We start from the raw sequence: 144179 nt of genomic DNA, 5'->3' as shown, positions 1-144179 counted from the left end.
TACATATAGGTGCACTGGAATTTAGTTCAATCTGTTTGTTCTACTTTAGTTGCACACACATCTGTCAAAGCCCCTTCATACCCTTAGGTGGGAGGAAAATTTTCCTGTCACAATCGCCAAGAATGAGGTCAAATTTATGACCTGCAATGTCAGATAATCACTTCATCATTTTAACACTATGTACTGCATGGCCTTGGCATTGGCATTTCCTATTCATGTGTTTTTATTAAAATAGCTGAGTATTTTTTGATGAATTATAGATTGATATAACATATCAATATTATTGATAAATTGACAGAAGTAAATCTAGTATTTTATTGGGTAGCACATGAGACAGATTAAAATGGAAGGGTTTTAGCCTCTCTCCACAGCAGTGATATGATTTTGTTTAAATTTATCTTATTTGTTTGGCTAGTTATGCTGCATAATTATCATGGCCATAATTCAAGTGCAATTATTCTATGCTATTAGTCAAATTACGCTAATGCTGTATTAATTACAGGTTAAGAGTTGCAAAATCATGGTCAGTTTCTTCCTTCAGTAATGCATGTCTTTCATTTTATTTGTAAGCATTTCTATCAAAGTCCTGTGTTGTGGTTTGTAAATGTTTATTCTATACATGATAAACATGAATTTTATTCATTGACTCCACTCCATGACTCCACAACTCCACTCCATAAATTACCCCAAGCCTGTTTTATGTGTTGTGAGAGTTTGTGTTTTACTTACAGGTTTTTTCCTTACTCAGTAAAAATTGAGTAAGAACCCAGACCATCAGTGTGTGTTAACTTGGTTGGACCCTGCCACAACATTATAACAATATTTCAACAGTCAAAACCTAGAAATTGTAACAATGATAAAATGCATTCTCAATGGGTTTTTTTTTTTACATTGAAGTTGATGGTGATTAGACCATACTTAGTAATGTTTGTTAAAGCCATTAACGGTATTGGCTCGCCGATGCATGTCAGCAAATCTCTGCTTGGTTAAGAGGGAAATCCCGGAATAGACCTGCCAAAGATGATATTGAAGTGAACTCACTCTGAGGTACACAGCAGAAACGATCGTCATGACCAATCGCTCCCGATCATTTAATAATGATACTTGTCCGGAGAAAAGGTTTTAAATAAATCAGTAAATCATTGAGCATTCGTCCGTCTTGCTGTTTGTCCTTGGTTTCAAGATATCTCAAATATCACGTGTACTTTAGAAATGAAATAGCACAAAATATTACCCTACTAGTTTCAAGCTTATGAAAACCTTGTCGCAAGTGATTTAGAATGGTTTCTGGAGATTATCTCTAATACGTGTACTACTGTCAAAGTCACCACGTCACATGTAGTAAGTGATGGTTTCTGGATTATATCTAATAATTTACTTTAGCAATGAAACTTTGCAGGTGAAAGTCTTAGTCACATGTTTCACCCTACGTGTGTTGACGTAATGCGGGGGGCATAAATTCAGGGAATTTTCTTGCTGTAATATTGAGCTACTGCTGATAGCAACTGCGCAAGATTGCACATACAAAAACATATCAGCATGTAAATACATGTACCATGAAATATTAATTATGTTTCTTAATGAGACATAATTTGACATCACGGATTATTTATACTGAATAATGGTATTGAAGGTGATATTGAGTCATGGACATATTTTTCCAAAAGTGAAAGCCGGTTTATTGGGATTTTTTGTTGTTGGTTTTTTACAGATTCAGCCTGTAATAATTTTCCTCTCATCGTCGTTGAGGTAAGCGCCCCTATCACCAAATGATCAATCACAAGTCTCTCACATCTTATTAACTGGCATATTGCTTACAGGTTGGCACTCTTATAACTATACAACAATTTCCTTGACGTCAGATGGAGATTGAACAAGTTATGAATATGATAAAAGAATTCAGACGTCACACATTCCCGGTAGAGTGACACCAGAGACTATAGGAGCGGATTTTAATTCTTCTCTTACTTTCTCTCAACTTTGGGTACCTTAATACTGCTCTGCATCATATTCTAAAGTTTAAATTTGCACCCGTTAACCTATGAAATTAAAGCCATGTATAGTCATTTGACTATTTTGCCAATTTGAAATTAAAAATGAATGAAAGTTATTGAGATGTTAAATTAGAAAGACAGCCGTGCTTGGTTCTTGGGAACACCAATAAAAATTAGATATTGTGACAAAATATTTAAAAATTGAAATAGAATTAATGATAAAATATGTGAACACGGGGCTGGTAAGTTTATCCAATGTTGAGTTCCTATGTTCGTTATATACAAATTCTTTTGAAACACAGGTTCATTCGTGTGTATGAATGAAATGCCAACTTTACAAATTATATATAATTTCATGTAAACAATATATTCATAATATTTATTTCTGAGCACAGGCTGTTTCCTTACTACCGTATTGTTTTGTTGGCAGTCTGACATATTACTGTTAAAAATGTGAGGTTAAAACAGGATAAATGGCACTGGCTTCTTATACACCTCTCCATTATGATATAGCCAAAAGCATATTCAAATATTGCTATAGATTAGAAAATCTGGTTGAATTTCTACTTTTGAAAGATGCCTTTCTATGTAGTAAACAGCTACATCGAAACCATAAAACATCTTGTTATTACCCAATATCAATTGTATAACGTTTTGATATTTTTAATCTTAAAGGAAATATGTCACTAGGCAAGAGTAATTTTAACTTTACAATTCAAAATATGCTATCATTCAAATAGATAAGAAATTAGAAATGTACAAACAACAACCTGAAAAATGGTACATGTAAGCTTGTCACTTGTGTTTTAAACCAAATCTTGCATGTGAAGAATATCTTACTTCAAATATAGAAGGTCAATTTGTAGATTCAGATTATCGGCACAGACTTCTGATTGAAACTGGTAGATATTACAATGTTCCTACAAATGTAGATATTACAATGTTCCTACAAATGTAGATATTACAATGTTCCTACAAATGTAGATATTACAATGTTCCTACAAATGTAGACTTTACAATGTTCCTACAAATGTAGACTTTACAATGTTCCTACAAATGTAGATGTTACAATGTTCCTACAAATGTAGATATTACAATGTTCCTACAAATGTAGATGTTACAATGTTCCTACAAATGTAGACGTTACAATGTTCCTACAAATGTAGATATTACAATGTTCCTACAAATGTAGATGTTACAATGTTCCTACAAATGTAGATATTACAATGTTCCTAGAAATGTAGATATTACAATGAAAGGACCTCCAAACATTGTTGTAGAGGAAATTCTCTTCCTTATTCAATGTGACAAAAATAGTCAACAAAGGGAGAAACTATTTAAACTTGTACATTCAAAAGTGAATATCTGTTAAAGAAAAAACTTTTTTGGATTTTAAATTGCAAAGACGTTGAAATTATGAACTCCGTAGGCAGAATCATGTTAATTGCCTTACTTTGTTTTAGTCTTTTCCCCTTCTTTTCTCCCTCTCTTTCTGAAGATCAGATCCATTTGCTTACTTGAATTATATCCATATGATGTGCAATGACTCCTTTCTAGTTCAATGTAATTTTGTCCCAAACTCAAGTATACATGTATGTCACTATGTCTCAAACTATGTCACTATGTCTTTTGGGTTTCCTTTCCTATGTGTGTAACGTTCCTTATTTCCTGTCTGGGCTCTGAATTAGAAATAAATCTATTCCGTTCTATTCTATACAACAACTGAACTACGATATTTACAAAGATTTTATGTCTAATGTGGTTCTTAGGAATTTCATTACTTGTGTTTGTGAATCTCATCAAACAGAAGTACTAAATGTATACTTTAACTGCATTAAAGAATGATACGGAGAATTATGGTTAGATTCCGGAGAGAGGGAGCATGAAAAATGACTTCCACATCCAAGGAAGGCAGCAGGCACACGAATTACCCACACCTGGCACCGTCCCGGTAGTGACAAAAAATTACAATACGGGGACTCCTTTGATCCCCAGTTACTGGAATTATTTGAAGAAGAAAAAACGTTCAAAGCAGCAACAGATTATATGACCTCGATTCAATCAAAGCAACAACAAACATCCCACGTCTGTCTCAATGGCACAAATACACATATCCCAACTTACTTATTTCATAACCGTGATTGGCCTTTAACGCATTGACCCAAAGCATTGATAGGTTTCTATAAGTACATTTATACAGCACAGAATTATTAACTATCAACACGAGGAGAAACGTCAACCCCCTCATACTTCCTTGGTGTACACGTGGAGTTTAATTTTTACACCCCTCATACTTCCTTGGTGTACACGTGGAGTTTAATTTTACCGATGTTGTCGGTGTCATGACTGTCTTGCGGGACAGATCAGCGTTCATAGCGAAGAAAAAACCCAGTTCTTTGGCGTCGTAAAATGAATCATCTTGAAACGCGGCTTATTGCAGACGAAGCTCAACAGCTTGTAAATTGCTTATTGATCAGAAGACGTGAACAGATGCGAGTCTAACTTGTCAACAAAGAAGTCCCACAATAAATGTCTGAAATCTGTGAACATCAATCATTTCTCTTCGTTTCCCATTGTTAGGGTTCAGTTTTGCAGGGGTCTGAAATTGTCAAGTGTAAGAGGGGGTAGGGTGTTGAGATTATTTTTCGATGATACACATGTAGCCGTATATATATATTGTTGTCTCCACTCTGTAAATTCAACGCATACGATATGACAAAAAGTATTTCATACCGGAATTTATTACATATAATCAAATCAAACGAAAGACAACTCAGCGGCACGTGATGTAACAGTCTGCATGTACATTGATAGAGTTACTTCTCTTAGGTCAGAGGAAAAGTCAAATGGACAATTTTCTGGTCTTAGTAGAAATGCTTAAGGACACTGGCTACAAACATACTTGTTTTTCAAAAATTAGGAAAATGGGTACTAAATTTATATTTATATAAGTACAATGAATAAATTTCACCTCATGGAATTTTTTGACCACGATTTCTCAGTAATATTCAATATAGTAGTGGATAGAATTTTGTATAGAGTTATATGGCAGATATATAAAAAAAAAATTGAACATCATACAATGTAGAAAATAGACAAGTTCCTGATATTTAGGAATTTAAAACTGTTACTAACTACAGACCCATACATCCATATTTTTGTAGCAAGAGTCCTTAAGCAAAGTTATTGTTTAAATGTGAAAATTCTTTTTTCTTCTTCAAAATTCAAATCCACCGCAGCCAAACTGACATTCAAAGAAGGAGGCGAAATTGTTCATATTTCCTCCACATCCATAATACTCGAACTCTGTACAGAATCTCCAAAGCCGGTTGTAAGCGTACCGGATAACAGATGTTGTGGAATTGGGACAAAAGCCTGGATCTTCTTGTAGCTGACACCCGCACCTTTTGAGGCAGTGAATTGGGGTCCGGAAGCGATTTCGGTTGCCTCCCTTTCCGTAGTACTCAAAAGATTCGCACTGTTTGGATGTAGCGTTAAAAAACCAGTTGGTTTGTCCGTACGGGCCATTTAGCCGGGGATATCCTGGCCGCATCGGCAGCTTACATTCTGCTGTAAGAGAGTGAAGGAATTTCATATGCCATGAAATTAAATCTAAAGTCGTCTTCAGACTATACATGTTTTCATGCCCTTGATATTGGTCAAAAATACATAAGACCTAATTTTATGTAATTTCAGTTGAAAATAAGAAACACAAGTCCCCTAGTGTTGGAGGAAAAATTCCGAATCTGAGCGTAGCTTAATTGAAATGTATCGCATATGTGATGTAACTATTCTCAAAAAAAGGAAAACTTCATAACAAAAAATAACAGGGAATGAAATATGTAAAATATAAAAATGTACCAGATCCAAGGAAAATCACTTCTTATTCCAATCTTGATAGAAAATTTCCCCTTAGAAATATAAAATTCATTGTTTGAAAATTGTTAGATGTACAGTATAATTTTGTTAGTACTCCTTTCATGCTTTGTCCTTCATGTACATGTATATGTTGTTTTTAAAATAAGCGCGTTACTCGGGGGCACCTCACGACAGTAGCTAATATGAAAGCCATTTATATGGCTCTGAATTTTTCAAAACTTCATTCTACGAAATATAGCAATTTGCATGGTGAAATACATTGAAACAAAGATAAAGATCCAAATTTCGAATAAAAATCACGGGCCTTGTGTTAATTCAATTTCATTTATTCATGCAAACTATTCATACGATGGTGCGTGAGGTATATAAATCAGTATCTAAACAATATTGCCATGGGTACAAGTATATCACTAATACATGCACATATGATGATTATGTTCATTTGCACAAAATAGAGATGGAGGGCATAACGCATACAAAAACTTGATGAAATTGATAAATACGTGTTAGGAGAAGAGCAGACAAACAACAGGATTTCGGAAATAAATATACATAGATGTGTCTACCAAATGTATATTCATACTTAACATATCATAATTTGATCGTGGTCGAACCGTGCGGTCCACACATGTAGAAGCCAAACAGCTCAGAAAAATGTTAATTTTTGGCCAGTTCAAACAAATCAGTATTACTTCCTTTTGTAAATCTCACTTACTTAACAACGATCTAATGCAATAACTTCTGTCGTTCAGGAATTTTGAAATAACAGTCAAATTAGCATGTAAATGAAACTCAATATTTTGAAATATGTATACCTGGTTGAAAATTAAGATTTAACATCCATCCAAAAACATCCGTCTGAGCTGCAGCAGTACCACATAATCCCAGCAAAAAGACCAGCGAGTTCATTATCTCCTTCCGACGCGATACAGCGGGCTTACTAAAGAGACGAACAGAATTTAACATTAAAGTTTAAAAAAACAAAATGTAATTTACGATTCACTTCATGTTTTTATCTTATTTTTAATTAGCTTGATTAATAATTACATCCAAACGGATCTTGTCGCTCAAACTACATTTGTAACGATCCCATTAATTAGCAAGTTGTCCCTTTTCGTAAACATTAAAAGACAAAATCCACTTCAAGGAAAATTTTGACAATTCATGCACTGAGTTGTTTCACAGTAATTTTGAATTTTCGGATGAATTGATGTGTTATGCCGAAATGATTATATTATCATAAATCCTCTCTACACACCTTCCTCTTCTCGGACGAATAGAGCGAACCCGAGAGAATTGTCACCAGCAGACCAAAGGTAATGTACAATACAAGGGTTTTCCATTAATTAAGACGAGGACCATGTCACGAATTCATCGTGGGATATCTGTTTATTTCCTTACGTATCACAGTCTATTAATTATCATTAATAGTTGCAGGAAAATCGAATAAGACACACTAATTAGTGTATAATAAAGTGAAAATACATAGTTTGCTTAGTGTAAATGGCAACCTTTGAACTTTCTAAGATAATTTTAAAAAAAAATTATAGAACTTTACGGACTACAGTTTTTCACATTTGTATACATTTCGAGCTAAATTCAGTGACGTTAGGGAACAACAATAGCGTAACATCACGATACCGAACAACCAATCGAAGAACTTCACAATAAAAATCTAGTCGATTACAATTGGCTGTTTTCGTAGCAAGGAAAATTATAGGAAATATAATGCAGTATGAATGGTAAGGGCCCAATTTAACTCACTTAAATGATTTGTCAACAGAGGTATCAGAGACATCTTCAACATCAAGTGACCGGAAGTCATCGCCAATGAACAACTGTGGGATAGGATGAAATATGCCCCCAATTGAAACTGAGATATCAAGAAACGAAAATGGGGATGGTCACATGCTACGAAAGCCTTTATCAAACGTCACCAGGCAAGCACTGGATTGGAACCCATAAGGGAAACGGTAAGTGTGTCGACCACGGCAGACATGGCGCAGAAGTGTTGACGCTGAGGTGAAGGCCGCCGGAATGACGTGGGTCGAGCTGACGAGGATCAGCCAGAACAGTGTGCGTTGGAGGAGTGTTGCTGTAGCCCTACGTTCCTCAAGGAATCAAAAGGCATAAGGCAAGAAAGTCAAATGACTTCAGTTTTGATGAAAGGTTTACGCTATTTTGATTAAATGTATACAGCTTTTTCATATTTGTTTTTCATAGCAAATGATAAATGTAGTATTTATATGGCGTTCTAATCAGACAACTCGCTCTTTTGTTCCTTCGCAAATGAACGAAAGGGCGAAGAAGAGAACGTGCATGTGTGATGAAGACAAAGTGCGACGCTGCGAACGCAAAAAGAGCGAGAACACGAAGGCTCTCCTACCTACTCTCAGAACTTTGCAATATCGTTTCTGTTGCCGTTCCTTCTTCGCGATTGGAAGTTGCCGACACAAAATGCTAATACAAAGGGGGGGGGGGGGGCAAATCTGAAGTTGGCAATAAGGATGCGGTAGATGTTTGACTAAAACTATACACATTTAAGTATATCCACATATCAATTTTCAAATTCACTTATTCTAAAGTAATAAATCCACCACGACCTGTAGAAGATCAGAACATTACTTTATACAGATGTACAACGTATCTATGGCGAATATCTTAAATCACATGAACATAGAAAAGTATTATTTCTGCAACAAATGCACTTTATTCAAAAATTATTTTTGGGTATCGAAGACCTCGACGACGGTCTTTTGCGTGTCAGAGGGGTTGCGATCCCTGACACGGGGCACCGTTTTATGTCCCATCCGGCATCCGACGTTCGGTGACTATAGTTATGTTTAAATACAGCAATGCAAATCTGTATAAATGTAAAAGTATAAAAATATCTCTTATTGTGATTTTGTAAATTTAGAATTTACCGGGTGTCAGTAATACAATACAAAAGTTGAAATATGACACTGTAACTTTTATATTTACCGTCATCCGGTAAGTTCTACAGACATAATGGTAATTATAAAAGTTGGTCTCTTGCAAAAATTGTAAAATTGTACCGATGGTCACTTTTCAAAAATATTAATCGGATTGGTCACTACAAAACACATGTAACATACTTTTGAATTGTTACTTCGCAGTAAAAGGATATACATTCTGATTGAAATTCCCGGTTAATTAAGCACATACATTCACATTTCACGATGTACTTGATATCTTTACACAATGTAATGGTAGTTATTTCCTTATGAATGCGCTGCACTTGTGAACAATGTGCGACAAAATCTTGATAAACATAATTAGCACGCCTATTTTAACGGCTGGAAATTTTAACAGAAATGAAACTAGAATGTAACCATGAAATGAAACTAGAATGTAACCATGAAGAATAAACTGTTATACGCGAGGTTACTGTTCAGAACAGTTCAAACCATCACGTATTTAAAAAAAAAAATGAAATTGATTTGTTAAATGAATGTGTCAACTGCGTATTCAAGGGTGACGCGAATTATAGTGTAACCACATTATCTTGTAGAAACCAGATTGTTTACTTGTCACGTAGAGGTCCCATCCAGTCTATCAAAGAGAGACAACATACTTATTGATCGTAGGTTTAAATGTAAGTTTGAACTGTCGTTTGAATAGCTGCAATAATGTTGCCCTCTCCGATTATTTTTTTTAGGGGTGGGTGGTGGGGGTGGGGGGGTGGGTGGGGCTACAACTCTTTAGGATCTCCATATTGGTGAAAATGCAGATCTTGAGTGATTCGCTCCCGTAACATTTTTGATCATTCTAAACATTTGCTGACTTCCTTTACATAAATAAATGATATTCTGTTTCATAGTCAACATATAAATTTACAACTTGCAACTTACGATTTGTGAGGCTCTTTTCTACCGTTTTCAATAATTTCGATATATTCCAATCTGTGCGCCATGTTTGAGGTACTGAAGTTTCAACTTCCGACTGTCAAGTTATTTGCATATGCCATATAAGGTAGCCTTTACATCAATGGACGAGTACCGAGGAGAAAGCTATTTCGTCGGTATTGAAAAGGTTTAAATTTAATATCAAGTCAAACAAGAGGCCCAAGGGCCTAGAATCGCTCTTCTGATAAATTGTACAACCCCACCATTTCTATTCTTAGCCTCTTAGTATTCTAAATCTTTAGTTAAATCCTAAGAATTCAAAAAAAGTAGGTCAATGTGACCTACTTTTTGGTTTACACATTTTGAGAACCCAAGAAATATCAACTGACAAAGTTTGATGATTTTAAGCCAATTAGTATCTGAATATTGAAATATAGCTGTCAAATTCCAATCGTAGGTCATGGTGACCTACTTTTTGGTCAGCGAACTCCGAACATGCAAGACCCATAAACTGACAAAGTTTGATGACTGTAGGTCAAATAGTATCTGAAATATATAAATATAGCCGTCAAATTCCAAAAGTAGGTCAAGGTGACCTACTTTTCCGTCAACACCCTTCAAATATGCAAGACCCAACAACTGACAAAGTTTGATGACTGTAGGTCAAATAGTATCTGAATTATATAAATATAACCGTCCAATTCCAAAAGTAGGTCAAGGTGACCTACTTTTTGGTCGACACCCTTTGAACATGCAAGACGCATCAACTGACAAAGTTTGATGACTGTAGGTCAAATAGTATCTGAAATATATAAATATAGCCGTCCAATTCCAAAAGTAGGTCAAGTTGACCTACTTTTTGGTCGAAACCCTTCGAACATGCAAGACCCAACAACTGACAAAGTTTGATGACTGTAGGTCAAATAGTATCTGAAAATATATAAATATAGCCGTCCAATTCCAAAAGTAGGTCAAGGTGACCTACTTTTTGGTCGAAACCCTTCGAACATGCAAGACCCATCAACTGACAAAGTTTGATGACTGTAGGTCAAATAGTATCTGAACTATATAAATATAGCCGTCAAATTCCAAAAGTAGGTCAAGGTGACCTACTTTTTGGTCGACACACTCCGTAGACTCAAGATGCATCAACTGTCAAAGTTTGATGATTGTAGGTCAATTAGTGACTGAAATATATAAATATAACTGGCAAATGCCAAAAGTAGGTCACAGTGACCTACTTTTTGGTCGATACACTCCGAAGACTCAAGATGCATCAACTGACAAAGTTTGATGATTGTAGGTCAAATAGTGTCTGAAATATAGTAATTTAGCTGTCAAATACCAAATGTAGGTCTCAGTGACCTACTTTTTGGTCGACACAAACCGAAGACTGAAGACGCATCAACTGACAAAGTTTGATGATCCTAGGTTTTACAGTGCCCAAAATATGCATCTAAAATTGAAAATGTGAAATTTGAATATCTACAAAATTCAAAAAGTAGGTCACTGTGACCTACTTTTTTTTATAAATATGTTTCAAGGCCTCAAGATGCATCAACTTACAAGATTTGATGATTCTAAACCTCTCGGTATTTGAAATAACAACTTAAAATATATCTATAAATGATAAGCCATAAAATTCAGAAAGTAGGTCACGGTGACCTATTTTTCAGTTGACGCATTTCAAGGTCCCATGATCCACCAACTGACAAGTTTTGATGATCATAGGCTTCAAAGTGTCCAAGATATGCATCAAAATTAATTTTAAAATAAATACCTGCAAAATTCAAAAAGTAGGTCACCGTGACCTACTTTTGAGACAACTTGACACAAGGTCCTAAGATGCATCAACTGTCAAAATTTGATGATCCTAGTCCTTATAATGACTAAAATATCAAAGATTTAAGGAAATATAAATTTAGGTCAACTTTGAAGTGACCTTGAGACAACGCCCTTTGCCCCAGGGTAATGCCTTGAACAATTTTTAATCTACAACATATCCTCATCCTTATGTGTAAGTTTGGTGATAATCTGCCCAGTGGTTCTTGAGAAGAAGATTTTTTAGCAACCACTACTTTTGTTTGTATTTTCCTGATTATCTCCCCTTGTTAAAGGGTCATATCCCTCTATTTAGTATGTATGAAAGCCCTTGGGCCAATGATACCCTGTAACAAATTTGAAAAAAATTGGCCAAGGGGTTCTTGAGTTATAGCCCTTTTTCTAAAAAGTTTACGCACACCGCACAAATGGCCATAGCATTAGGTCTTTGAGCCTTCGGCTCAGAAGAGCTAAAAACGAACAGCAGAGAGTAAATTTTTTCTGCCACCATATGATTTTCCTTTCTTCGTTGGAGTGGCCCTAGTAACTGCATTTTGGCGCTGATTGTCAATGCTTAGGTTTTTCAGCAGATCCACCTACATGTACGAGATCTCTCGATAAGAAGCATGGCAGAGCAGACGAAAACTTTTGCATGTTGTACATGATATTTAATATAAAAAAAACCCACCTTTATTAGACATGCCCAAGCACAAAGTTGGTATTCAACAATGGAGACAAATACATGGAGTTTATTACAGGTTATTCATAAAGATATTTTGCACCATTACGAAGATCCTATGGAATTGTAGCCCTCTCCCGAAAACGTCAGAATAAAAAAAAAGAATCGGAGAGGGCTTCATTATTGCAGCTATTGTTTGAACTGTTGTGCTACTTTTACTGCTTTGGTGTTGCCGTGGATACAAGCGGCATTGGAATCCGACAAAATATGCTTAATTTACCTAGTTTTTTGTACAATTAGTATATCATAGTATTGATTTAGGATGTCTAAAATATATGGCTGACCCAAAATCAGACTTTTTCTGGCGATGATGAAATACTTTGTCGTAAGCGTTGACTAAATATTGGATCTTTTATCTCAGTGTATATATCTGCAATAGTTTTATGTGCTTTTAATTTTGTTTATCTATATGTTATATGATCTGTAATATTGTTATCTTTTTATTCACTTACCACCTCTCTTGCGATAGTAACCATGAACAGACAGTTGGTTGATTGTGTATTGTTTAAAATCCCGCTCGAGAATTTTTCACTCATATGGAGATCGTCATCACCATTGCCGGTGAAGGACTGTAAAATTTAGGCCTATGCTCGGTGCTTACGGCCTTTGATCAGGGAGGGATCTTTATCGTGCCACACCTGCTGTGACGGTTTTTTTTGCGGTCTCATCCGAATGACCGCCCCATTTAGTCGCCTCTGACGACAAGCAAGGGGTACTGACGACCTATTCTAACCCGGATCCCCACGGGACTGAACAGACCGTAATTATACATATCATGTTTTTTAAAAGTTATATATACAGATATGATCGTTTTATAAAATGATAAGAAAACATATTCACATGGAGGCTTTCTACGAGCACCACACGCTAGGTACTATATGGACAAGTTGCTGATTAGAAGGATTGAAGGTACAGACACGCTTAAAACATGTACAAAATGTACGTAAATTTATGGAACCATGGTCTCTACATACAGTAAATAAATGAGTAACCAATGTTAACTGCGCGAAGTTAGTGAAAATAAATCAATGTCAAATTAAAGCAAAAATTGGAATTACTCTGATACATGTATATACAAAAATTCATTTTCTGTGAGTGTTTGAAAAGTTCATTTCCATGGATTATACATGTACTTTCTCTTTTAATATATGATAATTAAAACTTTCTAATCCTACCCAATTGATTCAAATAAGTATATACAGTATATGTAACATTTCCGTAATATATTGTCAACAGCAGTAGATAGTTAGAAATTTCGGAAAGTCCCTCAAGTAAGCGATATAAATAGCATGTATTGATCAAGACAGTCTTAGCTACTTCCGATATTAGCATGGCCGCTTCGACAGGGCATCCCATTTGTTGGGAATATGATATTCCCTTGGACACTTTTCCAACTGTGAAAAACATTTATCGTGAACTCACAGAAGACTTTTTGTTTTTGACTCGGAAGCTGAGAGAAACGGATTCTCCTGCAAGAAATATACCTGACAAACTGTTAAAGGTTCAATCGAAATTGAAACTGCTCGTTTTCTCTGAGGATACAGAACAGATTACTAACTTCTTATCGTGGAATCGATTTCATTCAAGTGACTGTCAAAATCATTTTGAAATGGATAGTGTTGAGAAAACTGCAGCGCATGCACAAAAAGAAAATGTCCTAGTCATACCGATTATCCTATTAAATGAAAATGACATAGGAAAGAAAGAGGTAAGCAAAAACAATAATAAATAATATGTTTTCAAGTGAGTGGATTGCACCTCTCTCTCTCTCTCTCTCTCTCTCTCTCTCTCTCTCTCTCTCTATGCATTTCAAATAGTAAAATTTAGATTAATGCTACCTAATACAAACACATGTTTGGTTTTTTTCTTCTTCATTTATGACGTGTTTTTATAAGTAAAAGGAATAAAATGTACCGTATGGAATGTAGTTTATTCCCATGATTTCTCAATTATGTCCAAGACAGTGGAAAAAATTTGTACAGAAGAATTGTAAGGAGAGGTAATATATTTACACTTTTGCAATTCATAGGAAATTTACGTATCAAGTGTCCTTAGTTGTGCATGTGTTACTATGTACTTCAAAGAGTTAAATTTAGATTGAGAAATTCCCACCTATTTTTGGCACAGTTAGCTATGCTCTTCTGGTGCAAGTTTACATGCATGCATCTAGAAAGCGTAAATGAAGCGTGACATTTGTGTTATAAGACATTTATGGAAATTCGGAAGCTTGTTAGATCTCCGCCAGCATTTTGATTTATATGAACAAATCATTAATTAGACACTGGGTGTTGCTAATACGCGGAACGGAAAATATTCTATGTAATAATATTATATGGAGGTCAGCATTTTGTAAAATTAAAAGGTTTATGAACATGGGAAGAAAGAATTAAAGAAAATGCGGGAAGACATGCTCAGAATCTACCGTTTCATATATTTCATACTAATACATATGCATTTCAAAATCATTATTATTTATTATGAAAAATATTAAGTGCCTGTGGGTGCTACCCTCTTTTCCCGGCTTTATCATTTTCTAACCTCCCACCAGCCTTCTCCCACAGACTGTGATGGTATGTCGTAAAAAAACATCAAATACACATTGTATACTGAAAAAGACTTGAATTAACCTATCAAAATGTATTACTTTTTTCAGGCTGCCACCATAAACAAGAGGCCCACAGGCCTTATCGGTCACATGAATACTAGTGAAAAAGTATCACTACTTCCATGGGCTATGAAATCTAGAAAACATTCCTGTTCTGAATATCTAAGCTAAATTCTTGTGTTCAGCAACAGTGTAAACAAGATGTGTTCTTAAAACTTCACTGCCCTCAAAAGTGCACACACTGATGAAAGGCTTTAAATAATAGGTGTATTAACATTAAAATATCAAAAGATATGACTAATTTGGACTCATCCTAAAGTCATAACATTGGGTTGCGAAATTCACCATTTTTTGTACATCCTTTTCTGCTATTCCTAAGTATGCATTTAGATTTTATACAGTATCAGCAAACTTACACATACATACTACATGTATATACTAATTTTGGCCCCACCCTGGGGTCAGAACCCTTACTCTGGAGAAAATCAAATTTACAATTTTGCTAAAAGACTACCTGCTCTATCCATTTAGCACTATATACCAAGTTTGACCCTGCCCTGGGGCCAGAACACCTACCAAGGGGATCATGAAATTTACAATCTATGTCCCCCTTGTTCCAAATATGCTTCATACCAAATATGAAAAGAATTGGAATGATAGTTATCAAGAAGTTAAAAATGTCTATTGTTCATACATTTAATAACTGACCATTTTGGCCCCACCCTGATACTAAAACTCCTAACCCTGGGATCATGAATTTTACGATTTTGGTAAAGGACTACCTGCTCTTTTTAAATATCTATTTAGTGTCAATATAGTATCAACAGCACTAAAGAAGATGTTATTTAAGTGTTTTACACATAAACACTATATACCAAGTTTGGCCCCACCCTGGGGTCAGAACCCATACACCGGGGATCATGAAATTTACAATTTTAGTAGAAGCCTTCCTGCTCTGCATCACCATGCATTTAGTTTTTCTTACATGTGTGGTTCTTGAGAAGAATAATTTTGAAAATTGGTAAATTTTGGCTCCGCCCCTAGGGCCTCAGGGATGCTGGAGTCCTGATTTTACAATTTATGTCCCCCTTGTCCCAATAATATTTCATACCAAATTTCAAATGAATTGGACTTGTAGTTATTAAGAAGTTAAAAATGTTCAATTGTTAACAGACGACAACCAATTGCAATAGGTCACCTGCGTTTACTCAGGTGATCTAAAAACGTTTTGTCCAAACACATAGAAGGATGGCACTTAATTCTGGGGTTAACGGTTAAAGCTAAAAATAGAGCATGTCCTGTATATCAGCACATCTCTAGCAAAAAGACTTATAATGAAATATTTGCATGTTTCAAGATTTAACAAAAAAATCTGTTTTAAAACACATTTTTATTTCACCCTAGAATATTAAGTTTCTTTAGAAACACATGCCTATGGTCCACGTATTGCAGTCTTTTTTTAAGGACAGCAACTTGTTTTAGCTCACCTGAGCTGAAAGCTCAAGTGAGCTTTTCTGATCACCCTTTGTCCGTCTGTCTGTAAACTTTTTCACATTTTCGACTTCTTCTCCCGAACCACTGGGCCAATTCCAACCCAACTTGGCAAAAAGAATCCTTGGGTAAAGGGATTTTAAGTTTGAACAAATGAAGGGCCATGCCCCCCTCAAAGGGGAGATAACACAAAAATGCAAAAATAGGGTGGGGGTCATTTAAAAATCTTCTCCTCAAGAACCACTGGGACAGAAGAGCTGGAATTTACATGTAAACTTCCTGCCATAGTGCAGATTCAAGTTTGTTAGAATCGTGAACCCCGGGGTAGGTTGGGGCCACAACAGGGGATCAAATTTTACATACAAATATACAGGGAAAATCTTTAAAAATCTTCATCTCAAGAAGCTTTCATGTAAATTTGTACTTTCCTGGCTAAGTGGTTCTTGATAAGAATATTTTCAAAGATTTTACCTATATATCATATTGTTGTTAATTGTATGCACTGTTCATCAAGAAATTAGTTTCCTTTATAAAGTCGTTTATTTTGTAATCCATTTTACATCAAGGGAATGTAGTTTTCTTATTACAATGCTCTCTATGACTACTTTTTTTTATTTTTTATTTCTGATCGGGCTTGGTTCAAATTTGAAAAATCGTAATATTTCTGAATCTTGACCATTACATTTCAATTTTTTTTTTGAAAATACATGTATATTTTTCTATAATTGACATGTTTTTTGAAGATTTTATCTGTAGATTTAAAAAATATTAACAAATACATGTAATGTTTTCAATTTTCATAAATACCTTTTTATTTAAAAACAAATCAGAATGTCTATCTGTGTTGTTTAGGCATGTTGTCTTAGACATTCATATTATGCATCAAAACACAACGAAATTTAGACTCTAGAGTATCTTAGGTAAAAAAAAAAACCCGTATCTTTTTTATCATTCCAGGATAAATCACAAAAAAAAATCATATAAAATAATTGAGAGTTTATATAGCTCTTTCGATGGTGAAATCATACTTCACAAGAGGTGTTTTAACGAGTCATTAAATAAAAATTTAGTGTAATGAGTTACCTTAACTCCTTCACTGTGTTATCTCAAATAATATTTCTGTGATCACATATGGGTTGAATTAATTTGTTATAGTACCATTTCTCTTTGCCGGTATAGCATCCACAAAGTGGCTGAATAAACTCTAAACTCTCTGAGAATCAGTTCAGTAAAACGACTGGATATTCACAGTTCTGTGGACATCAGTGGTGTTTCTTGCAGATGTCATCAAGTGCATTAGTCATCACAAAATGACAACAAAGAAATAATGTAGTAGATACCACTTTCAAAAAACCTATTTTGTTTAACTATTTACACAAAGTTTTTTCAGCAGTTAAACACTGTCTTAAAATTGATATAAGCAGTCAAGCAGGGCCGTAAATTAACCTTCAATTTGGAGGAGGCAGGAAATTAGGCGGGGGTCTGGGGGCCGCCCAGGCCCCCAGACGCTGAGCACATTTTGTGCACACTGAACACGTTTCGTGCAAAATCCTTGATTCTAGGGCCTTCTAAGATGTTACTTGACTAACTCATTCTAAAAGAAAGATTTGGAATGCTTTTTAAGGGAGGTATCATGTTCTTAGTTATTGGAAACAACATAAATTCTAATGAACTTTAAATTTAAATTTTTTTTGGCTCAAAAGTTGGAGGAGGCAGCTGCCTCCTCCGCCTCCATGTAATTTACGGCCCTGTCAAGTGTCAGATGCAGACTTTAGCAGCAGTTAAATACTGACCTGCCTAAGTCTTACAACTAACCTATGCAACCAAATAATGCAGTCTTTTAGACGCTGGTTCATAACCAATGCTTAATTAGTGTTCGAGATATTCACTGAAAATTTTCTTAAGATATGTACATGTAACATGGTCACATTGACTTTTGATATAAAAAAAACAAAAGGACCATCCTTTAGTCATGTAGACTGTGAAGGGTCATTGTTGAAACAAAACAAAAGAAAACAAAACACCAATAATACGATTATCCACTAATGGGAGAACTAGTTTCATATGCACATCGGCACGATGCAGTTAACTTCCAAGACCCAGCACTTTTTTTCGTCCCATGAGGATCCGGGTCCTTAGTGCCCTTCGTTTGTCGTAAGAGGCGATTAAATGGGGCGGTACTTCGGACGAGACCGCAAAAAACCGAGGACCCGTGTCACAACAAGTGTGGCACGATCAAGATTCCTGCCTGCTAAAAGGCCGTAAGCGCCGAGTATAGGCCTGGATTTCGCAGGCCTTCACCGGCAATGGTGACGTCTCCATACGAGTGAAAAATTCTCGAGAGGGACGTTAAACAATATACAATCAATGAATCAACTTAGCACTTTTTTGTGGTAATCTTTTGCATTAAATTATTCAACATGTATTTAATCGTTTTATTATAATGATTTTTGGCAGGCAATTATTGATGGAATGTTCCAGTCGGGTGCACATATATCACCTTTTTTGAAAGTTGCCACAACTGTTCTGACATTTCGGCCGAGTTCAAGGTTCGCGTTTCAAAGGATTTTGGACACTTTGAGAAAGACTCGTCCATGTCTTGACTTTATTTTTGCTGAGAAAGATGCAATGTTTAGAGGGTTTTTATCAAGAAAAATTCTAAACTGGTTAGTTCAACGATGTGAAAGAATAATCGAAGCACTTCAAATGGTACTCCAGGTACTGAAAAAGGTCCCATCACTTCATGAAGTCGACGACAGTTTGAATAACACTTTAAGTCACAAAGGCTGGTCAGATGGTTTTGTGAAAAACTTTACGTTTGTGGACGAGAATAAAAAAATCATTCCGATGCGTTTTGCTTACAATGTTGCCTCGTCCGAAGAAGGTCAGTCGTACGCCAGGCAGCTGCGTGACCATGCAATCCATGTATTGAGCAAAGAAACAATCCGACTAAGCTTCAGCGAACTTGGAGCTATGGGAGAGGAAAGTTGTTTTCTGGAATATTTGATGACGTACTTCCAGAGCTTAATGACGGGGATGATTATACCTAGGGTAGAAATCTACATTCTAAAGTCGAGATCAGTGAGAGTTCTAACAAATATAAACTCAGTTGAATGGAGATACCATGCAGTCAACAGTGTTGTAAAACAAGTAGGAAACGAATGGCAAGATTGCATAAGAGATTTCATATACGACGAAATAAGGAAATTAGCTGTAGTCGCCGGGATCCTAACAGAGCTTATTCCAAAGTTGCAAGCGATAATACGAAAATCTACAGTGCATGATGAAGTACCATACGAAGTCCAGATTCGTTTATCAAGGTACACTTTCATTTATTGCGTTTATTCAGTTACTGTAAATTGGTATATATTCCGTTTCCAAATGATAAGGCTTACTTTTATAAGACTAGATATGGTATACATGTACATGTAAATACAATTGTCTGAAATAATAGTTTGATTATATTTAAAGAGTTCCTGGAGTGAGATCCTTTGGAATAGAGGAGAAGACATTTACGGTGTACGTAGAATCTCCATACTTGGAAGATGACGACATTTTTACCCGCATAAGTGAAGCTGTGGCCTCGAACTACAAAATCGATAGATCTTGTCTACATGAATGGAAAGAACCAACATTTCACCACCGCACCGGGGATTTAATAAAGGGAGAAGGGTGTCAGTGTGGCATGATCACTGTTTTCGCAGAAAGACTGGGTTCCTCAGGTGAAGGGTCACAGTCGACGGGCTCCTTGTATTTTCTTACTTGTGAGCACGTGGCACCTAAGAAGGAAATGCGCGTTTTCTTCTCAAGATGCAGGAAATGTGAAAACTCTTCAACGTGTTCTTGTGAGAGAGAAGAACTGGGAATCAATATGTATCCTTTCGGCATTCGTAAGGAAAACCCTTTTGATGCAGTTGTTGATATAACGTGTGGAATTGTTCATAAGGGAGCGTCAGTTCTCTGTGATAAAAATGTACGAGGTCCCCATTCCAAACTTTCTGAAATGGTAGATTTCAGCAGAACAATAGAAGAACATACGGGAAAAACAGTTCTGAAATGGGACTGCGATGAGCAAGAGCAAAAAGGCATATACTGTGGTGTACAATACATCACACTTCCCGATGAGAAACCATGTAATGCTGTTGACAGTTGTTTTGGAAATGGGCCGAAACGCGTTGATATAATCAGATCTTTCTCTGGAAGTGATTTTGGAAAAGAAGGCGAAAGCGGCGCATTGACTTTTCTTTTGGAGGAGCGAGCTGGCTTGTCGGATTTAATGTCTCCTGCTTTTGTTTACTTGGGCCAGTGGGCTCAAACAGTTGATAAATTCATGTGTTTCAGACTACAGGAAGGACTTGAGTGTTTAGCGATGGAACATAATCTGAGACTGAGACTCTGTCTAGAAAATTCCAGAAACACACAGTCCACATTCCAGTCACACGCACTGAAAAGAAAGCATTGTGTAAAATGATATAAAGCTTTGATTTCTGGTGATGAAATCTAAGATCGATAACTTACACTCATCTGTTTCAACGATTTGAAGTGGTACTGTGAATTGTGTATGTGTACTCTATTTCCGCGAAAATACACCGGATCATTGTGTGCATATAAATACATGTTTTGTCACCGTCTGTGAAACACCGAGGAATGACTCATAATTCTTGATGGTCCCCAATTTATCACTGGAATAAAATATCAACCGGACCATTGAAAACCAATGGAAAGCAATTGACAAGGCACTGTAGCTTTTGCCTATGGTATCATTCACAATTATTTATTTCGCCGATAAACAATTTTGGAAGTATCTGTGGTCATGAATAATAACCAATATTGCTTTTTGCGAACATAGGCTCATATCATAGCTGCCACAAGTAAAATTTGCGTGTGTTTATCTACATGGTATGTTGAAATTAATATTTCATAATGCGGAAGAATTTATCGGAGGACGGAGAAAACAGAAGAATGTGGGAAATAATTCATTGTGGCTAAGACATTTTATTGATGAGGCAACTTGTGAGCAGCATTGACAGTGTATCCTTTTGTGTAGGAAATGGTTGTTCACAGTCAAGTTACATGTACATGTCCGCAATATGAGAATAAATTTATAGTATTATCGCCACTACTAGACACAGGTATAGCCACTACACGTATGTTGGTATAATTGTCATTTGTTGTTGTTCTTTGATATACTCATTACTACATGAATATTTCTCTCTCTTTTTACTTTTCTGAATTGTTGTTACAAGAAGAGTTATAATGCATTTTTAGTGGCAAATTCGTAGTTTTAATTTGAGGTAGTTTTAATATGAGTTATTGAATATTATGTATTTATTATCTGTGAACAGGTTTACATATATCAACTGGAGAGGCCGTATGTAAACGGCGTTTAATTTCAGTGGAGAGAAAGCTGTATGTTTTTTCTGTTTTACCTCAGATTACCGTAAGTTATTACCAAGAAAAAAAGCGTAGGTACATTCTAGTTATTCTAGGTACATTATAGTTATTCTAGGCACATTATACATTATAGTTATTTTAGGTGCATTATAGTTATTCTAGGCACATTATACATTATAGTTATTTTAGGTGCATTATAGTTATTCTAGGTGCTCTAAACATGTCCCTGACCTGGAACCTGAAACATATATCAAATATATAACGTGTTTGTTTTTACTCCAAAATGTTCCAGAATCGTACGCAACACAGTAAGAACCAAACTTTAATATTCCAAAGTTTTATTGTATACAATGGTAGTGATTTGCAAATCATATGTGAACGAAGAGTGATCAATCTCATAACTCCTATAAGCAATACAAAATAGATAGTTGAGCAAACACGGACCCCTGGACACACCAGAGGTGGGATCAGGTGCCTAGGAGTAAGCATCCCCTGTCGACCGGTCACACCCGCCGTGAGCCCTATATCCTGATCAGGTAAACGGAGTTATCCATAGTCAAAATCAGTGTGCCAAAGAACGGTGTATATATTCCAATATGCATTTCTACTCGGAGGAGTGCTAGTACTTCAATTGTATCTCTAAAGCATGTGTACATGTATATTGCAATAGTACTTGCCTTTTCCTGACTATAGCATTCTATCGATCGATAGATTGGCAGGGGCAAAATTTAAAAAAAATTGTTTGCCATTTCCCGACTGATTGAAACAAGTCCCCGACTCAAAAGATTTAAGTTACTTTTTATTACGATTTTGTCAACCGATTTAGAGCTCTTTTGGAGTAACAGCTGAATATTAGATGTAACTTTAATTAACTCCCAGAACAGGAGGTCAATTAACGATAGTTCAAATGAGGCCCTTTTCATGTATTCATGCATTTTTGTAAACAATATTTTACCATGAATACATGTAGAAATATACAAATGATCATGCAGTACACATTACATAACCATTAAATGTTAAAGTTATTACGTTTATTGTGTTCGGAATACTCAACGAGTATCTATAGTCAAACTGAAAAACGCCGTGAGCACGTTGTGAATTTTTTAAAATATAGATATTACAGATTTACATGTAACGCTTATATTTACAATATATTTAGATGTGATTTTTGAAACTAGTCAACAAGATGTCAACTCATTGTTTCATTGTAATATTTTGATTGCAGTTCTAGTTGTTAAATGAACCACACCATATTAAAATCAATAATTTCATATTGAAATGTACATATAGATATGTAGATATTCCGATGTAAATACACATCAACTCTCTCGTTTCAATACCTAACATACTTGTTCATAATGGCAGCTTTATTTTCGCTACACTATCAAATCACTTTACCACAAAAAAAATGTTGGAACAGAAGGGATTAGTTAAGGTAGAGTACTCTGGAATGGATGACAACAAGAATCAAATCCGTCCATGTTCGGGGATTATTGTTTGATGACATCAGAGCGACTCCCTTAACTACACCCTAATTGTGTGTATATCCGTAAACAACACACATTTGATTTCTAGGACATAACTTTAATAATAAATCTAAGAACCAAATTTAACCATACATATCTTGAGATGGGAACATATATTTTGGAATTTCCCATGAAACACGAAATAAGTTCCCATACACAACATATACCAATAGTCCATGGATTAACTAATTTAGATGAAAATATCATTAACGTCAATCATTGACAGCGTTTCCGAAAGTGTGAAACATTGCAAGTCTGTTGAGGGAAGTTTTACGCAGTAAATTGAAAATGATCAATTCAGGACCCCCCCCCCCCCCCCCGAAAGACACAACATAATGCTAAATTTAATAATATACACTGTAGACCTATGCACAATAACTCGTACTTCCCAAACAAAGTTCGGATATATAGTTATCCTCGTTCGTTCGTCTGACTGTCATACTTTCTTGTCATTGGGGCTCTTACTCTAAGAGCGAAACATTCTTATTGCGTATGATTATATATAAACATGTACAATGAGGATTCGAGAAAAAAAAGGTTTCTAGCTGGGGGAGTGGGTGGAAACTGCCTTCAAAAATGTAATTCATTCCTTATAGGTCGATCGATAGTAGCGATCCTTGTATGGGTACACTCAATCAGACCCGATTCAGATGCAGTTGACCAATACTTTCTGGATGAGTGACAAAGTTTAAATTCTCGGGGTGAGGGGGTGAGAGGGGCAGCTTCAATCGTTGTTAATTTTACAGTGATGAACCTAATATGCGGGATAGATGTAAATCACGTTCAAGAGTAGTGACTACAGTTCCATCAGACATACATTACATGTTGCAATTAATCTGTATATTTTCAAGAAGAGTGACACTATGTTGGCTAAATAGAATTCCACGTACCAACATTGATCAAGTTTACACCGATTATACCTGTAAAATTGCGTGTAGTGAGATTGACTAGCTTTTTATGTGTGATAGGAGGCAAGCGGTGTTACATGTATTATTTAAGTGACATTTATAGTTTACACGGATTATACCTGTAAAATTGCGTGTAGTGAGATTGACTAGCTTTTTATGTGTGATAGGAGGCAAGCGGTGTTACATGTATTATTTAAGTGACATTTATAGTTTTCAATACAAATATATGCATTGTCTGGGTTGCAATAGGAACAAAAACAGGATCCGTTGGAGACTATAACGTTTCATAGATAAAGCAGTGTGTTGTTTCGGATTTTCAAAAAAACCCAACTGAAACAGTGTTAAGCTTCTAACCTATCTGCATTTATACACGTACCAGAAATCATTACGTGATCTGAAATATATATGAAGAAATAGCACTGACCACGTGAAAAGAAAATTACTATGATAACAATTTGTAAAGGAATTATTTTTACGAAAATGTCTAGCTTAAAATGTTTTTGTTTCCTCTTTCCAACCCACCATTTTGACTAAAATGGGTAGGAAAATATGTTTTTTCTGTTTATTCTTAAAGTAAAAAGAAATATTGAATAGATCTAGTATGTTTTAACGATGAATTCACTTTTACAATTTTTATGAAATAAAGCATGTTCTACCAAGAATGTGCTTTCGAAGATACATTTCATGACAAATATATATGTACTTGTTCGTTTTTCATTTGTTCAATGTACACGAGCCTGTAGGGTTTTCAATGTAGGCCCACATAATATTATATGTCCTGTTTAAACCCTTTTTGTTACTTCTGATTGTTATTGTGGAAGCATACACAAATTTATCTATTAATTTGTGTACTAAATATTCATGAATATTTTATGGTGTTCTTTTCATTTAAGAATTTAATGTGATTGATATACTTGTATGTTTTCTGTAGACAATATATGATCTGAAATAAACATATAGCAGGAAGTAGTTTGTTGCCTGAATTCACTTAATTATGAAATTCAATTAATATTCATTGAAAATAAAACATCTCACACAATCAGATGCTGTTTACGTCCGATTTTATAAAACAGTCATAACAGTTTTAGATGGACACGCCAACCCTGCGCGGCTGAACCTCAATGTTCGCCGCTCTGCTAAGTGCAGATGTACCAGTTATCATTGTGGATAGGCTGCGTCCATCTTGAACAATTGCAGAAGAACCTCTTATCATTTTGTGAACCTGGAAGTCGTTCTTCTTTAATTCGCAGACGTTCTTGCATTCAGTTAGAGATTGGAAATTGTTGTCATTACCACCTCCACATTGACTGAAGGCAAATTCCTTACAACGACTCGATGTTTGGTCGAAAGCAAAGCGAAGTTCACTTCCTTTTCCACAAGGGACATTGCCAATGTTTAGACTTCCGAAACAACCACAGGCACGGATACAATCGGTTTTGGTCGCAAATCTGTTATGTGATCCACCACAGCCTCGAAATGAGAATGTTCGACAGCGCTGTGAAAACGGGTCAAAATACCACTGTGTACTCGGAAATGGATTGTCTGTAAGGCAGGATTCTCCTGAATTCGCAAAGTGTACACACTCTAAAATGAAAGAAAATTAATAATGTTCAAGGTTTGATGACAAAACCGAACTCTTCAAAATAACACAAACCTTCCATGTTTAATGTATGGGTATTTTGTTAGAAAAGCAAGGCATTCTTTCTAGGTTTGAAAGAAAATACATTAGGATTTAAATGAATTTTCCATTTGATATAAATGAACATGGCGACTTAAATTAGTAAAACGGTTCCGATAACATGTATATCACGTACTATAGATGTTTGTAGTCAAGAGCGCTTTCTCATTCATTTTCATGGGAGTGGTGTGCCAAAGGCCCTGGTATATTCTTTAAAAAATCTTTATTATCCAGATAGGAATTGAACGTTGAAATATGTTGTTCATTTACTTTCAGAAATTGTTTAGCCTGATTAAGTTTAGTATTACTTACTAAGCGGTACCCTGGGGAGGGAGACAATCCGTACCATGTTCCTCGAGTCTATGCCATTTGGTGTCACTAATGTAGCCGTGGTATTTGGATCCATTTGTCCGTATATGGTGTGCAAGAATCTCAAAATGACATTGATCATCATTTCTGAATTTTTTCGGTATCCTTTCCTATGGCATGCGTAACTTTTAAAGATTTCCTGGTTAAAAGACAAAATCATTATGCTTGAGGTAACATGAACTTTGAATTTTTCATCGAAGTTTGTTAGTCGTCTCTGTTAAACTTTTGAACAAATTCTACCAAAGTTGGCGAAAAAAGCATCCTTGAGTAAATAGGATTCACATTTGTTCAAATGTAGGGACATCTTTCAAAGAAAGATAATTGTGATGACACGTTTAACTAATCTTCTCACGAACCTAAAATGAAGGAAAATAGTGTTATGAAACTCAAGTGTACAATGTGTCAAATTAATACACAAGCATCCTAATAAAGAGTAGATTCAAGTCTGTTCACACCGTGAACTATTCCTTTAATCTTTTTTCAAGAACCACAAGAGTACAATGTGTCATAATGTAATAAGTTTTCCAAATATGGTCAACGATACCAAATACATTATTTGACTAAGACTTGATAATATAGCCACTTTCGTCTGACGTTAACAAAATGTCAAGGATGACAATAGTCGCCTTTGTTTAATGTCATGATTCGTGCATTTTAGGAAAATTGTAATGATGGGTTTGTAACAGCATTTCGCAAATTTCATGGTCGTTATAATGATCTAGTTGCCAATACAACATGTCTTTGAGTCCAGTGCTGCCTGAAGTGTTTCATACCGATTGTTAGGCCGTTCTTGGTGCACTAATTTTGACTACGGATTACTCCATTTACCTGATCAAGATATAGGGCTCGTGGCGGGTGTGACCGGTCGAAAGGGGGTGTTTATTCCTCCTAGACACCTGATCCCACCCCTGGTATATCCAGGGGTCTTTGTTTTGTATTCCTTATAGAAGTCATGAGATTGATCACTGTTCGTTATTTTCACCTTTCTAAATGCAAAGCGTTTAGCAAAGGAACAATCATATTCGCATTGGATTTAACACGGTCAAAGCAAGAGCGATATTCGAACCCAAGACCTCTCCATCACGAATCGAGCACTCTTACCACTGAATCGCCGCGACAGGGTATATTGAATCCTTCTCATAAACACATAAACCCAGAATCCACTCTTTTTTAATATACTCGTTCAGTTCATACTATCTATTCAAGGCGGGTTCGAGTCTAACAAAGTATTGCGCTGGAAAAAGTCCCATTTATGATCAACAAGTACAATATTTGGATTATCGATGAATATGTATTGCGTAAAAGTAATCAGACTGAAGATATACTGAAACGAAAAGCTGATCTTTTTCTTAGAAACGACAAAAAAAATCCTATTCCAACGCCCGCGGCCTTCTCAGTCTATACATTGATTGATTGAATATCGTCCCACTCGAGAATTTTTAATTGATATGGAGACGTTCGACTGTACATTATTATTAGTACATTTTACGAATGAATTCAATCTTCACGAAAACTCAGTGGTCCGAAGACGGAGGCCAGTAAATTCTAAGGTCGGGTCAGTGAAAATCAAGAAGTCCGATGGACCTGGAGATTTTTTAGAAGTCGTACACACAAAACCAATGTATATAGATAATTAAACTGTCTTAGTTGCGTAAATATGCCGTCAGAATAGAAATAAATAAAACTAAAAGTATTAAAGCGTTGGAACATAAAATAGTTTGGTTGTTTATTAGGTATACCTATACGTGTAACTGTCAAGGTAGCTCGTACGATAATTGCGCGAATACCCAGTGAAAAACGTATTGAGAGGTAAACAAAATGAAATTAAACTACAGAGACGATGCTATGTCTGGTAAAGCAGTAAAAAGGCTGGCTAAAACGGTTGAAGTGAGAGCGGCAAAGAAAATTTATGATAAGGAAAAGCGCGTAAGAAAATTCCAGATTGAATGGACAGAAGATAGACCGTGGTTGATATTTGATATTAGTGAAAATCGCATATTCTGTGAATGGTGCAAAAATGCAAGTGATCAACGACAAGATAATAAACTCTCAGATATAGTATTTGTCAAAGGTACAGACAATTTCAAGTTGGATGTAATTCGTCAACACGAAACCAGTAAGTGGTACACATACTATGCTCCAAAACACAGTGATCAAAAAACCCCAGCTGAAAAATCCATGAAAACATTAAGACAAGCTGAATACAACAAACGTCAAGTGAAATTTAGAACTTCACATGCGATAGCGAAACACCAAAAAAGTTTATCAGATTACTCTTTCATTTGTAATCAATATAAAGCAAAGGGATTAGAAGTAGGAGACAAATACATAAATGACAAAGCTTGCAGGGAGTTTGTGCGAGTTATAGCAGAAGTGGAGAGATAAAAGGCGAAACAGAAACTAGTACAATCAGACTTTTTCAGTTTTACTTGTGTTGGCTCCACTGATTTTACAGGCGAGGAATTGGAGAACTTTTATATCCATGCTGTCATCAATTCCAAGGTTGAGGATTGCTTTTTGCACATTGGAAGTCCAGAATCGTCTTGTTCTCATGATATTTTTGATTATTTGCAAATGGTGTTTGACCTATTCTGAAAACAAAATTAGTGAGATTTTGTGCTGATGGTGCCTCCAACATGCAAGGTGAAGTAATAGGATAATCATATGATATTTTGAGTATGCATAAAGTTTGCTACTAGTAAAGTAACATGTTATGATAGACTTAAATGTATTGTGGTTTGCATACTTTGTATAGGCTCTAGGTAAATGAACAATTTCTAATAGTTTTGTTTTAGGCAGGAGAAATTGGTCGGCAGCGAAGATGCTAGAATTATCACACAATATTACTCACTGTGTTGCTCATCTTGAGCTAAGTTTTAAGGATGCCATCAAAAGGGCCTACCAAAAGCTGTATGACAGGACAATTACTCTACTTTTAAGAATATTATTTCTATAGAAAAAGCCCAAAGCAGAAGAAAGCTCTGAGAAGGTCTTTTGAGTCACTTGGCATGAAGCAAATTTTGCCATTTAGGAGGATAGGAGGCACACGATGTTACCTCACTGTCACATTTAAAGTCCAAACTGCTTTCCGTTCGTCCATTACCAAATCTGTGTTCAGGTAAATAGATAAATTTTATCTCCAACTTTCACCCATACGTTTAAATCAGGTTTGAAATTGCCGACTAAGCAAGGTCTATTTTTAAATCCTAGTATTCGAACTGGTTTTCGGTGTTTGCTTTAGTCAGTTTGGGCGTAGCAGGCACGAGTAACGGACGTCAAAAGTAAATCGAAATTTTTAACATTGTAAGGTATTCAGTTTGTCATATTGCTTCAGACGGGTTCCACTATAGCACTTCTGAGGTAAGCTTATATACTTCATTATTGATATTAATTTCATTTCAGTTTATTTATAAAACTTCCAAATTTCTTCACTTGCAGTTTATTGTTGACTCTGTTGTGTAAAGTTGGTTTCAAGTTTGCATATTGTTAATTTTGCAAGTACTGTGTATAGTTTTAAGTATAGAGTATGTGTAAAACTCTCAAGAGTACACAAGTAAAGTGACGAGTATTAGTAACAATGTGAAAAAACATTGTCAATTATCATACCAGTATGTGTATTGTGTAGTCAGTAAAGTACATGCACAAGTACATGTATATATTGAGTATTGAGTAATAACATATGAAGTAATTAGTAGAGTAAAAGTACATATATGAATATATACAGTGTATCGTAGTTGTAGTACAAAAAATGTACAGTGTAGTAGTGATGCGTACACATGCGCACTAGATTATCGTACATGTGCAATGTGAGATGGCAATATGTATATTTGAAACGTGCAATTTGATTTTATAGATCCTTTAAATTGGCCACAAATTAAAAGAAATCAAAGGAGAAGTAGGAAGTAAGAGTGGGAGCCAGAGGAAACGTATTAGAATTCCAAACGGAGCCACCATTCCAAGTGGACCCAGTGTAGTTATTGAAACAACCGCAGTGTCATTACAGTGACAATCACAAGACTGAGTTTTAATTATATTTCATTTATTTTTGTAATAATTAGTAACAAAATTGATGTAAAAATAATAAAGATGTAAAGTGTACCATTATCTGTTATATTTCCTGACAACAAAACGTGACACTCACATGGAAAGGGCCCTATATGCGTTTTTTTCAAAAGCTACAAAGCAATTCGGCTTCAGCTTGAGAATGCATCCAACGATTGTCCAAAAGCAGAGTGTCGCAAAACTGATGTGTGATGGAAATCTTCTTTCATTCCTTCTTGTACTGAAGGTACCGTAGTAGTTGCACTCTTACAATTTCCCCAAAAGTTAAACTTATATTGTTTACAAAGAAATACAAATATATAAAACACATACATGTTTGTTACTAAAAATGTCACTATTTTTAGGGGATAATCTCTACTATAATGAAGTTGTCTCTTTCCCTACAAATGAAAGAACTTTCCTTATCCGATGCAATGATACGAGTTGATGCTACCAAAACAATTTTGTAGACACCTTCGTTGTAAGTACTTGCACTTCTACCAGATCATAGAAATCATTAATTGTTGAATATTGACAGATTTAAAGTCTGCAGTGGAGGTAGTTCAAAATAAAGAATATCAGAATCAGTCTGACTTTTCATGGAGCAAACATTCAACCAAAAGTTATTTCTGAGAAATTATATGCACAATTATTGAAATCTTTTGGATGACAGAGAGGCGACTGTTACATGTAGCTCTAAAATCTTACCCTCCTGATTCTGATGCTATTAAAGGTTAAAGAATGCTGCTTTAGTTCAGTGTAAGTTCTTTAAAGTGATTATTTAGTTATTGGTTACTAACACTTTTTTCCTTCAATTGATCATTTGTGTATATCATTTTTTTCACATTTGGAAAAAAAGAATTTGTCAGAAAGTCAGATTTAAATGGAATGAGCAATAAATTATAAGCTAAATACTAACATGAATAATAGTTACATGTACCTAAAAAATTAACTCGTTGACCCTATTTTGATTTCTGAAAAACATTTTTTCAGAATTTGGAGAAAATGATATAAAGGTACTATTAGATCAGTTCGAGGGATAGATAGAGTGCCAAAAGAGATTCCTGCAGAATGGATAATTTTAAAGACTACAGTCCACAAGAGGTAACTACATATTTTCACAAATGCATTAACTGATATAATGATAATGAACTATAGATTTTCAACTTGGATTTAAATAATAACATCAATACATAATTTAAAGAGGTTTTCTTCAAAGCTAGTTAGCAAAGTTCTAGAGTGGGAGGAGCTGCACAATACTTGTGGGGAAGAGTTGTCGAATCTATTTGCTTTGATTTCCCTCATAAAAGATCTTCCGTCAACTTCAGTCAGGAATGAAACTACCTTCTCTACAATGAAACTCGCCAAAGGGAAGAGGAGAGCACATCTTAACAATGAGACACTGGACGATCTTCTGATGATTAATCTAGAGTCATCTAAAGGTGATCAGTATGGCCATGACGTTGTCATCACCAAATGGATGGTAATCATTAATTAAGATTTCAAATTAATCTAATAAATTTTTCCATATTAGTGTAATATATCTAGTACAGGTATTTTGTATGATTTAGTGCACAAAGGGGAAAAGAAGGCTAAATTACAAAAGAGCACAGACACACACTCCAGATATTCAGGCTACCACTCCTGAAATGAACAGTCCTCAGGTTCTGCTCCCTGATGTTGATGCTCCAATTTCACCTGAACTTGTTGCAGACACAGATATGGATGCAGATGTGGATTATGACACTGATAGTGATGTTGAACAGACTGAGCGAGAAAATGATTCTTTACTGAATATTATCACGGAATATGAATATGAGTTAGAGTAACTCAACTGTAAATATTCATATCCAAGAATGTGTCAGAAAAGACAATGATTAAGTCCTTTAAGCATTATATTTTGTTTTTATGCAATGCTTTCCATGATATACATAAATTATGAAAATTTTGGGGGCCCGTAAATATCACTGGGGGACAGTAAATTCTGACAGTTTTCATGAAGACTGCGAATGGCAATGTGCATACTGAATTAATCGACCGGTATTATTTATTATTCATGCATGTTATTATTTATTGATAATGGTATCATGTACCTGTATTATTTATTATTCATGCATATTATTATGTATTCATTTGGTAATGAAACGAATATTTTTCCTTCATACAGGAATATTTGTTCGTGATTTATTGTTTTTGTTCTGGGTGATGTAGATCAAGCTAAAAGTCGCGAGTTTACATGAAATAATGTCAGTCAAGCGAAATAATCAGAATGAATCATAGTTCCGTTAAATCCGTATATATAAACATATATATATATATATATATATATATATTTATATATATATATATATATATATATATATATATTTATGATTATTATTTTTATTATACCAAACGATAGGACATTTAAACAATTATATTTGACTTTAAGTTAAATGAAATTGTTTTATTATTATGAAAATTAATTTCACCAGAATCCTATGCGTTTTTCCCGCGAAATGATAACCTATCAAAGAGCAAAATTAACAATAGATCCGGCAAATCCCCATACATGTAAATGTGACTTTTTCCTGAAAATTGTTCTCCCCTATAGGTCTTTTCTTTTGTTACCCTGATTGGGTCCTTGCACACTCCTTATTCACCATGTAAAAAATGTGCATCTCATATTTTCACCATGATTAGACAACTTTCCTTCATTTCACAGATATTTCTTCAACTCTATCAGTCTTTTTTTATTATTTAAAAATCAGATTTCGTAATGGTATAAGGAAAACTCGCCCCCTCTTTGGGACAACTCGCCCCTAAGACAACTCACCCCCTCTTTGGAACAACTCGCCCCCTCTCTTGAAGTTAACTTGTCCCTTCATATCATGCCTGTTTACAATTATTATTTTTGGTCTAAATCCAAGAGGTGTATAAGTATAAGCAAAAGTTAATGGATTTCTAATAGATATCATATACATCACAAACAAAAAGACGTGTTCACATAAACACCAAACTTCGTGTCTTTATATGCAAGACGAAAGATTTTAGTGAAAATCCAGTATTTAGGTTCAGTAAATTCATCATCACTTGTATGTACATGTAAAATATATAATTTCCCTTAATTACATGCTTGAAAACATCTGCATGTAAAAGAAAACAGTGCAAATATTATTTAGAAAGTAAATATAGTGGGTACATATATAAATCATCCCATAATAGACGTCTATAAATAGACCGACGCGCGTCAGAGGAATCCCAACATGATGTATAAACTCATACGCAACTGTCTAGTTTTAAGGCTGAAAGAGCGTAAAACAACGAATTACTAAGAGGTATTTGATATTTTTATTTCTATTAAACTTACGGTACAGTACTGTTATAACAAAATACACAGCTTTACACAGATAAGACCACCGATGATCTGAAAGTTTGAACTGGTCACGTGACTGTCACTTGAAATGACAGAGTGACGCGGTTATTTGTAAACATCGATTTAAAATCAAATAATTTAGGTTAAAACAGGTGAAATAATTTATATGTCGTACAACCTCATAACTACATACGTGCGATGATTTAATAGCGTTTTTACGAGATGGAAAAAAAATATTGTAATTCGGACCATACAGCTTTAAACAAAACATTTACTAGTATATTTAATCCATGTAAACAAAAACATGACTCGAGCCTTGTTTACATAACAAAGAATTGTGAGCTCTGTATCTCCCGTCTACCTTGACAACTGACATAAGAGTTTGGTTGACCATTAAAAATATCTTAGTGAAGCATTCTACACATCAAAAATAAAACAAAAGTAGAATTTGAAAATTGTCAGCTCAAATCGTGTCTATGCCCCTTTAAGATGAAGGATGAATAATGTTGAAAATCACGTTTTTCTGGTATTCAGCCATACAATATTGCAAATATGTCCCGAAACCAATGAGCACCGCGAGAGGGCGGCATTTGTCTCGTTAGTACAGTTCTTTTTAAATTTTGTGTTAATATTTCACATATATCCACTGATTAATATCTTTAAGTAGTGATTATGCCAATATAGAAATACTAAAACGTGAACAAATCATACCAAATCAAAGCATGACCTTTTTAGCAGAGGTAACACAACAAGACTAGTATCTTACCTTTAAGTTTTCTACTCTATATCTCGCACCAATGAGCAGAATTAACCTACAATCAAAGTATTTCTAAAATTGTTACTTTAGGATACAAATTCTGGAGTTCATGTTACGTGCACGTTACTTGTATGTCAAGGAGAAATTTGACTTCTTAGTTAGGAAATGGCTTGGTGTTGTAAACCTTTGATACCAGAGGTAGTCAACATGTGCACGCAGAATTCTAATTTCCGTTATGTTGTGTGACACGAATTCCTATTTCATGTTTAGCTTTAAAAACAAGCAAAAGATGTTAGGTATGTCCTTTTCAATTAAAACTGTACACACGACATCGCAAGGGCAAGATTCAAGAAAGCGGGAAATCCCCTCGCAATGTGGCGTGTTGTATGTATTCTGTCGGATGATTTATTACGATTGGTAGTTGTCCGTCGTCAGTGATCCAGACTGTAGGGCAGCCAAAATGGATCTATAGTGAACGTGCGTTCAAATACCCCTTTTCTTACTTTTGTATACTGTGAAGAAATAGTTTATGAATGTCTATAAAAAGTATGTAGCTGCCTACCAAAATTCTGAAAATCCCTACCCCAGGAATTTAGATTTTAGGATGGGGCCTAAAAGGTTATCTAGAGAAAATACGTTTAATCTTCAAAAATCATCTTCTTTACTTCCGTGTATCGTGAATAGATATTTTATATATGGTTATGGAGAGCATGCATCTACATGTACCAAAATTATAAAATTCCTATCCCTGCATCAGGCGTTCAATCTCTAGGGCACAGTTTAATAGGTAAAACAGATGTTATGTTTTATGCCTTCGTAATTGGAGATTCGGGGGCGTAGAGGTTTTGGTCTGTCCATATGTTAGCCCGCAAAAACTTTAACTTTGGCCATAACGTTTTAATGGATCGTGATAGGACTTTTATATTTCGCATGTGTATTCCCTGTGACAAAACCTTCCTGTGGATACCCGAATTACTATGTGGCCATGCTGGGGAATTGGTGTTTCACAAACAGATCTTGTTTATTTTATAAAACTTAGGTGCATTATGAAAAAATACTCTATTTATGGTTATGAAGAACCTGAAGCCTTTTACCAGAATGGTGGGATTCATGACCCTTGGAGTAGTTTCTAAGACTTACAGGGGCGACGACAATCATATAACGAAAATGTATATTATGAACGTAGAAAAAATATATCTGAAAAGCTAAACATTGTTTATTTTCATTTAATCAAAATACTTTACACGTGTGATCGAAATGCCCATTGTTGTTGCATGTTACTCAGGTGACCGTTAGGACCCGTGACTCTCTCTGTCTGTGACACACCTGGGGACCGTGACCCTCTCTGTCTGTGACACACCTGGGGACCGTGACTCTCTCTGTCTGTGACACACCTGCGGACCGTGACTCTCTCTGTCTGTGACACACCTGGGGACTGTGACTCTCTCTCTGTCTGTGACACACCTGGGGACCGTGACTCTCTCTGTGACACACCTGGGGACCGTGACTCTCTCTCTGTCTGTGACACACCTGGGGATCGTGACTCTCTCTCTGTCTGTGACACACCTGGGGACCGTGACTCTCTCTCTGTCTGTGACACACCTGGGGACCGTGACTCTCTCTGTCTGTGACACACCTGAGGACTGTGACTCTCTCTGTCTGTGACACACCTGGGGACCGTGACTCTCTCTGTGACACACCTGGGGATCGTGACTCTCTCTCTCTGTCTGTGACACACCTGGGGACCGTGACTCTCTCTCTGTCTGTGACACACCTGGGGACCGTGACTCTCTCTGTGACACACCTGGGGACCGTGACTCTCTCTCTGTCTGTGACACACCTGGGGATCGTGACTCTCTCTCTGTCTGTGACACACCTGGGGACCGTGACTCTCTCTCTGTCTGTGACACACCTGGGGACCGTGACTCTCTCTGTCTGTGACACACCTGAGGACTGTGACTCTCTCTGTCTGTGACACACCTGGGGACCGTGACGCTCTCTGTCTGTGACACACCTGGGGACCGTGACTCTCTCTGTGACACACCTGGGGACCGTGACTCTCTCTGTCTGTGACACACCTGGGTACCGTGACTCTCTCTGTCTGTGACACACCTGGGGACCGTGACTCTCTCTGTCTGTGACACACCTGGGAACCGTGACTCTGTCTGTGACATACCTGAGGATGTTAACCTTGTCTTGATATGTAATTTTGACAAGATTCAATATAACATGTCTTTCGTTTCTCCTGACATTTTAATCATTTACTTGCCTTCTGGCGGGGGCAACTCATTCCGACACATATAGTTTCGTTATTATGTTTGTTTCTCATCGCGTTCTATATCTAAACGAATGATTATACTCTTTGTATATTCTGTATCCTCGTTGATACGCTCGTCCTTAAAATGGTATACACTGTCACCAAAATTAATGTAGAATGTATTTTCTAACCTAAACGATCAATACTTAGTCTCATGAAATTATAAATAAACCTATTGATATACATATACAGAGTCTACAGGTAGTGCTCTATATCACCAGGAACAAACTGATACATTATAGATTGTCATCAACCGACATCGCAGATTGCGAAAAAAAAAACCCGCTGTAAAAGATGGTCAAACCATCTGTACTTTAACTGCAAAGAGAGAGCACTGATAGGAAATTACAATTCATGTGATAAAATATGTTAAAACTCTCTCCATTATTTTTTCATTCATATAAAATATTATAAATAAGATCATATTACAAATCCCCCGGAATGTGTTATCATCTCTCTCCCTCCCCCTCTCGCCAATTCACGTCAATTAAATTCAGCAATAAAATTACCACATGTTTTTGTTGTTTTTTTCAAAAATATTCTCCCTTTTAGTAATGCAGAGTTCAAAGACGCTTATTGAAGCATTCAAGTTAATGGCCTGAAGTATTCATAATATTGTAATCGTGGTTTGCCAGGTGTAGCAATCTACACCGTGAACAAAAGCAATCAATATCTATTTATCAAACCTGTCGTTTTTGTGAAGTTTCTCAAAGAAAATAAATCATAGTTGGTAAGATTAAGTGTTTGATTAAGTTTAATCTACTTATTAAAACGTCCCTCTTCAAGAGATCTAAATGGCGTGTAGTTGCTATGGAATGTATTGCACTATTTTTCCGTTGGAATAATTTTCGTGGTTTGAGAAAAATAAGGGACGAAATAAAAAGTTCAATGTCTGACAAAAAACTAATTCACATAGTTTTCACCAAGATCCCCCCTTAAAACTAAATACGATGAAAGTTGATGACCCGTATCTTGCAACTTAATCCAACTCATCAGATGAAGTTGTCGATGTTTTTTGGCCTTTGGTATCTTTACTACAAATTGTAATTATGTTCGCATGAATGCGCTGCAGTTGTGAACAATGCACAAGTGAATTTGATAAATATGTCTCTTTTATCGACTGGGAGTTCCCACAGGAAAGAAAATAGAATGTAAATATGAAAAAAAAAATCATTTTATAAAAAATACACGAGAGTATGAACTGCAACTCTATATATTCATTGGCAAATCCATACCATGAAAACTATGAAAATGACCCTAGTACGAGAAATGAGGAGTTAATAGTACGTATTAATCACATGGATCAAATGGACTCAATATCTGTATATAAACATTTCATAGCTAGGATTTGCGATATTAACAAGCATTTTAATACAGGTCTCCTATAAATAGTTTTATTCCCTTCCATACGCATTACGATGAATAAATTTTCAAAAATACCTCTGAATATTAGAATCACTTTAATGTGACGACACGAGATTTATATTTATGGCAATGCATATGCCTATTTAAATATTGTTTAAACAATGAAAAATAATACAATGTCTGTCTTCTCTACCATATTTATTACTTTGGTCAACTTTCCAGCCAATGGAATGTACCTGTACAATGAAACTAATGACAGCACATGCGATATTCGTAAGGTAAGAAAAACATAAAAAGTCACTATAGGCAGTTTCCCCATTGTATACCAGAACCTCCACATTTGTTAATCTGTTGGGTGCATCCGGACCAGATCTAATCCCTTCTGCAGACTCTTTTGCAATAGTTTATAGAAGCAAAGCGATTGTGATTTCCTCCACACCCGCTGTACCAGAACGGACGACATAACTGACTTTTATTCTCCCAGTAATAACGAATTTTGTAGGCTTCTTGACCTCCACACCAATGACCGTGGTCAAGATCAATGTTACAAGCGCATGTTCTCTGACATTCAGTTCTTGTTCGGAAAACATTTTTCGATTTTCGGCATCCATGGTGCATGAAGCTAGAACATCGGCCCTTTCTGCTGTTAAATGTGTATCGTTTTTTCCCCTTGCCACATATTGGGTCGGATTCTGGTTTCACATCAAGACAACCTATATTACGAGGAAAAGAATCGATTTTCAGAAGTACATGTAGTCCAAATCTTAGCCTCTTTAAGTACAGCTTGGGAATCGAAGCTGCTGTTACACCTATTTGAATCTATATTTGACATTAAATACAATAGAGATGTTGCCATACACTAAATTGTATTTCGCATACATTGAGTACCCATAAGAGACGCTGCAGATCATTGACTACCAGGCTGTTGTACAGACAAAATACACAAAAGGCAATAGTTTGGTCTGATATAGAGACAAAAGGAGAATTCTCTTAGCAAAATTAATGCCCAATACAAATAGAGTTAGCCTTTCACTAATTATATGACAATGAATAATCTGATTTTGAGTATTATATAACGTTAAAGTTGATAAGGAATAAGACAAGAGTGTGTTTGGTTTCTTTGTTGTTTTTGTAAAGAGATATATACCTTTGAAAGAACATACGATGGCCCAAACGTGCAAATTCCTTTAGATAGTTTTAAAAATATCCTTGACGTTTTAATTCCAACAAGCACCAAATAAACAACCGATAAGTAAAAATGGCAATAACTGACATAAAGTTTATTATCATAATTCTCCAATGTATTCTGTTAATGTTTTTGGCCAAACCGTTGCGTTACACTTTAAGACAGAGGGAACCTCTGGAGAAGCGAGGAAATCACATGGCATAAGATGAACTGACATAGCAAATTAATGATCGGTACATACCGTATATGCATCTCTTGGTCTTCAATTGTCATTGCTGTTTTTCAAATTTAACCCACCCATCCCCCAAAATACCCGATTTTTTTTTTAAATTTTTTTTTTACAATTCTGTAAAGATTGAGTGTGTGAATGTTTACAACTGTGATTTTCTACATTTATAAATCAATTGTGAATTCATATATTTTACCAAATTCTACACTATTCAGAATTATCAAATACAATAATAAAAATCATAACCAATCATAGAAATCAATACATCTGCTCTTCTTACGCTCCGTATGAAATTATTTCATAGTCGTTATAAAGCGTTAAAATTGTTATAAAGCGATACAGAGTCATTTAGATCTTGAAAATAAAAATACACTACAAATACTTACTCTCTGCTACTGTCTTTGAAGCTTGGATCAATGTAATATACATAAACAGAAATAAACACAATACTTTAATCCAAAAACGTAAGGAACCCATAACTGCACCAATGGTGAACTTAGAACACGTATCTCTATAATAATTCAGGTAATTTACTTCCTTTGCAATTCCTCATTAAAATATGATAATAAAACTGCAGTTTAGGTGTGATGCATGAATAATTTATTTCGGACGGGAACGACAATTGATAGTCTTGTATAATCGTATTCAATTGTTTATTGTCAACGTTATTTATAACCAAAGTGGCGGATCTACATGTATGTTCAGGTAAAATGAAAATTGAAAAATTAAGTTCTAGCAAAGAAAGGGTAAAAGGTACGCTGATATTCGCCATTTTCTTGCAGCTAATAATGTAACCATGTTTGAACACAGACAGAGGAGTTATTGTTTTAAACCTTTATTTCTCTGATTCTTTTAATTTATCATAATGATTAACAACGTAATGATTCTTCCGCTTCATTTTTTAGCGTATTTTCCACAACTTCCAAGATTACATGCGTTGTGTTGTCTCTCTATGTAAAGATTTCACATGTGCACATTGCTAGTGGTAATACCGATTTTAACAGCAAATGAAAATAGACAGGTTTCATAAAATAGCCCGACGATGAAATAGTCATTTATTATGCACACAGAAATCCAACAGAAAGCAAATCCCGCTTTCCACGTGAAAATTGAGGAAATGAATATAATATAATAAAATTTTGATGTCAAAATATACTGTAAATTCAAAGTAAATATTTTACAGTTAATATGCTATTGTTTGGAAGTTGACCACCACTTTCGAAATTTGAGATCACTTTCACTGAAAGCAATAAACATCACAATTATTCACTGCAATGGAACTAGTATAACAGCCATGAAAATGGATCATTCCACCCTTGGGTGACTATCGGATAATCTGGGAATGGGGAAGTTGGCGGTGGAACTTGAGTTGCAGAGTCTAAAGGCTTTGCTTGAGCATTGGATTGAAGTGGAACATTGTTAGGTCTCTGAGCTTTGGGTCTAGGTGGAGGGTTGTTGGACTGAAAGTTAGGTTGAGGTGGATGAAAATTAGGCGGATTTTGTGGTGGGGCGTTTGGTTGACGAGGTGGTGGGGCGTTTGGTTGACGTGGTGGTGGGGCGTTTGGTTGACGTGGTGGTGGGGCGTTTGGTTGACGTGGTGGTGGGGCATTTGGATTTGAGTTGGGACCATTTGATTGTTGATGTATTCCACCGTCAGGAACACTGTTTCTAGCCCAAGGAGGTGGTATTCCATTTCTTCGTGGTGGCGGGGGTCTCCTACGTCTATTACTAGGTGGATTCCATTGTCCTTGATTTCCAGGAGGTGGTCGTCCATTTCTTGGAGGATGCCATCCTCCGTTTGGTGGTCTCCAATTGCCATTGGAATGAGAACCACCCCTTGGAGGCGGTGGTCTATTACCACCGGGAGGTGGCGGACGATTGTTTCTGCGAGGTGGCGGGGGTCTTCTATTGGCTGGTGGTCGCTTACCTTTTCCACCCTTGCGTTTTGGTGGCGGTTTTTTCCTACTATTTTTAGGGGGTTTTCTTGATCGTTTTGGTGGTGGACCACGACCAGCCGGAGGACGGCTTTGAGGACCACCAAACTTTCCACCGATAGGTGTTCCTGGGTATGCCATACCGCTACCAAACGATCCCGGTGGAAGTGCGAATGGCATATCATTAAAGGATGGCATATCGAATCCCATGAGCGACTCCATCTCCCTGGGATTACACACCGATTGACATTCACCTTGGGTTTTAAAATTATTGCCATTTCCACCACATCCAGTATAGGGCTTTTGCACACAAGCTTCCCCAACAGCCATCCATCGCATGACCTCTTGTTCACAATTTGGTCCACCTGTTTGTGCACCCTCTGATATTGGTTGTCTACACAGGCATTCTTTTTTGCATTCTGTCATCGTTGGAAATCCAGAGAAAGCACATCCTAATTTGTACACACATCTGAAAAGAGAGAGAAAATCATGACTACATTTTGATAACTTGTTATCCCCGCCAAAGAAATAATTTCGGTCCTCTGAGTCTGCGAGTGCGTGTGTTTCTGTTAATTTGTGTTTATTTGTGAACGAGATTACATAAGAACCAACACGTTTTTCACAAGCTATGGTAATGTTCACTTGCCTTAACTAATAACATTTTTGGGAGCGAGTTGTGCAAGGAGAAAATTGTTGATGTAGAAGACAGTACATAAAAGTCTTTTTGACTGATTCACAGGCAATTGCATCGCTTGGGGTCGAATTTACTATATAAAGAGTAAAGGTATAGAACTCTAAATATAGGGTACCCAAGTTAGCCGATGTAAAAACAATAAATTAATTGATATAAAATTCTACTTTGTATTTTAATTTATTCATACATAATCAATCTACATTACTACGAAAGTTCATCCCGAAATTCCGTATACTTCCCAAGATATGCTGAAATGAACTCAGAAAAATGCCTATTATTTTTTGGTCGACTTTTAGCTGGGCCCTGACACTATACGACTACACAGAGTGTTTGAGCATTGCAACAAGCTATCAAATAGAATGTGCAGCATAAAATATTATTTCTAAAATGAATTTCTTACCCCAATTCATAAAATGAAGTCCGTAATAGCTCCAAGTGACTGAAATTTTTTAAACCGTCTACTTTCACAATCCCAGCCATCACGGTAGTTTTGACTAATTACCCAAACGAGATGGAAGGACCCATAACGATTTAGAGACTCAAATACTAATATTTATCAATATTGATTCATTATAGTACATAAATTATGCTAATAACAAGTCTTTATAAATATACAAATGTCTTATTATGTCTATTTTTATCTAAATCACATTATCACGGGTGTTTGACGATTTATAATAATGATGTCAATGTGGGTAGTTAGTGGCACCGATGAAAATGACTGATAACTGACAGTACAGACGGTTTAAAATTTTCAGTCACTTGGAACTAGTCTTTTTACATATGTGTATACAATAGGGGGTCATCTTGTTAGACCCCCTATCGGATGTTTTTATTTTTTGTATATATGTTCTCTTTCTCAAAGTTAATTTTATAGATGTATGTAACAGGGGGTCATCTAGTCATTTGCAGCATATGATCTTAATTTTTACTTGGTGTTAATGACCCCCTGTACTGTATATACTGTATTTACTTTTCGTCATTTACTAAATAAATGACATTTTCTATTCTCAAATTTGTTTTGATTTGCCTGCTTTGAGCAAAAAACGAGTGCAGTCCACTTGGCTAGTGCTTTTGAGCAAAGGATTATATATATATATATATATATATATATATATATATATATATATGCCTGTAGAGTGTCTATAAGCTCAGTGTTACTCACACACATACGCACCTATCTATTACATCTTTTAAATCAGCATATTTGCAGCATTATTACTCAAATAAGTAATATATAGATATGATGTATATGTTCATTTTCCCCCCAGTGATATCGAGTGTATTTTTATGTATACATTTTATGTTATGTTATCTATTCTCTCATTTATCTGTCTGTGAGTATGTTTTATACAGGACCACAATGTAAACTAGTCATTTGTACTAATTGTGCTATCCTGTCTAAATAAAAGAATTTATTATTTTTATTACCCACGCACGAACGGTCAAACTACTATATTCCCTCTCGCATTGAGTTACCAGGGGAAAATAGGTTACTGAGTAATGGTGGTATACTGTTAGTCTGTAGAAGAAATGTCAGGAGCGGAGCAGCTCATACCTCCAGAATCCATAAAACAAACCCTTAATTTCTCCGGGCAACAAGGGTTAGAGAGGATTTCACATTAGTGAAAAATAAATGTTACTGGCTTACAATGTATAATATACAATTATTGCTGTTTTTGAGATCAATACGATGATTTAGACACCTGAGGAGTACAATATTCACCGAGCCCGAAGGGCGAGGTGAATATTGTACTTCGAAGGTGGCTAAATCATCGTATTGACCTAAAAAAAACACCCCAGCAATAATTGTTTTATTATATGATTAAATGACTAAAAAACCCTTCAAGATTGTTCTTTGCTTTAATCTTAGCCGAACCCAGTGAGAAACGCGGAATTTCATTGGACGGCAAACATAAGTATAATCGATCGCGTCAAATTGGAAGTTCCCGACCTATTTTTGGTCCTATGTAGAAAAAATAATTCCTTATGTTCACCTGGAAGGTCACGTGCAGGTAAACATAACGTAGTATGATTACTACATTGTTGGATCTCAGCCAATTAGAGAGCTAGGAATTATTCAATCATATAATGATGAATGTTTGAAAATGATATAATTGTGAAAGACCTATGCACAATAAATCAACAACTACACCTTATCATGATATCGGAAATCGACAATGTGATTGCCTTATTAGAATGTTAACGTTGCATGATAGATTAAGTGCACTACCACCCGAAAGAAACGCTGTAAAGGGTACCTAGCAGATATAACGTATGTTTATAATGTAAATCCACAAGGCGTTACATTTTCCCAAAATGGGTCATGGTCATTTCATGTTCATACAATTGTCTCCAAAACTTCGGTTATATTAAATATGCTACGGAAAATTTGTCATATATTAGATAGGAAATCATTAGAGAAGTTTTATTTTTCTTTTATCAGACCTATTCTTGAATATGATGATGTAATATGGGATAATATTTCTACTGAACTTGGTCATAAAATCGAACATCTTAATCAAGAGGCAGCCAGAATCATAACTGGGGGTACAAAACTTAAAAATATACTTAATCTTTATAAATAATTGGGTTGGGAACCACTTGAAAGTAGAAGGAAAAAGCATAAAATTATCCAATTTCACAACATGGTCCACGGCCTAGTTCCCGAGTACTTATGTAATCTTGTTCCTCCCAAAATATATGAATCCCACTCGCATAACACAAGACAAGCTGACAATATTTTACAAACCATATGTAAAACCACGCAATACAAAAATTCATTTCTGCCCAGTAGTATCTCTCTGTGGAATAGTCCTCCTGACGATGTGAAAAACAACCCCTCAATATCAAATCTAAAAAGGCATTTGAACATAAATATTAAATTCCCTCCGCCACACTTTCTCATAGGTTCACGACAAGCTCAGATTTTACATCACTGGTATTAAATCATCCCAAGATGGCGGAAGGAAATTCCGGAAAGACCACATTTACTTATTATATCTATTTGTATTGTTTATTTGCGAATGGTATGTAGGTAAGAAATATCATACACTAGCAACAATTACGATCAGGTGTTATTTTATCTTTTATACGGCTCATATGAACAGAAAATTCGTCGTTGAAAAAACAGCGAGGATGATAGTAACGAAAGTTTTACGTTACTATCATCATTCATTTCCGTTACTATCGTCCTCGCTGTTTTTTCAACGACGAATTTTCTGTTCATATGAGCCATATAAAAGATAAAATAACACCTGATCGTAATTGTTGCTAGTGTATGATATTTCTTACCTACATATAATTCGCAAATAAACAATACAAATAGATATACATTAATAAGTAAATGTGGTCTTTCCGGAATTTCCTCCCGCCATCTTGGGATGATAATAACGACCGTTACTATCATCAGTTTAATACCAGTGTTACATGCACGTCTACGAATGAATTCCAGTTCTTTAAAGTATCATTTATTCACAAAAAATATTGTCGACAGTCCTCTATGCTTATGTGGTGAAGAAGAAGACAGCAAACATTATCTCTTAGAATGCCCATTGTACCATCAACTCAGGGCCAGGTATCTTTTAAATCTAGCACAATTGTGTAACATTAACACACATACTCTGCTTTTTGGAAATTCACACTTATCAGTATCTGAAAACATAACTATATTTCAATCAGTACATAAATTTATTATTCAAAGTAAAATACTTGCTGTACCCTATAAAACCTGATATATCAGCAATACTTTCGCTTGCATTCTAATATTTGCCTTTTGTATATGTTCTAAATGATGTTGAAATATTCACACAACCTCATCACACATTATCATCACCATTGTTTTATCATTATTTTGTATGTACATGTAAATGACGAATCGCATATGTATGTTATTGCAATAACCATAACACGATTCTGATTTATTAATGTAAAATAGGAGACGGATTTATATAAGTGCTAGCACTTGTTTCCGAATCCTGTTAATTTTGCATCTGTTTGTATGTTTCATGTAATGCTTCATTTAATATATATAGTTTAAACCAAATCCACAATATGTTAAATGGCGTTTGGACGGAATCTTCGAGTGAAAATGTGATTCATTCAGTGAAAAATGTGATTCATTCAGTGAAAAATGTGATTCATGTGAATAGTCAGGATATATACATGTAAGTGCAAACTTGTTACGTGCATTTACCAGGACATCTGAATAGATTGCCAAGTTAATTTGTGCTTGAAACCAATGAATACTTTATATCAAAAGTATAATATTGTTTTCATTACATACAAAATACATTTAAAGAAATAATTTGATTCTATTAAATGTTTGATAGAAGCGGTGTCTAAATTTCCGTTGTGTAAACCTCATTTCATTTGAACACGTATCAGGAACCATTTTGCATTGAAATATATGTCTTCATCGATGAAGAAATATACATTTCTAAGGAAATTGTACTGTCTTTATTGTTTTCCATGAATACAATGAATTTATTATCATGTAAATAGTTTTTCAAAATATGAATTTTTTGTCCCTGGAAAGACAAAATATATACACACATGTAGTTTTAGTTATCTCTCTTGGATTATGTAAATTTCTCGCCCTAAGAATTACTGTCAATTTTTAGGACGTTCAGAAAATAACCCACCCTATTTTCCCTAATATTTAATTAATAGTTTACATGCCATTTATGGAAATAAGTCATCATTGTGATAATTATAATTGTTTATTGGCTTTAACCCTAACGGTTCATAGTAAATTACAAAATAGAAACAAAAAGCTGTATTTCGTAAAGTCACATCTTCATCTCAGATTACGAACTCTTCATATTTTATCCTAGTCTGCCGCATTTAATTAGACCTAGACCAAATGTTTAACGAAATACCTTGGTACATTTTTCTCCGTTTTGAAGGCATAATAGAACTGAAGAACGGATCTAAATTAGGAGTTGAAGGGTGAGTTTAGCATACAGGCACATGATGAAAATCAACCCTGCCACTATACTGACAGAATTGAGAAATTCATTATGGTACATACATGTAATCTATGGAGATAGAACATCGAATGATCGTCGTTTTGGAATGTGAATGGATTTCGGTGTATCATTACAACAACGAATTCAAGTGGGAATCCGGGTTAGAATAGGTCCTTAGTACCCCTCGGTTGTCGTAAGAGGCGACTAAATGGGGCTGTCATTCGAATGAGACCGCAAACATCGAGGTCCCGTGTCAAAGCAGGTATGGCACGATAAAGATCCCTCCCTGCTCAAGTTGTATATTGTTTAACGTTCCGCTCGAGAATTCTTCACTCACATGGATGTCACACATTGGGGATTCACACTCACACCAATGCCGATGAAGGGTTGCAAAATGTAGGCCTTTGAGCAGGGATGGATCTTTATCGTGCCATTCCTGCTGTGACACGGGGCCTTGGTTTTTGGGACTCATCCGAAGGACCGCCCACTTAGTCGCCTCCTACAACAAGCAAGAGGTACTGAGGACCTATTCTAACCCGGATCCCCACGGGCCTGAGGCTGTAAGCGCCGAACATGGGCCTAAATTTTGCAGGTCTTCACCGTCAGTGTTGACTTCTCCATTTGAGTGAAAAATTCTCGATTAGAACAACGAAAAACAAGAGGGGTGTTCCAAACATAAGGGAATTTTTGATAGGGTTAAACATCCTTTTTGATGGATAAAAATGTTGATCGTTCGCAGTATCAACAATTTCAAACATTTTAATAGTTTTCCCGCTGAGTCGCCCTACATTACGTTATTTGTTTTCAGGCGCGTATGAATACATAGCGTTTTCGAATTTATTGACGTGTAAATTCTCATTCAGCTTTATTTTTGTTCAATAAAAACAACTGTAATAAATAACATTGGAATAATTTATTATAGTACTATTCAGATTTCCCCCGTTTTCTTTATCAAATATCTTGATTTCATTGGTAGAAGCTAAGCTATGCCAATGATGGCATATATGGAAGGAGTCCGGACTGTACTGACCCCACGGTTAGGTGAACCTAAATATATTTGCTGATTTGAATGCACTACCGGTTGTAAAATACTTCATGTTAGTCCATAGTTTCAATTGGACCCCCCCCCCCTCCGAATGAGAGTGGCACCCACATCCTTAAGGGAAAATTTCTGGATCCGCTCATGACTTATAGATGTAGCTGCGCTCGCTCTAACACTAGCTCCGTTAACATATGATGATATAGAATACACTTATAATTAGTGTTTAATTGAGTACTAGTATGTAATGTACAAGGCAGCCAATGATTCATCATTATATTGAACGGAATAAATGTATTCGTCTTAGTTAGGCAATCCATATATGTGTGCAGCACATTGTCAGTTGTTTGGTCAGCGTACCCAATAGACTATACATGTAATTGGACTTAAATAATTTTGTACACAGTCTTTCATGCAATTAGTCTTTACCGCTTTACAAATACTAGTAAAGCAAATACACAGAATATATATTTGTGTTTTTTTTGTTTTTAGATCTCCGGGTCTCTTCAAGTGGCAGCAACAACATCTGGCATCGCGTAGTTTCACATTCAGGAGCAGCCACAAAAGTTAACCATAGATGCGCTGTTGCATGATATAAATACAATACAACAATTTAGCATTGTCAGTAAGAAGAAGATAGTATTTTTTGTATTTCATTTAAGATACAGTATGAAAACACGATACGTTTTATACTCATTGGAGTTTCGACAAGGGAAAGGCGGTCTACAGTAAGCACATAAACTTACTTTTCACCCTAGAGTGAGTGTTTCCTATCATACATACGAGGGCGAGTCAATAAGTAACCAGTCTATCGAGACGGTCACGATTTTCATGCCTTGTTTCAATACATGTTTATACCTGGGTACAAAATTGCACGGGTATCGAGTTATTCTTTAATAAGATATTGAATGTCAAACATGGTTAGTGATACAAAGGCATGCTTTTCATCTAAAGTCGAGTACCGTGCTATAATTCGGTACTTGTATTTAAAAGGTAAAACAGGCAAAGAAATACACAGCGAGTTTATGGGTCTTCTGAACCATCTTATACTCAGGTTAAATTCTGGGTAGGGGGATTCAAACGCGGTAGAACGTCTTTGAAGATGAAGCCAGATCTGGACGCCCAATGGATGCCACCGATGAAGAAATGTGTAAGGAAGTCCTGGATCTGGTATACTCTGATAGGCGAATTCAGATTGAAGAAATAGCGCAGGCATTAGACATTTCGTATGGTAGCGTGTCAACAATCTTACATGATCGTTTAGGTATGCGCAAGCTAACAACCCGTTGGGTCCCCAAATCCCTTAGCGATGAGCAAATGGCAACTAGAGCATCATTATGCAGCGCCTTGTTGAAGCGTTTTAGGTCAAAAGTTGATTTTCTTTTGCATCTGGTGACTGTTAATGAGACTTGGGTTCATTATTATGAGCCAGAGAATAAAGCTCAGAGTCGTCAGTGGGTAGGGCCTGGGTCTCCGAGGCCAAAGAAGTTCAAGACGGAACAATCTGCTGGCAAGGTGATGGTCAAAGTATTTTGAGAAGCAAAAGGTGTTATTATGTTGGACTTTTTACCCAAGAGAAGTACAATAACTGGAGTGTACTATGCAAATTTGCTAGACCAGCTGAGAAACGCCATCCGTGAAAAACGCAGAGGTAAACTCACTAAAAGGTGTTTAGCTGAAACAGGACAACGCGAGATGCCACACTTGCAAAGTTGCAATGGAGGCTGTAGAGCGAAACGTGTATGAGTTAACACCACATCCTGCCTATTCGTCTGACCTAGCTCCTAGCCACTTCTTCATATTCCCAAACTTGAAAATGGATATCCATGGACGTCAATTCCGGTTTGACGAAGAAGTCGTGACGGCAGTTGAGGAATAGGTCAATGGAAAGGACCCTGACTTTTTCAGTTCTGGGCTGATGGCACTTGCACATCGTTGGTCTAAGTGCATCACACTAGAGGGCAATTACATCGAAAAAGAAGAGGTGGATCTGAACAGGAAATAAGTTAGGCTGGTTACTTATTGACTCACCCTCGTATCATCTGTACTTACTTACATACTAGTTGGAGCGTCACTCTATCCTTCCAGTAATGAGAAGTTCACGGTTTTAGGGTATGGTTTATGTTTAGTCGATTAACGTTAGGTAGAGAGCTGTATTACTAGGGGCTGACCAATGGTCGTACTTGCGACTGATTCTAGTAATATGTGCAAGTGGAAGGGGCCTGGAGAAAAGGCTTGGGTGAACTGCACTACCTTTGTGGGCCTACAAACAATTCCGTTTGTTATGGTTCATCAAATACTTACTGTCCTGTTCGGTCGTCGAAGAAGTATTTGTACGAATCCATCCCCATACAATATTGACTGACTTGTGGGTCTGTGAAGCATACTGAAAGAAAGAGTTTTACTGTCATTGATATGTTTAATATGTTTGCTTAACAAGTATGCAAGGTGCAGTCATACATGAAACAGCTGTGCTCCATTTCAACGATATTCGTGAGTTTTAACATAGGCTCTTGTGATAAGGATTTGAGGTGAGGGGAGAGTAAAGTGATAATTGAAGTGCTAATAAAAGAAAAAGGAAACAATATTTGTCGTTTTACACATTGCTAAATATGGAATACGTTTACAATTTTATTCCCGTTTTAAAAACCGACATCCTCATAACAACTGACATGAAAACTCAAAGCTATGGGACCACAAGAAAACTTCAGGAGTTTGAGTTTTAGTCCGGAAATCATATCTGTCGATAAACTGAGTTGTTGTGTAACGGAATATATGGAGCTGAACGGAGCTTAGGATACAATCCTTTTTACATCGTGTATGATGGGTAGTTGTAAATTTATAAATTCGTTTTCATAAGTAATATACTTAATACAAAACTTTTATTTCATCAGAAATAGGAATAAAGAAACTAGATATAACTATGTGTTTACTTATTCTTTATTTCTTGCAACAATGAAGTATCAGAATCGGTATTCTACCATGATTATCATCTAGCTTTCCCTGCTTATGTAAAAAGACAATTGCCACTTCTCCTTTACCAGGCTAATTAATCTGGCTGGGGTATCCGGCGACGAGCTCTGCTAACTACGCCCACCCAAGTTGTTAACCTGTTTTCAAGTCTATGTATTCACTCAAAAAGCATTTATAACCTACATGTGAGGTGCATGAGGACAATAAATGGTATACAAACACAATGTCATCTTGCGGACATTGTCAATATATTGCTAATTTGGCCACGAGTGACTGGCAGCTTCTGTGAACAATTCAAACTTGGAGGTATTGAGAAAGGTGAAGATAACGAACAGTGATCAATCTTATAACTCCTATATGCAATACAAAATAGATAGTTGGGCAAAGTGATCAATCTTATAACTCCTATATGCAATACAAAATAGATAGTTGGGCAAACACGGACCCCTGGACACACCAGAGGTGGGATCAGGTGCCGAGGAGGAATAAGCATCCCCTGTCGACCGGTCACACCCGCCGTGAGCCCTATATCCTGATCGGGTAAATCAGTGTGCCAAGAACGACCTAACTATCGGTATGAAACATGTCGGATAGCATTTGACCCATTGATAGGTTGTTTTGACGAACTAGATCGTTATAACGACCATAGAATTTGCGAAATGCTGACTTCAATCGCGACTGTTGAAACCCCTGTACCAGCAACTTGTTTGTCAGTAGCTTGCCTCGATTTAAAAACTGACTATACGCAGAACAAGCTCTTGCGTATCGAATCAGTTGAGAGAAATAAACACCATATGCAGGTGATAATGGAATATTGGTACATAAATATGGGAAGTTGACGATGGAGAAGCTGAAATCATCCCGTTTGTCATACAGTTGAGTTGAAAGTGAATGGTAAAGAATTATATCGTGACTTAAAGGGACTGATTCACGATTTCCCCATAAATTTTGTTTTTCACTTTAAATGATCAAAATCTATAGTCTAATGTGTTTAGAAGGTTTCACAAAAAAATTAAGGTTATTCATCAAGACAGAAGCTCATTACAGAGAGTTTATTATTTGTTTTGAAAACAAAGATTGAAGTGTGTTATTGTTTACGAAGTTTTCAAAATAAAGGGATATTGATCCAAGTTTATTAGATATATCACATTTCAAGTATACTTTAAGTAAAACGTATCATTTAAAAGTTAAAATTTGTGATTGTACAAAATGAAGATGCTTTAAATTACAAAAATTAACGTTTCACTGGTTTGTTTGTTTATATAAAAAGACTCGAGTCTTTGTTTACATAACACAGAATCAAAGCTAAGATACTGCTCTTATCCTTGTATTCAGACGGTCCAAATTTTGATTGTCAACATTAAATGAGTTATATTTTTAATTTTTAACATCAAAAATGATAAACATTTCTTTCAAAAAACGTGAACCAGTCCCTTTAAGGACATATGCGATTTTTCTCAATAATTTTAATAGTATAATTTTTCTTTATATTTTACGTACAATTCACTTGCATTCTAACTCGGTTCTACAAAAATATCTTGAGAGGTATATTACCATGTCTGTTTTAGAGTTTTGATAGTTCCTGATTTTTTGCAGGTAAAAACCTTACGTATCAGAGAAGGATGTACATAAAGAAGGGAGAAAAATCCTTGGAACAATTGATGGTGGAACCCGGGCCCATTCCATTACTAGTTAGGTAATCTAACAGTGAGCTACCGAGGTCGATATACAAGCTATGGTAATATTACATGTACTACGATACATGTATAAAATTTAAACCTATTTCGAAAATCATACAAGAACTCTTCATATCGAGGAGGTGAAAAAATAATTGAGAAAATGTCAGAAACGTCACGTATGTCCTTAATTTTACATAGAAAGAGATTCAAGAGAACGAGAGTAAATTTGCTTATTATACCCCCGCAACAAGTTTGGGCGGGGGGGGGGGGGGTATACTGGAATCGGGTTGTCCGTCTGTCTGTCCGTCCGTCTGTAGACGCAATGGTTTCCGGGCTCTAAAGCATTATCCTTTCCATCTACCGTCACCATATCATATATATGGACTACCCATGGGATAAAGATGTTCCCTATCGATTTTGGGGTCAAAAGGTCAAGCGCACTGGAGATCGAAGTAGCAATATGGTTTCCGGGCTCTAAAGCGTTATCCTTTCCACCTACAGTCACCATATCATACATATGGACTACCCATGGGATGAAGATGTTCCCTATCGATTTGGGGGTCAAAAGGTCAAAGGTCACGCGCACTGGACATCAAAGTAGCAATATGGTTTCCATTTAAATTCTTTAACGGCTTTTTTCATCGCATGGAGATGCTGTGTTCCTAGATACCTTTTGGATCATAATACTGAAGTTTTACCTATTACCAACACCCTTTGGGAGATTGGGGTAAGCGGGGGGTATTCTTAGTGAGCATTGCTCACAGTACATCTTGTTTATTTAGAGTTGGGGGAAAATTGGGACGGGGAGATTACCTCGAGCTATCAGGAGTCACCTGTATTTTTTCTTTATCAACTCTGTTGTCGAATTTCGAGTTAATATATCAATACTTTTAAAGCAGTTGACTGCTTGGCGCGACAGCAAACCAAGATCCATGCAGGACACGTTTCTACTGTCGGAAAATTGAATATGACAGGTGTACGTTTTCCTTGATCTAAAGTATTTGTTGTATTCAAGCAAAAAATATACATGTAAACAAACAAAACCTGAGTTCTTAAAAATAGTTTTCAGTGAGTTATCACACGAACCCAAAAGGAACGAACCTCGGACTATTCCTTCGGTCAAAAATCATATGTCTTTGCCGCTTCATTTAATGTTCTCACTTTACATAACAAAAATTATAGACCCAAAACACGTTCTAGAGTCAGTTCAGTTGCTGTGGATGTAAACATAAACAGTGAGGTGTAGTTTTCTTGTTATCATTGGAAGACATGATGGTCGCCAGCGTTGTAGAAATTCAAATGCTGGCGACCGCCATATCCCAAATATTGACAACAAAATCAAATCTTTGTTCAATAATTGAATGCTCTGAATAAGAGTTCTTGGCTTGTACTATGTATATGTAATATAACATTCTATCATATACAATGTATCGGCTATTAAAAAATTAACGCAATTTATATAGAGCTTGAGATTCAACGGGGAAATAGCTTTTATGTAGGTCTCAGTGTATGCTTATTACGATATGGCGTGTTTTCAAAACGTTTTGGAAAGGGGTGGGGTATCCGAAGGTGTCGCTTGTAAAATTGGGTTAAAATTACAAATGAATGTTACTTTTCGTTTCATTGGAGTGTGAATTAAAAATAAAGTAATAAAACATAATAGAAATGCTCTCCATCCACAAATATATCATCCTTATAACAATGCCTACAGGATTTAACAGTAAATCATTTTGTATTTTCTTAAGGATTACATGTATATCTACTCATCTATTTGCAAAGAAATGTTACTCACGTCTGTCCATTCTTCCTTCCACGACCTGAGCTTCGGCGTAGATAAAGAAGCTAAACAGAATGAATGCCGCAGTCTCCCACATCTGTGACAGATACATACATGCGTATAAATATGTCATATGTCCACTAAAATACTATTTTTGATTCACTTTATTTTCCGATTACCCATTTTAACAGCAATTAAATTTGTGAAATACCAAACACCAAACTTATTCGTAAGTTATATAAAAAAAATTGTTTTGATACAGAAAGTCTCCACTTTAATTTCAACGCCCGAAAAAGTACTGTTAAAAAAATACCGGATATGAAAAGTAGTTAATTTTCAAAAAATGTTTTTAAAAAATGCCGGAAATGAAGTGCAACCCAAATCGGAACAGATTTGGTAAAGATCTTTTTCAACAATTTTTATATAAACTAAATTTTTGCATAATTCCACTCGACATTATGTTATTGTATTATTTCAGTAATATGATAGAGCTTAACAGAGTTACATTTGACTTTACTGAAAGTAGAAAATTCACAGACAATGCATAAAAACATATAAACTTTCATGCAAATAAACAACAAGAAATGTTTTAGGAACGTGTATGCCCTCATGGTGCAAATTTGAAAAGGGTTATACACCTGTGTCATTTAATTCATGGTAGTCCAAAACAATTCAAGATATTGAGCGGACATCTTCCTATCTTTAGAGTGGATTGGCCATGTGACCTCAAAATCAAGAGGGGTCGTCTACTCATTAGGATGTACAGGAGTACCAAGTTTGGTGTCAATCAAGCAGATAATTCTTAAAATATTGGAGATAGTATATATTTTACTATGACGAGTCTGACCGTTGACAATGTGAACCCAAAATTAATAGAGGCCATCTAATCCTCATGATGCACCTGTGTACCAAGTTTGATCTATTTCAAACAAAGGGTTCTCAAGATAGTCTTTCTGTGTCCAGAGTTGATTGATCATGTGACTTCAAAATCAATAGGGCCATCTACTCCTTAAGATGTACTAGTGTACCAAGTCTGATGTCTTTTAAGCAAAGGGTTCTCAAGACATTAAGCAAACAATATCTTTCTATGTCAGGAGTGGATTGACCCTTGACCATGTGACTTTAAAGTCAATATGGGTCATCTACTCCATAGGATGTACCAAGTTTGGTGTCTACCAAGCAAAGGGTTCTCAAGATATTGAGTGGACAATATCTTCCATGTCCCAAATGGATGGAAACTTGACCTTTGACTTCAAAATCAATAGTGGTCTTCCACTCCTTAAGATGTACCAGTGTACTTAGTTTGATGTCTGTCAAGCAAGGAGTTCTCAAGATGTTGGGCGAACAGTATCTTCCTTTGTCAAGAGTGGATTGACATTTGACCATGTGACCTCATAATCGATAAGGGTCCTTGTACACTCACAGCCAACCCACATATAAAATAGTATTACGATGAAGTGAATGGTTCTCAAGATATTGAGCGGACAACTTGTGGTCTACCGACCGACACGTGCAAAGCAATATACTCTTCTTGGAAGGGGCATAATAATACATGTTATCATTTTTTTAAAAGGCAGATGGAAAAAGAATAAAGATTGATGATTGAGGTGTGCATGTACGAGAAATGTGATCTTATTCTGGCGATTAGACACTTTGGGGGAGCTGATGCGACGATTGTTTTACACATTACGGATAACCGCCATCTGACCCCTTATTTTGCATTGGTGCCGGACGTGAAGTACATGTCTATGAATTAAAACTTTTGTTTTCGATATCAGAAGTATATATAAATATATATATAAATAAATGTCACACTGGCTTTCATCGGGATCCGAATCGTGAAGACCACGAACTAATAAAATATTGGCAATGCCGACTTGTACGGTAAATTCTAGATGCAGAGTGGATTTATTTATTGAGGTGTACGGGGATTGCTTCTGCCTGTATGTTATGCCACCAATAGCTTAAAACAACAAAATGTCAAATATTCATAACTATTAACAGTCTATATTTTTCTACCTATATGCACAGAAAAACTTATAGCACATATTAAAAAGAAGAAAAGAAAATGACATACATGCGCATACCACAACTTCATTACATGTATACCAGTTTTCGACATTTCTTGTTATATTTATTTCAAGGGATCTATAATGACTCGCATTTTTAATTCCAAGTATGCCTTTCTTTTCGTTTTGTTTGTTATTATGTCCCATTTTATAATTTTTCGCTCATATAGAGACGTCACCAGCTGTAGGTGAAGTGTCACATCTTTTGATCTATGCACAGCACTCAAAGCCGTAGCAGTGAGGTTTTTTATCGTACCAGCGCCTACCAAGATTTCCGTTTTGAAGGTCATATCCAAAAGACCCGTGACTTTCACTGCTAATGAAAACCTTGGCTAAGAAACAAACACTACATGGTATGTTAAACGTCTTAGTTTGACGCGGTGCAGGACCAAAAATATCCAGGACCGCCCATTTCCGAAAAGTCCTCTAACAATTATGGTACCGCGACTTGTTCAGGTATAATTAATATGATGATGAATTGATTTAAAGCGATTTTTCGCTAAATTATATATGCATGCTAGAAAAAAAGTTTCATTCTTTGAAGAAAAACAACCAAAAACAGGAATATCTCCACTAGATAAAAACTTTAATTTTGGAAGAGGGGCGTCTTTTGCATCGGCTGGCCGATCTTTCGTGGATAGACCTACATATATGTAATTTTCCCCAGAATTCCTGCTTGTAAATTTATGCATGTAATCAGATCACCACACCCTTATCCGAAAAAAGTCTCGGAAGAAAACTTATGAAAGATGGAGATAATAAACAGTGATAAATCTCATAACTCCTATAAGCAATACAAAATAGAGAGTTGGGCAAACACGGACCCCTGGATATACCAGAGGTGGGATCAGATGCCTAGGAGGAGTAAGCATTCCCTGTTGACCGGTGAACCCGCCGTGAGCCCAAAATCTTGATCAGGCAAATGGAGTTATCTGTAGTCAAAATCAGTGTGCCAAGAATGGCCTAACAATCGGTATAAAACACGCCCGACAACATTAGACCAAATGAATATGATTAATATATTGAATTTTAACTGGATATAATGTGGTTGAATATTTATATAAAAGTATACAAGTTTGTTTTCGAGGATTTTAAACAATTTTGACCTGTGTGAAATCATATCATCATGAAAGTGGTGACTTACCATGGAGAACGACCCGTTTCACTATAAACCATAGAATAAGGAGTTAAAAGGAGGATTTCATAATTTAGAGTACCCGTTCAATGATATCATTATTTTTGTAACCCCCACATTCACAATTCTATATGTACAATATGATTCAAACTCATGTAACGCATTTTGTAGATGATATATAGATTATGTCATCATGATGGTGTCATCAGAATAAATAGTATAAAAAGTTTCAAATAAAGAGATCATTCATTTTCTGTAGAGGTGATTATGCTATGTAAACCGCTTATGCTTTTTTTTCCGAAAGATTTTTTTTTCTAAATCATTACTACATGTACATGACGTAGATAAATTTGGGGATGAATGATCACCTTGACGTACTCCTATATCGCACAATAAAAATCAGTTCACATGCCGTTGATTTGATACCAATGTATTTATTTCTAATATACGTAAAACGTTTCACATTAATATCAATCATTATGAGCTTAATAAATAAACAATTTCTCCATTCCACATCGAAAGCTTGTTTAACATCGATGAACAGAGAATTATTTTTTCTTTCCCTTTTAAAATTATAATTGATAGATGCAGGGTTAAAACATGATTTAGTGTGGAGCACCCATATCTTGAAATCCGATTAATTTTGACTAATAAAACCTTTCTCTGTAGACTTCCAGACGATTACATATTATACATGTGAAAAGTTCACCAAGGTACCATAAAAATTATAGGTCGGTAATTTTCAGATTGTATAGGATCACTTTTGTATTTACAAATTGGTCGAACGATGCATGTTAAACATACATATGGTCTCTGAAAGATGCAATGTTTTAAAGAAAAATTCCATGTAATAATGGGCAGTGAAATGGTGGAGATTATTTGTTCATTAACAACATTGTCAAACCCAATCGCTTTGATGTTTTAAAATATTTCTCAAAACAACATCTGATATAACATCATGGCTAATTGCACAGTTAAGACTATCACAATTTTCATAGGAATCACGTGCACATTATCTCCAGTATTGCAATTAGGATTCTGTGATTGCTAAACATATTTAAACTGAAATATTTAATATATGAAATAGTATTTTGAGTTCAAACAATTTTCTCACCTTTTTGCCCATATTGGATTTTCAGTTGGTGCCCGCCCCTTGTTCCCTTTCGAACTGGTCAGTAAGTTTCCAACCGTCAGTGGTTGCTACTACGCGAATCGCCATGACAGATTGATTGACAAGCTATGACATACTTACATATTCTATATGAGGGAATGCATAAAACTGTTCGGGCATATACCTGCTGGTATAAGCGTTAATATGATAATGATAGACATAGTTTAATGTGATATTATCTCACTAGAGAATGACAATGAAAATGTCGTATTTTGTTTTTATTATTACAGAGTTTTTATGATTTATGAACACTTATAATTTGTCCATCTTTTTTTTCCACATGAATTTTGACTTAATTGGGCTTACTCGTTAATTTTATTTCAAGAACAGGAAAGTGAAGATAATGATTCATATACTGGAACATTTATGAAGTTATCATATATCATGTATTTCAGCAGTGTCTATAAGAAGAAAATGCATCTACATTTATATAGATTGAAATTACTTTGCAACAAACCAAGCAAAAAGCTCGTAAAGAGTTTACATGTCCATGAATATGGTTAAATTAATCACCTCGACTGTCAGAAGAATTATAGTTTAAATTAATTACGTGCTCCGGGCGCCGATAGTAGGCAAGCTCTACTGTTTGAACTTAGGGAGGGTTCAGTCACTTGTTCCATCAATTGTCACACTAGACACCGATGTTCTACTTTAAGATTCGAACTGAAGACCTACGTAATACCCACAACTTCTCCAAAAAACTAAACAAGAACGCCGTCACTTCCAAAATTATGAAACCCTTTCATCACATAAAGTAAATGGAATGTCAGTTCATTGCATATTGCAGTGTTCTATATATTTTATTTGAATTGTATGCAACAAGGGATGCTTACTTTTCCTAGGCACCTGGTCCCATATCTGGTGTGTCCAGGTATCCGTGTTTGCTTGACTCTCTATTTTTTTTTATTCCTAATAGGAGTTATGAGATTGATCACAGTTCGATATCTTCACCTTTACATACAAGTATATTCGTTGTTTTATTTCTTTAAGAGAGGAAATTAACAACATCATGTTAAAAGAAGAAACACATTTTGATTAATGAAAATAATGTACCTTTTACACTTCATGAAAAAAAACCTACTACATGTACCCCTCACTTCTCTGTGATGACTTGCACTTTTGGAACTGGAATGATTTTAAGTTTAATTGAAAATGCGGTGCCATCTTAAGTGCACAAAGATGTAATACCTAGGGATTTTAAAAAGCAGTGTGTGCTTGTTTGATTAATTAATTACATAGAATATCTCTAAGTGTAGACGTTGGTTTATTCCTCTAACTAAACTATTGTCTACTAAATATATATTGCGTCACCAAAAAGTGACAACCACACACAATAGTCACTATAGAGGGACTCATGTACCGTGTACAGTACAAATCATATTCTTCCTTACATACAATGACTTGGAAATTTGAATAATCTGCATAAACACGCATTCAATAACTTACAGTGTAGGCAGTTGGAGTAAATTTTTGTTGCAAATGCGAGAAAAAGTTATTACGTCAAGCACGCGCAAATATGTAGGTCACTGGCGTGTATATTGTCAATAAATTTCCGCCGATTGTGACCACACTGATGTATTTATAGTTCACCTTCGATGAAAGCTTTAGACATTGGTCACGGAAACTTAATAGCGACATTAAGAGAGGAAAAACATGTAGCACTGCATGCATCTGATTAATAATTATCTTAAGATGTTATACTGAAATTTATTCAAAGCGTAAATCCAGTATCTCAGATATTTTTATGAAGGTTTTGTTCACTTCTAAAATATGATATAGGATTTATTTAGTTCTCACTTTGTTGCACTTGTATCTTTACTGCAGTACTAGTCAATGTTACATTTACAAGACCGCTAAGGTTGGTTGCTGATATAATGTTTAAAGTCCCGCTCGAGAATTTTTCACTCATATTGAGATGTCACCATTGCCGGTGATGAGCTGCAAAATTTAAGCCTATGATCGGCGCTTATGGCCTTGTTTAGGGGGGTATTTGTTGTGCTACACATGCTGTGACACGGGACCTCGGTTTTTGCGGTCTCATCCGAAGGACCGCCCCATTTAGTTGTCTCTTACGACAAGCAAGGGATACTGAAGAGTTATTTTAACCCGGACCCCCACGGGATAGACCGCTAAAGAAAACAACCCTATATCAGTCGAAGGAAAAACACAATCTAAAAATGTGAAGAAATTAATAATTTGCGCACTGATGTATCAAAGAGCAGCTGTTTGATTTTCACGTTCGAAAACAGTATTTTAAACCGATTGTCGCTTCAATTAGTGATTGAGCAAGAATAAACACACTGTTTTTATGTGTAAAAAGCATGGGGTGAATATGGATGCATGACAATTTAATTGTCCATGTATTTGTAGTTATGATACTGAACCTGAATATTCGAAAAAAAAGTATCCCTTGCAACAGGGACAACGATATCTAGAAAAACCAGCATTCTGAGAGCATTGCATAGCAATACATAGTCCCCTACCGGTTGCAAAAATCACTGTACCACAATATTCAAAGTTCATTATGTAGGTTATGGTAAAAGGGAAAATTGGGGAACCAGGATAGGAATGATTGGAAATCAACTAATATTCGGGTAGAGACTAGACCAGGAAAAAACAAATTTATAAATAGGTTAAGGTCTTTAACCAAGTCAATAAACAGTGAAATTTAGGTGATCATGAATAATTTAGCTACATTGTTGTATTACATGTACTATGCTAGAAGTTTTAATGAGTGTAGTACTCTCATCTACAGAACAAGAAACTTGGATGTAAAATTCATGCTATTTCTCTAAGTCCAATAAATATCTGCAAGAACAGAGAAAAAAGTGTGGAAAACTGATCTGACGGACAGTAAACATAAAGTCCCCTTCGACTTCGTCGGTAGGGGACTAAAAATTCTGTTCTGAATATCTAAGCCGATACATGTATTTAAGCTAAATTCTTATATGCAACAACAGTAAATGCCATCGAAAGTACCGATACTGATAATATATGTAACATTAACACGATATGACTAATTTGAACCCACCCTAGAGTCAAAACCCAGGGGTTACGAAATTCACAATTTCGGTGCACCCTTTTCTGCTTTTCTTAAATCTGCAGTTAGTTTTTATACTATATCAGCAAACACAAGACGTCTGTCTTTCAAATGATAAAGACTATAATAAATTTGGCTCCACTCTGGAACCAAACCATTACCCCTTAGGATAATGAAATTTACAATTTTGGTGAAGGACTACCTATTCCTTCTAAATATCTATTTGGATTCAATTTAGTATCAATACCATTAAAGATATTATTTGAACATTTTATACATAATATATACTAAGTTTGGTCTCGCCCTGGAGTGAGAACCTTTATACTCCAAGGATCATGAAATTTTCAATTGTGGTAGATGTTCTCATGCTCTTTTCTTACTCATGTGCGGTTGTAGAGAGATGTTTGGAAAAGTGATCAATTTATGAGAGTTTTTGCACCGCCCCTAAGGCCCTGGGGATGCAGAAGTCCTTAAATTTACATGTACTGTGTATATCCACCTTGTCTCAAAGATACTTCCCAACAGATTTGCCAAAGAGAATTTACATTTATCAAAGATGAAATGCAGAAAATAACTACGGGGAATCACCCAATGAAAAGATGACTACGCAACATATATTTTGCAAGTTTATTGGCGATGATTGGCCATGGCTGCTTATAAATGTGGGATAGAATCATGAACGAGCAGCAAATCAACATACGTTTCCCTTTGATAAATGGATTTAACCTCAAGTGGTTAAATCTTAATAGTTTAATGACAAATTTAAAATCAGTTCAGGGAATTTTGAAGTGCACAATATTATCTTGCAGTGCATTTTTTTCCGCTTTGTGTGCTTTGGTGTTGCCATGAATACCAATGTGACTTCGGATCCAGCAGAACTCAACTATTTTACCTTGCTTAGTTAAAAGACAGTACCGGTGTAAGATATCTAAAATATATGTAAGATTAATATTTATGTTCTTTATTGACTGAAGACATGATAAGGAGTCTGATAATATAGTAAAATGTTTGTCATTAGAAGTTTTTATGCATTCAAACGCAAGCTGAATAACCGTTGCTTCGGTGGTATAAATTGTTGCTTCATTCGGAAGTCGTGCAGAGAAAACGTCGTTTGTAATTACTGCAGCAGCAGCGACTTTATTTTGGTCTTTTGAACCATCTGAATAGATATCAATTGTAGTATGTTTGGATTGTTTTATGTCGGATAATTTTTGTTTGAAAATAACGGAATTTGTTTAAGATTTCTTTATATTCAGAAAGTGATGTGTCTACTGTGGGTTTTAGTAGTTTCCTCGGTGTATTTTGAAACTGGGAGGTTGCTTATGAAAATCGTTCGATTCTTCAGAATGTTCAAATTTTAGTTTAAAGGGTTGAGTAGTGAAAATTGTATAATTAGAAATTGTTGCGATGAATTATATTACAACTGTGATAGAATGAAAAATTGTAGCAAAAATTGGGCCTATTGCATTAGGCCATCCTTAAAAAATTGTATGTTTGCTGTAACGCGACCGACCCACTCAAACACCGCGACTCAATTTTTTTTATGGCTACTCTGAAAGCTGGGTTTTTTTTGATCGAGATTTAAAAAAAAAAAACCAACATGGCGGACAAGTCCATGGTCACATTTACTGTGACTGTCAATTTAAAGCAATATATGCTGTAACTGACGGTAAATGAATTGAAAACTAAAAGAACAAATTGAATAACATAATTGTGATTGAATATTCTTCATAAACCTGTCGTATCAGTAAATTAATATGTCAATTCATGAATTATTGTCTTCATGACAGCAATTCCTGCTCATCATCTCCAATGTGCATTGACCTCGGAGGACATCAGTTGCTGCCAACCCACACACTGATTCTACATATCATGCGTGTCCATATGATTAATTAGTGTTTTAACAGACTTTGACAAAAAATTTAAAATGATACCCACTGTAAGGGACTTGGATTACCAGCAGTCCCAATTGCAAGTTAAAACTATAGGCCTAGCAGAAATGCATTCGACATTTTAATGCAGCCACCAAGTACCTAAAAAGTGCCTAACTTTTTGGTTGACAAACAACGATTCACAGGTTTTCAAAATGGAAGACATATAAACATTTAAATATAGTCATAGATAACTTTATTTCAGTATCTGTTGAAGATCGACTGGGACTGACAAATAATTACACTAGTAATGTATAATAGCAATGCCTTTCCATATTGCCCATATATACCTATATATTCATAAAGTCTGAATGCTGTCCGTGTCTTGTGTACCTTAGTGTGTAACAGTAGGCAGATTCAAAGTGAGAATTAGTATAATTATGTTATACCTATAAACTACAATACACACACAATAAACATAATGTATCACGATACAAATAAGGAATAACTCTTGTTTAGGAATAGATCACATGGTAATTGACATAAACGCTGGTGAAAGCACTATGTGGGCCAATCGCTTTATCAACTCGTTACGTAAAATTTGTCTAATATGTCTAACCTTCGGCTGAAAGCTAGCTTGAGTGACGTCACATTTGCACGAGAGAATGGTGATCGATTCATGAGACCATAAACCCATTGTCTACTTGGTAGTGTTATATAGAACAGAATGTAAATATAAATATATACCAGTACCTGTTTATCGCAATCTATTTACATTCTGCATTGAAAACTTGACTCCAGTTCAGTTCTTGAAGTAAATTTATTAGTTTTGAAATCTTTAATGTGTTGTCCTAGTGTACATCGCAATTTTGCTCATTTACAAATCAATCTAGTAAGTGATTTTCAAAAAAAAAAAAAAAAAAAAGCCTACCTACTTACCCACACTGAAAAATCTGAGTCGCGTTACAGCAAACATACAATTTTTTAAGGATGGCCTTAAACAAAAAATGTACGAGATCGGGTTAGGATATATTTGGTGTCATCAGGAGAATGCAACTTCTAATTTTTTCTTTCTTATTATAAAACAGAGGTTGACTGATATGTTTGTTCAATTTGATTGATTGATGTTTTTCCGCCACACTCAACAATTTTTCAGTTTGTTCAAAGTTTAGTTGAACAAATTAATTGTTCTTCAAAGTGTATTATTTACAAACATATTATTGATCACTTTTCTTTACAGTATTACCTTTGTAAACCTATACATAATATGTATAAAAGTCACATTTGTGGAATCAGACTATTTTCTCACAATCTTGAAATTGAAACATGCCGCCATACAATATACTTAGAGAAAATAGAGTATGTAAATTTTGTAAAAATGACATAGAGGACGAATACTTTGTATTAATTTGCACTCATTACGAGGAATTTTGTCACAGTGTCATGTTTTGTGGCCTGTTTATGCACCAACTTTCTGCATATTTATGTAAATATTGTGACGTATATACAATAATTGTGTCACTGGCTGGGATAAGACTTCATTTCTAGTCGTCTCTATTTTGGAATTATGTAACGCAAATTTTGCCATATTCCATGTCCTTGCATAATCTTATCCCAGACTTTATTTTGTTTTCAAGTCATTTGTTCAAGAATAAATCACAAACCTCACTCTAATTTCATGTTGTCTGTTGTATAGAAGTTCATCTGATTGGAAGATGCATAAACAAGCTGCGTCAAAGTCAGATAGCGCAAGTTTTCAAATAGTTGTGGATATTAAGGAAATTTATTTTTAAATAAATGTTTTTATGTACACACTATTTTTTCTTTGTTGTAAAACTACAAATTTTCAACATGAAGTAAACATATGCTACTTTTTGTATTTTGCTGTAAACCTATATATTTATACACTCATGATGCTCCTTACATTCAATATTGACGTCAGTGTGTCGTTAGCCAATGGTATTCATTCCTTGTTAGACTGTGTTTGCATTAGAAGCTTGTATATTTTGGAATACATTTGTTCACCTTCCTCAATTCCCACCTCCACCCGCCTGTTTATGCACCAACTTTTTGCATATTTATGTAAATATTGTGATATATATACAATAATTGTGTCATTGGCTGGGATAAGACTTCATTTCTAGTCGTCTCTATTTTACAATTATGTAACGCAAATTTTGTCATATTACTTGTTCTTGGCTGGGATAAGATTTCATTTCTAGTCGTCTCTATTTTGCAATTATGTAACGCAAATTTTGTCATATTACATGTTCTTGCATAATCTTATCCCAGCCTTTACTTTGTTTTCAAGTCATTTGTTCAAGAATAGATGACCAAACCTCACTCTAATTTCATGTTGTCTATTGTATAGAAGTTCATCTGATAGGAAGATGCAAAAACAATCTGCATCAAAGTCAGATAGCGCAAGTTTTCAAATAGTTGTGGATATAAATTATTATTGGCAAAAACAATCTGTTTTCAAATTTGTACAAGTATTAAGTGTTGATAATGTACACGAACTTTGTAATTTAGGGAAATATTTATATTATGCACTTAAGTTGCGAGAAAACCTTGTTTAAAAGTTATTCTCCGTTGCTTGCTTGAATTTGTACACCGCCATACAATGTCATTTTTATGTATTTATGAAATTGATGTGATAAGACATGTCTTAAGCAATAAAGAGAGATATTTGAGTATGATTGAGAATATAAGTAAAACAGTAAAACGTTTTGTTCACCCTAAAACTACGAACTTTATTTCCATGTACTACTTTCCACAATTGCACAACAAAGATTGACTGTATGGAATGTGCCATTGCGAAAATTTGAGTGTGGATGTTACCATTATCGCCAATTTGATTTTCGTTTGAAATACACAATTCAAAGTATAATAAAACATACACGTGTCCATTCACATCCAACAATTTCATTTTTTAACTGTCAATGGGTGCCATGCATTACTGTCTGCCGAAATGTAATTTTCTCTTCCTTTGTTTAGTCCACCTCCGACTATGTCCTGGCCCGTGCCTCCGCCTCCAAACATTTTCCTTAGGGCGCCTACTCTACTTCCTCCACCGACAGACTCTACTGGTAAGGTTAGGGACAGGTGGCTTTTGGGGTGAGGGGACATGCTATTTTTTGATACGACACTCCCTCTTGTCTTAAAACCACCACCCGGCTGGTCGTTCATCATGCTTTGTCTGTGGGATAGTGCGTTTGTCATACCACTCGTAAATCCAGAACCCATTCCTACTGGATGTTCCGCGCCTGTTCGTGCGGAGACAAAAGACGATCTGCTTGGACTGTCATCCATCATTCCTCCTGTTGATTGACCGGACAGTCTTAAAGATGTCCCCCCTACACCTCCCAATGCATTTCCATCGGAGGTTCCAAATACAGATGACAAGCGCCCATTTGCTCCAGCTGGAACTGACCTACTTCCACCAAGAACAAGGTTCGAGCCACCAAAAGGACGACCCTTACTCTCGCTTTCGGATGTTCCAAATATTTGTGAAAACTTTCCATTTGATGCTCCAACTGACCCCATTGGTGCTGAACTACGCCCACTCATTACTAACTTTGATCCACCCATTGGAACACCTGCGAAACTTCCTCCAGATGTACCCATCATAGATGAAAATTTCCCACCAGATGTTTGAACTGGCACAGACGTGCCCCCGCTTAAAACTAACCTTGACCCTCCCATTGGCTGTGCCTGGCTACTGGAAGACATTCCTGTGATTTTAAGTCTTTCTCCAAGTTGCTGTGGGAAAATATCTTTCGTACCTTGCTTTGCAACAAAATGCCAATGCTCTTTTTTATTAACATCAGGTGTTATGAATCGCATTATTCGGTTTGCTTGCGGGGTTCCACTCATCACATTCATGCGGTTCCCATGGAGCCACAGTGACTTGGATCCTGTAAACTTGTTTCCGTACTTTTGTGGATTGTAGAAATTATTTGTTTCAAAATGGATTGTACTTCCGCTTCCCCAGTTACTTCCACGAGGCTTTACCATTCCGGGAGCGGTTCCAACGCATGTAGCACGACAGTCCTCGTATGTTTGGAAATTGTTGCTGTTGCCCTGGCAGCCACCATAAGTAAATTTCTCACAGCAACCCGTTGTCGGATTGTAGAAATATTTCTCAATGGAAGATCTACAAGGTCCTGCATCCGGTGGAATGTGGCATACACAGTGCTTCCTGCAGGAGTTTTCCGTTCGAAACCGATTTTCATTACCTCCACACCCAGAGAACATGAAGCGATCGCATCGACCGGAAATTGGATTATAAAAGTAATTCTCAATCTGCGCTGAACAGGGTCCCCGTTTCTTTGGAAGTAAGCATACTACAATATAGGTATAAAATGTTATAATGTCTCGAATGAAATTCATGAAGTACATTTTCTTGGATTTTTTAAAATCAAATTTGCATACGGCATTTCTGAGCTTGAGTACAAGGCTCAAATGATTGGAATGTCCGGCATCTGAACGTCTTTCTAGCATGTATACACGTTTACACTTTTATATTCTCAACATAAACCTTTTGGCCATTCAAGTATTTTGTAATTTTTAATAGAAGATACTAATTGTTTAGGTATTTTAGTAAACCAGGGTGGTTTGATTTGACACAACCATTCGACTAGATACATGATTAAGCCATAGCAAGCATGAACGTTTCCTTGTATAATGGATATTAAGAGTTTAGAATTGACAGAGAATCTTTAAGATTTGTCATTTTTCATAAATAATACAATTAAGGTATTATATTGACGCATCCTCATTTAATGTAAATTCAAGTTTGTTCATACAATGATTTATAAGGCTAAAGTTTAAAGTTGTACATGGGAACATAAACAAATGTTATTTAAAATATTCATAAGAAACATAAAGGTGGACTTTGTCTAATAAGCATGTAAGCATCATATTGTAGTGTAGATACAAGTTTATTCAAATTATGACCCCTACGGTCAAAGCGGCGGTATTTTGTCAAAATCATACGCAAATGTCAAATGTAATATATCAAGTTTGCTAAAATTATGAAGTCTGCTACAAGAGCGAGACCGCAACAAGGGTTTTCTGCACAGAAATTATGAAATAACTAGAAATTTACATGGCATGAACTACAAGGTAAATTAAAATTAACTGAATCAAACACTCGTGTTGATTGATTGTATGTGGTTTAACGCCGTTTTTGGCAATATTACAAACCATTTTACGACACTCGTGTTGTGTTCAAAACTTTTCATGACCAGTACGAGAGCACTTGGGGTTTTTCTTACTTTTATATAGATGTATATTAATATTAGGTGAGCGTTGTGGGTCATGGGCCTCTTGCCTGAATGGAAATGTTGATGTAGTCAAAAGTAAAGGATTTTAAGCAATCTGCAGCCAGTTAAAAGAAAGAAAGCGAGAGAAGTTACCTCCTGGTGGCTTCCAGTCCTCCTTGCTGTAGGCCAGGGTAAAAAGGGCCACACAATACAACACCCCTCGCATTTTTGGAGAAATCTGTGAAATATGGTACACCTGACAATTCAAAATAAATGAAAATATTCTTACCCTTAGAGTAAACTTGATGTATATCTTTTTCAATCCTAAAAGATTTCACCAATATCAATACAAAACCCACAATTTGGGTGAAGTCCAAGAACATGACGTTTATACATCCCCACCTCTTTTCGGTTCATGGGTACAAATATACAGAATGAATACATGTAAACATCGGACCAATGTCTTCTCTGTCAATTACAGCTTCAAAATGTTATTGTGAGCTATTTAATGAAGGAAGTTTTGTAATTCATAAATCCCATGCGCGTTTCTCGAAATTTCCAAAACCCAGTACCATGCAGTATCGAGAACCCACGTCACAATAACCAGTTACATTATTTACCAGTTTTCCGTGGGGATAGGGGTTAGAATAAGTCATCAGTATCCCTTGCTTTTTTATGAGGCTACTACATGTAAATGGGACGGTCATTCGGATAAGACCGCAAAAACCGAGACCCCGTGTTACAGCAGGTGTGGCACGATAAAGATCCCCCCCCCTGCTCAAAGGCTGTAAGCGCCGAGCATAGGCCTAAAATTTGCAGCCCTTCACCGGCAATGGTGACGTCTCCATATGAGTGAGAGATTCTCAAAAAGGACGTTAACAATATTTAATCAACCAACCAACCAGTTTTGTAACGGGTTTAGTCCTGGTTACACGTAGGAGACCCGGAAGCGTACATTCTGCTTTTAAATTTAAAATCCTTCAGCTTGTAATAATGGCATGAACATATTGCAGTATGCATATATAGTATATTATTGTACTTATTTATTATCAAGATTGTGATATATATATATATATATATATATATATATATATATATATATATATATATATATAATATATATATTGTTACCGAATGCTTGTTTAATATGTTCTCTATGATGTGTTAACAGCGAATGAGAAAAAATAAAACTTGAAAATCAACGAATCTTGAAACTATTGAATTTATCAGTTAACCATAATATTAAGGTTCCAAGTCCTTGAGTGAATTACATTTTGTACATACTTTCAGAGTTTTAGAATGGATATTAAATTAAATTTTTCTTCTGACTAAGGCTAGACATTGCGGTGAGTAATGAACACTTAGTATAATGTATGTAGCTAGAATAATGTATTGAAAGACATATACATTGAATCTTGTTATGAAGCACTTTTTAAATTTATCATTCATTCGTGGTAAATTATCTAATTCTATAATTATTTCAAGTCAATCATAATACATACGAGAAACCAAAATTATCAAAAATGTCATGAAAACAAATGTAATAGTCTTACCGAACGGGTTTCCTTTTAATGAATATTAACTACGTAGTAAGACCCACTGTTCCAAAGCAGTTCATTTGATGTAGTCGCCCACTGCCCCCGAGGTCCACCATTTATAATATAGACATCCAGGAAACAGGGCCGTGAAAGTACACCGTCGAAAAAATATTTGGTTGATGTTAGCAAATTATGGATGTATGACCAGCAAGTCATCAACCCTCTACGTCTTTCAAAATTCTGTGTTAGAAATACAAATTAATATCTATATTTCCTAAATAGTTAATGAAAACTAAAGCGACCAGTGATCCTTGGCAATGTATCAGCAATGGCGGCGTAGCCGAAAGGAGTTCATGCCAACTCATGTCCTCTTCTGACGGGGTCTGCTTGAGTAATTAATTTACAAACCATGCACTTTGACTCAACTACCGTCTTTTTCTGACGGTGGCCGCTGGGTATACCGTTTTCTAATCTTTGTTGTAGGCATGCTGTATACACAAAGAGATTATTCACACTGTTGTAAAAATAGTATTGTGCCCTTAGACACCGATACGGTGAATATTTGCTCTCTCATTTCTCACTCCATCATGAAAAAAGTGTTACGTGTATTGTGTGTAAAATGTAAAACTTATACGGTACCAATTTTGATGCACCAGATGCGCATTTCGACAAATAATGTCTCTTCAGTGATGCTCAACCGAAATGTGTCCAGTGAATTAAAGTACAAAAAAGTCAACGAAACAACAAGCAAACAGAAAGATGTTCCAGCTAGGTGCAGGAAGGATGACCAGTTAGATTACTAATTAATTATACCCATTCATTTAACGGAAGTGTCACAGAACATGAAAAAAAAATCTTTTGAATAATAAACTTAAAAGACCTACTGAAGCTAAATAGTGTGGCCTAAGTCTCTATTTGGAGATTTTAACACTTAAACACTCTGAGTTAAAGATTTATGGAGGTCATATATTATTTCCCAGCATGCATCTGTGCTCTTACGTAGATGAGGCACATTGCTGATCTTGACTGGGTCACTGTTATACAACAGGAGTTTATGGATTAACATTAGAATTGATGGATAAGGTTTTAGGGGGGGGGGGGGGGGATTGCAATCATATTTAACAACAATGCAAGAAAACACTACCACAAAATATCTCCAGCTCCCCCAACATCTGAATTTACTCAGAAGCACTGTATAATTCAAGATTCAAAATCAATTGATTTTATTAGATATTAAAATATCTGGAGATAATTAACGTTATTGTGTCACATAAAAGTACTGCAAAATTATTAAAGCTAAATGGATATTTAGAAAGAGCAGGTAGTCCTTTACAAAATTTGTAAGTTTGATGATCCCAGGGGTGGGCGTTGGTATCAGGGTGGGGACAAAATAATCAATTATTGAATTTTTGAACAATAGAAATTTTAACATCTTCTTGATAACTACTATTCCAATTCTTTTCAAATTTGGTATGGAGCATTTTTGGGACAAGGGAGGGGGGCATAAATTGTAAATTTCAGGACTCTTGCACCTCTGGGGCTTTAGGGGTGGGGCAAAAACTGTCAACAAATTGACCAATTTTCAAAAGTCTTCTTCTCTACACCAATCTTTAAGAAAAAAACTAAATGCATAGTGATATAGAACAGGAATCCCTCTACCAAAATTGTAACTTTCAGGGTCCCCGGAGTAGAGTTTCTGACCCCAGGGCAGGGCCAAACTTGGCACATATAGTGTATGTGTGCAAAACATATGAATGTTATCTGCTTACAATGCTATCGATACTAAATTGAAACTAAATGGATATTTAGAGGAAGTAGATAGTCCTTTACCAAAATTGTAAATTTCATGATCCTAGGGGGTAAAGGTTTGGTTTCAAAATTATTATAATGATTTGAAGGACTTCTTTAAGTTTGCTGATACCGTATAAAATTTAAAATAAATAATAGCACAAAAGGATGTGCAAAAATGGTGAATTTCGCATCCCCAATGTTTTGACTCTACGATGGGTCCAAATTAGTAATATCGTTTAATGTTAATACATATATTACGTAAAACCTTTCATCAGTGTATGCACTTTTGTGGGCATTGAGGTTTTAAGAATACATCTTGTTTTATACTGTTGCTGAACATTAGAATATAGCTTATATATTCAGAACAGTATATTATTTCTAGATTTTATAACCCTTGGGAGCAGTGATACTTTTAACTCAGGTGACCGATAAGGCATGTGGGCCTCGTTTTTCTGCGGTCTGCATCTACTAGTAAACTTTGCAGATTGTTTTTATCTTATACTTACGAGGTTTGAAAAAATGCAGGAAGAAGCCACTACTTGGGAAACATTTGAAGATGATGATGAACCATCAAATCTACAAATCTTTTGCTCCGAATCCAAAACAGTTTCTTTTTTTTTTGCGATTCTGTGGGCAATGTTTTTGTCGTGGTGTTGATGAAAAAAGTGGATGTTACAGTGCTTTCAGAACACACAGTCAGAATGCTAATGTGTACCTCCACAATAGAATACAACATTTCTTTGAAAATATTAATGGAGCTTCACTTTGTAACATCAACTTGTTTATCAGTAGCCGGTTTCGATTTAAAAACTTATCATATGCAGAAAAAGCTCTTGCGTATTGAATCGGTTAAAAAACATAAACACCATATGCAGTTACCATGGAATATTGGAATATGGAAAGTTGACGACGAAGAAGCTGAAATCATCCCTTTTTGCCATAAAGTTGAGTTGTTAAGTTTGCCGTTAACATCTATGTTCAATAAAATATCTAAGTACGAAGCAGATTTGGAAGACTCGGTGTCTTTTATTTTTAGTTCACTGGAATATATCGAATAAACTAACTCTACATCATGAATGTCAGAAACCAACACATCATTGCAAGTATACATCTACCCCACTATGGAGATTGATTGAAAACAATTCACATGTTTCAGACACGAACACATTATCATGTTTTAATAGAATTTAATAGCTACTAATTTCATATTGGGTGAAGAGTTTCTATATGGAGGTTTGTATTTTGATTCTACACAGTAACCTAGAGACCAAATCTAATAAGTGATACCACAAAATTCCATAGTGTGTCTTTGGTATACTGGATTTCTTTCTTCGTTACAGACAGAATGATCCATCTCAAATGAGGCATTTCCCGTGTTTGTTTTAACAAGACTTCTGAATGTTTAGATTCACTGCCAGTATATGAAAGATAAAAACTGCTTGTTGATGGTATAAAAGAGGGAAAAGAAATAAGGGTCAAATGCTGAAAACGATTAACTAAATATATGGAAAAACTTAAGGTAGTGATTGCATGGGTCATTGAACATTAATGAATCTATGATTTTTTTTTGATTTTTACATATTTTGTAGTTGACAGTATCTGTAACTCATTATGAAAGTATCATATATGATTTTCACGGAAATTGTGACGCTATGGTTGTCATAGTAACCCCTCTTGTCGACTTTCTGTAATAAATGATACAGGTATTTCAGGTGGTGTTTAAGATTGATACAAAAAGAGTGATATAAATTTTATATCAAATTGAAGTTAAAGCCTTAAATAATATATAATTTGTATTAATATATACATTTATTTTCTTATGAAGTAGAAGCAGGGCTGCTTTTGAGCACATTCACCAAAGCAGACATATTTTCACCCCCGAAAATAATGACCAATGATTTTTTTTTTAATTTTTAAATATGTTTTAACATATGTTAGTAGGAATTTTCCCTGAAAGTATCAATATTAGTTTTCAGGTTTACTATGGCGCTATGTGCACTATAGCTACCCACTCCCCTTCCTTACGTCAATGCTGCAGGTGATATCTTCCTTGCATTTATTTTAACTCATATCAAAACTATGTTTTGTTGTTTATTATTAAATTTATTCCACATAGCATGATATTACTGTTGCTTTGGAGATGTTTTTATTACTTCTGTTTGAAATTACTGCTATACTCATGCTCTGGGAGTATATGTTAAAAACGCGGGAAATATAAACCATCCGATGTAAACTGCATTGTGACGTCGATACCTGCAATGTTTTCATTATTTTTTTTTTTCTACTTTCAAACTAAACGATTATCAAACAACAACGAAATTTTCTTATTTTTTATATTATAAAAAGTAACTGACAGCAAGTGCTGCTTTTCAGAATACACACTTCTTGATTTTTCTTAACATCCACGTTACATAGTAGCATTTTAGATTTATGTGCACTAACACCATACACATGTTATTAAATTCATAGCATTATATATTATGAATTTAATAGGCCTAGTGGTTTATGCATTAAATTTACGTGCTGTAAGACTGAAAATTAACAGGGGTGGGTGGGTGATATGCATCATGGGGACTTGGGGCCTAATGACTATTATTTAAAAGATAATTAAAACATAAGGGATTTTTCAGTTGTATTGTATTTTATTTGTATATATTTCTAAACATATTTTCACTTTACCCTGTATCTGGTTATAGCTGAGAAGTCTTTGTTTCCATTGTCTATCATTATTACTGATGCTTAAGCGCTTGACGTATTCCGGAATTGAAAACGAAAATAGTCGCTTTTTAGATACTACATGAATGATCCACTTGATGTCTTGCAATTACTACCTTAAAAGCAGAATGCATTACAGCAGAAGTAGAAGAGAGTCTTGGAAATTAAATCCAGCATACAAATGATATCTTGTACGATGGCATGTGGTAAAAAGCAGAAGAAATTTTAATTTATAATGTCCTGGGTGATTTGGAATGTTCCGCAGAAGAAAGGAAAGCACTAACAGCACACATTAGGTTTAGACAGAAAGTACTGAAACAAGTTGTCAAAGATAAGAAACTTTATAAAAAGGGAAAGTGATGTTGATTGAGGATGCAGCAGAAGGCCCATATGAGAAAGGGTGTTCAAATGAGACCTCACCGTTCGTTGAGAAGAAAGTGCATCACACATTCAGTGTAGGGAAATGGAAAAGTCGGATCATCAGTGTAGTCAAAGGTTTTCCCAACTTTTACAATATTGTATATTACCATGGATATTGCTGACACTAGTAACCCAGCAGCAAAGAGAATTACAGAGATGACAATCTTTAAATTATTCCTTCCCGTGGGGATCCGGGTTAGAATAAGTCCTCAGTATCCCTTGCTTGTCGTAAGAGGCGAGTGAAGGGGCGGTCCTTCGGATGAGACCGCAAAAAACATTTTTTCTACTTTAAAAGTACAAATGGGGAATAGTAACCAATTTAATCTAGAACCAAACTTATATTACTGCATCCATATGAAAGATCGCAATTGAGAGATTTTTCATAAAGAGAAGTGCACGAAAATAACTTTTTATTTTGAAACTACACCGTCCTTTTTTTCCCCATACAAAGCAATGAAAAAAATTATTTTATATAATTGAGATCGCCCTTTTTTTCTGGGACTGAAGCATCTGTGTCCTCCTTTCTCCTGATAATGTATACTCCATCTCGCAGGGGAAGCATCACCTTTTCAATAGAAAACATTACTTTTGTTTACTTCCTACGTCCCCCTGAAAAATCAGTGAGAATAAAAAAAAAAAAATTCAGACGTCGATCAAATGTATTTAAAAAAACACACCAAACACCCACCCCCATAAAAGAAAAAATAAGAGGCCCACAGGCCTTATCGGTCACCCGAGTACTAGTTAGAAGTATCATTAATCCCAGGAGCTATGAAAGCTTAAAAAAAACACCTGTTTCTGAATATCTAAGCTAAATTCTAATATTCAGCAACAGTTTAAAAAGATGTGTTCTTACATGTAATACTTCAATGCCCTCAAAAGTACATACACAGATGAGAGGCTTTACATGATATATGTAGTGCATACACAGATGAGAGGCTTTACATGATATATGTAGTGCATACACAGATGAGAGGCTTTACATGATATATGTAGTGCATACACAGATGAGAGGCTTTACATGATATATGTAGTGCATACACAGATGAGAGGCTTTACATGATATATGTAGTGCATACACAGATGAGAGGCTTTACATGATATATGTAGTGTATACACAGATGAGAGGCTTTACATGATATATGTAGTGCATACACAGATGAGAGGCTTTACATGATATATGTAGTGCATACACAGATGAGAGGCTTTACATGATATATGTAGTGCATACACAGATGAGAGGCTTTACATGATATATGTAGTGCATACACAGATGAGAGGCTTTACATGATATATGTAGTGCATACACAGATGAGAGGCTTTACATGATATATATATCAAAAGTGCATACACAGATGAGAGGCTTTACATGATATATATATCAAAAGTGCATACACAGATGAGAGGCTTTACATGATATATGTAGTGCATACACAGATGAGAGGCTTTACATGATATATGTAGTGCATACACAGATGAGAGGCTTTACATGATATATGTAGTGCATACACAGATGAGAGGCTTTACATGATATATGTAGTGCATACACAGATGAGAGGCTTTACATGATATATGTAGTGCATACACTGATGAGAGGCTTTACATGATATATGTAGTGCATACACAGATGAGAGGCTTTACATGATATATGTAGTGCATACACAGATGAGAGGCTTTACATGATATATGTAGTGCATACACAGATGAGAGGCTTTACATGATATATGTAGTGCATACACAGATGAGAGGCTTTACATGATATATGTAGTGCATACACAGATGAGAGGCTTTACATGATATATGTATTTTAAACAATATCACTAATTTGGACTCATCCTAGAAACAAAACCCCGGGGTTGCGAAATTCACCATTTTTTTTATGCCCCGAGATCGAAGATCGGGGGGTGGGGTGGGGGGGGGGGGTATTGTTTTTGTCCTGTCTGTCGTTCTGTCATCTTGTCTGAAACTTTAACCTTGCTAATAACTTTTTTGACCTTGACCTTTAAGTTTGACCCACTTTTTGAAAACTTTAACCTTGCTAATAACTTTTGAACAGTAAGAGCTGGAGCTTTGATATTTCACATGAGTATTCCTTGTGACAAGACCTTTCCGTGGGTACTAAATCTTTTGACCATGACATTTACCATACTTTTAAATAATTTGACATTGGTCATAACTTCTAAATGGTAAAACCGCCGCGGTGCCCGAGAGGTTAAAGCGTTCACCCCGCATGCGGAAGGCCGGGATTCGAATTCCGGCCGCGACAGACCCAAGTCGTTAAAACAGGTAGTGACAGTTCCATCGCCAAACGCTCGGCATCAGGTGTGAATGTCACGGGTCCACGGAAATGACCTTAAAAAACGATGACCCGTGTCACAGTAGGTATGGCACGCTAAAGAACCCTCACTGCTCAATGGCCGTAAGCGCCAAGCATAGACCTAAATTTGAAGGCTTTCACCGGTCTTGGTGACGTCTCCATATGAGTGAAAAATTCTCGAGCGAGACGTTAAGCAAGATACAATCAATCATACAATCTAAATAGTAAATATTAGAGCCTTCATATTGCACATGAGCATTTCTTATGACAAGATCTTTCTACTGGTACCAAAATATTTGTCCTTGTGACATTGGCCATTTTTGGAATTGACCATTATCGGGGGGCATTTTTGTTTCACAAACACATCTTGTTTGTACATCATTTTCTGCTATTGCTAAATTATAAATATACATTTACATTTTATACGGTATCAGCAAACTTAAAGAAATCCTTCAAATCACTATAATAATTTAGTCACCACCCTGAAACCAAACCCCTCCCTTATCCCCTGCCCTCCTTTACCCCCTGGGATAATGAAATTTACAATTTTGTTAAAGGACTACATACTTCTCCTTAATATCCATTCAGTTTCAATTTAGTATCAATATATTTAAAGCAGGTATCATTATGTTTACACATGTACACTATATATACCAAGTTTGGCCCTACCCTGGGACCAGAACCTCTATCCCAGGGATCCTGGAAGTTACAATTTTGGAAGAGGCCTTCCTGTTCTACATCATTATGCATTTAATTTTTCTTATGCAGGTGTAGAAAAGATTTTTGAAAATAGGTAAATTTTTGGCTGTTTTTACCCCATCCCTAAGGCCCCAGGGGTTCAAGAGTACTGAAATTAACAATTTATGTCCCTTTGTCCCAAAGGTGCTTTCATAGAGGTCTTGAAAAGAATTGGAATTATAGTTATCAAGAAGTTAAAAATTTCTATTGTTCACAAACTTAATAACTGACCATTATGGCCCCACCCTGATACCAAAACCCCTACCCCAGGGATCATCAAATTTATAATTTTGGTAAAAGATTTTACCTGCTATTCCTAAATATACATTTAGTTTAAAAATAGTATTAGTAGCAATAAAGAAGATGTTATTTAAGTGTTTTACACATAAACACTATATACTAAATTTGGCCCCGCTCTGGGGTCAGAACCCCTACCCCGGGGATCATGAAATTTACAATTTTGGTAGAGGCCTTCCTGCTCTACATCACTAAGCATTTAGTTTTTCTTACACAGTGCGGTTGTAGAGAAGAAGATTTTTAAAAATGGATCAACTTTAGGCAGTTTTTACCCCACCCCTCAGTGTTTCATACCAGATTTGAAAAGAATTGGAATGGTAGTTATCAATAAGTTAGAAATGTTCAATTGTTAACGCACGACGACGGACGACAACCAATTGCAATATGTCACCTGAGTTTAATCAGGTGACCTAAAACCATATATCACTTATGAATATATGCACAGAATAAAACAGAAAATAACATTATTGTCTAATAAAGGTATCCGTGGTAACCGCGGCTCTTTATCAAGCTGAAAGACACTGCCTACAATTGTAAGTGGGTCATTTAACACTGGACACTCGTGAGAATGTTCTGCCTATGATAAATTTTGAAATCGAGGCAGACTACTGACAAATAAGTTGATGTAACAGGTGTTACAGTAGTCTCGATTGAATTCAACATTTAGCAAATTATATGGTCGTTATAATGATACAACCTGTAACCTGTCATTAGGTCTAATGCTATGCGAGGTATTTCATAACAATTGTTAGGCCGTTCTTTTCATTCTGACTACTACTTCCCGTGGGAATCCGGGTTAGAATAGATCCTCAGTGCCCCCTTGCTTGTCGTAAGAGGCAACTAAATGGAGCGGTCCTTTGGATGAGACCGCAAAAACTGAGGTCCCGTGTCACAGCAAGTGTGGCACGATAAAGATCCATCCCTGCTCAATGGCCATAAGCACCGAGCATAGGCCTAAATTTTGCAGCCTTCACCGGCAGTGGTGACGTCTCCATATGAGTGAAATATTCTCGAGAGGGACATTAAACAATATTCAACCAATCATACTGACTACGGATTGCTCCATTTACCTGCTCAAAATATAGGGCTCACGACGGATGTAAACGGTCCTTACTCCTCCAAGGCACCTAACCCCACCTCTGGTGTCTCCAAAGGTCGGTGTTTGTCTTGTTCTCAATTGTGTATTCTTTATGGTATTTATGAGATTGTTACAGACCCTGAAGCGTGCTAATACACCCCCAAAGCGTTTCGTTTCGTGCAAACCGTTCATCGTTCCGGGCAAATCGTTCAGCGTTTCGTGCAGACCGTTCACAGTTTCATGCAGACCGAACAGCTTTCCGTGCAAGAATCGATCAAGCCACACCCACAGGGGCTAAGCCCGTTTTGGGCCCGAACTCTGTGATACCATAAATATAGAAAGGGGTCTAACTCTGACACATAAAAAACTAACCACTCGCTTCAAATGCCTAAAAAATCTTAAACTAGGTAAGCTATGTGTAATTTGTCGTTTTCCTTGCATAGATTAATGTTTTAACTACTTGCATGCCAAATTTCAAGTCACTGGTTCTTAAAATAACAAAGATATACGTCATCGATCTCTCGATTTCACTTGTATATTTTTACTAGGACATTTACCGGTCCAGGTCACGGAGTCGTTTCTCGCCTATGACAGCAGCGAAATTCAGACTAGTATGGAAGATTTCGGACCTGTCAATTAAAATTTCACATCAATTATACGCTACTTACTTCCTCATATTTTAATAATGTTCTTCGTGTAGACGTTACACGACTTATTTTTCCTCAGCAGCGTCAACTGTTGACAAGAGCTGCCATTTTAATGAATACACTAAATACCCGAAATGTCTAAAACTTTAAAGAAGGGGAAAATGGGTAATAATAATCTAAATGAAATAGAATAAACAAAAACAAAAAATTAAAAAAGCCAAGAAATAATGTTCAATTTCCTTCTCTAAGTGCAATATCACAAGAATAATGTTTTGATAAGTTTTAAGGTATTTGAGATTTTAAGTCTATCGGGTATTTAGTGCGTTCATTAAAACGGCAGCTCTTGTCAACAGTTGATGCTGCTGAGGAAAAATAAGTCGTGTAACGTCTACACGAAGAACATTATTAAAATATGAGGAAGTAAGTAGCGTATAATTGATTTGAAATTTTAATTGAGTTCGGGCCCAAAACGGGCTTAGCCCCTGTGGCCACACCCATTCAAACGTGCAGACCGTCCAAACCATGCCCTTAAAAACTTAGCAATTATTTCTCCAAGACGGTACGGTGAAAATCTGCACATAATCTAAACATAACCGTTATTTTAAAACTACAAGACAAAACAAAATTCGATACATTCGTAGTCCTCGAAGCAATTTCAACACCCTTGGCAGTCTCCAGCAAGTGCATAGACATGGTAAATATCTCTGCCCTCGGTAGTTTCCTTTTTGTATAAAGGAATAATTTATCTTGTTTTGATCAAGTTTCTTTTTTTTTTAATAAAAAATATTTCTATAAAAATTGTTAAATCAGCACTGTCTGCATAATGCAAAGATCGACCTGTGTATAACTTGTACATGTATATTGTACGCAAATTCTGAGGTTTTCTTTTAACCATAATGGAGGTATTTGAAATTAACTTTCGTACAGAAGGTGTGAAAATGGGAAGGGGCAATTGAGTATGAAAGAAGAGGTTTTTATAATTTTTTGTCTCTCAAAAATTAATGCAGTTTTCTTTAGGTTTAAAAATGAGGTAAATACCACAATGTAATTGAAATTAGATATTAGATCTGCTCGCATACATAATTGAAGAATCTGTTGATAATTCCTGTAGTTAAGTCATCAGGTTTTTTTTTTTATCTATTTATATATTTGATTTATTTCTCAATCTATTTCAATCATATTCTGAATTTTTCTTTTCGTTTTGTATTGTTCCTTCTATTTATTTCTTTACGTTTTAGATTTTGTGATTTTCCGTATATACATTTCGCGGGTTTATGAGCTCATGCACGAGCGTTTTTACGCTTAGTATATATACTACTACTGGTCAGTTTTCGGGCAGTGCGAGGTTCGTTCAAGCAACAAAGGTCGCTTTTGTATTTCTGTGCCTTGGCCTTCCCTCCCACCCAGGCCATTTTCAGTTTTGAAGCTTTGTCGATTTGATGTTTGCTTATTAAAAGCGATCTTGTAACGAACGCAACCAACCTATTCACTTTTTCTGTTTTGTTTTATTATCAAATAGTCAAGAAAATATTTGTTTTCGGACGAGGGCACTGAGGGAGAAAATAATATCCAAGATGGCAGGTTCTTATCGACTGGCTAATACGATATCTCTATGCACCCCCTATGTTTCAGTAATGCCTAATGAGAAGTTTTTTTAAAAATCATTTTATCTGTTGTCATACACATATACAAAAATGTTTAACATCTGTCTTTCAGAAGAGGCCTGGAATACGTGTATTTTAACGACACTCAGATTGAATGTACAAAAATAGCGAAACAGACGCAACCATTTCATCATCAGTTTGACGGAATTGAATAGAGCAATGAATCACTAAAAGTTGAATAATCAATATTCCATATCGATACAATTTTTACATATTTTTCTTTTATTTCCGAAGGTAAAAAATATTCTTTTTTTTATCCGAACGTGTTCATAAGTCATTTAGCTAATACGTAACAATGGAATTTACCGCGCCGTACATTAGCAATCAATTTAAAATTGATAATTATCATTTCTTTCTCAAACGTTTTTAATATCTAGAATATTATCATTGTATTGAAATTATTTATGTTTAAACTAACCCCAGGGAGAACCAAAATAATGCCAAAATAATCAAAGCGTGCAGGCTATGCCTACATGTACCATTTCGTGCAGACCGAATCACAAAGCGTGCAAGTCACGCCTACAAAGTGGTCAGCGTTTCGTGCGAAGCGTTCCGTGCAAACCGTTCACTGTTCCGTACAAGTAGTATGCTGAAGGATCTGTACATTCTTCGTCATCTTCACTTTCCACATAAAAGTCCAGAGGTTTTGCCACCCTTTCATCAGTGATACCGAGTAATATTTATCAACTTCTCATAACTAAAAGCTTAACTCAAATATAATTTGTAAATTAGATAGTAAAAACGAGCGAAATGGTTCCTTTAAACGAGACTGTTTAAACCCCTGTAACATCAATTACTTGTCAGTAGCTTGCTTGCCTCGACAAAAACTGATGACCGCAGAACAAGCTCTTGTGTATAGAATCAGTTGAGAGACATAATCATATGTAGTTAGCCGTTAACATCTATGTTCGATAAGATATCGAAGTATAAAACAAATGTGGAAGACTCGTATTGACCAAAAAATGTCAATGATTATAAAATATCTCTTTGTTGGTCTGTATGATGATTTTGTAGTCTTTTTCTGTTAAAATGCTTAATGATGATTGATTGTATATTGTTTAACGTCCTGGTTGAGAATTTTCCACTCATGGAGATGTCAACATTGTCGGTGAAGGGCTGCAAAATTTAGGCCTATGCTCGGCGCTTACGGCCTTTGAGCAGGGAGGGATCTTTATTGTGCCACTACAGCTGTGACACGGAGCCTTAGTTTTTGCGGTCTCATCTGACGGACCTTTTATGACAAGCAAGGGGTACTGCTTAATGAGGATTACTTGTACACACACTGAGATATAACGTTTTGTCTTTGATAAATGTAAATTTTTATGAAAAACTACTGAAATTGGGTAGTGTATGAAGTGACACACACATGCCGGAACATCTTCTCATCGCACTAACCCTTGATATCAGTGACTATCAAAAGGTTGGGCTCATTAGACCATTACGCAATCCACAATAAATAAAACATCCAATGAAATCACTGCATCTTGTTATGGTGTACATGGATACAAATGACGCGATTTCGTACTGCTGTTTTGATAATCACCCGCAATTGAAAAATTTACACCACTACTTACGTCTATTGATAGTAGATCAAGTTTGGAAACCTTTTTGCTTAAGACAATATTACTTAAGGTAAGGTTTTCGACATTTTGACATGTAGCAAACAAAGTCATGTTGCATATCAGTAATAATATATTAGATCGACATATGAATGAAAATGAATATTGTTGATAGATAAGTCCTAGTCGAAATATTTTAAAAGTTGAAGACCACAGTAAGATATTTTTCTTATATAGAAGCTTATGAATTAATTCTGCCTCGTACAGTGAGTTATAAATTAAGATTAATCAAACTGCTTTACACATACAAGTGCAGTACTAGTTTCAGAAACTGGATAATTCAAAGTGAATACATATGAAATTATAATGAATATCAATTTACGAGTGAAGTACATGTAGCTTCAGTTTGTAAGCACGGGATCCAAATGTTTTATGTCTAAATCAGGTAGGTTAGAATTATTATCTCTAAATGAAAATAATTGTACTATATGATTAACAAGAAATGTTTGTAAAACATACATACCTCCATGGTGCAAAATTGAAAAGGGTTATACACATACATCATTTAATTGATAGTAGTGTCAAACCAATTCAAAATTTTGAGCAGACAATATCTTGATATGTCTAGAGTGGATTGACCATGTGACCTAAAAATCGATAGGGTCATCTACTACTTATGCTGTACCAGTGTACCAAGTTTGTGTCAATCAAGCAAATGATTCTTAAAATATAGAAGACAATATCTTACTATGTCCAGTTTAACCGTTGACCTTTGACCATGTGACCTCAAAGTCAGTAGGGGTCATCTACTCTTTAAGATGCACCCTTGTACCAAGTTTGATGTCTGTCAAGCAAAGGGTTCTCAAGATACTGAGCAGACAGTATTTTCCTATGTTCAGTTTGATTTTTGACCTTTGACCAAGTAACCTCAAAATCAATAACGGTCATCTTCTTCTGAAGATATACCAGTGTACCAAATTTGATGTCTGTCAAGCAAAGGTTTATCAAGATATTGAGTAGACAGTGTATTCCTATCTCCAGTTTGACCCTTGACCTTTAATCATGTGACCTCAAAATCAATAGGGGCCATTTTCTCCGGAAGATGCACCAGTGTACCAAGTTTGATGCCTGTCAAGCAAAGGTTTCTCAAGATATTGACCGGAGAGTATATTCCTATGTCCAGTTTGACCTTTGACCATGTGACCTCAAAATCAATAGGGTCATCTTCTCCTGGAGATGTATAAGTGTACCAAGTTTAATGACTGTCAAGCGAAGGGGTTTCAAGATATTGAGCGGAAAGTATCTTCCTATGTCCAAAGTGGATTGACCCTTGACCTTTGGACCTGTAAACATTTGGGGTTCTCTTCTACTCATAACCAACCACTTATGAAATATCATTACGATCAAGTTAATGGTTCTCAAGATATTGAGCGGGCAACATGTGGTATACCAACCGACCTACAGGTGCAAAGCAATATGCCTTTCTTCTTTGAGGGGGGGGGGGGGGTGGCATAAAATGGTTTAGGAAGCATGTTTTATTGGCCTGATTACAAGCATTCATTGCGTCTTACCCTGCATTGCACATTGCGCGGTGCACTGTACTTTGTAGTCCGAAATATCTGACATTTTCTTGGCTCTCTTATGATTTTGATATTTTCCGTACCAGGAAAACGACAGAACCGGTGCCATTACGTAAACTGGAAATTTCGCCGCCTCCAGGTGAAGGCGTCATTCTTGGGCCGATTTTAAATACTTGCGAGTCGAATTCAATGTTAAACTCACTTTCAAATATATTGTCATTTGTAATTATGAAAGGCGAAGATTACGAACAGTGATCAATCTCATAACTCCTGTGAGCAATACAAAATAGATAGTTGCGCAAACACGGGCCCCTGGACACACCATAGGTGGGATCAGGTGCTTAGGAGGAATAAGCATCCCCTGTCGCCTGGTCACACCCGCCGTGAGCCCTATATCTTGATCATGTAAACGGAGTTATCCGTAGTAAAAATCAGTGTGCCAAAAACGGCATAACAATCGGTATGAAACACGTCAGACAGCATATGCCCCAATGGTGGGTACCTGTAAAGTGCGAAACGAAACGAAATCTACCGAAACAAAACGAAATCTACCGAAACGAAAGGAAACCTACCGAAACGAAACAGATTGTATGATCGAACTCTTTTTATAATAATTGAAAATGGTATCTTAGGCCCCTGTTAAAGTTTACACATATAAATAAAATTCGCCTCCCCTTTGATGTAGGCTTTCGGCTTGACTGATACAAAGTTTTAAGAGTTGGAAAAGGGGGGGGGGGGGGGGGGGGGGTAAGCACAAAGTACATAAATACCATGTGCAATTAGCTTCGGATCCATAAATTTCAGAACGGAAGGTTACAGTCTCACAGGTCAGAGGTCTGGGGAAACACACTAAACGAGGGATGGGGTCGTCGGCGTTGAATCCGACTTTGGGCATAAATACATGTTTCAGTATTTTTTGCTCTAAAGACAAATATATGTATACATGTGGATATTGTGTATTTGTATGTAGTATATCAAACGGTGGATTCTGAATATGTCCTCCCGTTCTCTTTGTGATTTCTGCTTAAAATCTCCTTGTTCATTAGCCTTTTCAGTTTACAAAATGCCCACCTCCTCCTAATATTATTGCATTAAAAAAATATCCGTTTTCCGTCCCGTTTTCAATTCCCCGTCTGAGCAACATCCCAAATGTATAGAGTTTTTCCATTATTGAAAGTACTCGCACCTCAGCAGTTAGAGATAAAATAAGAGGTTAAGTGCTCTTCCTGCTTTCAATTTTCTCAGACACCAGCTTCTTCAAACAATGTATCTATGCCCAAAGGCGGATCCAACGTCGGCGACCCCACCCCTCGTATAGTGTGTTTCCTCAGATCTCTGAGACTGTAACCCTCGGTTCTGAAATGTATGGATCCGAAACTAATTGTACATGGCATTTAATCAACTACGGATATGTACTTTGTGCTTACTCCCCCCTTTCCAACTTTTAAAACTTTGTAACAGTCAAGCCGAAAGCCTACATCAAAGGGGAGGCGAATTTTATTTATATGTGGTAACTTTCACATGGGCCTAAGATACCATTTTTAATTATTATAATTAAAAGAGTTCGGTTATACAATCTGTTTCGTTTCGTTTCGGTGGGTTTCGTTTCGGTAGATTTCGTTTCGTTAGATTTCGTTTCGTTTCGCACTTTACAGGTACCCCCCAATGGTAGGTTATATTGACGAACTAGATCGTTATAACGACCATAGAATTTGCGAAATGCTGACATCAATCGAGATTGTTGAAACCCCTGTACCATCAAGTTGTTTGTCAGTAGCTTGCCTCGATTTAAAAACTGACTATACGCAGAACAAGCTCTTGCGTATCGAATCAGCTGAGAGATATAAACACCATATGCAGGTGATAATGGATTATTGCTACATAAATATGGGAAGTTGACGATGGAGAAGCTGAAATCATCCCGTTTGTCATACAGTTGAGTTGTTAGTTTGCCGTCAATGTCTACTTTCAATAAAATATCCAAGTACATGTATAAAGCAGAAGTGGACGACTCTGTGGTGTCTTTTATTTCGAGCTCACAGGGATATATCGAATCGACATATGAATGAAAGTTATTATTGTTAATAGACAAAACGTCGTCGATATATATAAATGTCGAATTGAAGGCCACAGCAGGAGATATTTTCTTCTCGCATAGAAGATTTTCAATAAATTCTGCTTCATATGAATATAAAAACAGGTCTGCTAACAAAAGAGCACAATTCGTACCCATGAGAATTCCAACAGACTGTTGGAAGACCTGATCACCAAAGACCACGAAGATATTGTCAATGAGGAACTCTACCATATTTTTTATGTCAACTTCAGAGTACTTGTGCGTGGAATCAGAGTAAGTTTTTGGATGGTTGATCACTAGATATTAATATTTCCTTTTTCCATTTTTGTTGAAGAAGCAATTATAAAATGCTAAAGGATGCCTTGGAAAAGATTAACCAAGGTATCGTCACAAGGGGCATCAGAAATACAGACCACATACACGTACCTTATGAACACGGTTGTCTTGAAGAACCAGTTCATTGAAATTTGTTATTGCCCATGATTTTGAATCTGAATGTTCTCCAGAATATGTATCACCGTTTTTCAGAACGTTATCAACAATGAGTGTTCCACCGGAGGCCAGCAAGTCTTTCTCAAATATCATCTAAAATATATATTGATCAATAATATGCACATATATAGTAAACAAATAAGACAAAACAAGAACATTACATACATGTATGAGTTTATCCGACTGTGAAAAAATAATGAACATTTTAATATGCATCTGATTTTTCTTAAAAGAAGGAACATACAAGATGTATCAAACAAAACTTTGAAGCAGCTGCTAAGATAATCATTGAATAAGTAGATTTATGTACAAAATACAGAGCGAATACATGTATTATTACATTTTTATTCAAATATAACTGGTAAATTCATTATACAACAAGAGCAGACCATATATTATAAACCCCGCCTTGTAATATGGCACATATCCCTCCTTATTTGCATCCATGAAGATAACATCAAACTTCGTCTTCTTCTCGGCCAACTTTTCAAGGCTTTCTATTGCTGGTCCTGTTTCAACAATTATGAACATTTGATGAAAAAACTGTGCCTTGTTATTGTTGAATGGATGGCCTGCTAATCGGCTGCTATGGGTAATTGTTTAATGAATGCCCTTTTGAGGGTATCTTTGAATGAATGCTTTTTGGTATGCCCATTATGGGTGATGTTGAATGAATGCCCTTTTGTGGGTGATGTTGAATGAATGCCCAGTTGGGAGTTATGTTGAATGAATGCCATGTTATGTGGGTATTGAATAAATACCCTGTTGTGGGTGATGTTAAAAGAATGCCCTGTTGTGAGTGATGTTCAATATATGCCTTGTTGTAGGTTAATTTGAATAAATGGCCTTTTCAGGGTATCGTTCAATGAATGCTTGATTTGCCCTGTTGTAGGCGATGTTTAATGAATGACGTGTTGTGGGTGATGTTGAATGAATGCTCTGTTGTGTGTGATGTTGAATGAATGCCCTATTGTGGGCGATGTTGAATTAATGCCGTGTTATGGGTTAATTTGAAGGAATGTCCTTTAGTGGGTATCGTTAAATGAATGCTTGTTGATTTGCCCATTGTAGGTGATGCTAATTGATTGATTGTATATTGTTTAACGTCCCTCTCGAGATTATTTCTTGGTGATGTTGAATGAATGCCCAGTTGTGGATGATGTTGAATGAATGTCCTGTTGTGAGTTATGTTGAATGAATGCCATGTTGTGGGCTATTTTGAATAAATCCCCAGTTGGGAGTGATGTTGAATGAATACCTTGTTGTGAATTATTTTGAAAGAATATCCTGTTGTGGGTGATGTTGAATGAATGCCGTGTTGTGGGTTATTTTGAAGGAATGCCTTGTTGTGAATTATTTTGAAAGAATACCCTATTGTGGGTGATGTTGAACGAATGCCGTGTTGTGGGTGATGTTGAACGAATGCCGTGTTGTGGGTTATGTTGAATGAATGCCGTGTTGTAGGTTTTGTTGAATGAATGCCCTGTTGTAGGTTTTGTTGAATGAATGCCCTATTGTGGGTTATGCTGAATTAATGCCGTGTTTTAGGTTTTGTTGAATTAATGCCCTATTGTGGGTTATGCTGAATTATGCCGTGTTTTAGGTTTTGTTGAACGAATGCCCTATTGTAGGTTTTGTTGAATGAATGTCCCATTGTGGGCTATGTTGAATGAATACCCCATTGCGAGCTATTGTTAAATAAATGTCAAGGGGCCGCCATTGTAGGCTCATATCTAAAAGTGGAGCTACGAGCTCAGATGTGTGTACAAAACAATGAAGGCATTCTTTTACAGATGGCATAAAATAATAATTCAAGTTCAATCACATTTCGGGGTACCCGTAAAATGCAAAACAAAATTAAACGAAAAATACCGAAACGAAATAAAATCGAAACAAAATATGACGAAAGAAACGAAACAGATTGTATTACCAAACTCTTTAATTATAATGATGTTAAAATGGCAATATAGGCGATCATCTCAAGACCCTGTGAAAATTGTCCCAAAGAAATTAAATTGCCCCCCCCCCCCCCTCCTTGACTGGTCTCTCGGGTTGACTAACATTTTAAGCAAGCCTTCGGTTAGCATTAAACATTATTTGAAGAAGCTGATATCTAAGAAAGTAAATATTACAGTTATTAACTTTGTGCTTAGCTCCTTTCCCCGCCCCACCTTTTTTTAACGTTTACAACTTTTATAATTTTGCCCGCTTTTTAACTAGCCTTCCGCCGCGTTCAACTGTGTATCTCTATTTATGAAAGGTGAAGATAACGAACAGTGATCAATCCCATAACTCCTATAAACAATACAAAATAGATAGTTGGGCAAACACGGACCCCTGGGCATAGTGCGATGGTGTGACATGACAAAATCCGACAGCACACGCTAATGCTCCAAAGTGCGATGGAGTGACACGCCGAAGTCCGTTGGTTTGTAATCGACACTGTTTTTGTACAGACTGTACCAATCATGTGTTTTTCACTAATATAGGATATATCCTATATGTCCTCGAGCACCTATGTTTTAAGACACACGCAAACACAGATTGTCAAAACTCTTGTTTGTTTAGAATTAACGGGAGTATCCACCCCGGAAGTTGCCTGTTAGTGTATATAACGTTAATGGGATCAGCTGAAAATATATATAGATATACATGTACAAGTTGAACGCGGGAGGGTGGAGGGGCTAGTTAAAAAGAGGGCAAGATTATAAAACTTTTAAAATTTGGGAAGGGAGGGAGCTAAAGACAAAGTAAATATTCGTAGTTGATTAAATTATAACAGGCGCAATCAGTTTTGGATCCAGAAATTTCGGAACGGGGGGTTGGGTTACAGGTCAGAGGTAACATAATAAACGAGGGGGGGGGGGGGGGGGGTTCACCGGTGCTGGATCCGCCTATGGATGAAAATACATGTTTTAGTATTTTTAGCTCTAAATACAAATGTATGTACATGTTGGTTTTTACAAGATAGACAGACAAGTTCTAATAATAAATTGGCACAAATGCTCATAGATAATGATTGTATTCATATAATATGGTACTATTTCATTCTTCCATGAATGAAAGTACTCACACCTCAGCAGTTATAGATGAAATAAGATGTTGCACGTGTTCTTGCTTTCTACTTTTTCAGATACCAGCTTCTTCAAACAAGTTTAATGCTAACCGATGGACCACATAAAATATTTCAGTCAACCCGAGACCACGTCAAAGGAAAGGGGGGGGGGGGGGGGCAATTTCATTTTCATGTGGCAACTTTGACAGGGGCCTGAGATGCTCGCCCATATTACTATTTTAATATCATGTAATTAAGAGTTCGGTAATACAATCTGTTTCGTTTCATTGTTTCGTTACATTCGATTTGAAGTCGTTTCGATTCGGTATGTTTTGTTTCGTTAGGTTTCGTTTCGCATTTTACAGGTACCCCACATTTCGCGATTCTGTGCCTAGCACTTCAAAATTTTATTCAATTTCAAACAATATTAACTGCTATTAAATCATTCACATTAAAATTGTTCAGGCAATTAAAATGGTTACAATAGTGTGTGTGTGCTCATTTTTGTTACGCGGTAGGTTTCTTTAACACATAAATCCATTCGAGAAAATCAATGAATCATTCATTAGATACATATGTACCTGTTATTATTTCTATTTTATTCCCAGCTGGCGATTTGTCAAGAAATGACCGTGCCACATCGGCAATACCTTGGTCAAGCTCTAGAGCCACTACTTTGCCCTCTGCCGGAAGCGCCTCTGCCATCGCCAAAGACGCACACCCGGTAAATAAACCAATTTCAAGAACCATGCGGGCTTTGCTCGCACTGGTTATGGATTTAATTAGTTGGGCTACAAGACAATGATAGAGTAAAATGTAGTTGCAAGATCAAATATTACATGTAAGTACAGTGTATTATGATCTACATACAGTCAAGCAAGACGAAAAACAGGACGCCTTAAAATTAACATAAAAATATGGATACCTTCGCTATTCCCAGAGAGCATTGCAGTATCTACCGAATACGATACCCTGCCTTCTTTGTAGGCATCGCTCCATGGATAAGCCAGTGTATCAGTGATCAAGCTATGAAGGGCTGGACTCGGTGGTATTGTTTGGTCATCACAGTAATTGATCTTTTGCTACCAAAAATAAAATTCAGTTATTGAAATTTTCTGTCTTTGAGAATATATCTGTAACATTTATCTTCGGACATACAGAATTTATATTAACATACATGTGGGAAGTTGACGATGAAGAAGCAGAAGCAATGTCGTTTGTTATAAAGTTGAATTGTTATCATTAGTACAGGGTAAATTGAAGGTGCAATGCAAGAAAAAGTGAGAAAACGGTCTTCAAACAATTAATGAACGAGAGTGTGATTGTTATCCAGAATACCCGTGACATGTCCAGTAATTGTTCAACTGTGACTTGAGTCTACTTGACATCAACAGAAGCAAAACGGAGAAGCACAGGGAAAGTAAAGCATGATTTTGGAGAAAATGCATGCTAAAGCAAACCTACCGTACACCATACATGTATATATATGTAAGTGGTCCGATATGTCCGTTCCAAGTTTTGATTATGCTCACAAATTTCCATTGCAAACTTTTGTTTTGACATCTCGGCTTTGCTGTCGGAATCGACTCGTGACCTTTTATACATGGTCGTGGAAAACCTGAGCGAACATGTTACCCTTTTGGACAATGTCGTCGTATGTGCCCCGTTTGCTTATAATCATAAAATATAACTGGCTTTGAATTCCCAGAACGATTTAGGCTAGACTCCCCATGTAACCTTTGATATTGTCTCGGGCTACTCCTCGTTCTTCATTTCCCCTATACTTTGAATCCCTAGACCTGTCAGTTTGTTGCCCTCTACCTTCATAACCTGAGGTAGGAGAACCTGACCTTGACTGCCTAATATCTTCTGAAGCTGACGGCGAGCAATAGCATGTCGACTTAGCTGGGATGTCTTGACTCTCTTTATTGTCTCTTCTTATGTACTCGGGGGGGGGGATTAATTGCTGACCTACTTCACCATCTCTACACCCTAATACAAACCTCATGATCAATTGTCTCTAAAATATTTCTGGTGAGGTTTCTCACCCAAAGGCTTTCTGAGCTGTGTTCATCACCCGGTCCCCCCCCCCCCCCCCTGTTCCATAGGTTCCTCGGGTCCCCGAGTAATATAATTAAACTCTAATTGTGATGCTGCTCGCAAGGATATCTTTCCGAACCTTTTTCTCCATTCGGAGTATGACCTTGCGGAAAGTTAGTCTTATTCCCCTGCGACGCAATATGTCAATGCATTTCAGGGCTGCCCCGTCCCCGTCCAGAGTCAAACTATGCGCAAACCAACAATCAGGTTCCCCCCAACCATGACATTATGCTATGGTGGAAAATTTCGAGAAAACGGGCCCACTCTATATCGCCATTATACTTGACACCCTTAAACTCTGCAGGAATGCTCCTGCTAATTCCACTTCTACATACTTCCTGGGGGTATAAGACTTGACAACTGAGACCTGTGAGTACTTGATTGTATGGGACTTGGAATATTCCTGGTTTGTCACTCAACACTTGACATAACCGGCTGTCTGTTTTCCAATGTAGTGTGTGAGGCTAATGGGGTTCCAGTGGAATTAGGTTCCCTATAACCCTGCCAATTTCCAATGGGGTTAGTATGGGTGATGGGCATCTTCACATGGGTTCCCCTTATACAACTATAAACTTGCCCACTAACCCCCGAGATTGGATGGTTACTAACACAACCACTAACAACCCCTTATGCCCTGATGATACTAAACCTAATGACATATTACTACACTGTACATATGACAATATATTTATCTATTTTACAATTGTAGATTAATACAATTCATGAATCTAAATTATTCATAAATTAGTTTATTGTTTGCAATATGTCATATTCTTAATAGTCGAGCCATTATATATCAGGGTTTCCCCCATTTTTATATTGTATACTCAAAGTAATCCATGTGCTTCCTTTTTGTGGATTATATACATTTATGGGCTTCCATACATTAGATATATCAATGTGGACAACGATTTTTATGTTGAAATAATTACTAACTCAAGATTTCATATATATCATATAAAGATAAGGTCTGTGGATTATGGTATCTAGGAATGAACCGTTTTTCATACTGTTTATTTAGTATTGAACATGTTAATAGGTACATGTACATGTTATTTTAGGAATGTAATATACACTGTATAATTTTGTAAGACATGAATTTGTAGACATTTAAAAATATGTACCACTTTCCATAATACACTGTCTTCTATTTTTTTTTTTACACGTATTTCTCACAAGCGTCCTCTGGGAGGCCCCTATCCCGTTTGTGTTTACAATGTGTCGTCTTTAATGCGGTATGGAACACCGTAACAGCCATGTTGAATTTGCCAAAATTTTTATAAATTCAAATGGCTATATCTTGAAACGCCCCAACATAAATTTATCAAACAACCTTCATTTACCTTTATTTTATAGAGACTTTCAAAAAATCATAGTGTAGCAAAATCCCTAGAGGGGGAGGTAATGTGTTACTGGCCCATGGTCAACTTTAAGATTCGCAATTTTTTTTAATCCATTGGCCATTATTATATCGCATTAAAACTTAAATCTGAAAGACATATTTCCATGCTGTATTTGAATTTCGCTGGATCCATGGGCACATTCTGAAACTTCTTCACAATGCTCCTTTTATGTTTTCTTTATTAGCATATTCTAATTCTGAATTATTATTTTCGTATTCATGAATAATTTCATATCATTTCATGAGATGGGCGTATTGGTTTCTTTAGGCTGGCGTTAATTATTTCCTCATCCAAATATTTGAATACACAATGCTTTTCAGATCAAAATTTGGCTCCATAACTTTCTCATCCTCCATATCCAGATTGAAAGGTGAAGATAACGAACAAGTGATCAATCACATAACTCCTACAAACCATATAAAATAGATATTTGGGGAAACACGGACCCCTGGACACATCGGAGGTGGGATCAGGTGCCTAGAAGGAGTAAGCATTCCCTGTCAACCGATCACATCCGCCATGAGCCCTATATCCTGATCAGGTTAACGGAGTTATGTGTAGTCAAAATCAGTGTGCCAAGAACGGCACTACAATCGGTATGAAACACGTCAGACAGTATTTGAGTTCGTTCACAGTCATCCAGGTTCAGACACTCGCTATGCATTCCTCCATAATGTTGACTTGATAGTTACATGTACGCATGGCAATGTTTTGTACACTCAAACGGCTGTAAAGTTGAGTGTCATCTGCGGTCCCATGACGGTTTATGGCATACTAGTTGATAACTCTCCTGATTGAAGAGAAGGGGGCCGAGAACAGACCCATGGGGCACTCCGATGAACATTGGTACATCTGAAGACACACTGGTGTTGATGTTCACCGCTTAGATGCGGCCACTTAGGTAAGACTGTACTCAACGGAGTGCTATGTAAGTCAATACAGCCTCCTCACGTAGTCTCTCCGGCAAAAGGGTATGATCGATGGTATCAAATGCCGCACTTAGGTCAAGAAGGACTAGTAGCATAGCGTCACCTTCATCCAGTACTGCTTCTACGTCTGTTTTTATTCGCAGGAGGGCTGTCTCAGTGCTGGTACCGGTCTTATAAGCTGACTGTATATCATTATGTAGACCATTCCTGGTGAGATGACTATAAAGCTTTTGTGCAACAACACGCTCGATGACCTTGCTGATTGGTGGGATATTTGAGACTGGTCAATAGTTACTAAAAGTTCTTATATCAAGTCCAGGCTTTTTCAGACGTAATGTAACAAGTGCACGTTTCAGCTCATTTGGAAAGACCCCGGTTGAAAGTGATGTATTCACCGGTTCAGTAATGGTCGGTAGCACCACAGAGAGAAAAGTGCTGTTCTTCAAGGTCGCAGTTGGGATGGCATCCAGTGAGCAGGTCTTATTAGCACAGCTCCTTATAACCTTGTGCACTTTTTCTTGCGTCTGGATCTTAAAGTAACCAAGATGAGACACTGGTATGTCCACGTCTAGAGAAGCTGTATTGTCATGGAGATCTGAGGCATCGAGACCCTGTCTGATCTTTTCAACTTTGCTGTAGAAGAACTACACAAAATCGTCGGCAATCTGGTCACTGGTAGCCGGTGGTAAGGGAGTCCCTGCATTATAATTCACCAGACTGCTAATAACTCTGAAAGTCTCTTTACTGTCCGCTGTGGTGAGCTTTTCCTGATAATAGCTGGACTTGGAGGAGTTGATCATATGTATCACAGCCCGGGTCTGCTCCGCAAGCATCTGTCTATGCACATCCAGGCCCGAGATCATGGCTTTACGCTCCAACTGTCTTCTCCATTGCCTGGTTTCATGGATTGAGTCATTGTACTACGGTTTGAGGGAGTCGCCTTTGATGGTGATAGTTCGAAGGGGTGCTATGTTGTCCAGAACCTCTTTTGCTTTGGAATCGAAATCTGACAGCAGATCGTCGACATTGCTCCCCTCTTTGATGGAGGACAGCAATTATCCTATCTGCTGTGGCAATATTTCCATGGGGATGCGCTTCAATTGCCTAGCTAGCCGAGTTTTGTTTGCCATGTGTAATGGACAGGTATGGAGTTGGCATGTAAAAGCATAATGGTCTGATATTCCTATATCAATCACAGAGATTGACTTTACTAGTGAGTACATAGGATCATCCCTTGTGAACACGTCCAGAGTGTGTCCAGCTGCATGTGTATTCACAGTACTTTTATTAAACTCTTTAAAAATTTTATTGTGCAATGAAAATACTCTCCCCATCAGAGGACGACATGTTCATATGGCTCAGTACTATAGAGTGAGTGAATATAAACCTGCAGTAGAAGACTACTTACCTGACACTGTCCAATAAGTGAACAAAAGAAACAGACTTCTACGCAAGGCTGGTTATATTGTCAGACTATTCAAAAATAGCCTTATTCATAATTATCATTGTCAATGGGTTTACCTGAGCCTGTCCATTCTCATCTTCACAAGTCAAGGGTTATTGATTCGTTACCTCGCACTAACCCTTGACATCAGTCGCTATTTAAAAGTTGGGCTCGAGAAGAAGGATGACGCAATACGCTAAAATTAATCAGCCAATGGGATTTCTTGTTTCAGATGAAAGTTTGGTAAGGGAATAAACAGAAAGTAAAAAATGGCGTCCGTTGACGAAAAGATATGTGAAAAACATCAAATCGATCATTTGACTGAAAACCAAAAGCTTTCGATATCATGTATCAGAGAAGGAAAAGATGTTTTTATTGGGACTAAAACCGGCAGTGGTAAATCGCTATCTTACGAAGTTGTTCCCATTATTTTGGACAATTTGTTTAATTTGTTAAAACATAGTCGACAAACGTACTTCGACAATCCATCATTTTCATTCGGCTCATACCCCAAAACCTCGTCTAATTGTTTCTTCAAGCAAAAAGAACTCCCGAAAATCAATCGACGGTATCTGTCTTGTACTAATTGGCCACAAATTTTACACCATAATGCCGTCGCCATGCGTGTTTACTGTTTAGTTTTGTTTTCGACCGATTATAAAAGCCGTTGTCTGATTGGTTTGCAGCTTCAGGCTGCAAACCAATCATATGCTTCTTCTCGAGCCCAACTTTTAAATAGCGACTGATGTCAAGGGTTAGTGCGAGGTAACGAATCAATAACCCTTGACTTGTGAAGATGGTCCATTCTTAGAACAAAAGTTGTAATGTATTAAGTAATGGTTATTTTCTAGCATCAAAGTAATATTCACATTATCAAATAGATGGGCGGTCCTTCTGTCACGAGTGCGGGGAGCGCACGAGTGAGAGTAAAACCACCCATCTCTTTGATAATGTGAATTTTACGAGGATGCTAGAAGATAACTGACTTGTCACATATTTCAAAAGCTTCTCATTTTACATTTATTGAACCATACATTCAATACAATGGTAGATTGCCATATACCATCGTCGGACGATGCATGTGTATATAAAATTTAATACGCTTTACCTGTAAAACAGCAAAAGTAACTTAGCGAAAATTGATTATCCCTGTCTATGGCACGCCAAATTCACAAAAATGAGCTAAACATAGTTTCACAGTTGATAAACTAGGTTTATCGACTGTAAACTATAGTTTACGGACCGTAAACTATAGTTAACGACGTTAATCTATATTTCACATCTGTAAACCATGATAGTTAACAGATAATCTATGTTTCACAGGCGTAAACTATAATTAACAATGAAAACAATCATTAGCGATTGCAAAACATAGTTTATCTGATAAATACGGTTTCACGATTGTAAACTACGGTTTACAAGTCTGATAAATATAGTATCACAATTTGTGAAACTAGGATTAACAATTGTGAACTATAGTTAACGAATGTAAATTATAGTTTACAAATGTGAATCTGTATTTATCAGCAAAATCTATTGTTAACGTTTATTTAAAGACAGATAAACTTGGATTAGCATTTGTAAACTATAGTTTACAACCGTTAAATATAGTTTTACGGATGAAAACTATAGTTAACGAATAGTTAATAATATCAACTGTGAAACTATGTTTAGCTCATTTTTGTGAATTTGGCGTGCCATACCTGTCAGTATCAATCACATATTGGTGGCTTCGTAAATAATTTTTCAGGAATTTAATTCTATACATGTATTTGTACAAATGTTTTAAGAAAACATGTATAACAAAAATATTACAGTAGGAAAAGGATTAAAGAATTGCATTAGCAAACTCTTTATAAAATGAGAGAGAGAGAGAGAGAGAGAGAGAGAGAGAGAGAGAGAGAGAGAGAGAGAGAGAGAGAGAGAGAAACGGTCACAGGTATGTGTATATCTGTTACATAACAATTCATGTCTGCTTCAACGCCCATCATCAATCTGCGCACGCTTTACCCGTAAAACAGCAAAACTAAATTAACGAAAACTGATTATCCCTGGCAGTATCTATCACATATTGGTGGCTGTATAACACAAATATTAAAGTGGGGAAAGGATTAAAGACTTACATTAGCAAACTCTTTATAAAATGAAAGAGAAAGAAAGAAAGAGAGAGAACTATTTGTGTATACATGTATTTGTTACATAACACTTCTCGTCTGTTTCATCGATCGGCGCACGCTTTACCCCTGAAACAGCAAAAGTAACTTCACGAAAACTGAATTATCTCTGTCTTGTTTCTATTGTGTAATTCTGATGTTAGTACCGCCCATGCGATATCAAGGTGGGAGGAGCTCGTTTTATCACATATGCGATCAGTTCTTTCTATCACAGAATGGACAGTTTTTTTTACTTATATCCTTTACCTCAAAGTCAGCAGTTTAAGAAAAGTCCAAGGAAGTTACAGTTTAAATTTGGGACGGAAAACTCTGGTACCCATGGTCAGTTTTTAAACAAGGCAAACTACTGACAAAAAAGTTGATGGTACAGGGCTTTCAACAGTCTCGTTTAAAGTCAGTATTTTGCAAATTCTATGGTCGTTATAACGATCTAGTTTGCCAATATACATGTAACCTATCATTGGGTCAAATGCTCACTGACATGTTTCATACCGATTGTTAGACCATTCTTGGCACATTGATTTTGACTACGGATAACTCCGTTTACCTAATCAAGATATAGGGCTCACGGCGAGTGTGAACGGTCGACGGGGGATGCTTACACCTCCAAGGCACAAGATTTCACCTCTGGCGTGTCCAGTGGTTCGTGTTTGCCCAACTACTGTTTTGTATTTGCTTATGGGATTTATGAGCTTGATCACTTTTCGTTATCTTCGCCTTTCCCTTACTGCGTTATCTTCGCCTTTCCCTTACTGGTAGCCATTTAGTCTTATGATATTATTTCCATTTTCTAATATTGCAGTCATACCACCAATATTCCAAATATCTCTCTTTTAAATACTTAGAATTAAATCAATTTGATTGGTAATCTATGTTATCATTCACAAGATTGGGAGCATAGCGTCATTTTTACATTTAATGTTATACATTGAACGAACTTTGCTTTTACTCACTACAAATTTATAAATGCTAGATTGTTTAACCCTTTGGCTCTCCAACAAATGGTGTGTATCACTGCTCTCTATTCTTACATACATGTATACATGGATTTTATCTTCAAAATCAAATACATACACATGTAATTAAAATTAAATGATTCTTATTCGTTTCAATATCAATCTAATTAAAATTAGATCCTTTGATCCGATCATGTATATCGCTACACAAAGCCTTGTGTATCGCTACACAAAGCCTTGTGTAGCGATATTCGTGAGCGGATCAAGGGATTTAATTTTAATTAGATTGTTTCAACATAAAACGCGCTTGCGCGAGTTAAATCTGGTATGATAATAAAAATATCCTCGTGTACCATTAACTTTTTATGCAGAAACGTTATCCTCAAATTCCATGACAAAACATTGATTTTGACTTTTCAATTGCTAGGTTTTTAATTCCGAAAGAGGGCTTTTATTGCACGCGACGTAATCAAAGGTTATTTAAAGCTTTTATATATATATATACACACACACTGGATTGTCTACTGTCAGACGTAAAGTTTCAATAATAGTTCTGTAAAGACTTACAATATGTCTGAAATGTACTCCAGTAAAAAGTATTCAAAATGTACTCCAGTGGCTATATGCATATGGCTTGTATGGTTCATTCTTTCACGTTGCGATGGATTCCGCACATCATATTTTAGATTTGTACCCGATGCAGTTGATACGGAACCGAAAACAGGAATCATGGAGGATTTCCTAAATTGTCAAAGCGTACCTCTTTGTAACACTCGATGTATTATCCATGGTAATTGTCGATCATTCTTTTACAATCGTTTTCAAAAACGATGTATACTAACCGGGACAGTAAATATTTCAACATTGCGAACATCTTTCGGATTTTCATATTACGCCATTGATGGTGAGTATTTGTTAAATACTTATTTCTGATTCAACGTATAATTAAAGTAAATGTTACATTTAAAAAGTTCTAATCCGTTTAGTCTTTAATATAGAAAGCATCCTGGATTTACCGATAATAAATTTTCATTAAGTGAGTTACGAGTCACTATTTATTCTAGATTCCCACTATCACGTTTCGCGGCATGATTGAAATCGTGGTCTTATAATCGTGAAATAATCGTAACAAATCTTGACATCAGTCATGACAATCGTGTTCATCGTTAACTATTAAAAACATTTCTATGATCAACACCATTAATTTTGTCTCCCCTTCCCAGAAGGGGACACTGATTCTTCATCTTACGTTTCTAATACAAACTTTGTCCAGGCCATATCTTTTTGGGGCCTTTGATATTTGTCTACGGATAACTCCGTTTACCTTATCAAGATATAGGGCTCATGGCGGATGTGACCGGTCGACAGGGGATGCTTATTCCTCCTAGGCACCTGGTCCCAACTCTGGCATGTCCAGGGGTTCGTGTTTCCCAACTATCTATTTTTTTATTGCCTTTAGGAGTTGAGATTGATCACTTTTCGTGCAAGAGAAATGCCAAGAACAGAACGCCAGTCTCTATACAACATTTGTAGTTGGTTTATGGGTAATCATGGATAAAATTGGCTGCCCATCAAGGTTCATCACGATGTTACGTCAATTGCATGATGGCATGCAGGCACACGTTCTCGATGATGGCAATCAATCTTCATTCTTTATGCCTACGGAAATTTTTCGGCATCAGATAGCAGGACAAGATCCAAAAAAAACTGAGGTTTTATTTAAGCCGTGCTAACATGTACAGCATCTACACGATGCTGCGGTCAGGCCAACTCCGCCGGTCTGGTCATGTTCGAAGAATGAATGACACACGTATCCCGAAACAGCTGTTGTGCTGGGAGTTAGAAAATGGCTCATGCCCCAGAGGTGGTTAGAAAAGACTCCTTGAAAGTATCACATGGGAAGATCTAGCTCTTGACTGAAGAGCCTTGCGCTCTAGCATGAAGATGGGAGCAAAGACACACGTGGAGAATCGTACCTGCCTGACAAAACAGAAGAGGGCTATGCAAAAGGAGAGAAAAGCATCGATAGCAGCTCCAACCGGACCGTCTTGTCCGGAATGTGGAAGGATGTTCCATGAGAGGATTGGACTTGTCAGCCATCTTCGAACCCACAACACTAAACGCAGAAATTAGCAGAGGTGAATGTATGGTCCTCTTCGACATCAAAGGACGAAAACTACCAATTCGTATCAAAACTGAAATTCCAAAAAACTTCCGCGATTAGCTACGAATGGTCAATTGTGGCGTTCGTATTGCCCGATAGTGGGAACCAGGCATAAAGAATGCCTTTCTAAAGAATGTTTTCAAACAAAAACATTTTATCTCTTTTATCATTTTCAAAAGCAACTACCGGGTATTACGCATACGTGTAATTCTTGTTCCCCCTATCGACCTAGTGGGAAAAAATGCCTAATCTTGAAACTTTTTTCGGACATGATCAACGGTTTCTTGTTCTACTTGCTTCGACTTGATTTTACAAACGCTCTATCTAAAAAAAACACTACCTCTTTCCCTACTTACTTGCTCATTGGATTGACCGCGGTAGTACTGTGGCACAGCGTTCAATCCGTGACCGGAAGGTCGTGAGTTCGAACCCCGCTCGTGCTATGGCCACGTCAAACATGAGACGTTAACATATGTAGTGATTGCTCCTTCGTCAAACGCATGACATCTAGAAGTGAGAAGCACGAGTCTTTCGGATATGATCTTAAAAACGGAGGTCCCATGTCGCTTCGGGCACATTATGGAACCCTCACTGCTACGGCCCTGAGTCTATGCTTGTGGTACTTCAAGTACAGCTGGTGACGTCTCAATATGAGTAAAAAATTCTCGACAAGACTGTTCGTTATCTTCACCTTTCATACGAGTACAGATAAATAAGGATATACAGTAAAACTCTGATAAAGCGAATTTCTGCGGACACTTTATAAAACTTTGCTATATACTTATAGCGAATTCATAATTCAAACATAACGAATTCGTTATAAAACTGATTTGTTCTACATGTATATCAGTTGTATCTGAAAGCAGCAATCGATATACTTGCGTTTGTATTGACTCAAAGAGAAATTAAGCCTTAATATTTTCGAGAAGTATTTCTATAAAAGAAATATACGCACTGATTTATATATAATAATTCATTTTGATGGATTATCAAGTCATGCAAGAACATGTCGAAAGGAAATGTGAACAACATTATGTGCAATACATACAAACAGTCTATCGCAGTTGTCAGTTACTTGTTGCTTTACACAAATAAAGGAGTGCACGATAAAATAAATGCAATCAAACTTCAAATTTAATTAACGAGAATAGTAAACAATAACGACAATATATTTGTTAAATGTATGTGTAAATATTGTTTTGCGTTAACAACCTCTTTTGAAAAAATTCAAACAGAAATTTCGTAATAAGTGTGGATCCTTTATGGCAATAGAAAGCGATTGTTTAAAATCTCAACGAGTTTTAAATGAAAAAAAAAAGCGTTATGAAAGCGTTCATTTTTCATTTAAGGGGAATATGATTGATTGAATATTGAGAGGGACTCTCGATAATATTTCACTCATGTGGAGACGTCACCAATGCCGGTGAAGGGCTGCAAAATTTAGGCCTATGCTCGGCGCTTAAAGGACACATAGCATGTTTTTAAACTTTTTAATTTTTTCAGCAAAATTAATACATTTCATGTCTAAAACTACTTTATATATGTTTTAAATGAAACAGTTTGCGTAGTTTTCGAGTTTGAAAGCGATGAAATTCAAATCTTGCGATATGCATATTTTCTTCGATATTTTACGCGCCATTATCTGTGACGTCATATGCGACCTCGAGCGAGAAGATTAATTTGAAAACAGTTGTTAGCCATTTCATAAACAGATAAGATTTAATTGACAAACAAACAATTATCACATTAACGGCTTGTAAATAACACTGCATCAATGTGTTTTGTGACGCTTAAGGATGTACATGCTGTCAGTAGAAAGGATTAAGACTGTTTATTTTTCAATTTTCGAAGGAAGGTATGCCAGGACAAGCCGTGAATATTTTTGTCGGCACAACAACTTTGCCTTTTAAAAAAACCCAGTAGAATTTGTCCCTGTACTTATTTAAACAAGCACTTGGACAAAGACGTAGATAAACTGCGAGAAAATGGTTCTATCGAAGCTACGCACTGTTACATATAGGCCAACGGCATATGCTTTCCGTTCTGCTCTCAAATTCAATACACACTCGCACCAACTGACCTTCACCTTGTAACAACATATTGGCAGAACTTCACTAGCAATGTCTACCAACTGGTAGTCTTAAAAAAGAAATTTAAAAATAAAAGATAATTGAACTTTCAATTATAAATAATAAAATATGATATTTCACAACTTTGAATTGAATTATAATGCTTTCATTTTTTTTTTTAAAGGAACGAGTACGTGTTTACAACAACAGCACGCCGCGCTCCCATTTCCTAAGTAACAACGTGTATATAACAAAATATAATGATTAATAAAATTGCTTGAATAATATAATTTTAAAGTATTGTGATTTTCACAATAAGTTTGATCATTATTATTATTATTTTCTTTTCGAAATGCACCCGTGGCAGTAGGCCTAGTTGTCAATGATACATAATCGTATCATAATTTAGGCCTATCTAACTTCTCCAAAAATAAATTTAATAATAATTGCACTGTTTATTTTAGAAAAACAACAACGCTAATTACAGTTGTTTACAGAAATGGCATTACCAAATAGTGTTTAGATAGTGATCCCAAGTAAACATTATTTACTCGCAAATTTATGCAGATTTCATACTCGCTTTTCTCGCTACATTTGAGTCGCTATTTGTATGCACTGATGACTAAATGAAATAAGACTCGGGAAATTTGTCAACATCGAAATAAATGTTATCCATGGTAAATAAATTAGGCCCCTAAAATCCGAGTTTTTGAAAATTTCTAACACTACTTTTACAACAAGTTGATCAACGAAGGTCGCATATGACGTCACTGTACCATATGACTACCTATCTAATTAACTAGGCTAATTATCACAATACTTCAGCGAGCGAACTATTACAATTAATTTCTATAAGTATTAGGAAGACAAAACACATATTATTCTGTATACTTTGAAAACACGAGATGTGTCCTTTAAATGGCCATTGAGCAGGGAGGGATTTTTATCGTGCCACACCTGCTGTGACACGGGACCTCGGTTTTTGCGGTCTCATCCGAAGGACCGCCCCGTTTAGTCGCCTCTTACGACAAGCAAGGGGGTATTGAGGATCTATTCTAACCCTGATCCCCACGGGATAGGAATTTACTTCGTTATATCCGTAAATTCGCTATATCCGTGTTCGTTATAGACCCAGATTTTATATAGAATATAAAACGAATTTGCCGGGGAAATCGATTTCACATCGCTATAGCCGTCATTTCGCTATATTCGAGATTTACTGTAAAAAGCACTAAAAATGACCAATGACACGGACAATATGAAATTGTCAAATTTCTGGGACGACCTACATCTTCTTCAGGAAGAAAAGGTATTTATTTAGGAATGAAAAATGAATAAACAAAATAAAAATGCAAATTAACATTAAAACTAAACTACAAAGGCTGAGAAAGAAACAGAGCGTCTACTATTAAGTATAGAATGAGGCAATAAAACTCTCTTCTAAACGAGGGTCTGGGCTGAAGCGAACTAATTAACGTTTACGCTAAATGAAATCATAAACAAAGAACGGGTGTAGTAATTAGTGTAATTAAGCGGTTTGTTTATTTGTTCTATTGACCTGTCATTATAAGTATTTAGTACATAGAGGTGTGAAGCTATAGCACTAGTGATGAATATTTTTTAAAAATGGATACCGATAATGACCGGTCATCAAAACGAGCTTTTTATTGCTCCATGTTACATTCGATTAATTTCAATATGTATACGTTCTGAGTTTTTTGTTCATTTTCTTAACCTGTGTACTTTAGTTAGGTCTATTGCTAGTTTGCAAGTTTATTCACAATTTTAATTTCAACTAAATTTCCCAGTATAACTTCTTTAAAAAATCACTCAGAATATATTAGGACGTGGATGCATTTCAGATTGTATACGGTCTAAAGCTGGCTGGGATTACAACGGAGAACTTCACCATACAGTGAACGGTCTGCTTTGTCAGCGATGGGATCAACAGAGTCCCCATGAACATAGTTATGAAAATCTCGCGGGCCACGACAACTTCTGTCGAAATGTTCACCTGGATTCTAGTGATAACGATGGGCCGTGGTGTTTCACAATGGATTCTAACGTTAGATGGGAATCGTGTGGAATCCCCCTTTGTTGTGAGTATGCAATGATATAGACTTTTTGTGTGAGTCGAATTATATCTCTGTGACTTAAGACTCAAGTTGTCATTTTTAATTTAGTTTGTCACAATTGCGGTATCACCATCAGCGTTAATTAAATCAAATTTAGGTCACCAAGATGCATTCATGCACATTTTATATGATCAAAACTATATCTATTTTCATGTAAAATCATAGCTGCGAACCTTCCCAGCTAGCTTTAAGGTTCTGATTAACATTCAGTTGTTTCCGAGATATCAGTTCTTCTGTTGAACGCTTGGGTGGGTACAATTATTGCGTGGGGCATATACATAAGCCAATAGCATGCATTATCCCGTAGCATCCCCTCACTGAAGTGAGGTGGATGTAACCCCAACCGCCTCCAGTGGTGGCCGCACAATAGCGGATTAACTTTATTTTAACTTGTTAAGTATTGCCCCCTGCTTTAAAAGCAAGTAGAGAGACGCCCAGGTTTTGGAGCAGAAACAGTCATCACATACCATTACCGACTCTCCAGTTCAGCCACAGACAATGGAACAATGTCCCCCACAACATTAACGTTTTGTTTTTGTTTTTTTGCTGAGTGGACAAAACAAGAGTCGGACAACCAAGATGAGCGTTGTGAAAGAACCACAATACATATACGTTAACTCGTTACTGACATTTTAAAATCATAAGGATAAGTCTACTTGCATCGTTGGAAACCCACGGTCGGTCGCTCTCCGTTTATCTCCCGTGGGACACAACGCCGATATTTTCGCATAACTCATTAAAATGCATGACCTTACGTGACCTATCGAGGACCAATGGGGATCGTCGTAAGTATTCCCGGAACTCAAAGTGTCAACTGTAACGACGGCGCCCATGATAGTGTGTGTGGTGTTGTTGTTACACTATCAAAGATATATAGATGAAAACTCCAGATTTGGCACTCAAAATGGCTGAGTGATATTGGCTAATACTTAACTTTCACATGTGCCCCTTTCAGAAATCACTGGTATGTTTATTATCTGTTATTCATCACTGCTACATGGCACGTGCATAAAATCAATCATGCATGATAAATTAAAAAATTAGATGCACATTTGAATTAAAACTTGGTCTTTCAATCCCGTTCACATGTCATTTTGCAATCAGCGTAGGTGAGACATCAGTTGTGTTTACACAATGTAAAGGTCATAATTACTAGTTCAAATTGTGCCGACAACACAACTGGAATAAATTACGGTAGCTTATTACACAAAGAAGTTTAACATACCTATATAAACCGATGAAATATCAAGTCCGTTAAAAAACACATTGCTCCCGTATCATGGACTACGAGTGCTGAACATGTAGACCTGTACATAGACTCGTACGGAGTAGTAAATGCTTGGTAACACAGGCTTTTTCCTCACCTTGTTCCTATAGACACAAATACACCCTCCGCTTCAATAATGCAGAGAAAGCATCTCGCTGAACGTTTGGTAACTTGTCCAACTTAAACGTTGTCAAAATCTTCGTTTCGAAAGCATGTTTTTCTATGCTCCCGAGAACTGGAAATAAGGGACTTTTTCGTTGGTTGAATATCGCAATAAGGAATGGCAAAGCGACCAATCGCATATAGAAGCCGAGACACATCTTCCAGCGAAAAGAGGCGTTGTGTCCCACAGAAGTTAAACGGAGAGCGACCGACCGTGGGTTTCCGACGATGGTCTAACTAAAAACACGGTACCTAATCCTAGAGTGGCATCGAGTTACATTAATACACACTTAGAGAATGACAATACACCCGCCACAATAAGAAGAAGTGAACAACAAAATGTAACTGAGATAATCTGCCTTTGATCAGTTTGTTGTTCAATATCTCATCTCGCCAATATAACACTTACTCTCATTCCATACCTCTCATAGACTTGCCTATCCGCCCTCTTTTTATTAGGTAATTTTAGCTATCGTACGGGGCAATCATACATATTGAAACAAAATGATGTTTCTATTCATTTTGCAGTAATACGTATGAATTGTGGGAATAATTACAGTATATGTTTTTTTACGATTCGGTTTCAAAAACTCTTCCACGGGTTATATTTCATTTTTAAAAATGCATGAGGGCATGAACTGCGAAGTTTCACGCCAGCATATTTCAGGAAGCGCGTTACTGTGGAATTTCACGCCAGCACATTTCAGGAAGCGCGTTACTGTGGAATTTCACGCCAGCATATTTCAGGAAGCACGTAACTGTGGAATTTCACGCCAGCATATTTCAGGAAGCGCGTTACTGTGGAATTTCACGCCAGCATACTGCATGAAGTATGCTGGAGTGAAGCAAAGCAGTTCATGCCCTCATGTATTTTAAAAAATGAAATTCATTTTTATATTTATATTTTACGTTCATCTCTGTCGGAAGATCAGCAGTTAAAATAGTGGTGCTTTATCTATCAATATTCATACGCGCATTGTTCACATTCACGAGGAAATGACTATCGAAGTAATTATTTTCTATTGACTTTGTCTCTTTCAACAACCAGTTGAATGGTATACTTTTGAAAATTTCAGACGATTTCACAAGAAATTGTTCGACGTCATCAAACGGGGTTGATTATTACGGAAAAGCCAACGTGACTAAAACTGGAGCAGCATGTACTTTCTGGTCAGATATCTCGACACATGCCCATCCCTACACTTTTTTAGCGGATCAACATAACTACTGTCGCAACCCCTTTGGAGAAGAGTCTGCCCCGTGGTGTTACACGGGTGCAACCTGGGATTACTTTGATATCAATGCTTGTTAATTCTACAATTAATTAGATTTCATTCATTTGCATTGGTATTTGAAAGATCATAAATTTCATTTTTATTCCATGAGGATGTTTCTCTTGAATCTTTAGAAGAACGATGCATTTTGTTGGTTTCGCCGTGAACTAAAATGACGCTCTGTCATTGGATAAAACGCGACACGTGATTTGATTTGTTATTTATTTCTGATACATATGTACATCTTAAACATATTGGTCCTAAACAAAACACTTATTTTGATTTGTTACTGATTGTCTACAAACTATTATATAAACGAACAGTATTCAACTGAAATTGTCGCAGAGAGAAGAAAAAAACTGACTCGAATCATCAGGAAAAAGCGTGAGGAAGGACACGAGGTTCGACTGGTCTGCAATAAACTTTACGTCGACAATAGGTTCTACCGTCCTAATGCACAGGGTAACGATACCATGCGATAGGAAAACACCGAGAATCAACAAAAAGTATGCTCCTGGAACATTAACCGGCAGATATACCATAAAATCAAAGACCCAGCCTATAAATCATTTATTGACTCGTACGGTATTAGTTTTCTATCAGAGTGTTCGCTTGATGTAGATACTGATGTAAATGACATATTTATCAATGATAGATATTTTTATAGGTGTTTCCCTAGAGAGGTTTTATTCTTATTTACAAAAAAATATAATTACATGAATGTTTGTGTGTGGAACAGGAAGCCATTTTGTACAGGAAGCCATTTTATGGGTAAATCTTCAAAACAGTATTAATTACTGTTGAAGTCCCGTGGGGATCCGGGTTAGAGTAGATCCTCAGTACCCCCTTGCTTGTCGTAAGAGGCGACTAAATGGGACGGTCCTTCGGATGAAACCGGGAAAAAACGAGGTCCCGTGTCACAGCAGGTGTGGTACGATAAAGATCCCTCCCTGCTCAATGGCCATAAGAGCCGAACATAGGCCGACATTTTGCAGCCCTTCACCGGCAGTGGTGACGTCTCCATATGAGTGAAATATTCTCAAGAAGGACGTAAAACAATATTCAATCAATCAATCACTGCCTATCTATTGGATTTGTTTACATCCCACATGAAAATAATGTATTTTACAGGAAAAAGGAAATTGATTTATCTAGTTTACTTATTTAGGATAGATCAAAGTGCATAGAAATAGATTGTGTTTTAATAAGAGGTGATTTCAAATCACGAATAGGCACTTCTCCAGACTTTATGGAATATGATTTTATGGGTATAGAGTTGATTAACTTTACATCACCCGTCATAGATTATAACAGTGATATTCCTATGCCTGGAAGGCAGTCACAGGATGTAGTTGTAAATAGTTTTGATAGGATTTTTTTTTAGATCGTTGTTGTTCAACATGTACACGAGTTTGTAATGGTCATACATTTGGTGATAAAGATGGTAGATATACATTTTTCAATCATTTTGGTGGGAGTGTTAATAGTTTTTCGATTTCATGTAGTGAATTACTTTAATGTTGGAGATTTTTAATGAATGGTCTGACCACGCATCATTACATCTTCACATTTGTGTAAATACACATACCATGCCTAAAATACAAATACACGTTTTGTTAGAATGAAGTGAGATGACTCGATATCATTACAGTAAAACATCAACTGTGTAATCATTTACAACATTCTGATGAAACTTTAGCTAATGTTGAAATGACAATAGACGATATAAACATTTACGCAGATACTTAATGTATTTTTGCTCTATTGTAGCATAGAATTTATCACTGATAATACTAATAATTGTGGGTGGTTTAATGAAAAATGCATAGAGCTTAGAAAAAATTGAAATTATTTAATTTCACACGAACTTATTTTCACCGAAATTTACTGGTGACTTCAAAACGTCATTATAAAAAAAATATGAAAGAAAACTTAACGGTGTATACTTCCGTTACCAGGGAGATCGAATGGAGTACATAAAGAAGAAAAATCCCCAAAAATTGTATCGTATCAGAAAGGACGCATGATTCATGAACCAAATCTACCCGAATACTTTAGTCATTTTCAAGAACTGTCCTCCTTGGATAACAAAGAATCCGCTTATATTAAAACGGACAATTCCGTCTACCCCGAATTCAACGGTCCAACATCAGCTGTGTGATCAAACGTTTGAAAAGGGAGATATTACCTTGAATAGATAATCTTTTAAACAAACATTTTATTGCATATAGTGTACACTTAATTGATATTTTTCATTGGGAAATTCCCTAACACCTGGTTAAAAGGTATTATAACAACAGTTCAAAAAAGGATAATTTCAATTACTGTAATAATTAAAGAGGTATTACACTTGTAAGTTGTTTATCTAAAATATTTACATCTCTACTTAATGAAAGATTGAGTAACTGTTCGAAAAACTACGATATTGTTTCTGACGCCCAATTTGGATTTAAAGCTGGTTAGAGTACAACAGGCTAATCAACCAAAATATTGCGAACGGGAAAAAATGTTTTAACGTTTTGTAGACTATTTGGTTTTAAATTAGCAAAACGTGTCGATGATTGCCAAATGTTGAATGTAATAAAATCTATGTATGTTAATATAAAATCATGTGTAAAACATAGAAATGAGATATCCGTTTTTAACTGCCAACAGGGCTTGATGCAGGGCGAATCTCTGTCTCCAATTTTTATTTTCTCTGTATGTAAATGATATTGAAATGCAATTGATTTGAAGTGAAACAAAGGTTAAGAAATATTACTATAAAAACCCCTCTGCCTTCAAACTTGTTAAACTGTTGTCAACATAAAATGTAAATTGGGAAACTATTTTTATAAGTGTTCAGAATTAAGAGCCGATATCAATATATTATTAAGAGATTATCCTCATCATCATTATTATCATTGCTGGATCCAGTAAATGTTCTACCAAGCCCCTATTTTTGATCCTCACGAAAATATTAACAGCTGTGAAGGAGAAACTTCAAACGTACTGTGCGACTACATATGCCGGATGAGGTGTAAATTAAATGTGGATTCTAAAAAAAATCTCAAGAACCTTCAGTAAACTTGAAATCACAAAACTTTTCTCAAATCAACAACATCAAAACGTATGACTTTTCAACTCTTTACACGATCATTTCTCACGATAAATTAAAGACTAGACTTTTTGACATCATAGACAGTTGCTTCTTCAACAAAAACGGAAAACGCAAATATGCCTATCTAGTGATCAGTCATCCAAAAATTTACTTTGTTAAACGCCACTCTGATTCCATGCACAAGTACCCTGAAGTTGAAATAAAAATATGCTGGAGTTCCTCATTGATAATATCTTCGTGGTCTTTGGTGATCAGGTCTTCAAACAGTCTGTTGGAATCCCTATGGACACGAATTGTGCTCCTTTGTTACATATAACTGACCCGCTTTCATATTCCTATGAAGCAGAATTTATTCAAAAACTTCTACGTGAGAAGGAAAAATCAATTCGACATTTAGATATACCGACGATGTATTATCTACTAACAAAAAATAATTTTTATTCATATGTCGATTCAATATATCCCAGTGAACTCGAAATAAAAAACATCATAGAATCGTCCATTTCTGCTTCATACTTGGATATTTCATTGAAAGTAGACATTAACGGCAAACTGATAACTCAACTGTATGACAAACGGGATGATTTCAGCTTCTCTATCGTCAACTTCCCATATTTATGTAGTAATATCCCATTATTACCTGCATATGGTGTTTATATCTCTCAACTTATTCCATACGTATATTTAATTGCTGTGGATAAAATTTAGAAATTCATTTCAAAATTAAGGATTATCTCCCTCACGCATAGCTCTTATCCTTAGACGAATTTGACTCTAATTTTTTGGCACACTGTTTTCCCCTATAATAGCTCTAAAACTTCATTGTCATTTCGGATTTCAAACATTTCGGTTGAGTATCACTGAAGAGACATTATTTGTCGAAATGCGCATCTGGTGCATCAAAATTGGTACCGTGTAAGTTTTACATACGCAAGAGCTTGTTCTGCGTATGGTCAGTTTTTTTTCATCGAGGCAAGCTACTGACAGACAAGTTGATGGTACAGGGGTTTCAACAGTCTCGATTAAAGTCAGCATTTCGCAAATTCTATGGTCTTTATAACGATCTAATTTGCCAATACAACCTATCATCGGGTCAAATGCTGTCTGACGTGTTTCATACCGATTGTTAGACCATTCTTCGCGCACTGATTTTGACTGCGGATAGCTCCGTTTACCTGATCATTATATAGGGCTCATGGCGGGTGTGACTAATCGAAGGGGATGCTTACTCCTCCTAGGCACCTGATTCCACCTCGGGTATATCCAGGGGTCCGTGTTTGCCCAACTCTATATTTTGTATAGCTTATAGGAGTTATGATCACTGTTCGCTATCTTGGCCTTTCATACATCATTTATCACACTACAGCTTATATAACATGTATTGACGCTTTATTACAATATGAAATTGTAATAATCGTACAATGTAATTATTCCACATAGCCTTCTTTATTGTATCATGCTTTATATGTTAAACATATTGTTATACAAATTACTTTATGTATATACGTTAAATCTGTTGACTGTATCGTTCTTGGTAATAAACAATACAATACAGAAATTTATGGAGTTGTAGTTTTTGCACAATCTTACATATTTATATGATCACTTTTGACGGAAAATGATTAAGAAGGCCACGAAGCTTGCTCTTCAATAATAGAAATAATTCATGTTTCCTGTTAAAGAAATGGAAATAAAACTTAGGGTATTTTTCTAGGTTGGTCGAATCTAACGTTTGATTTTTGTTTAAATATAGTGTATATATATATATATATATATATATATATATATATACACTAGCCGAGGATGTGTTTTATAGAGAGAGAGGGGGGGGGAGTTTAGGAAAACAGCTGACTGCTCCACCTTTCCATTGGGTATCAAACTTTTGTAATATGGGAGTGCACCACTCAAAGGCTTTAATAATGTAATCCATCCTGCTACATAAACATAGTTAGGTACCTAAGCCATAAAATAATAGTGTTTTTTCATCTCGCATTTATTTAAAATAAAACCAAAGATTAGTATTTCTTAGTATTAGCTATCAGTCTTATCTTCCAGAAAAGTTAATCTAAGCTCTAATCCGCCAGACCATGGTAGAATTTAAAATCAAGCATGGTGTATCTGTTTTCATTTTAAATACTTAATATAGACCATGGGCCAGTAACACATCACCCACCCACCCACCCACCCCCCTCTAGGGATTTTTCTACACTATGATTTTTTGAAAGTGTGTATAAAATAAAGGTAAATGAAGGTTGTTTCATAAATTTATGTTGGGATGTTTTCAAGATATGGCCATTTGAATTTATCAAATTTTGGGAAATTCAACATGGCTGTTACGGTGTTCCATACCGCATTAAAGACGACACATTGTAAACACAAACAACGGGATAGGGACTTCCCATAGAGGACATTTGTGAGAAATAAGTATAAAAAATAGAAGACAGTGTATTAAGGATACATATTTTTAAATGTCTACAAATTCATGTCTTACGAAATTATGCAGTGTATACTACATTTCCAAAATAACATGTAGACTACCTATTAACATGTTCAATACTAAATAAACAGTATGAAAAACTGTTCATTCCTAGATACTATACTCCACAGACCTTATCTTTATATGATATATATGCAATCTTGAGTTAGTAAATATAACTTTCAACATAAAAAATCGTTGTCCACATTTCAAAGTCTCATACGATATATCTAATGTATGTAAGCCCATAAATGTATATAATCAATAAAAAGAAAGCGCATGGATTACTTTTGAGTATACAATGCAAAAATGGGGGAAACCCTGATAAATAATGGCTCGACTATTGAGAATATGACATATTACAAACAATAAACTAATTTATGAATAATTCAAATTAATGAATTGTATTAATATACAATTGTAAAATAGATAAATATATTGTCATATGTAATATTGAACACCTTTTCAATTTTCAGCTTACTTATAAAGACGTCACATAAGACAGAGTCCCAGCAATAATAAAGGCATAAATTGTTTACTAGCTTAAAATGGTGCCTTGCATGGTTTCTATCGCTGGTGTTATGATAATTTACAAATATTAATTAGTTACTAGGGGTAAAACTTGAGCATTGACGAAGTTGCGCTGAGTCAAGTGAACTGTAAGACTAAGAGACGTTCACTCAACCTGTGTTCACTATTGACACTTTCCCCGCCCATAAATGTCTGTTCTGTAATAAAGAAACTCCAGTACAAGGAAAAAACACAAACTTGTTAAGTGTGTGACAAAAACAGTAGAAGCCATTTAAAAAACTCTGCATACAAAAAAAGTGACTATAACACAATAAATGAGTTGGTTGATTGTATATTGTTTAACGTAATGCTCGAGGATTTTTCACTCATATGGAAGCGTCACCATTACCGATGAAGGGCTGCAAGATTTAAGCCTATATGCTCGGCGCTTACGGTCATTGAGCAGGAAGAGATATTTATCATGCCACACCTGCTGTGAAACGAGACCTCGGTTTTTGCGATCTTATCCAAAGGACCGCCCCCATTTAGTCACCTATTACAATAAGCAAAGGGGTACTGAGGACCTATTCTAATCTGGATTCCCACGGGACAATGGTTTTCTTGCCCCATTATTCGCCTCTTACGAAAAGCAAAAGGTACCGAGGACCTATCCTTTCTAACCCAGATACCCAAGGGACAACTATAAGTAAAGTTCAGTATATTGATTTGTTTGCTAAAGTAGGGATGTTTTATCCAACCTGTAGAAAAACGTACACTAAGTCCGATGATCTAAACAAGTCAGAACCTAAAATTGATATAATTCTTGAGCAACATGGAAAGGCATTTGACTTTATCCAAATATATGGAGATAAATATCGTGTAGAATTATGTGGTTTAAAGTATGACAAAACTCAGAGAGATACTTGTCATTTACCCCGATTCATATAACAGTGATTACAAAACTTGAAACCTAAATAAACAAGAAGCCCATGGGCCACATCGCTCACCTGAGTCACCTTGGCCCATATCTGAAGACTTACCATATATATTTGCATGTAAAACCTTAGTCCCTATTATGGCCCAAACTACCCTTTGCAAACTTGAAAGCTTTCATGTAAATGTCAACTTCTTTGGCCCAATGGTTCTTGAGAAGAAGATTTTTAAAGCTTTTTCCTATATTTGTATGTAAAACTTTGACCCCCCCCCCCCCACTCGTGGCCCCATCCTACCCCCCGGGGGCCATGATTTGAACAAACTTGAATCTGCACTATGTCAGAAAATTTTCTTGTAAATATCAGCTTTTCTGACTCAGTGGTTATTGAGAAAAAGATTTTAACTATACATTTGTATGTAAAACTTTGATGCCCCTTGTGGCCCCATCCTACCCCCGGGGGCCATGATTTGAACAAACTTGAATCTGCACTATGTCAGAAAGTTTTCATGTAAAAATCAGCTTTTCTGACTCAGTGGTTCTTGAGAAGAAGATTTTTCCTATATATTTGTATGTAAAACTTTGATACCCTATTGTGGCCCCATCCAACCCCAGAAGCCCATGATTTGAACAGACTTGAATCTGCATTATGTCAGGAAGCTTTCATGTAAATCTCAGCTTTTCTGGCTTAGTGGTAAGATTTTTAAAGTTTTTCCCTATATATTTGTATGTAAAACTTTGATCCCCCCTTGTGGCCCCATCCTACCCTCGGGGGCCATGACTTGAACAAACTTGAATCTGCACTATGTCAGAAAGTTTTCATGTAAAAATCAGCTTTTCTGGCTCAGTGGTTCTTGAGAAGATTTTAAAAGATTTTTCCTATATATTTGTATGTAAAACTTTGATCCCCTATTGTGGCCCCATCCGACCCCCGGAGCCCATGATTTGAACAAACTTGAATCTGCATTATGTCAGGAAGCTTTCATGTAAATCTCAGGGGAAAAAAAATTATGAGAGAGAGAGAGAGAGAGAGAGAGAGAGAGAGAGAATAAATATATCAAGAGGCTGTTCAATTGAATAAAAGGTTCCATCCATTCCAGGTTGTGTCAAATTTTGTTTTTTCACCATTTTTATAGAAATGTATTTCAAGGTTTCATAGTTCTTTTTCAAATGAGATATCGCTACTACTATACTTAATGTCTTTTCTGTACACCTCATTGTATATATGTAGTACTTTAACCACAAAAAAAGTGTGTTTTGAATATATTTGTTTAAATTAAGAAAACCCAGCAAAAAGTTTCTTTTTGTAATAGATAACAGATATAGAATACTAATAGGCTTTGTAATCATTGGGTTTACAAATTGCTACACAAGATCTGACATTTTTCACATAGCTTCTGCATGCATGCATGTCATTTGATATCAATTAAACAAAATAAGCAAGATTCAAAATGTGAAATTACTTTGAACAAAACAAAAAAACACAATAAAAAACTTGAAGACTGATAATCTATAATATGCATGATAGATCGAATTTTTTATGAATATATATGTATATCAAATGATATGTCAGAACAATCAATTTGCTATTATTGTACGTACATGTATATGCTTTCATAATTTTGCTGTTGTGTGATAATGAAATATTGTCAAATTAAAAAAATATGTGAAATTACAATTTAGTGTCCTTAGGTGTGTAATCAAGAATGAAGGAGTAAATGATAACCCAGTGGTGGATCCAGAGGGGGGGGGGGGTGCTGGTTCAGGAAATTTTGCTAAAATAAAGTAAAAATAACACATTTTGAGGGTGGACTGCCCTCCCTTGATAACCAAAATTAATGGTAAAATTCCCCTCTCTCAAAAATTCCTGGATCCACCCCTGTAAGCATTAGACAATCATTAATTTGTCATTCCATTATTCATAATTTCTTCATTGGACACATGGAAGCCAACTCTCACATGTGTATATATAGACATAATTCCAATTATTTTGAAAATAAAGAGGTCAAAGTACCAAATTGAATTCAATATAAAATATATAAAGAATATCTTATCATGGATATAAAGATTAAAACATTTCAATCATGTTAAGTAATAGATTTTTAGGTCAATTGATTCTCTCATGTGACCTATTGCTAGTGGTCAGCTTCTGTTGTGACAGTAAACAAAACATCCAAGATTGTAAATATCATGATTCATAGGGTAGAAATTCTGACTCCAGGAGGAACCAAACTTGATATATAGTGTTTATGTGTAAAACATTTAAATTTAGATAACATCTTCCTTAATGCTATTGATGCTTTTAGGTAAAGAAGGAACAGGTAATTGTAAATTTCATGACTTCAGTGATAATAATAATAAAATTTATATACATGCAGCTTTATATAAAACAGTTTATTGCTTTACTTTAAGGCGCTTTACAAGGGCAAGAAGAGGAATGCAACAATAAAATAGAATTAAATGACATTATGACAACTTATACATGTATCTGTAAATTAAATTATCAAAATAAAACACTATGATTAAGATCAATAGCTAAAAGTTGGTTGGTTTTTTGGTTTTTTTTTTAGAATCTAAAGATGTTGATACTAGCTTTAAAATAGATGGAACCAAAATGGTCATAGTAATTACATGTCTTTATGATTTAAAAGAATCCTTCTTTAATTTTGTTGACACTAGAATATTATAAATGATGGATGCATTGTCAAGAAAAACAGAAAGAGATGTACAAAAATTGTGACGCTTGCAACTCCAGGGTTCTGATTCAAGGTCAGATCCAAATAGTGTTAAAAGTGTATATCAAGTTTATAATTGTAAAATGTTTCATCAGTATAGACGCTTTTGGGGGAACGAATTACACCTTATATTATACTTCTACTGAATATTAGAATTTAGCATATAAATGCATGTCTAGAGCAAGAAAAGTTACTGTATTATATAGATTTCATTCATATTGAGGTTAGTAATACATGTACTTTTAACTAAATAACTCAGGTGACTGGTAAGGTCAGTGTCTTGTTGATATTTTTTATGTGTGTATGCATGTACGTGTATGTGTGTGTGTGTGTGAAATACAAAAATATCCATAAAGATTTGTTTCAGAGTTTTGATTAGTGATCAGTTTTAGCAATCATCAACAGCTAGGGTATGAATCTGTACACTCATCTTTGTTAATTTCTAAGCGATTTAAAAAGATTTTGCATTTCAAAAGTAGTCAAGTGTTACGTGAAGGAGATTTGAGGAACATATGTTCCTGCTAAATGTGTGTGATCATACATTTGGGGTGTCAATGGATGGAAAATCATCTGAAGATCGAAGTTTTGAAGAAATTGAAATACTTTTTTGAATATTAATCAATCTTATTTTCATTCTAAAATCATGTACTCAAAGGAATTTTCTTTCAATTACATATGTAAGTGCATTAAATTGAATTATTTTTCTATTTCTGACTTACATTTACAACAGTTATGTTTGTCATTTTGTTTCTCAAAGTAGAAAATATTTTCATGTAGAATTTTCTTCCAAAATTATTATTCCTTAGATTTCAATTTAGAACATTCAAGTAAAAGAAAATAAGACTCTAAAAAAGGAGGTCTCCATGTGACTTGAGAGAAAGAAACGGAAATTATAAATTCTGTGGTGACATTAAATTTCATTTCATAATTTTGCTAGCTATAATAAGGTATGATATGAGATTCAGGGTGGTACATTTATGTGCATACATGTACCTTGTATCTCCAATTGAAAATTGATTGCTTTAAATCAATTTCAACATTATGAATATCCTACAAAAGTAAAACATAATGATTTGAAGTTAAAAAACCACATTGTTTCACTCCTGAAACCTTGACCTCACATGGATATATATTGGTATTTAGTGTTGGTAGGTTTTGGGTGGATTTTGGATAATGTAGTGAATTTCAGTTAGTTGTAGCACAGTAACATTGACCTCACATGGATATATATTGGTATTTAGTGTTGGTAGGTTTTGGTTCTTTTTGGGTGGATTTTGGATAATGTAGTAATTTTCAGTTAGTTGTAGCACAGTAACATGGAGTGAGCTTGCTTGCTTCCTGATATCTAGTCAATCACTTTTTAAGACATATTACATATTTTTCAAACTCGCATTGCACATATTTGTTTACATTTTTGGTAGGAGTGTTTTATATGCTCACTATATATGTCATCTTCATATATATATGTGTGTATATTGTTTGCAAAAAGAGGAGACATCTAAATTCCTAATAAAAATGATAATTACATTTAAATCATAATTGTGCACTACATGTACTTTTTACATGCAAAATCATTTCATATAATTATATGGTTTTTGTACTTTCTGTCCATATCTGTAAGTCTGTCTGTCACAAAGTCTTGTGCATTAAAATGATTCTCCTCCTGTATGGATTATCTGATAAACTTGAAACTTTGTACATGAAACTTTGTACAATGCTTCATTGCCATTTGCAGATGTGCACATTGTTGGGAGAGGATTTATTGTTATCCTAAAAGTTATAGTGGATCGATCCAAGAGGGATGCGGGTGTAAAATAGCTTGTGACCATTTCTCCTATTTGCAAACATATTGGAGAGTCTTTATTTTTTTTTTTTTTTTTTTTTATACAATACTTCATTATTATTTAATGATGTCTAGATTTCTCTGACCCAGGAATCTAATATTTTCCTAAAATCTACAGTGGATCAAAAACAAGTATTTTAAGTGTTGGTTTTTTTTTTTGAATAATCTTTGTAAAATTGCATGTGCATGAAAGTAAAGATGCCAAAATTCAATTACAAAATTAAACATTTCACTGGTTTGTTAAGGTACTCACTACACTAAAGCTTTATGACACTACGTTACAAGATGGCGATTTAAATGTTTTGGGAAAGTATTTGTATCGATCGATTTATTCGTCTATAACACCGTAGCTCAGTGGTTAATTAATAAAGCATTGGGCAAGAGAGAGAGAGAGAGAGAGAGAGAGAGAGAGAGAGAGAGAGAGAGAGCATTGGGCTGGTGAACTAGATCTTGAGCTCAAATCTGCCAGTCTTTTGTTCATGTGTTGAAATACTAATATTTTTGAAAATCATGTTTTTATCCAAATTTGCATTTTTTGCTGTTTTGGCATACATACTTATTGTATATCATCAGATCTTTTTTAAAATATTAAATCAATTTGTGCTGATTTGAGAAACTATTTCCCGGTGTAGTGAGCCACCTTAAATGTAAACATAAAAAGACCCCAGTCTTTGTTTACATAACACAGAATGAAGGCTAAAATATTGCTTTTATTCCTGCATCCAGAAGGTTAAAATTTTGGCTGTGAACACAGATTCAGTTATACTTTTCATGTTTAACATTTAAAAAAATGAAAACAAAATTTTCAAAAAAAACAACGTAAACGTCCTGCTTGATAATTTTTCACTTGTATGGAGACGTCACCATTGCCAGTGAAGGACTGCAAAATTTAGGTCTATGCTCGGTGCTTACGCCCCTTTGAGCAGGGGTGAATTAATATTGTGTCACACATTTAGGTAATGTCATATAACTGTGAACAATGTCTCTAGAGGATTTGGGTGTTGCTCAACCGGAAATTTAATAAATTAATGCATAAGATTGGGCCATACTTCTTTTTGGACTAGAACATCCAGGACTGAACTTTCTTAGGGTCGAGATATCTGTTAATCGTTTATTCGTATTTACCTGTCAAAGTCTTTTTGACGCTTAAGGTATAGGAGAAAGTACTTTGACTTCAGAATGAATGTGATTGTCAGAGGGAGAATGGTGGACCGAAGCATGCATTTTGTAAAATGATTCTTGTGTTGTTAAATCTTCGAGAATCTTGTTGGAGATGTCTGATTCGGTTCACGAAACAACTTAGCATCATCTAGCAGTAGCAGATTTCACCGTAAGCACTTAACACTAATTTTAATATATTGTAAACAAATTGAAACTGTAAGCTAGGCTATTCCAAAATTCCACAACATATCAGAGGAACCGGTGATTTAGCCTGTACATAATGATAAGAGTAGGGGTATATACCCCCCCCCCTAATAAAAGCACTGGGATTACTGAATCAGAATGACAATTGGGATGGGTGACGATAAAAGCAGAATTTTCGAATTATTTTGAAGCGAAGTTTTGAGTAAGAAATGGTGCCATTCCTTTTGGGTTATTTTTTTCATTGGGGATGGTACCATAGGGCCTACTATTATTATTACAGACAAAAATACCGGTTCCTGTGAATATTCACACCTGACGACCTGTAAAGGGTTGTAAATAGTGAATGTGAACAGCTGTATGTAAATAAGTTAGTGTTCTAACTGCATAATTTAATACCGTTCAATTTTATACTGATATTTTTGTGATAGGGTTATATGTATTCAATTAAAATTGCATGGGAAAGAGTTTAGTAATGCAGAGCTCTAATATAATTTAATTTCTCATGTTGTTTAGACATTTATCCATTAACACAAGTATAGGTCTACATAGTTTATGAGTTTAATTACTAGATATAAAGTTAATACCATTCCTTAGCTTGCAAGTACATTCTTAAGAATCATGACAAACAACACTCTTTAAGATACAATTTTCTGTTTTATTACTATATTCATGGGATAAAAGTCCCCATCGTGTGTTTTATTTGAGATATTTATTCCCATTCATGCTCAAATAGGATATTCACTGCCATTTCATGTTCATTATGGGACATTTCCTCCTATGGGACATTGTATCCCATTTTAAATTTAAATATGGGAGTTAAAATCCTATGGGAGAAATTATATTTTTTCTCCCATGGGATTTTTGGTGGGAGTGAAAATCCCCCAAGTGGGATTTTTTTTATTTCAGGTGAAATATCTTAAAAACTACAATAGTTACAAGTGTAAATGTTGGTGCATGTCTTGTGGACATAAAATCCCATCTTTTTTTGTAAAGGGTTTATTTGTATCCTTAATAAAAGGGTTGGCGAAACTCCGGACTTTTGTCGTGTCCAGAGTTAAATGTCGCACTGTTAACTGTAGATTTGTATTTTCTTCAACGTACGTTTCCAAAGTATCTAAAAAAAAAAAGATTGAACATTTACACATTCCCAGAAGAGGTGTTCCAATGTTTCTTCTTCCAATTTACAAAATGTACAGCTTTTTGTATCCTTCCTCTTAATTTTATGCAGGAAAGTGTTTGTAGCCAAAATTCTATTAATAAGTCTATATTGGAACCATTGAAATTTAATTTTTTGTTAACTTAAATGGTAACTTATAAATTGTTCTCCATTCACTTTCTTCAAGTCCAAATAGAGTGTTCCATTTTGTTTTACAGATTGGTTCAGTATCGTTATAGTTCAATATATCATAAATATGTTTTGATTTCTTACAACATGACAATTTATCGATATTAGGTAAAATCAAGGGATTTTGTACCTTAAATGTAGCCCCTTCATTATTTTTTGTTTTCATCCATGCTTTTACTGCTTGTACTATACCCATAAATTCTTTTTAAAAAAATTAATATATACACAAGGATAAATGGATGAAAATTTTTCGTATGTATAAAAAGTACCATCTTCATGTATGATATCATTTACATATTGTATGTTATACTCAAACAGATTTTTATTGAAATATGTTTTTTTTTACCTATCATAATGTTTGGATTTTAAAAAAGTGGTACGTCACCTTTTGCCTTTTCTATAAGAAGGCTGTCTTTCTGAACTAAGTCTATCCAAGCATTAACGACATCTATCCAAAAGACATTTTTGAGTGTTTTTTTTAATCTTATGTATATAATCTATTCCACATGTAGTTAATTTTGTCAAATCAAGCTTGGGAATGAAGAGTTCAAAGCCTTTATCTGTAAAGATTAATTGTCTCATCCAAAAAAATTTTAAAGATGCAATAAAGGCTTTTATATTAATCATTCGTAAACCACCATTTTCATATGTTTTTGTAATGATATCTTTCTTAATGCGGTGGCTAGGACCATCCCATACAAAGGAGTAAAAGAGTTTTTCTAATTCTTTACAAAAAGCATCAGACGGATTAGGAATAGACATCAGAATATGATTTAAAAGAGGTAGCACCAAAGCTTTAAGTACAGTTATCCTTCCTATTGGTGTTAGATATCTTTTACTCCACTGCCTAATAATTGCCTTCATCTGTATGCACAAGTTACAGTTATGGCTTTTGAATTTTTGGAAACTCTTAAGCCCAAGCCAATATTTCAAAAGGAAATCATATGGAAAGGTGCTGGAAAACATAACACCATCAAAGGGAGGATTGCAGAAAATTTCATATTAAGAATTGGGCAAATAGTACAAAGATGGGATGTGGTTGTTGGAGAGATAGCAGACTCTTTATTTCTTGGTCTTGATTTTATGAAAATGCACCATGGTATTGTCAATATGAGAAACATGACCCTAACATTAGATCAAGTAACAATACCCATTACCAAGATCAAAACAGAAAATGTTGAAATATATAGGGTTTGTCATGACCGTATCAAGCTCTATAAAGATCTGGAGCATCCTGGTTGGGTAAAAAGGATCCGAAATAGAATATTTAATCAGGTTAAATATGCTGGACTATGCAAAACACTATTCGTGTCTCTTCATCGGTTACACCGGAATCTAATGGAATTATCGTAGACATTCCCTATCTTCTCACTGCTTTGGGTGATGCATCGGATATTCTGATGCATCATCAAGACAGTGATGATTCAGATTCTTCCGCCGTAAAAGAGCAACAGGACTTTAGATTGAGAGGTCAAAGAAAATACAAAAACATAAATACTTGTCTGACTATTTTCAGGACTAAATTAACAGAACTGCATGTAACTAATCCACATTATCCAAAACCGTTTTAACCAGTTAAAAAAGTAAATAAATAATAATAAAATACTTTCAAAATGTAAATATAGATTTTAAATGCTGTTTATAATGTTATGTATTGTATATGTTAATTATTTTGGTGACATTAAGTCGGATGTTCTGATTTATGTCATCTATGATGGAAGTTAATTAGAATGGGAAGGAATGTAGTTTAATTATGTTCGGGAATCAGATCTATATATAGAAAAACGTAACAATCAGCTGTTAGTTGTACTCATACCCTGGACGAAGATGAATCCTCCTGTCCCTTCCAGAGTTTTCAACTTAGGTGGGTTGTAACTTGTAGTTACCCATCACCATTACTAACTTATTATTTTCCTATCTGCTAACAGCACTTCACAAAAATTCAAGCGCGAGCGCACAAGCGCTTCTTTCACTTTACGTGTGTTGATCTGGTTGTAAATAATTCATGTTCGTTTGAGTGGAACGAAGTTTGCAAAGTTTTTCGTTAAAACTTCATGCCCAGTAGAAATGATCTTTGAATGTTTTTCAATCAGTGTAAAATAAAATGACATAATTGGTTTAGTAAATTAATGTAAAAAAAATATTTACTATGATTTATGCTTTCAAAATTTGAAGGGCAATGATTCTTACTTATGATTAAAGTGTAAATTTTACAGTTTAATTTTTAGGTCGTCGTGGTGGCGGCTCGTAATTGGTATACTGTATTTCTCTTGTTAAATGCCCCAACAATGGTCTTAAGGTAGTTCACTACACTAAAGCTTATACTCTGACACCACGTCACAAGATGGCGATTTAAATGTTTTGTGAAATTATTTGTATCGATCATTTTGTTTGGCTATCATCGTAGCTCAGTGGTTAAAGCATTGGGCTGGTGAACCGCAGATCTCGAGTTCAAATCTCTCAGAGTCTTTTGTTTATATGTGTTGAAATAATTTTGTTTTTGAAAATCACGTTTTTATCGAAATTTGCATATTTTTTGCCTTTTTGGCATATATACTTATTGTATATCATCATATCTTTTATAATTAAATCAATTCGTACTGATTTGAGAAACTATTTCTGGGTGTAGTGGGCCATCTTAAATACAACTTTATAAACGTAAAAAGGTATCAAAACATCAAATCCTATACACCTATCAACACTTCGCCGCGAGTTACGTCCCTTTGCGGGGTCAGTCAAAGGTCAATCGGTGAAAAACCAAGTTTCCTTTCTTTACCTTACCAAATGTAAGATGTTATTATTTTGAATTTTAGCCAATTACCAAGTTTTCATACAAGTTAATGGGTTGCCCCAATCTGGAGCATATTGTAGTTGACTGCAATTGATGGAAAAATAACAGATGTCCAAGCTACAGATAGGAAAATTACAAAGGCCAACGTAGGGAAATACTATTTTTATCCGGGAGATGGCGGACAAGGGACGTAACTTTCGCGAAGTGTTGATACGTGTATTCTGAAAGTAGATCTTGTGTAGATAGACTAAAATGTATCAAAATGGTCAATACTTCAAAGAGTTCTTTCATTGACTGATAGTTTTGAAAAGTTCGGTTCGGATTTTAGTAGGTCATTGCAAGGTACATGCAGTATATGCAATTTATGTAATAAATGATTTTATGCTGACAACTGTACGTACCATATCATTGTTTACCCATGGCAAACCTCAATTATTTACCAATACAGAACCCCGTATGTTACCCCTTAGCGATACTTCATTTTGATTGGCTAAAAGATAGCGTCCCTTTTGTGAAAGATAATCCTGATAGAAGTCTAAGATCACAGAGAATATTTTTATTGCAAAAGTTTTGTTAAAGCCGATTTATTACGGTTTAAGAGTTGCTGCATCGTTTGAGGTTTGCAGTTCTACGCTATGTGAGCGGAACAGGACTTCTACAGGTAAAAAATGACATAAAACTGAGATTTGTTTTGTTTCACGCACAGCCGAGTGTGACCGCCCACAGGAGTTTGAAATTTTATCAATAAAGTCAATAAAATTCACTTGATTGACCAAGCCATGAGCTATGTGTTAGCATAGCGAACAGGAATGAAACGCCGTTTTGTAGAAATCTCGAGTTTCGCTTTGAACCGCCGCGCAATGAATATAACTCGTAAGTATTTATCACTAACAACATTTGCCTACTTAAATTTGCCTCCTAACCCCTCTCTAATTCTGTCAGTATCCACTTTATTCGGTTCCGTGTAAACATTGACTTTTCCGAGGACCCATTGTAATACGTCACATTCACTCCGGGCCTGACATTTTAGTAATCCTTATAATTTAAAGTTAAAAAATAAAATAAAATGCTATTAATCCTTCCACATTTTTTAATCAAATGAAATAAATCACAACATATAAAATTCTTAGCCATATCAATTATTATATTTTGAGGCCAGAAACTATGTTCAGAGTTTAAAAACAAAGGGCGATAATTGTGTAGAAAGTTGCATGTGCGGGAAATCATTGGATTACAAAAATGTCAGGCCCGGAGTGAATGTGACGTATTACAATGGGTCCTCGGTAAAGTCAATGTTTACACGGAACCGAATAAAGTGGATACTGACAGCATTAGTGAGGGGCTAGGTGGCAAATTTAAGTAGGCAAATGTTGTTAGTGATAAATACTTACGAGTTATATTCATTGCGCGGCGGTTCAAAGCGAAACTCGAGATTTCTACAAAACGGCGTTTCATTCCTGTTCGCTATGCTAACGCACAGCTCATGGCTTGGTCAATCAAGTGAATTTTATTGACTTTATTGATAAAATTTCAAACTCCTGTGGACCGACATACTGAACTCTGTCTTTGTTTACAAACATGGCGAAAGTTTTAGTGGTTGGCCACAGTTTCATACGTCGTCCCGAACGATCATTGGGGCAAACTGAAGGATGTATCAATAATTTGGGATTAGATTCATCTTTATGTACAGTGTATTTCTATGGAATTAGCGGTGGAAAGTTAGATACACTGGAAGTTGACTCTTTGTTATTTGAGAAGCTACGGGCATACAGACCGGACATTATCGTGATTCAGCTAGGTGGGAATGATATGTCCATTAAAGCAGTCAGACCAGAAGTCTTTGCATGCAGACTAGTAGACTGGGTTCAATCTTTGACTGAACAATTTTGCTTCATAAAAAACATTGTGGTTTGTGAACTTTTTATTCGCACTAAACCAAGACAGGTTAGTGTTGAATTATACGAGTTTAAGCGAGGCATTGTGAATCAAATGTTAAAGGACATGTTGGAAGACCATCCAAACCTCACATTTTGGCGTCATTTGCGGCTGATGCAAAGTCCCTTGGCTATTTTAAGTGGGGACGGTGTTCACCTCTCTGTGATAGGGACAAAGAAGTTTTATAGGAGCCTTAGATTAGCCGTTCTTCATGCTATACGGTATTCTTTAATATTTGATATTTGTATTGCTCTTGTGAATGGGTCAATAATCAGATTGATGTTGGTGCAATATATATTTTTGCATATATACAATATAGGTTGTATAGTGTTTGAATATTCAGATTGATGTTGGTTCACTAGTACATTTATGCATATATACAATATATGTTGTGTGGCATTTGAATACATTCTGGATTGCTGGGTTTACTTAACTCGGTTCTATGTGAGCTGATACATTGAGAATAACTAGTGTACTTTGACACAGTTTCTTTGTTTTTCTACAGTAAAACTACTACTATACAAGTGTCACATTTGCATCTACAATCAAAAGTTGAACATTATTATCAAAAATGATAATAACATTTACCTATTTAAGATTATGCCTTGTCTATACACTGGTAACTTGGTCAGTGACGTGCTGAATAAACAGTTTGTCTATGCTGGGCAGTTACATATGTGATATTATTTGATACCTATTAAAGGTTTATGATTTGTTTAGCATGGTTCAGGAGTCCTGGGCATGTATTGTTGCATATTTGATATTGTTTGATGCCTATTAAAGGGTTTATGATTTGTTTAGCAAGATTCAGGAGTCTTGGGCTTGTACAGTTACAGATTATTTGGCATGGTATGAATTTATCATGTTGTATACAGTATGTGTATACTGGTACTTTCAGATTTAAGCCTTGTAAGAGGTTGTAGCACTGTATACAGTCAAATAGATGTCAGGTTCACTTCTGAACAAGAATTTATGTCTGAAAATATGTAGTTATATAAAAATTAGCAGGTTAAATTACCTGTACCCTAATTAATGGCATGCAGATATATGCATGTATAGTAGCATGCTAATATTATTTTAGCATGTGCTTAATGAACATTTTGTTATTGTAGATCTTAACCATGGGCCCAAAGAAGAAGTCCGCTGGCACTGAGCCTCCAGCTAAGCGGAGAAGGACTGCACAAAATGGCAATGCTACAAACATTCTAAGTGCAAGTGACACTACAAATAGTGATATAATTCAATCCTTAACTAAAAACATTACAAGTAATATTATGGCAGAATTAGAGAAGGTCGGAGTTCTTCCTACACAGAATCCACAAGTGGAGCAAGCAGGAGGTCCAGATGAAGACAAGCAGCAACGAGTTGAAAGAAATACCAGTGGTACAATGCTGCAAGGTGAACAGATACCTGCATCAGCAGTTTGGGATTTGGAAAGACAGCTACCAAATACACAGGGTAATCAATCCGAATATAATTAAACCTTTGGGGAGACCCCTTCACACTTATGTTACGACAAAGAGAAGATTCTATCAAATGAGTTTGTGCAAATGAGTGATAATTTAGATCCTCCCACAGAGCTGGCGTTTGTTGACTTTCATTTGTCAGTGAAAGACAAAGGAAAAGTTGGGCTATCTTCTAACAAGAAGAAGAAATTTGTCACTATTGAGGAATGGACTGATGCTTTTAATATCTTTAGTTCAGTTTTAAGACAGGGCAGCCCAGGTGATTGAGATCTTCCAGAGTCGTTAGCAGTGTACATGCACTTGATTAGATCTATTCAAAAAGATGGGGGGGGGGGGACTGGTTTCATTATGATGTAACATTTAGGAAGGCCAGACAAGGGGTCTTGACAATGTCTTGGAGGCATGTCGATCAAGTGTTATATAGTCGTGCCCTTATGAAAAAGTTGGGGGGTCCAATCATTCATAGCCAGAATACAAGGTACCAGCTTTTTCGTCCCCATTTGTAAGACAGATATTCGGTCTGCATTTAAAATCCTTCCAGTATCTCCAAAGGACTATGAGCTATTAGGTTTTATGTGGGAGGGTAAATACTACTATGATAGATGTTTACCAATGGGTTGCAGAACTAGTTGTAAGATTTTTGAAGAATTTAGCTCAGCAATAGAATGGATTGCAAGAAATAAGTTAGGAATGAATGCTGTGGTTCACATATTAGATGATTTTCTGTTTATTGAAAGATCTAAATTTTCATGTCTCCAGAAATTCAACGAGTTTCTTGATGTTTGTGGGAATATTGGCATTCCACTTGCAGCAGATAAGACTGTGCTTCCTACGCAGGTTATTAAGTTTGTTGGAATTGAACTTGACGTTAGGCTCAGAGAAACTAGGTTACCTTTGGATAAGATTGAGAAATGCACACAGTTACTTCATTCATTTATGAGTACCGGTAAGGATAGGTGTACGATTAAGGAAATCCAATCGTTGATAGGTACGTTGAACTTCGCTTGCTCAGTCATTCTGCCAGGTCGTGCATTCCTCAGACGCTTTATCAATCTTTTTGATGGGGGTTTACAGCTGACAAGGAGTGTATTTAATAAGACCCTACAAAAATGTTTGCTCTGCTGTGGCTTGGATAGTACACGTTACAAAGGTCACAGTTTTAGGATAGGTGCTGCTACGGTGGCTGCACAGAATGGTTGCACAGATGCGCAAATTAGATCAGTGGGACGCTGGCATTCAAATGCATTTCAGAAATATATCCGATCAAATAACATACCTAGCAATAAGTAATAGTAAATTTTGTCAGAACCCTTGTTTGGCCTAGGATTGTGTATACCTGATGGGGCCGGTATATGCATTGGTACAATATGACACTTCTATTTAACCATGTTACTTGCTTGGACCAGTAACTAGTGCAGTTTTCATGTACGGATTAACATTCTTTTACGTGTTACCTGCTGGGGCCGGTAATGCAGTTGAAGTTCATTATATGTATATCATCATACTGTTGAATTATGTTTTGAGTTATGATCTTTTAAGAGTTAACCTGCTTGAGCTGGTAATATTATTGAAATTAAATTGTATGTACATATCAAAGGTTCACATGTTATCTGCTGGGGCCGGTAACATTATTTTTCTTAAGATTAGTTTAAAATACATGTACATTTTATATTATATCAATAGCCAAGATCTTTGGTACAATGTGCTTTTTATACGCCCGTCTTAAGACGGGACGTATTATGGTATGGCGTTCATGTCCGTCCGTCTGTCTGTCTGTCCGTCCGTCTGTTAGCTTTTTCGTGTCCGACCTGTAACTTAAATACTACAAGGCCTAGAATCATCAAACTTTGTCTGTAGATACATCTTGGGTAGAAAGTGTGTCGCACATTAAAACCAGGTCACTGTGACTTTTCATTAAGAAGATATCCGTCTGTCCGTCCGTCTGTTAGCTTTTTCGTGTCCGACCCGTAACTTAAATACTACAAGGCCTAGAATCATCAAACTTTGTCTGTAGATACATCTTGGGTAGAAGGTGTGTCGCACATTAAAACCAGGTCACTGTGACTTTTCATTAAGAAGATATGGCCATATATGGCAAAAACCTGTCCGGCTCATAACTTGAAAACTATTAGACCTAGAATCACCAAAATTGGTCAACTAATGCATCTTAGGTAGAAGGTGTGTCGCATCCTACTTTAAGGTCACTGTGACATTTAATTAAGTTGATATATAAAAAAATGTTTTAATGGGTACAATCTATACTGTTAACAATATGTGACGGGCGTATCATGTGCCGTGACGGTGGACTTTATTACCAGATAAGGTTATGGATAGTTTTTATGTTTCTTCTAACTTGTTAATGGATGATGTGTTGGCAGTGGCTTTGGTGGGGTCGTTTCAAAGACCATGATTGGCATGATCTTTTCAACTTGTGGGTAATGGACCCCACCTTTGCCCATTATTGGATTGTTGTTAAATATTAACAATATAACTTCTTATTTGTTAGTCCCATATACATGTTACCTTGATTATTATTTGTTTTCTTGACTTACATGGAATGCCAGTAATAGATATGTATTTTATATGTGTAAATTTTACTTCGGTCTGTCAGTTTTTCTGGAAAAATTCAGGGTAATTGTAAATTTTAGTATGTCCATTGTCTAAAGAGAAAGTAAGCTTTTGTATATTTATGTTTTGAATTGCTCGAGTGCAATTTTGTTATTTCTTTTGTATTTGCTTTATTCACATGTGTATTGGATAGTTGCATGTAGTCCTAGGAATATTTTTTGGTAGTTATTTTTTCTATTTGTTCCAATTACATGTTTGAATTGTTGATCAAGATTTATTTGATCAATAAATTTCTTTTTAACATACATAGAGTTTTTGTTGTAAAGTAAGGAGGAGGCATAAAATGTTTAATTATTATTGTATCGGCCTAGAATGACCGATGCCTATAGTTTTAGTGATAATCGCATCATCTTGTAAATTCAAAATTAGATTGTTTTTTATCCGGTGTAATTATTTGTTTCACAAACATTTCATTCCATCTGTCAATGAGAAACACCATTCATTTATAGTATTCTCTATTTAAGATGTGCAACATACGACTATCATGTAATTATGAGGCAGGACCTCGTCTGTTCACTGCATCAACAGCCGACCTTACAATTTTGAATAGGTCACTGAAATCTGCTTACTTTAGGCATTTTAAATAACCGTTACGCTTTGTGTTATGAAGTACTTATGGAGTACCTCGGAACAGATAACATTAATTCTTTGTCACAGGATTTATATTTAAGCAACAACTCACCTGAAACAGTTCAATACTTCTGTTGATTTCCGTTTGTAGTTCTGGAATGACATTTTCTTTTTGAGCAATTTCTTTCGCTTTAAGGAGATGACGGTACGCTGGGTCATACATGTAGTCTTGCATAACAGCCGATATGTTTGATAATATTGAACGCGTACTCGTGACTGAGCAGAATCACACGGGTAAACGCGTTATCGGCTATTCGGTTGTTACAATGTATAGGACATTCGGTTGTTATTGGACATTCGGTAGCTATCGGCTATTCGGTTGTTATCGGACATTCGGTTCAATGATGTTGTATGTTTGGGAAACATAGGTTAAGTTCATACGTGGTTTTTATTGATAAAGACACATTCTGTGCTACAGTAATTGTAATACTAAATAGGTATATGGTCATCCTTTCAACTGCTAAAAGCGCACTTCAAACAAATCTCATTTAAGAGATTAACAGCAAAGAAAATAGAAATTTCGTGATGTATTCTGAAAAAAGAAAACTATCACAAATGTGATACTAGAGCAGTAAAGAATAATATTGTATTTATTCAAGAGGGGATATGGATTTGCATGTTTAGGCTTAGATAATCCTTCAGAAAATGATAGATCGAAATAAACTTACAGTAAGCGAACAGTAAAGTTTATTAAAAACATCGGGTGGGATAAAAACATGTTATCAGCAATACGGTAGATGTCATCGGAAACTTCGGTTTTTCAGTATTTATGTTATCCGAAGTAAGGTTTCCATCGTGGTCCAAAATACCTTATACGGCATTAACTAGACACTAAATTGGTGTTTTAGTGCTAGAAAATTTGTGAAACTCGTGTTGTTAAGTGTCCGGAACGAAGTAATAGAGACTTATAATTATAGCATTTGCGTTGCGTCATCCTCATCTGCTGGGTACTGAGTTGATGGATCTAATGGAAATTAAGAGTTTTTCTGGTGACAATTTGATTGATAATATATTGTTTAACGTCCCTCTCGAGAATGTTTCACTTACATGGAGACGTAACCATTGCAGTTGAAGGGCTGCAAAATTAAGCCTATGCTAGGCGCTTACAGTCTTTGAGCAGGGAGGGATTTTTATAATGCCATACCTGCGGTGACAAGGGAACTTCGTTTAAGCAGTCTCGTCCAAAGTACCGCCCCCATTATTCGCCTCTTACGACAAGCAGGGGATACTTAGGGCCTATTCTAACCAGGATCCACACGGGCAATTTGTATATGTGTGATTAACTGTCAGACAAAATAGTATGATAGTAGATGTAAGATATGGAGCATTTTATACTTGGACTGATGTCAAATTATAAAATGATCGAATAAAAAACTTTTTTACCCAACAATGTGAATTTTTGAAAACATTTTTTTAAAAAATCTAAGACCTCATTGAATCCAAATATTATGCATAGAAGGGGGTCTGAAGAACCCTTGTGGAGGTCCAGTGGGAAGCTCCTGAGTTTTACCAATGAAATCACCTATTTTTTGTGCATAGAAACAGGGTTTATTTTCAATTTCAAAACCCAAAAGAATTCAGAAATTATTTTCTAAAGTGTTTTATTATGCCAACTCATCGTGTGTACGTGGACTGATTTTAAATTCGTTATATGATTTTCCCCGTTGATTTCGACAGCATGGTATAACGTTATTGATGAAAGGTGAAATAACGAACAGTGATCAATCTCAATATAAGCAATACAAAACAGAGAGTTGGGCAAACACGGACACCTAGATATACCAGAGGTGGGATCATGTGCCTAGGTAAACGGAAGTATCCGTTATCAAAATCAGTGAGCCAAGAACGAAGAATATCCTAATCTGTCTACTACATGTACATACACTGTATGCTGTACATTAAAATGATATTCAACATTGTTAATGATTTGAAATTGACTGAATGAACATTATGATGCAGATTAAATCATAAACCAGGATTATATAATGCAGTTATTTTAGGCACACATATCTAAGGTAAAATATATCTTTCTTCTCTCTCTCAAATAATGTGTACGCAGTTGCGTACTTGCGTATAGGTAGTCACGCTCCTGCAGAGTATTATATGTCTCTGTTATAAGATAAAAAGATGCAAAACTCCACGTATTTTTGTATCTGATAGTTATTTTTAATCTAACTTTCATGTAATATACATAGAAAATAAGCAAAGTCCGATGAAGAGATCATAGAACTTCTTTATTAAAGTAAAAAAAAAAAAGGTAATTGATTGTACTTTTTATTAGAAGAGAAGTCTTTATACCTTATTTCATTTAATATACAACTCATTAAATGATCAATGCTGAGTTATTCGTGTGATTCTTACTATCCAACCAAATTACCGATAACCAAATCTGGAGTTTACGATAACAATCAAAACAATCAACCGGATTTCCGATAACGAATTAAAATCAAAACTATTGGTTGTAGATTGGCAAAACTTGTTTCAACGACACTGACCATATCTTATATTGCTGACAGTACGTAATGGTTGATAAAGTGCTGAAAATATCGGGTTGCATTTAATTGCAATAAAAATTGTGACCAATATGCCTAACAAAATTGGTGAATTCTACTATTGTAAATTTCCTATTCTTCTACATCAACACTATAGAATACATCCGCGCATTTGTTCTTGAATTTTAATATTTACGGTTCAACGCAAACCGGTTGTCATGCCCTAAAAGAACGTCAATCACAATGATTTTAAGCAATGAAACTTACCAGTCAGAAACCACTTTCAACCGAGTGTCCAATAACAACCGAATAACCGATAACGCGTTTACCCGTGTGGAATCGGTGACCCTTTGTTTACCTGTGCGCGTTTGTCGTTTCTGGGTGTAGATTACGTAGTCGAGTTAGGTGTCCGTAAGCGTAATGCATGTAAACCACGACTTTACGCACAAGCGGATTTACCACACCAAGACACTCACTCGAAGTCAAACCATATAACTATTAAGATGTAATGTATTTTCCTATGTATTACCTGTGTCAAACATGCCTATGTTGAACCCATGTCATATGTCTGTCTGTCTGTATGCTTTGCATTAAATGTCATGCTACTATTTACTAAATAGTAGTTACATGTTCAAATACCCTCGCTTTGTAATTGCATGATATTCCAACACAGCAAATACGTCAACAATGGCGCTTGTATATGAACATGTAACTACTAACTCCGAGTCTTACCTTCCTACCCGTGCTTTGTATGTCTAGGCGTGGTCTCCTGCTTGTTTAGATAGCGATGTCTAGTGATTATATCTATCAATATACCTTCGCTTCGTAATTACTTGACATTTTAGCACAGCAGGAATGTCAACAATGGCGCTGCGAGCTTTATTCGAACTTTAATCGCGACTTGTTACCGTAATTTATTGTGGGCATTTTGCTTTGCAAAAGAACTTTTTGGTAGCAGTTTACTATTATTTTTTGCTTGCAAAACATTTTAACGCTGTGCTTTTTCTTTTTGTATGCCATACGTAATCTGTCTTCTATTTGGCATAATTTGTTATTTAAAGTTTAAAGAACAAATAAAAGATATTCAAATGAATATTGTTCCCGTGGGGATCCGGGTTAGAATAGGTCCTCAATACCCCCTTGCTTATCGTAAGAGGCGACTAAATGGGGCGTTCTTCGGATGAGACCGCAAAAACCGAGTTCCCGTGTCACAGCAGGTGTGGCACGATAAAGATCTCTCCTCGCTCAATGGCCATAAGTGCCGAGCATAGGCCTAAATTTTGCAGCCCTTCATCGGCAGTGGTCACGTCTCCATATGAGTGAAATATTCTAGAGAGGGACGTTAAACGATATTCAATCAATCAAATGAATATTGTCTTTAATAGTCTATAACAGTAATTTTGTAAACGGATAAAGCTGTTTCATTACAGAACATCTGTTTGATACAAGCTGTTTTGATTGTTATAGACAATATTTACATGGGATATGTCCTTCTTCAACAAATCATTTTTGGAGTGGTGAGGAAGTAGGTTCTATAGGTTATAGAACTAATTAGTTACAAATTGACAACTGTTTCTACTGTAGACTTTATTTAGTATAGTTATTTTCATGTAGCTTTACATGTAAGTTCACTTTACAGACGTTGCAGTGGATTTACGGCCTGCCGTTTTGGACATAATTAGTTAACGTCTGTCTTGTGCAATAGTTACTTGTGGATATATTTTATTATGTGCAGATTTAGCTGTACCCTATATTAGATCATTTTTGCAACCCATTTTTTAGATACGGTCTGCACATTAGTATTAATCCGCAGTGTCCACTAAATAATGTGTTGTTTACAATTAGCAGTACGTTGCTTTCTGCTTTTGAAAATCATTTTATAAGAAGGGGAGGAAGTACAGTAGAAATACTAAGCTATAAGTTATTTATCCACAAGATCAATAGTATATCTTCAGATTAATAGTTTATTAGATTCATTCATTCAGTGTGTACCAATACCGAGTTAGTACTCGGTCATTAAATAGCTGTCAGTCAAAACGTAATCTTTTCAGTTTGAAGAATAAAAGTTTGGGAAAGTATTTTATCACCCAAGCAGTAAAATACTATTTTTCTCCCAACTAAAACAATTAAAACATAGGAAATAATCTGATTGTCTGCAAGATGATAATTTTGAATATGCAAAACATCAATATATTTTAGATACAATTTCCAGGTTAATATTTTACCTGAAAAGTATCTCCATACTAATATTGTCTTTGATAATCTGTAACAGTAATTTTGTTAATAGATAAAGCTGTTTCATAACAGTATGTCTGTTTCTTAATATAAGCTTTGTTGATTGTTTTAGATAATATTTACAAAGTTTAAACAATAAATAGGAGATGCTCATCAAAATATGTTGTCTTTGAGAATTTATAACAGTAATTTGGTTAGCAGATAAAGCTGTTTCGTAACAGTACATTTGTTTCCAAATACAAGCTGTTTTGATTGTTTTAGACAACATTTACAAAGTTAATTCCAAAATGTCTGTGCCCATATGAATGACATCAACACCATAAATGCCTCAAACAAAAAACATACCACCTGAACATTTTTCAGAGGAATCACAATTGGACAAAAATTATTAATCATGGTAGGCATGATGGAACAAAGATTCCGCATCAGATTCGCTAATCTAGACAACAGACTCGCTAATCTAGAAAAAGTGGATGGATAAAATTGAATCGCGGTTGGATGCACAGGTACCAGATGTACAGGCTGGATTAAATCCAGTGCATCCAATGAAAGAAATCCCTAAAAAAAAAACCCAATGGATCAAGCTGTTCACATGCAACAGTCTAAATCATGGGTAGGCACAACAGAAAAATTATGCATCTCAGCACCTCTTCAGTTAAATTCAAAAGGATGTGCCTTATTTAAAAACAATGTGAAAACTGGTGCTGGACCTAGTGATGGCGCTGAGGACCCCTGTGAGAAAATGCTAGAGTCTGTTGGGGAAATGGCTATATCAGCTATATCTCCATTAACTAAGCATTGCACTGATATTATTGAGGGGGTGGATAGAGATAGTAAGGTTCCGCCAGTATCACAGCTGAATGAGACAATGGTCCTGTTGACTGCACTTCCAGTTACTGGTGCAGGGCATAGTGATAGCGCTGATGATCCCAATGAGAAAATGTCAGAGTCAGCTGGGGAAATAGTCGTAATGGCTATGCATCCAGTAACTAAGCTTTGCATTAAGACTATTGAGGGGGTTGAGCATCATAGTGAAGCCATGCCAGTGCCACATGTTGCTGGGACAACATCCATGTCAGATGTATCTCCCTATGTCTCAGAATATCTATTGCCCAGATGGTACAGGTCACATTTTACATCCTCAGACATTCACACGTGGCCTCGCAAACATGCTTTGTGTTTTATGGCATATTCACAAAACAAATGCATCTCGGGCTTACCTATAGAGAACAAGTGCTGGACTATACCTTGATGCGTTGACAATTTAGAAACATCGGTAATCTATTAGTTCATGCCAGAGTTGCTACACCTCTAGTAGAGACACAGGGCTTTACAGATATTGACAACCAAGATGCAATAGAAGAGTTCTTGCAAGTCAATTGTTACACCTTTCGTAGAGATTCCAGGCTTTACAGAAGGAGTGGAACTCTAGGTTGATATTGATTATCCTGAAGAGACTAAGGGCTTTGCATATGACACAGATCATTCCAATGCTACAGTCTTTTTAGGTGATTGCTGTGTCCTGAGATACAGACTGGTCCAATACTACAGTCTCTTGACTGGATTGGTGATTGCTGTCTTTGGATGCAGTTGTTTTTTTGTTAATATCTACAGCTATGGCTGTGGGTATTTAGTTAATTTAAGGGCATGTAGTTATTCTAAGTTGAGTATTTATCTGAACGTGTACAGTATCAATTATACATATCAATGTTATGTTTATGGGCTAATAGTAGTTATTGCCAGAAGTTGCGGTAACTGGTTTGTCCTAAGATATGTAGAACAGTTTGTTATATGGGTTAGCTGTACATGGGTAATCTTAAGGCTACATTAGGTATGGATACTTAACTTAATGTTTTACAATGAGCATTGTCTAGAAACATTAAATTAAATTACACGTTTTCTGAGCATTACTGTAATAAAATATTACACAGAGATACTGTAAGTTTCAGGAAAACAACAAAGTTATTCATGAGTTAAGTATTTCATTTGGACAATTCAGTTTCCTTTTGAAAAGTGTTAAAATAATCTTGATAATATACAGAAATGCTCATGGCTAGTTATATTTCATAGTTAGTATAATACTACTGCAGTAGAGTTAGTGTAATTAGTTTAGTACTTTCGTAAGTTATACCTTTAACAGTGTACCTTACGGTTTTTAGACTCCAGTGTTTGGTATTTATGTGGCAGAATCATTAATTCAATGGAATATAAGATTAAGTATGTATAACATATATTAAAGTTTAGAACAATGGTTTCCAATACACGTTTTTTCTTCCGAATGTTAGGGAATTGAAATGTGCTTTTCTTGTGCAGTTCAAACGTATGGTAAATGATGTTATGTACATGCATAAAACTGCAATTAGCAGACTATTCTCATACAAATCTACAGTTTTTGTACGAATAATGTCTTCATCAAAGTTTATATCTAACATTAGACCCCAGTTATTTCAAAATTGGCAGATGATGCATTCTAGTTTCTAGATTAATGGCAACCCACATATTCTGGCTGAATGTCGATGGTACTACATTTGCTGAATGTCACCACTGGTTCGATGTCGATAATGTGCTTTCACCGTCCAAGTGGGATGTCACGGATCTGGAGGGATATCACGATTCCGGATAAACTTCACCTTTCTGGAGGAATGCCACCGATTTGGATGGATGTCGCCGATCTGGAGGGATACCACATATTTGGATAGATGTCTCCAATTACTCTGGACTGATGTCACCCTTGAGGAATATCGCCATTCTACCTGGGTTTCCAGTTCATGGATATGACAGTTGGACTTGAGAAGTTCAATTCCTGTGATAACCTCCTACATATTTATGCATCTATGTCATTATAAAACGGGGAGGAGTGTAGTCGAGTTAGGTGTCCGTAAATAGACGGGTAATGCGTAGTGAACCACGACTTTGCGCACGAGCGGGTTTCCCGCAGTAAGATACTCACTCGAAGTCAAACCATGTAACCATTCAGATGTAATGTATTTTCCTATGTATTACCTGTGTGTCAGTCATGTCCAACATGCCTGTGTTGAACATCTGCCATATATATGTATGTATGCTTTGCATTGAATGCCATGCTACTATTTACTGAATAGTAGTTACATGTTCATATACCCTCGCTTTGTAATTGCTTGACATTCCAACACAGCAAGAATGTCAACAATTACGTCATCAATTTCACCATAGTGTTTTACAAACATACATAAAACACGTCTTCAATTCCCCCCCCCCCCCCCCTGAAAATGAACTACTAGAAGGAGAGTATGCAAAAAATCAACATGAGCACCCCAAAAATAAGCCCATTTACCTAATACTTTTTCAAGCAAACCTTCAAATTAATATAATCTACACCATGTTATTTTATTAATTGACGTTTAGTTGCACATTCCTCCTGTATATACGTTTTAAATAAATTGAAAAATAAAAGAACAAATATCAAATATATTTGTTATTGATTATATATAATTAAATAGAATCAGAGTGAATCTGAAGCAATAAATCTGTCAAATCAGTAAAAATGTCGATTCATGAATCATTGTCATCCTGTCAGTAATTCCTGCTCATAATCTCCGAGGTCACCAGTTCGGAAAAAAAGCGAAAGAGATGCACTGGGCACGTGTCAGATTTGTAAACAATTTTACATGTCATTTTTATAGAAAATTCACTATCAAATTTCATTTGAGTGGCACATTTGCGTAATTATTGTTTTCTTACACCCCCTCCCCTAAAGTTTCAAATTTAAGGTAAATCATGGTATCTTGTTTAAGAAAATGTACTAAACGATAAAAGAAGCAATACTTTCTTCCACTCCCGGAGAAATCAATGACAAAATCTTTTGATTTCTTGAATTACTTTATGGGGAGATGCTAAACATTTAGACAAGAAAATATTCGCATCTTATGATCAGTCATCCAAAATTACTTCGTTTTAAAAAGCAATACAAGTTATAACTGACGGCAAATAAATTGAAGAATTAAAGAACAAATATTTAATATATTTGTGATTGAATACATATAACTTAATAGAATCAGAGTGAATCTCATTATCTCCGGTGTGCATTGACCTCGAAGGTCACTAGTTCGGAAAAAAGCGAAAGAGAGACATTGAGTACGTGTCAGATTTGTAAACAATTTAACATGCCGATTTGATAGAAAATTCACTATCAAAATTTTATTTGAGTTGCACATTTGCATATTCTTTACTTTCTTACCATTCTTGTCATTCATGAAACGATGTAATATTTTAAAACAAACGACACGTGTAGTTACTCACGTCAGTTTCCGTCTTTGTATAGAACCTCAGCAACCTGATTATGTTCGGCAATCCTCATTCCCATGTCCTGGTATACGACGCAATGGCGGTTTATACGAAACGCTCATTGTAGGTATGATCTCAAACAATATTCCCTTGTTTATTTTTCTAAATTTTTCTTCAGATCTTGGGGATTATATTAGTGTATATACCGATAAGCGTTATTTAGTGCGTAATTGGATTGTTAAAAAAATGCCGTCAGTTACAGCTTGTATTGCTTTAAACACCACTCTGATTCCACGCATAAGTATTCTGAAGTTGAAATAAGAAATATGCTGGAGTTCCTCATTGACAATATCCTCGTGGTCTTTGGTGATCAGCTCTTCCAAAACTCTGTTGGAATTCCATGGGCACGAATTGTACCCCTTTGTTACTGACCTGTTTTTATATTCTCTTACTGTGGCCTTCAAATCGACCTTTAGATATATCGACGACGTTTTATCTATTAACAATAATCATTTTCATTCATATGTCGATTCGATATATCCCAGTGAACTCCAAATAAAAGACACCACAGAGTCCTCCACATCTGCTTTGTACTTAGAACTTAGATATTTTATTGAAAATGAATATTAACGGCAAAAAAAAAAAAATCTTCATGAGAAACAGGATGATTTCAGCTTCTCAATCGTCAACTTCCTACATTTAAGTAGCAATGTTCCCTTATCACCTCCATATAGTGTTTATATATCTCAACTGATTCGATACGGAAGAACTTGGTCAGTATATGATCAGTTTTTAAATCAAGACAGGCTAATGACAAACAAATTGATGTTACAGGGGTTTCAATAGCCTCGTTTAAAATCAGCATTTTGCAAATTCTATGGTTGTTATAATGATCTAGTTTGCCAACACAATTGCAACCTACATGTATCATTGGGTAAAATGCTGCCTGATGTGTTTCATAATTCATACCGATTGTTTGGCCGTTCTTGGCGCACTGACTGTCACTATGGATTACTCCGTTTACCTGATCAAGACAGGGTTCATGGCGGGTGTGACCAGTCGACAGGGGATGCTTAGTCTTCCTAGTCACCTGATTCCACCTCTGGAGTATCCAGGGGTTCGTTTTTGTCAAACTCTTTATTTTGTATTCCTTAGAGAAATTATGAGATTAATCACTATTCGTTATCTTCACCTTTCATAAGATTGACGCAGCGCCGAGATTGAGAATTGAACCCGGTCCTCCTGATTGCGATGCAAGCGCCTTGAACACTTAGGTACCACGACTATTATCTCCTTCATAAACGGCAACAAAAATAATTAGAACCTATTCCTTAGACGAATTTGACTCCACGTTTTTTGGCACGCTGTTTTTGGCTATAATAGCTCTAAAACTTCATTGTTATTTCGGATTTCAAACATTTCGGTTGAGCATTACTGAAGAGACATTATTTGTCGAAATGCGCATCTGGTGCATCAAAATTGGTACCGTATAAGTTTTACATTAGAGTAATAATGTTAGATGAAAATACTAGTTTAATTCATCACATGTCTTTGTCATGACATCACTGAATGGTACATTGCAATTGTCCCTTGGTAAATTACATCACTCAGGTAAACTATAAATTACAAATGAAATGCATAAACATTCAAAAAATTATCTAGCAGGATATACATGTATGTAGAAAGCTCTAAAGATAATCAAACACGTGTCAATTTTGTTATTCCGATCAATTGGTACAATCCTTTCTGAGAATATAGGCCTTCAATTCTCCAACTGATACATGTATCGTAGGTAACTTCATTTCATTTCCTCCCGACCATGTCCTCTTTCCTTCTGACTAACATAACACCGTCACGTATGGGAAGCAACACCTTGAAATTCATGACAAAAATATTAAACAGCAATCAACAATAATACCGATTATCTGACGTTTGTTTGAATCTTTATTTAACATTCATGCGAGAATGTTTCAAATCGTCTCCAGCTGTAGGTGAAGTGCCAGAAAGTGAGACCAATGTTTGACGATCAATGTCGTAACAGTGCGGGTTCTTTACCGTGGCAACGCCTACCATAACCCCTGTACTTTAATACACAATCCAAAAGATCCGTATCTTCACCTGCAATGCCGAGAGCTTAACGGAGAACCTCACTCTACCAATAAATGTAAAAGGTCTTAAGTTTGGCGCGTCGAACCAGGATCTCCAGGTTGCGAAGCTAGCGCCCTAATCACTACGCTACCGCATCAAATC

At 35.9% G+C, this 144179-nt stretch overlaps 7 protein-coding genes across 18 annotated transcripts in view; 2 read left to right on the top strand and 5 right to left on the bottom strand.

Moving 5' to 3' along the window:
• Positions 1 to 4717: 4717 nt before the first annotated feature.
• LOC125650339 (BPTI/Kunitz domain-containing protein 3-like) lies at positions 4718 to 6821 on the bottom strand. The gene is made up of 2 exons (XM_048878546.2): positions 6689 to 6821; positions 4718 to 5564 (listed from the first exon to the last, which is right to left on the bottom strand). Exons 1-2 carry the CDS (start codon positions 6780 to 6782, stop codon positions 5212 to 5214), a joined length of 447 nt encoding a protein of 148 aa, XP_048734503.2. The 5' UTR covers positions 6783 to 6821; the 3' UTR covers positions 4718 to 5211.
• Positions 6822 to 13543: 6722 nt separating this feature from the next.
• LOC130046311 (uncharacterized) lies at positions 13544 to 25265 on the top strand. The gene is made up of 3 exons (XM_048878518.2): positions 13544 to 14007; positions 18853 to 19715; positions 19867 to 25265. The coding sequence occupies exons 1-3, from the start codon at positions 13630 to 13632 to the stop codon at positions 20864 to 20866; spliced, it is 2241 nt and encodes a 746-aa protein (XP_048734475.2). The 5' UTR covers positions 13544 to 13629; the 3' UTR covers positions 20867 to 25265.
• Positions 25266 to 26181: 916 nt separating this feature from the next.
• LOC125650332 (uncharacterized) lies at positions 26182 to 32536 on the top strand. Of its 8 annotated transcripts, none has more exons than XR_007360969.2 (5): positions 26182 to 28913; positions 29066 to 30792; positions 31305 to 31415; positions 31531 to 31794; positions 31883 to 32536. XR_007360969.2 is itself a non-coding variant. In XM_056164854.1 (4 exons), the coding sequence occupies exons 2-4, from the start codon at positions 31383 to 31385 to the stop codon at positions 32138 to 32140; spliced, it is 555 nt and encodes a 184-aa protein (XP_056020829.1). In that variant the 5' UTR covers positions 26182 to 30792; positions 31305 to 31382; the 3' UTR covers positions 32141 to 32532. The 8 variants fall into 8 exon arrangements, 2 of the variants coding, with proteins under 2 accessions (XP_056020829.1, XP_056020830.1); XR_007360972.2 differs by having other exon boundaries at positions 26182 to 29388; positions 29481 to 30792; XR_007360976.2 differs by having other exon boundaries at positions 26182 to 29388; positions 30124 to 30792; positions 31883 to 32535.
• Positions 32537 to 40800: 8264 nt separating this feature from the next.
• LOC125651116 (proline-rich protein 2-like) lies at positions 40801 to 50568 on the bottom strand. The gene is made up of 2 exons (XM_056166105.1): positions 50462 to 50568; positions 40801 to 41923 (listed from the first exon to the last, which is right to left on the bottom strand). Exons 1-2 carry the CDS (start codon positions 50566 to 50568, stop codon positions 40801 to 40803), a joined length of 1230 nt encoding a protein of 409 aa, XP_056022080.1.
• A 16031-nt stretch (positions 50569 to 66599) lies between these two features.
• LOC125650165 (uncharacterized) lies at positions 66600 to 74745 on the bottom strand. 2 transcript variants are annotated; one of them, XM_048878191.2, is made up of 3 exons: positions 70693 to 74745; positions 69293 to 69395; positions 66600 to 68218 (listed from the first exon to the last, which is right to left on the bottom strand). In XM_048878191.2, the coding sequence occupies exons 2-3, from the start codon at positions 69363 to 69365 to the stop codon at positions 66798 to 66800; spliced, it is 1494 nt and encodes a 497-aa protein (XP_048734148.2). In that variant the 5' UTR covers positions 69366 to 69395; positions 70693 to 74745; the 3' UTR covers positions 66600 to 66797. The 2 variants fall into 2 exon arrangements, with proteins under 2 accessions (XP_048734148.2, XP_048734149.2); XM_048878192.2 differs by having other exon boundaries at positions 69293 to 69377.
• A 1251-nt stretch (positions 74746 to 75996) lies between these two features.
• LOC125650166 (O-methyltransferase MdmC-like) lies at positions 75997 to 133163 on the bottom strand. 2 transcript variants are annotated; one of them, XM_048878193.2, is made up of 6 exons: positions 132992 to 133163; positions 92033 to 92189; positions 91689 to 91898; positions 88461 to 88561; positions 87987 to 88145; positions 75997 to 76168 (listed from the first exon to the last, which is right to left on the bottom strand). In XM_048878193.2, the coding sequence occupies exons 1-6, from the start codon at positions 133112 to 133114 to the stop codon at positions 76067 to 76069; spliced, it is 852 nt and encodes a 283-aa protein (XP_048734150.2). In that variant the 5' UTR covers positions 133115 to 133163; the 3' UTR covers positions 75997 to 76066. The 2 variants fall into 2 exon arrangements, with proteins under 2 accessions (XP_048734150.2, XP_048734151.2); XM_048878194.2 differs by having other exon boundaries at positions 91758 to 91898; positions 132992 to 133152.
• A 10281-nt stretch (positions 133164 to 143444) lies between these two features.
• The window catches only part of LOC125652315 (O-methyltransferase MdmC-like), a 27910-nt gene continuing 27175 nt past the window's right edge, over positions 143445 to 144179 (bottom strand). For all 3 annotated transcript variants that reach the window (XM_048881404.2, XM_048881402.2, XM_048881403.2), the window contains one exon: positions 143445 to 143801. In XM_048881404.2, the coding sequence (XP_048737361.1) occupies positions 143733 to 143801 (69 nt within the window). In that variant the 3' untranslated portion in view covers positions 143445 to 143732. The remainder of the gene's footprint in view (positions 143802 to 144179) is intronic.

The sequence above is a fragment of the Ostrea edulis genome, chromosome 5 (genome assembly GCF_947568905.1).
Source record: "Ostrea edulis chromosome 5, xbOstEdul1.1, whole genome shotgun sequence".
In the NCBI taxonomy this organism is placed as follows: domain Eukaryota; kingdom Metazoa; phylum Mollusca; class Bivalvia; order Ostreida; family Ostreidae; genus Ostrea; species Ostrea edulis.
This window is presented reverse-complemented; position numbering and strand designations above follow the sequence as displayed.

Coding starts and splice junctions, on each gene's coding strand:
- LOC125650339 (XM_048878546.2), bottom strand. CDS start 6,782: ATGAACTCGCTGGTCTTTTTGCTGGGATTATGTGGTACTGCTGCAGCT. Junction 5,565..6,688: donor AAATCTTAATTTTCAACCAG/GTATACATATTT, acceptor ACTCTCTTACAG/CAGAATGTAAGCTGCCGATG.
- LOC130046311 (XM_048878518.2), top strand. CDS start 13,630: ATGGCCGCTTCGACAGGGCATCCCATTTGTTGGGAATATGATATTCCC. Junction 14,008..18,852: donor ATGACATAGGAAAGAAAGAG/GTAAGCAAAAAC, acceptor GATTTTTGGCAG/GCAATTATTGATGGAATGTT. Junction 19,716..19,866: donor GTCCAGATTCGTTTATCAAG/GTACACTTTCAT, acceptor TTATATTTAAAG/AGTTCCTGGAGTGAGATCCT.
- LOC125650332 (XM_056164855.1), top strand. CDS start 31,383: ATGGATAATTTTAAAGACTACAGTCCACAAGAG. Junction 31,416..31,530: donor AAGACTACAGTCCACAAGAG/GTAACTACATAT, acceptor TTTTCTTCAAAG/CTAGTTAGCAAAGTTCTAGA. Junction 31,795..31,882: donor TTGTCATCACCAAATGGATG/GTAATCATTAAT, acceptor TGTATGATTTAG/TGCACAAAGGGGAAAAGAAG.
- LOC125651116 (XM_056166105.1), bottom strand. CDS start 50,568: ATGACAGTAAAACTCTTTCTTTCAGTATGCTTCACAGACCCACAAGTC. Junction 41,924..50,461: donor TTCGACGACCGAACAGGACA/GTAAGTATTTGA, acceptor CTCTCTTTTCAG/ATGTGTGTACAAATTAGGAT.
- LOC125650165 (XM_048878191.2), bottom strand. CDS start 69,365: ATGCGAGGGGTGTTGTATTGTGTGGCCCTTTTTACCCTGGCCTACAGC. Junction 68,219..69,292: donor GGACTGGAAGCCACCAGGAG/GTAACTTCTCTC, acceptor CCTATATTGTAG/TATGCTTACTTCCAAAGAAA.
- LOC125650166 (XM_048878193.2), bottom strand. CDS start 133,114: ATGCAAGACTACATGTATGACCCAGCGTACCGTCATCTCCTTAAAGCG. Junction 91,899..92,032: donor GCTCTCTGGGAATAGCGAAG/GTATCCATATTT, acceptor ATTGTCTTGTAG/CCCAACTAATTAAATCCATA. Junction 88,146..88,460: donor GATATGTGCCATATTACAAG/GCGGGGTTTATA, acceptor TATATATTTTAG/ATGATATTTGAGAAAGACTT.